General features: G+C 37.0%; 6 protein-coding genes and 2 pseudogenes across 6 annotated transcripts; 3 read left to right on the forward strand and 5 right to left on the reverse strand.

Moving 5' to 3' along the window:
- The first annotated feature begins 15091 nt into the window (after positions 1-15091).
- LOC116127769 (eukaryotic translation initiation factor 6-2) lies at positions 15092-18458 on the forward strand. The gene is made up of 7 exons (XM_031413415.1): positions 15092-15232; positions 15347-15443; positions 15526-15611; positions 15733-15777; positions 16863-16993; positions 17743-17853; positions 17950-18458. Exons 1-7 carry the CDS (start codon positions 15223-15225, stop codon positions 18205-18207), a joined length of 738 nt encoding a protein of 245 aa, XP_031269275.1. The 5' UTR covers positions 15092-15222; the 3' UTR covers positions 18208-18458.
- A 1888-nt stretch (positions 18459-20346) lies between these two features.
- On the forward strand, positions 20347-21326 carry LOC116127770 (eukaryotic translation initiation factor 6-2-like). Its single transcript, XM_031413416.1, has 3 exons — positions 20347-20518; positions 20611-20721; positions 20818-21326. Exons 1-3 carry the CDS (start codon positions 20453-20455, stop codon positions 21073-21075), a joined length of 435 nt encoding a protein of 144 aa, XP_031269276.1. The 5' UTR covers positions 20347-20452; the 3' UTR covers positions 21076-21326.
- Positions 21327-21827: 501 nt separating this feature from the next.
- Positions 21828-24265, reverse strand: LOC116127768 (mitochondrial phosphate carrier protein 1, mitochondrial). The gene is made up of 6 exons (XM_031413414.1): positions 24046-24265; positions 23601-23950; positions 23482-23525; positions 22763-22977; positions 22546-22670; positions 21828-21927 (listed from the first exon to the last, which is right to left on the reverse strand). The coding sequence occupies exons 1-6, from the start codon at positions 24166-24168 to the stop codon at positions 21876-21878; spliced, it is 909 nt and encodes a 302-aa protein (XP_031269274.1). The 5' UTR covers positions 24169-24265; the 3' UTR covers positions 21828-21875.
- A 3285-nt stretch (positions 24266-27550) lies between these two features.
- LOC116127781 lies at positions 27551-29726 on the forward strand. The gene is made up of 6 exons (XM_031413434.1): positions 27551-27656; positions 27790-27853; positions 27946-28081; positions 28197-28524; positions 28662-28790; positions 28869-29726. Exons 1-6 carry the CDS (start codon positions 27566-27568, stop codon positions 29342-29344), a joined length of 1224 nt encoding a protein of 407 aa, XP_031269294.1. The 5' UTR covers positions 27551-27565; the 3' UTR covers positions 29345-29726.
- Positions 29727-31107: 1381 nt separating this feature from the next.
- On the reverse strand, positions 31108-32111 carry LOC116127808 (RING-H2 finger protein ATL8-like). Its single transcript, XM_031413469.1, has one exon. It carries the CDS (start codon positions 32025-32027, stop codon positions 31380-31382), a length of 648 nt encoding a protein of 215 aa, XP_031269329.1. The 5' UTR covers positions 32028-32111; the 3' UTR covers positions 31108-31379.
- Positions 32112-38020: 5909 nt separating this feature from the next.
- Positions 38021-52150, reverse strand: LOC116127745 (MLO-like protein 8). Its single transcript, XM_031413384.1, is given in 14 exon segments — positions 38021-38589; positions 38776-38836; positions 39013-39080; positions 39205-39240; positions 48690-48862; positions 48940-48978; positions 49082-49128; positions 49266-49354; positions 49443-49483; positions 49486-49515; positions 50616-50694; positions 50828-51051; positions 51147-51204; positions 51630-52150. Coding segments are annotated over 14 exon segments (1689 nt in total). The 5' UTR covers positions 51969-52150; the 3' UTR covers positions 38021-38184.
- Positions 52151-56959: 4809 nt separating this feature from the next.
- LOC116127746 lies at positions 56960-81792 on the reverse strand (annotated as a pseudogene).
- Positions 81793-83648: 1856 nt separating this feature from the next.
- On the reverse strand, positions 83649-94763 carry LOC116127714 (annotated as a pseudogene).
- Positions 94764-119367: the final 24604 nt, after the last annotated feature.

Here is a 119367-nt window from a genome sequence, read left to right on the forward strand (position 1 = left end):
AACAATTGGTGAGATCAACAAGAATAGAGTTTGAGGGGTTTTGATGAGTGATAATTAAGGAAGAGAATAGTGGTAGTGTGGTTGTACAAGGTCACAAGTAGCGATGTTGGATTGAAAATAGAGTATAAATTTATATAATAAAATGATATTTTAAAAGTCTAGGGTGAAAAAATGTGATTAAGCCATCATTTGAGTGAGAAAAAGTCATTTACTCTCTTTTTAACTGGGTAAAATGATTGGTGTCTCTGCGATGGGTTGTGGTAGTGTGGTTAGCTAACCCTATGTGGATTATAATATGAATGAGTAACCAATAGGAAAGTTGATAAGACAATAACACCCCCAATTAGGCAACTTGATTGACCCTAAAGGCTAAATCAATGGATATAAAGAAAGCTATCATAAAGAAAAGAGGAGAAAAAGAAAACTTTTTATGAAGCCTGATGATCCCACCATTCCATAACTTTGTTTGGTAACTGTCACTTCTATAAAACTATTCTTAATTCCGTTTTCATTAAAATAATTAACTATTCTTACATCAAATGAATAATCATTGGTCGTCCCAAAAATCATTCAAACTTGCATTTAATTAAGAAGCAGATCATGTGCTGTGAGGTTCAGGATAAGCATTTCTCACCATTTTTGTCTGCACCTTCTCAATATATAAAAACATATTGACATGCATGTGACTAATGTCCTTATTTTTATCAGTTTGGGTATCAAAAATTTATGTCAAATATCTTGTACGAGATTATAGTAAAAAGTGGTTTTACTACTCTGTAGAGACCACTTTATCTCAAATCAAGAATCTAATTCCAGAATGAGTAATGGTGGTTGTACTGTACTAGTAGGTCCAATTCCTATAATGTTCCAGGAGGATATACCAATAATATTTCACTTTGGATTCTTCATCCAGTCTTCGATTACATTTTTTAATGCTCATGCTGCAACTTGATTATTAAAGTAAATGATAAGAGACAAAGACTAAGGCGAAGGAGCCAATTGTTAATTCATTATGTAACATGCCATCTGAAGAAGCTTTATATGAAATAAAAAGAGCAGTTGCCTTCTGCAAATTGAATGTGAAAATGGAGATTGAGTATCAGGGGTTCAACTACCTTAAAGTGGCTACAAAAATAGGAGGGAGTTCAAAGACAAAGAGGGCATGGAGATTATTTGTGAGGAGAGTTGTATCATGGGCATTTGATAAGCTTAAGAGGAAGATGTGTAGAATCCCAGATGGAAAAGAAAAGGAAGTGAATTTGCAGTATGACATTTTAAGCTACGCAAAGAATTTTGATGATGGAAGATGGCAAGAAGAGGAGTTTGATTTCTACGGTTATGGATCATTTAGTTACAGATTCGTGCAACTGCAAGAAGAAGACAATAATATTTTGGAACTGGAATTGTAATTGGTTTGTTTGGAATCACATGTACAACAAACTTTGTCAAATATATCATAAAGAAGGTTATTGCCGTGATTTGATCTATTTTATGAATAGTTATAATAAGAGAAGGAGAACACTACATGAGTGGTGACATTATATGTATATAATACTTGGAGTAGTGGATGAAAAATGATTACCTAAGAGAGTGGGTAATAAAAGCTCCAAATCACTCACCCAATGCAATAATTGAAGATAAAATAAAATAATTTAACATGGATGGGGCCTTAGATTTTGGTTGATTGTGATTATGAATGCAAAAAAAATCACTTTTCCAACTTATACCCCATTTGCATTTGCCCTTTTACAAGAACAAAATTCCTCCATTTGGATGGCTTCACGTGCACCTCCACATATCCATAATAGCCCACCAACTTGACGATGTGAGAATCTTCAAAACTTCTAATACCCTTCATCACACATGATATGAGAGTGGTTGGGCTTAAGTAGAATCAAGAGCTTCGGTAAAAGTCACCTCGCATGATATGACGATGTGGGAACATTCAACTTCTAATACCCTCCCTTACGCATAATATGGTGATGTGGGAATGTTCAACCTCTAATACCCTCCATGTTAATAGTCTAGAGTTTAAAGAATTATCATAGGATGGATTTAGGAAGAAATTAGTTGCCAGATTAAACAGATCTAAAGCAAGATAACCAAGATAATCAAGCAAGGAAATAAAGGAATGAAAGCAAAGAACAGTAACATGATAATTTATAGTGGTCCAGCTTTGTAGCCTACATCCACTCTCCAAAGCTCAAAATAGGACATCATTGATCATCAAGAGGCCAAGTATTATAGAGAATTTAACATAGGTAAGAAAAACAAAGAAAGAACACACCCGAATAAAAACCCCTAGGCTTCTCTATGAATGCTCTATCTTTCTCCACAACCAACAAGATTGATTTATACACAAGAGTAACTCCTAAGATCAACCTCCACCTGTATGAAGCAATTTTCTAGCCGGAGATGAATAACAGAAATGATTTTTATCCATTTCCATGCTTCACAAAAGAGGATGAGAATGAAAGATGCTTGCAAGAAAGACGGATCAAATGACACGACAATAGAAGTTATCCTTATTTAAAACGACGTCACTTGCTGCATCCTATTTTAATTGACTTCTTTGACTCTTATAACAAATGTTGACTCCACTGTGGCAAAACATAAGCCACATCACCACAATTCTCCACCTTGGCTTTTGATTTGACACCCTATTTAGCCTTTGAAATTTACCCTTCATTACTTGACATGAAGAAGGCTCATGTAGAGCCTATGTTTATCAGTAGTCACTGTCTTTGTAAACATGTCAGCTAGATAATGAGAACCAGTCACCTTTTCAATTTTGATTTCACCCTTCTCAATCAATTCTCTAATGAAGTGAAGTCGAACATCAATGTGCTTGGTGTGTTCGTGAAGTACTTGGTTCTTACACAGGTGTATGACACTCTGACTATCACTGTTAACAACAACTGCCCTCTGTTCTAAACCCAGCTTGTTTATAAAACCCTTCAACCACTTAGCTTCTTTTGCTGCCTCAGTCAATGCCACATATTCCTATTCAGTTGAGGATAATTTGACCATATGTTGTATTTTAGACTTCCAACTAACAATATTTCCCAAATTGCAAACACAAAACCAAAAGTGGACTTCCTCTTGTTAATATCACCATCATAATCTGCATCCACAAAACCTTCAACACAACAATTTTCCTTTGATTTTTTTTGAACACAATGCCTACTAAACTAGACCCGTTTAAGTGCCTCAAGATCCATTTTAATGCAGACCAATGAACCTTTCCTAGGTTACTCATAAACCTGCTCACAAGGCTCACCGAGTATGCAAGATAAGGCCTTGAGCATACCATCAAATGCATTAAACTGCCCAGGGCACTTGCATAAGGAATGCCATTTCAAGCTTCTCTTCTTCACTTTGAGGACTCTGATCATGAGAAAGCTTAAAGTGTTGGCCAAGAGGTGTTTGAACAACTTTTGCATCCTTCATATTGAACTTTTGTAGAATCTTTTTAGCATAATAATCTTGCTGAACCAGCTTCAGACTTTCATGAACTCTATCTCTAATAATTGAAATACCAAGCACTTTTGAACTTGACCCATCTCTTTCATTTCAAACTTGTTATTCAACATTTTCTGCAGCCGAGATAACTCATATGTGTCTTGACAAGCCACCATCATATCATCCATATACAATAACAAGAAACTATGTGTTAGATAAGAAATTCTCTTAAAATAGAAACCAAACATAAAAGAATCAAACTTTTTGTACCACTGTCGTGGTGATTGTTTTAAGCCATATAATGATTTTTTAAGAAGGAAAACTTTACATGCTGAACCATTATATCCCTTAGGCTGCTCCATCAGAATATTTTCTTCCAGATCACCATGCAAGAAGACTGTCTTTACATCCAGTTGCTCTAATTCAAGGTTGAATTGGACAACAAGGGATAACAACACCCTAATGGATGTCTGTTTAACCACTGGAGAGAAGATTTCATTGTAATCTATAGTCTATACATGTGTAAACCCTTTTGCAACTAATCTAGCTTTATATCTAGGTGGTTCAATGGGAGTTAAGCTTGGCTTTCTCTTGAAAATCCACTTGCATTTGACAATTCTACAACCTTCAGATTTATCAACTAATGTCCATGTTTTCATTGTTCAAAAGAGAACTAAATTCTTCTTCAATTGCTTTCTTCCATTGTAATTTTTCAACCCCTGAAGTAGCTTCTTGAAAGGTCTTGGGTTCATCGCTCATTTCTTCTTCAACTTGTAAAGCATAGGCAACCAGATCAACATATCCTAACCTACTAGGGGGTTTAATTACTCTTCTGATCCTATCCCTTAACAATTGGTAATTTGTCAAGTCTAACTCATTATCATCATGATTTCCCTGTTCCACCTCACACTCACTACTTTGCTAACCCTCAAGATTTTCAAGATACCCTTCCTCACCTTGCATCTCATTAGCTCCACCTTGATTCAGGGTATGGTCAGTTTTTGAATTTTGAACCTCAAATTCTAGATGATCTAACCCCAAAGAGCCCTCCTCTGATTTTCTAGACTCTTTTTCCAGACCAGGTAGAATGTCTTCTTTAAAAACAACATCCCTACTTATAATGCATTTCTTAGATTCTAAATTTCAGAATTTATAACCCTTTACCCCATCTGGGTATCCTAAAAATATGAATTTGATAGCTCTACGTTTTAACTTATCTTCTTTAAATGGACATAAGCCAAACACCAAAAAACTCTAAGATTTCCGAGATTCACAGGATGACTAGTCCACTTCTCCACAAGAACTTTAAAACGTATTACTAAGGATGGTGCTCTATTTATGAGATAGACTATTGTGTGTGCTGCTTATACCCAGAACTTGATTGGCAGCTTAGAACAAGACATTATACTCTTAACCTTCTCCAAAATAGTTCTGTTCATTCTCTCACAAAGGTCATTTTGTTGTGGGGGTATTCCTAACTATTTTGTGTCTCACAATATGAATTTTATAGAAATTGTTGAATTCCTCATTTACAAACTCTAGACCATTATCAATCCTAAGTTTCTTCAATTTTTTTCTAGTTTGTGTTTCTACCATGATTTTCCACTCTTTAAACCTAAAGAATGCCTCATCCTTGATTTTGAGAAAGTAAATCCACACATGCCTAGAAAAATTATCAACAAAACTGACGAAGTATCTACATCCCCGAGAGAGTAATGTCTAGATGGCCCCCAAACATCTTAGTGAACATACTCAAGTGTGAACTTGAGTAATGTTGACCAGATCCAATTTTAACTTTGCTTATTTTACCAAAAACACAATATTCACAGAAAGTTAGACTCTTAGTTTTATCTCCACACAACAAGTTTTGCTTATTCAACTCTATTAAGCCCTTTTCACTAACATGATCAAGTCTTTGATGCCATAATGAAGTTTTGTCTTGAACTTCTACCCTTTTAACACATATAACCCATTTTTCTTTTCAGTATTCATAATCACTAGGGATTCTTTCATCACACTAAGACTACTATTTGCAGCTTTATAACTCAAGCCAATTGAGTCTAGTGTACCAAGTGAGATTAGGTTTCTTTTAAGGTCGGTGATATACGTAACATCAATAAGAGTTTTAGTTAAGCCATTATGAACATTCAGCCTAACAGTACCTATACCTTTGATATGACAGACAACATTATTTCCCATCATAACTTTCCCACCATTTAAGAACTAATTCTACCCTTAGAAATGACTAAGACCTTTGAGTTTTCATATCCCTCAACTACTACCCCAACACTACCTTCCTCACCCTCTTTTTCATATTTTTTTGTTTTTGTTTTTTTCTCTCAAGACAATCTCTCTTAAGGTGACATTCCTTATGGCAAAAGAAAGATTTCCATTTCCTTGATTTGGATTTCGACCTATTCTTATTTTCTCCATCACCACTGTGTTTATCTCTCATCCTATTTTCACTATCCTTAGTCGAAATAGCCTCTACGACCTCTTCTAATTTCAGTGTTTGTTTACTATATTTCAAGGTTTCCACAAAATTAGAATATGATTTAGGTAGTGAGTTTAACAGAATCACTGCCTGATCCTCATTATCAATTTCTACAAAAATGCTTTTTAGATCCTGAATTATTTTTAGAAACTCATCTTTGTTATCTTTCAGTGATTTCTGCTCATCCATTTGAAAACCAAACAATCTTTGCTTTAAAAACAACCTATTAAGAATAGTCTTAGCTTGATAGAGAGAATCTAACTTGTTCCAGATTTCAGCAACTGTCTTCTCCTTCTTAACCTCCCGAGGACTTTGTCACCTAGTCCAAGGATCAAGGAGCTTTTGGCTTTATTCAGCATGTCCAACTTCTCAGACTCTATCATGGTCTCCAGCAATTCAGTCTCTTCTTTTAACGCCAAGGCCAACCTTTCCTTTATCAACACTGCTTCCAGCTTCATTTTTTATAGATCGAAATCATTCTCCCTTGTAAACTTTTCAAGTTCAAACTTAGTAGACATGATTCTCAAATTCGAAAAACAAAGAATCATAGTGATAATCAATCAAGCGAATCACTCCCAAATGACTAAATCCTAGACAACTCAAGAAACCCTAACAAAGCCCTAAACTAGGCTCTGATACCAATTTGTTAAGAGTCTAGAGTTTAAAGAATTATCACAGGATGGCTTTAGGAAGAAATCAATTGCCATATTAAACAGATCTAAAGTAAAATAACCAAGATAAAGCAAGATAACCAAGATAATCAAGCAGGGAAATCAAGGAATGAAAGCAAAGAATAGTAACACGAAAATTTATAGTGGTTTGGCTTTGTAGCCTACATCCACTCTCCAAAGCTCAAAATAAGATATCATTGATCATTAAGAGGCCAAGTATTATAGAGAATTTAACACAGGTAAGAAAAACAAAAAAAGAACACACCTGAATAGAAACCCCTAGGCTTTTTTATGAATGCTCTATCTTTCTCCACAGCTAACAAGAATGATTTATACACAAAAGTCACTCCTAAGATCAGCCTCCACCTATATGAAGCAATTTTCCAACCGTTAGATGAATAACAAAAATGATTCTTATCCATTTCCATGCTTCACAAAAGTGGATGTGGATGAGAATGAGAGATGCTTGCAAAAAAGACGGATCAAATGACACGACAATAGAAGTTATCCTTATTTGAAATGACATCACTTGCTGCATCCTATTTTAATTGTCTTCTTTGACTGTTGACTCCACCGTGGCAAAACATAAGCCACATCACCACTACTTCACACATGATATGATGATTCCTTCACGCATGATATGATAGTGGCTGGGCATAGGTAGAATCATGGGCTTACATAGAAGTCATCTCGCATGATATGATAGTGGCCAAAAGCCTGTGAGTTTATGTAGAAGCCATTTCCAAGGCTTAGGTAAAATCACTAGTTTAGATAGAACTCACCTCCTAATGCTGAAAGAGAGAATTCAATCACATATATATACCATAATAACACCAATTTGGCGATATGAAACAATTCATGTTATAAAACCATCAGTTTGTCACAAGATTAAAATTAAAGTGACTAATTAAATAGCTACGATTACGTTTGGTACACTTTTTTGAATAAAATTTATAAAATCTTATTCTAAATATAAGATTGACGCATGACCAGCTAGATCTAGCCGATTGTGCATCATTCCAACGCCAATAGTCGATGGTGGTAGCAGTAGTGGCTGGCAGGGGGTGATAATGGCTTGGGTGGGTGAGAGTGTTTTTGTTAATTTTTAAACTTTTATTGAGAAATGTGTTGTTAAATAGAGTAAACGACATTTTCCCACCCAAGGTTTGGCGAATCTGCAAGTTCCCACCACTGGCTTCATAAATTGTAGATTCTCATTCTTAGATTAGCACCATTATTTTTTTTCTCAAAGTAACCTTTATATCTCAAATTTCTCTCAAAGAACCCTCAGAGGATCCCTGCCAAACCAAGAATTCGACTTGATTCCGGCATCATTGGACCTCCCCAACACCACCATCAACATCCCCTTATCCTCCTCACCAAAACCCCTAACTTTTCCACCCGATTGCATATCGGCGAGGTGTTGGAATTTGGCTAGAAAAGGGCAAAAAAAATGCAAAAACCTAAGGGAGAGGCAGCAAGGATCGGCGGGCAATTGCAGTCAGCGATGTTAGGGGTTTTGGTGGGGGGAAGCCGGTAATGCTATTGGTGGTCTTCAGGGTGGTTTTTGGTGTTGGGACTTGTTGAAATTTGGATGAAACGCTGATTGATACTAAAAGCGCCGGCTAGCGATTAGGGGGTTCAATCATGCGGGGAGGTTAGGGGTTTTGATGTAGGGGTTGAGGGGATTGTAATAGTGGTGTCAAGAGGGGTCGATTATGCCGGAAACATACCGAAATGACCTGAAATAACTGGTGGGGTGAATTAGAGAAGTGAAGGGTTATTTTAAAATTTTCCAGTGGGGTGAATTTGAGAAGTGAAGGGTTATTTTGAAATTTTTATCTTTAAAAGAACTATTTTACCCTTTTAACTGTTAGATTAAACAGTTATCTCTTAATTTAAGGGTGGGAATCTGTAATTTATGAAATTAAGGTAGGAACTTGCTGATTTGCCAAACTTTGGGTGAGAAAATGTCTTTTACTCTATTAAATATTTTGAATGGAATAGAATAAGATTAAAGTTTGAACCTAATTAAATTTTAAAGCAAACACGTGTTAAAACAAACGGAGGCTACTATTACTAGTCAATTAGGGTTTAGGATTGACAACTCCTACCCCTCATATTCTTGCGCCTTAAACAACAACAAATATCTGTGTAATGTGTGGTCAATAAAACCTCATTTTTCCCGCAAGACGTCGCATTCGAAACATCCTTTCAACCTCAACTACAACCGCTTGTTTATTTTATTTTTGTTTTTTAAATTAATTTCGCTCCCTAATACTTATTGTTCAAAACCCTAATTGTAATAACATATTTTGTAATATACCTCTAAGGTAATCTTACGTTTCAGTGTCGATTTTATTTGATTTTCTTATCATGGGGTTTTATTTATTTTCCTACATAAATTCATGTTTATGTTATGGTGGCTGCCAATTTAGTATTTAATTTTAGTAGGCACTTCGAGGGGCTTGGACCTCCAACTTTGTACTCACAATTTTGTAGGCAAATGAATTGAATTCATTGATGTAAACAGTGGAATAAATAAGCACAGACATTGGACTTGGTCAAAAGACTACTACTAGACTGACCCATAACATACGCTACTTAACTGACCATTATCCTACTAAGGATAATAACAGACCACTAACATAAGACCCGACCATATGGCCTAACACGTACTGAATAAATAAACTAACTACTAACAAGTAGACCCAATACGTGAGAAAAATAAAAGCACATGAGCAACTAAGCCCATTAGCATGGCTCAACCCACTTAAGCTTCGAACATGACCCCTAATAACCTGGGTTTCATAACATTGCTCCCCTCTTCAGGACCCCCTGTCCTCAAGGGTGGGAGATCGTTGTAGGAGCTCTTCGCGATTCACCCATGTCGTGTCCTCTTTAGCCATGCCTTTCCACTGAACTAGAAGCTCGACACCTGCTCTGCGTTCCTTCTCAATCATTCTTTGATCTAACACCATCTTAGGTTTGGGCTCGAGGGTTCCATCTGCTGCGATCTTTGGTAACTCGAAGAGGGTCGATGTCTATTCTACGATCGTCTACTTCAAACAAGACACGTGAAAAATAGGGAAGATTTGTGAGTTCGGTGGCAGATTTAGCTTGTAAGCCACCTTCCCTATTTTCAATGTCACAGTGTATGGTCCATAGTATCTCGGTGATAGCTTCAAGTTCCTCCTTACTACAACAGAAATTTGCCAGTAAGGTCGTAACCTCAGGTAAACTCTGTCGCCCACCTCGAACTTGCGCTCTGTTCATTTGTGATCCGCAAACAGTTTCATCCTGGCTTGTGCTTATTTAAGGTTTTCTTGGATCAATTTATGAATAAAGTTTTGATCTTTAAGCACTTCATCTACTCCTTGAACTTGTGTAGCCCCTGGTTCATAGGGCAACATTCTCGAAGGAGGCTGCCCGTAGACTACTTCAAATGGCGAAACCCTAGTTGAGGTGTGCTCAGAAGTGTTGTAAGCATACTCAGCTGAGGCTAGCCATCTGGATCAGTCTCATGGCCTATCACCTGAAAAACACCTTAAGTAAGCCTCTAGTGCCTTGTTCATCACCTCAGTTTGGTCGTCTGTTTGTGGATGATAAGCTGAACTGAGGAGGAGTTTTGTGCCATTGAGCCTGAATAATTCCTTCCAGAATTGGCTAATAAATATTGGATCCCTGTCACTCACAATAGTTAGAGGAAAACCATGTAATTTAAAAATGTTATCCAGAAAAATCCTAGCCACCGTAGTTGCTGTATATGGGTGTGAGAGTGATATGAAATGAGCATATTTACTCAATCTGTCTATCACCACCATGATCACTGTACGTCCTCCTAAGGGTAGTAAACCCTCAATGAAATCCATGCTGATGTCCTGCCAATTGTTGGTGGGTACTGGTAAGGGTTGCAGCAGACTAGCTGGATGAATGCTTTCCACTTTGTTCTTTTGGCAAGTATCATAAGATCTGATGAAGACTCGTACATCTCTCCTCATGCCAGGCCAGTAAAACTCTTTTTTTTTTATTTTTTATTCAAGCATATGTTTTATATACCCGTGTGTGACCCCTTAATGGACTGTTGTGGAACTGTTGTAGGATCTCATGATGGTGGGAATGGCACCAAACTTCCCAAATGTAACTTGCCCTTATAAAAGACTAGGTCATTGAGGACTTGGTACTGAGTTTGGTCCAAGATTCTCTGATGGTAGTTGCTGAAAAGCTCTAGCAACTAGGGATCTTGGAGGTAAGTCTTCTTCAACTCCTCTATCCATTTGGTATGTATGATACTGATTGCTTGAATTTGTGGCTTTGGTTTGTGGTTTTGGTGGAGTATGTGTGGTTGGGGTACGACTTGTTTGATGATTGGTTGGCTATTTGGTGTTGGGATTGTTGTTTGAGTGGTTTTGGGGTGGTTTGGTGTATTTTCTAGGTAATCTTTAGGGTTTGGTTTTTTAGTTTGGGGAATTCTTGACAAGGCATCAGCAACTTTGTTGGTTTTCCCACTTTTGTATTCCACCAAGAAATCATAACCTAACAACTTGGAAATCCACTTTTGTTGAGTACGGGTCCCAACTCTTTGCTCTAGTAAATACTTTAAAGCTTATTGGTCAGTCCTCACATTGAAGTATTGCCCCACCAAATAGTGTCTCCATTTTCTAATAGCCATCACCAATGCTAGCAACTCCTTTTTGTATGTAGACAGCATGAGATTCCTCCCCTTTAATGCTTGGCTTAGATAGGCAATAAGACCACCTTTTTGCATTAGCACCGCTCCCAAGCCTTCACCTGAAGCATCACACTCTACTACAAAAGTTTTAGTGAAATCTGGTAGTTTAAGGACAGGGGGACTAACCATTGCTTGTTTCAACCTATCAAAGGTTGTTTGGGCTCTTTCTGTCCACACAAATGCATTCTTTTTTAGGAGGGCAGTAAGTGGTGCTGCAATGGCACCATATCCTTGTACAAACTTCCTGTAATATCCTGTGAGTCCCAAAAAACCTATCAAAGTCTTCAAGTTTCCGGGTAGTGGCCAATTTTGCATGGCTGAAATCTTCTAGGCATCGGCTTTCACTCCATCCCTAGAGATCAAGTGTCCCAAATACTCCATTTCATAACTGCTGAACACACACTTGCTCTCTTTTGCAAACAACTTATGAGCCTTCAAAATTTCCAGCACCATGCTTATGTATTGTAGACGTTCCTCTATAAACTTACTATAAATCAAAATATCATCAAAAAACACCAAAACAAACTTCCTTAAATAAGGCTTAAAAATGTCATTCATCAACCCCTGAAAAGTTGAGGGAGCATTGGTAAGCCCAAAAGGCATAACCAAAAACTCGTAGTGACCCTCATGGGTCCTAAAGGCGGTTTTATGCACATCCTCTTCATGCATTCTGATTTGATGATAACCAAAGCGCAAATCTAATTTAGAAAAAACTTCAGCACCATATAATTCATCCAATAATTCATCAATGTTAGGAATAGGATACTTATCTTTTATCGTGTCTTTATTAAGGGCACAGTAATCGACACACATCCTCCAGCTCCCATTAGCTTTCCTAACCAGCAGCACAAGGGATGAGTAGGGGCTTTGGCTTCCTCTTATGACTCCACTGTTCAGCATCTCAGCCACCAAACGCTCTATTTCTATTTTCTGGTAATAAGGGTACCTGTAGGGTCGAACATATGTGGGTTTAGAGCCTTCCTTGAGTTCAATTTTGTGGTCATGGCTTCGTGGAGGGGGCAGGCCATGTGGTTCATCAAAGACATCGTGGAATTCCATTATTATTTTTAGCACTGCTGGGTGCACCACTCTCTTGCCCTTGTCTTCTTTTCCTCCAATGAGTTGCAGCCATAGTCCTTTTACCAATCCCTTACGGAGCTTTGGATCATGTTCCTTCTCTTCTAGGGTCTCCTTTGGAGGTTGTATTCTTGAACTGGACCTCACTACCTTTGAAATTGAATTTCATGGTTAAATCTGAAAAATTCCACACAATAGATCCGAGACCTCTTAACCAATCCACTTCTAAGACCACATCACATCCTCCCAAAGTTAACACATAGAGATTAGCAATAACCTTAGCATTTTGTAAATTAATTGCCACTGCCCAACAGTAACTGTGCAAGGAATGCTATCCCCATTAGCTACCTTAACTGTCAGATGGCTTTTTCCCACTGGCAGTTTTGCTCTCCTTGCTACATATGGATCCACAAAACTATGTGTACTTCTTGTGTCAATAAGAATCAAAACTTTCTGATTGTTAATAAACCCTTCAATCCTCATAGTTTTTGGAGCTAATAAACTTGCCATGGCATGCAAAGAAATGCTTAATAGTTCCCTTAACTCTTCTCCCTCCCTAGTGGGTTCCTCAGATTGGATTAGAGCTAGCTTCCCTTCACTTGACTCAACTTCCTTTTCAACAGCTTCTTCCAATCCCTCCAACAGAAAAATTCTTGGCTTGCTACGTTTGTGTCCCAAGTGGAACTTCTCATCACAATTAAAGCATAATCCCTTTTCCCTTTTCTCTTGCATTTGGGCTTGGTTTAGTCTTTTTAATGGGAAATGAGGTTTTTCTGTTTTGGGTTAAGGCATTGGAGGGATTTCTGGGTTTAGGTTTTGGCTATGGGGGAGTTATTCTTTGTAGGGGAATTGGTGTAAGGATTTTAGGGTTGTAAGTTGGCTTTGGTAGGGCTAGATGATAAGTTTACCCGAGGTCCCCATATGTCTCCTTGTCACCTCTTCTTCTTGCAATTTTGCTAAACCAAAGGCAGCTAAAAGTGTATTAGGTTTGAACATAGTTACCATAATTTTCAATTCATCATTTAGGCCACTAATGAAGGTAGAAATTCTGAATTCTTTTGTGAGTCCCTTAATTTTGTTAGATAAAACTTCAAATTCGGTTTGGTACTCTTCAACAGTGGATCCTTGCCTCAATTTAGTGAAAGCCCCTATGGGATCCTCATATGTAGAGGGTCCAAATTGTATCTTGAGGGCTTTGGTGAAATCCTCCCAACTCCCAATAGGACCCGAGTCTTTTAACCAACCAAACGAAGATAAAGCCTTTCCTTCTATATGGAAGAAGACAATATCTAATTTTTGCTCATTAGGAGTGTGGAAATAATCAAAAAATTGTTCAGCCTTAAGGATCCAAACCATGGGTTCCGACCAATCAAATTTTGGAAAATCCAGCCTAAGAGTTCTAGCTTGCATTCCCCCATTTCCTTCAAACAATGGGTTAGGAATAAACTGACCTTTAGTGTTGGATGACCCTTCTCCTCCATTTCCTCCATCTTGGCTGTTTTTGTGTGTCGCTAACTGATCATAACTGGTTGCCAGGTTGCTGAGTTGTTGCAACGCGGCTTCTAGCATGAGTTTTTGCTTGTTTTGTTCTTCCCGCAGGTGAACAATTTCTTCCTCGAGTATGGATACAGCATCAGACAGGAGAGCTTGACGTGTACCTTCAGCCATGGCGTAGGACCTGGGCTCTGATACCACTGTTATGGTGGCTGCCAATTTAGTATTTAATTTTAGTAGGCACTTCGAGGGGCTTGGACCTCCAACTTTGTACTCACAATTTTGTAGGCAAATGAATTGAATTCATTGATGTAAACAGCGGAATAAATAAGCACGGACATTAGACTTGGGGGTGTTTGTCTGAGCTTATGAAAATTAGCTTATAAGCAACAATTGCTTATAAGCTAAAATTAATTTATAAGCATTTGAAATTTTAAGCAATTACGTGTTTGGTTAAAGTACTTATAAGTGACTGATAAGTAATTGATGTGTTTGGTAAAATATGGCTTATATATACATTTTATTATAAAATTACTAAAAAACGTACTACATTAAACAATGTCATACTATGAAATTTTAAAATTAAATAAGGATAATATGGTAATATACTTGGTCAAACTAGCTTATAAGCAAAGTGCTTATAAGCCTAAAAAAAAAAGTACCTCCCCTCCAACTTATTTTTTTTAGCTTATAAGCTCAAAAAAATTATAAACAAACAGGTCAGCTTAATTTTAGAGCTTATAAGCAAGTTTGACCAGCTTATAAGCTTAGACAAACACCCCCTTGGTCAAAAGACTACTAACAGACTGACCCACAACATATACTACTTAACTGACCATTATCCGACTAAGAATAATAACAAACCACTAACATAAGACTCGGCCATATGGCGTAACATGTATTGAATAAGAGAAGTGTTAGTCTTACAAAGACAAATACAGAGGGGGCATACAAAGACAATTGCTACCCTTGATCTTCATGATTTCTCTCTCTCTCTTTCTCTCTTTTTCTCTTCTTTCTTTATTTTTTTCTTCTCGCCCACGTCACTTTGTAACCCTCTTTGTATAGGTCTTTGTAAGGATAACATTTTTCATTGAATAAATAAACTAACTACTAACAAGCAGACCCAATGCCTGAGAAAAATAAAGCCCATGAGCAACTAAGCCTATTAGCATGACCCGACCCACTTAAGCTTCGAAACAAGACACCTAATAACTAGGGTTTCATAACAGTTTATGGTTATTGCAGACCTTTTTGCTTTCATCGCTTCTGCTTTGAATTGATCCGTAGTCATGGCTACTAGTAAGTTTGTTTGTTTTTTTTTTTTTTTTGTTGCTTATATAAATTATTAATCTTTTCCCATTTTTAAGCTGTAAATATAACATCTTTGGTTGGTTTGTATCATTGTATGTATAGGACTTATGTTTGAGAACTCTTGTGACGTTGGTGTATTTTCCAAGGTCACTAACGCTTATTGTTTGGTCGCAATTGGAGGTTCTGAAAGCTTCTACAGGTTTTTTTTTTTCCCATTATTATTCTTCTTTTTAAATTATTTCTCTGGTTATGAAATTTTATTGAGTCTTATGTGTGAACAGCACATTCGAGACTGAGTTAGCAGATGTTATTCCTGTGGTCAAAACATCCATTGGCGGCACTAGAATTATTGGGCGGCTTTGTGCTGGTAAGTTTTTTTCCATATGGAATATGTGGGATGGTTGCATGACTTGGAAATCACTGTGGGTGAGATACAGTTTTCATACATTATGACTTTCTTATTGTCTCTATTTTGGTTTTATTTGTAGGAAATAAAAAGGGGCTTCTATTGCCGCACACTACCACTGATCAAGGTGATTATTCTTTTGACTTCCTTTCATGAGTAGTTTTCTTAAGGTTTTTATCCTTATGAGAAAGTTATAAGCCTCTTGTGAAGTTGTTGGCTTTCTTATTTGATTAAATGTTATTATGAAAATATCATAATTTTTTTTAAGGCCATTAGAATTTGTGCATGCAAGGTATGTTATTAATCAGTCACTTGGGCAGCTGATTGTTTATGATTGGCTTTTATTTAGGCAAAACATTCTTCGCCCAAAAGCTTTTGCAATATACCATTATGGGCTGCTATAGAAGATTCAAAAACTCTAAATACTAGTTCAATGCAAAGCATGAATGCCTAAATTGAATGAGAGCTAAAGCTTAGTGCTTCTTCCTCATTCACTTGTTATCTTCTTTGGAATTTTGATATTCTATATTTATTCACAACATGACATTATGTAATGAAATAAATAAATATAAGTGAAATTAAACTAGATAAAGTAGGAGAAAGGCACAAAGCTTTTCTGTTCATTTGGATGTTCAGTTTTTCATGTACAAGGCCATAATATGTATAGAGTCAAGTCGCCTATTTGATCAAATAATGTGTTGCCAACTTGATATGGCACTTTTTATTTTATCAATTCATATTTCTCAACATGACATGAAGTTGATTTTGCTTTGCCTCTTGACTTGCCAAAGATGAGTGTTATGATGTGGTGGATTTTTAAACAACTGGGAAGCACATATTATTGTCAATCTGTATTCAAATGGTGGACATGTGAATAGGGGTATCTTTATGAGTACCTTAACTCTATCATAGGAGTTTGTAATTTGTTACATGTTATTTAAAGAGGTGGAAATCAGAGGGAAAATGTTATATACTTGTAGATCTTTCACCAATTGACATGTTAAAGCAATTAGATTTGGCCAATAGAAAATTCAAGGGAGAGTATGCGTTTTACCATTGAACATCCACGTCAATATATGCAGTCAATTGCTTTAATTATTATTCTACAAGCGTCAATGCAGAATTTCTGATACGTACATAATAAACTCATGTTATTTTGCCCTTTAACTAATGGGCTTCTCATATTTATCAAACTATTTATTGTTGTTGTAGAGCTTCAACACTTAAGAAACAGTCTACCCGACCAAGTTGTTGTTCAGCGTATTGAAGAGAGGCTATCTGCCCTCGGGAATTGCATAGCTTGCAATGACCATGTTGCCCTTTCACACACTGATCTTGACAAGGTAATGTTGTCTTATATTTTTTAGTTTTAATGTTTTCTCTATTCATTTTTTTAGAAAATGCTCTTTGGATTTGCATTTGATTTGGAAAAAGAAACCTCATTGTCTCTCATGAGATTTTGAGCTGTTTTTCTTTTGTCCTCTTCTCCCCTGCTATCTTCCCCCTCAAAAAGTACCACGACTTTCATTTTCTACTGTCTTAGGGAAAAAGGATCACAATTACAGTGTTCAGGTGCCAAGAAAGAACTGGAATAAGAATAGAACTATTAGCTTGTAAATTCTAAATTTGATCACCTAATCTCTTGGTGAATATCCTTGTAGATATGATTTTATCAACTTGAGAATAGAATTAAAATGCATGAAAATGAGGGCATTATAAAGTTCACTGAAGAAGCCTGTACTGAAACTTTTATTGGGGATCGTGTAGTTATCGATTTAAGTTGGACAAAATGGCTTGTTGAAAATTCCATTTCCTTATAATAGATATTGGAATGGCGTTGGAAAAACAACTTATTGCTTCTATTGACAAATCCTCATAACTGTTAGGTCCCATGCGAAGTTGGATGGTAGGGAGAAGAAGAAATTTAGTTGCCAATGAAGTTGGCTTTCTTGTTTGAGAAGTTTAAAAATTTCCGCTTCTATATTTGTGTGCAGCTAAAGGTGATTAAAGCTTTATGAAGCTCTTTTATGGTTGTTGACAACATTTTTTGTTCTTTCTGCAATTGCGTTAATGCATTGTTTGTTTTCAACAGGAAACTGAGGAAATGATTGCAGATGTTCTTGGAGTAGAAGTGTTCAGGCAGACAATTGCTGGTAACATCCTTGTGGGTAGTTACTGTACCTTCTCTAATAGAGGTGGCTTGGTAAGAAGTAAAATACATTTTATACGTAGGCATCTAGCAAAACGCATTTTATCTTTGTCTTTCCAGCAAAGTAACTTTCTGCTATTCCTGGAGTAGGTTCACCCACATACATCCATCGAAGACTTAGATGAACTTTCAACACTCCTTCAAGTACCTTTGGTGGCTGGGACAGTGAACCGTGGAAGTGAAGTGATCGCTGCTGGGTTGACTGTTAATGACTGGACAGCATTCTGTGGGTCAGACACCACAGCAACTGAACTCTCAGTTATTGAGAGTGTTTTCAAGTTGAGGGAAGCTCAACCTAGTGCCATTGTGGACGAGATGAGGAAATCATTAATTGACACCTATGTCTAAGACTCTTATACTTTCATCACAGTCTTGTCCGAGTCTTTATTTGTTTTTATAAAGTTGAATGAGTTAAAGACTTTATTTATTTGATAATATCTCTTTTATGCAAGAATGTTGTATATCTTTAAGAAGCATCTAATTTTGGGCTGTCACCATGAGGAGATGTATATTTTCCCTTTGTTATGCCTGTTATACTTTGTTTTGTTGTGTAACTTGTGTTGGTTGAAAGTTGTAATTTCTTCAGTGGCACTGGACAAGTTAAAATTCTCATGGAGTCCATGTTTAGTGGGAGTTTGTAACTTATTAGTAATGATTGAACAAAGCCAAAAGATCAAGCAGTCAAGAACACCTGTCGTCGAAAAGAGAATTTTTACATATTTTCTGAAATTCACAACCAATGAAGTATAGCTGGAGAATACTGTTGAACTTTCTGTGATACATGGAACTCATTTTCAGACGATACATAGAACAATAACAGGTTAACATCAGTAACACTTAGAAGTCTTTAGGATCAAATTCTGCTCTCATTGAGACTGAAGGTAATTTGTTTAAACTCATAAAAATAAAGCATATGTATGGCAGACAAGTATCACAAGTTACCAGCAACAGCAAGAGCCAGGACAAAGTGAGGTAATTCACTAATCCTACAACCATTGCTAACAAAATTTTTACAACCTAACGTTGATGGTAGGCATCAAATAGGGGTACCATCACAATGTTCCGATGAACACAACTATAACTTTTTTAAGCAGAAAACGTTCTGTTTTAGTTAGTAATAGTGGTATACTATCAGCAGTTTCATGAGCTCAGGCTGTTCTATCTACTTTCTCTTTAGCAGTGACTTCTCCACTTGTTGGTCTGCAATGGTTAAATGCCAAATTTATGTTACAACACGGCAAGAAACAAAGACCAAGATTATAAGATTAAACCCTGTTTTAGTATAAGATTAAACTCTGTTGCAGAAATTCAAAAAGGGCTAAACAATTACTCTACATGAAAATGAGACCATTACTTTAGCATAGTTTTTGCATTGCATTACTAACTTGATTTATAGCCACACTTCATCAGTAATTTCTGCCTTAAGATGCAAACAAGTCTACACTAGCTTGATTAGAATTTTAATGATGCATGACAATATCCCTAACTTTGTACCCAAAAGGAAGATTGCAAAAATTTCACTTGTATTATTAGCTCTAAAAAGTAAGACCGATTCCTTCCATCAGAGAAATCGCCCTTGCTACCCAAAATAGTTTCTCCAATTCACCTATCCTGCTTGAAGCAAGGATATCTTATTTCGCAGGGTATTCATGCCATAAACTATCAAAACTCAGAACAGTTAACTATTTAAAAAAATGACCTTACTGGCGCATTTTTTACTTTATAAAAGAGAGCCAGGAAAACAAAAGAAGATGACTATTTTGACGGCAGAGTTTCTCAATGATAGGAGAGTAAAAACTAGCCGAAATACACACTTACAATCCACTTAGAACTTTAATAGTGTCATAGAAAAACCATTGTAAAGTCACCACTGGTCCCACGAGCATTATCCGAATAGGAAGGCTTCTTGTAAACAAATTGATGAACCCAATTTTTTTGATAGCCTATCCATTAGAAAGAGCAATTTAAATCTAAATTGTTGTCACTTTGCATGAGAGGGGTATCACAAAATATTAAAGTAATCAAGAGGCAATACCAGCATGAGGCTATCAGCCTTTTTGTTATAAAGAGAAGAAACAATGTTGTCAGCAGGGTTAGAAATAAAGCTACCAACAGCTCCAGCAGCGTAGCCAGCTAAACATGTCACACCGAGTTGTTGAGTTTTTGAGCATTCTGCCTTTGTTTTTCGAATGACATTACCATGAAAAAAGGATCACAATTACAGTGTTCAGGTGCCAAGAAAGAACTGGAATAAGAATAGAACTATTACCTTGTAAATTCTAAATTTGATCACCTAATCTCTTGGTGAATATCCTTGTAGATATGATTTTATCAACTTGAAAATATAATTAAAATGCATGAAAATGAGGGCATTATAAAGTCCACTGAAGAAGCCTGTACTGAAACTTTTATTGGGGATGGTGTAGTTATCGATTTAAGTTGGACAAAATGGCTTGTTGAAAATTCCATTTCCTTATAATAGATATTGGAATGGCGTTGGAAAAACAACTTATTGCTTCTATTGACAAATCCTCATAACTGTTAGGTCCCATGCGAAGTTGGATGGTAGGGAGAAGAAGAAATTTAGTTGCCAATGAAGTTGGCTTTCTTGTTTGAGAAGTTTAAAAATTTCCGCTTCTATATTTGTGTGCAGCTAAAGGTGATTAAAGCTTTATGAAGCTCTTTTATGGTTGTTGACAACATTTTTTGTTCTTTCTGCAATTGCGTTAATGCATTGTTTGTTTTCAACAGGAAACTGAGGAAATGATTGCAGATGTTCTTGGAGTAGAAGTGTTCAGGCAGACAATTGCTGGTAACATCCTTGTGGGTAGTTACTGTACCTTCTCTAATAGAGGTGGCTTGGTAAGAAGTAAAATACATTTTATACGTAGGCATCTAGCAAAACGCATTTTATCTTTGTCTTTCCAGCAAAGTAACTTTCTGCTATTCCTGGAGTAGGTTCACCCACATACATCCATCGAAGACTTAGATGAACTTTCAACACTCCTTCAAGTACCTTTGGTGGCTGGGACAGTGAACCGTGGAAGTGAAGTGATCGCTGCTGGGTTGACTGTTAATGACTGGACAGCATTCTGTGGGTCAGACACCACAGCAACTGAACTCTCAGTTATTGAGAGTGTTTTCAAGTTGAGGGAAGCTCAACCTAGTGCCATTGTGGACGAGATGAGGAAATCATTAATTGACACCTATGTCTAAGACTCTTATACTTTCATCACAGTCTTGTCCGAGTCTTTATTTGTTTTTATAAAGTTGAATGAGTTAAAGACTTTATTTATTTGATAATATCTCTTTTATGCAAGAATGTTGTATATCTTTAAGAAGCATCTAATTTTGGGCTGTCACCATGAGGAGATGTATATTTTCCCTTTGTTATGCCTGTTATACTTTGTTTTGTTGTGTAACTTGTGTTGGTTGAAAGTTGTAATTTCTTCAGTGGCACTGGACAAGTTAAAATTCTCATGGAGTCCATGTTTAGTGGGAGTTTGTAACTTATTAGTAATGATTGAACAAAGCCAAAAGATCAAGCAGTCAAGAACACCTGTCGTCGAAAAGAGAATTTTTACATATTTTCTGAAATTCACAACCAATGAAGTATAGCTGGAGAATACTGTTGAACTTTCTGTGATACATGGAACTCATTTTCAGACGATACATAGAACAATAACAGGTTAACATCAGTAACACTTAGAAGTCTTTAGGATCAAATTCTGCTCTCATTGAGACTGAAGGTAATTTGTTTAAACTCATAAAAATAAAGCATATGTATGGCAGACAAGTATCACAAGTTACCAGCAACAGCAAGAGCCAGGACAAAGTGAGGTAATTCACTAATCCTACAACCATTGCTAACAAAATTTTTACAACCTAACGTTGATGGTAGGCATCAAATAGGGGTACCATCACAATGTTCCGATGAACACAACTATAACTTTTTTAAGCAGAAAACGTTCTGTTTTAGTTAGTAATAGTGGTATACTATCAGCAGTTTCATGAGCTCAGGCTGTTCTATCTACTTTCTCTTTAGCAGTGACTTCTCCACTTGTTGGTCTGCAATGGTTAAATGCCAAATTTATGTTACAACACGGCAAGAAACAAAGACCAAGATTATAAGATTAAACCCTGTTTTAGTATAAGATTAAACTCTGTTGCAGAAATTCAAAAAGGGCTAAACAATTACTCTACATGAAAATGAGACCATTACTTTAGCATAGTTTTTGCATTGCATTACTAACTTGATTTATAGCCACACTTCATCAGTAATTTCTGCCTTAAGATGCAAACAAGTCTACACTAGCTTGATTAGAATTTTAATGATGCATGACAATATCCCTAACTTTGTACCCAAAAGGAAGATTGCAAAAATTTCACTTGTATTATTAGCTCTAAAAAGTAAGACCGATTCCTTCCATCAGAGAAATCAACCTTGCTACCCAAAATAGTTTCTCCAATTCACCTATCCTTCTTGAAGCAAGGATATCTTATTTCGCAGGGTATTCATGCCATAAACTATCAAAGCTCAGAACAGTTAACTATTTAAAAAAATGACCTTACTGGCGCATTTTTTACTTTATAAAAGAGAGCCAGGAAAACAAAAGAAGATGACGATTTTGACAGCAGAGTTTCTCAATGATAGGAGAGTAAAAGCTAGCAGAAATACACACTTACAATCCACTTAGAACTTTAATAGTGTCATAGAAAAACCATTGCAAAGTCACCACTGGTCCCACGAGCATTATCCGAATAGGAAGGCTTCTTGTAAACAAATTGATGAACCCAATTTTTTTGATAGCCTATCCATTAGAAAGAGCAATTTAAATCTAATTTGTTGTCACTATGCATGAGAGGGGTATCACAAAATATTGAAGTAATCAAGAGGCAATACCAGCAAGAGGCTATCAGCCTTTTTGTTATAAAGAGAAGAAACAATGTTGTCAGCAGGATTAGAAATAAAGCTACCAACAGCTCCAGCAGCGTAGCCAGCTAAACATGTCACACCGAGTTGTTGAGTTTTTGAGCATTCTGCCTTTGTTTTTCGAATGACATTACCATATAGAAAGTCGACAGAATGCTCAAATGTCGAGAACATAACCATAGAGACTGCAGCAAAAAATTTGAAGTTAATGTGATACTTATGTTGAAAGGCACTACAGAGTAGTATACATTTTAACAATGCCTGACAAAGATAGTTGGAATCCTGCATCACTGAAACAATATATATGCTTAATAATCAGGCATATGGCTAACATATGATTCCAAAGGTGCGATTTAAGAGAGTGGGTAGCTGCAAATCTACATGTTTCCATGAGGATCCTGCAATTCAGAGCTCAATAGAAATTATATTGGGCCAGAATGCTCGTCAAAACACATAGTAAGGGAAAAATGTTCACGTATCATTCAATATTTAGCACATATAGCTCAATTCTTGTTAAAAGATGATATTCTTAATTCTACAACAGATGCTTTATTGGGGATGCCAGGGTTGCCAAATACCAAGTAATTGATAAAATAACTCCACACCTCAATCAAGGATGGGTGGGTTGATAACTGTAGATAACCAATTAAATATAGAAATTTAAAGATGAAGGAAACCGGAGTAATTACATGGAAGGTTTCGGCCCCAAAGAGGAACTAGCCACCTATAAAAACTGCAACAAAGAGCAACAGTAAACTGTAAGACCTCTCAACGGAAGAAACAGTTATTCAACTTGTGGATCACTAACCCAAAGATCCCTTCTGACGCATAAAGCTTAGGAAAGCCATCAGCCAAGCCCTTTGCAAAATGGGGCTGTGCTTGAACCCGGACTTTAATGGCTTCAAATGGACAGAGAGCAAGATTGGCAAACACTTCAGCAGATGCACTACTAACAAAGAAAACGAAACTCCTATTGCAATCCCCCAAAATATTAGAATAAAGAGTCTTGAAATATTCATATAACCCAAATCTACAACCAACTTGAACACCATAACCAAAGAACTTGCCAGCCCAACCTCTCCAAAAGGCCGAAGGACCTTGCTCTTTCAACAATGTAGTGAAACAGGAAGCAATACTGTTATATTTGACGGGATGCACCTACAGAAAAAGCAGGGATCTTTATATCATAACAGAATGTAAAAAGTACATTATAAATAAAAAGAAAAAGGAAAAGAAGGGAAGAAGAAAGGTACCTGCATATTGACTTTTAGGACATCAAGAGGAGTGAAAGCGAGATGGGTGGTACCAGAACTGAGCATTCCTCCAATGGCGCAAACCCCATAATAACCTTTCTCTTTCTTTCTTCCTTCCACCATCTCTCCCTCTCTTCTCTGCTTTTCACTTCACTCAAGTCTCAAGCATAAGCATTCTTGTTTTTGTAGAAAATGGATCTTTTATGTTTTCTTCTACAAAACCCCAAAACCCCGGACAGGCTGCCGCAGCTAAAGACAACCAACACACGCTATTAACATTTGGGGTTTTTCTGTTATTTCTTAAACTTCAGGGTTTTCTTTTGTTAAAACCAAAGCAATTCCACATTTCAGTATTGACAAGCCACATGTGTAATATTAAAATTTACATCAAATTATAATTATTATTTAAAAAAAAAAAAATTGAATTTATAACATGAAATGTCAAATTCATTACCTAATAAAAATCCCAATTGGTACCAAAATCCAAGCGCAAATTTGTAAAATTTCTTAATTAAATACCTTCAAATCTTTATTGATAGTAGACACTAAACACTTGGTTGGATTTCTTGGCGTTGTTCAACAGATTTTAATACGAAATCTTGCCTCACACTACCATTTTGGGGTGGTTTAATTTATATTATAGTAACTTACACATTTTAGGTAGTTTTGTTTTCAAATACTTGGGAAATTGAGATAAAATATTGTAGGAAGTGTAGAGTTGGTGATGAAATGATGAAGAAGAAGTCCATACTTTGGTAAGCATATTGACAGAAAAAATTAATTGTTTGGCATTTCCAATTTTAGAGGAGTATTAATTGAGGTACAGCATGCCCTTTTCCATTTTTAGTGGTTGTTCATAAACTTGCTTTGTCTTCTCTTCATGAATACAGTTTGTTCAAATTAGTAGATTTACCTGCCTTTTCATTGTAGAAGATTATGGCTACTGGGTTTAAGCTGGATAGTTTAGATTCACATATAGTGTTTAAAAGTTGAGTTCTAATGTTGATTTGAGTTCAATAATTAGCACAACACAAATATTGACAACAGAGAATGAAGGACTTTGTTATTTAATATAAATCTAGAAAACATACAGACTGGAACTCAATAAAATAAAGGATAAAAATCAATCAAAGAGTCCGGGAAACTTATCCCAGTCCAGTAAGTCCTCTTCATCATCAACATCTTTGAAAATGGAAATGGGAGTAGTGTCAGCAGAATCATCAGTTTGTTCGACAGCAATAGTTTCAGCTTTGTGGGAGGAGGAATTAGCAGTGGTAGTAGTAGTTTCAATAATATTGTTGATGATGAGCTTGTGTTTGCGGAGGTTCATGTACTTTCCGATTGGACTCTTGATCCAATGTCTTCCACGCTTTTTAAACAATAATCCTCTCATGAATAACCTGAGAATATATATGCCATCCACAACCACAGCAATCAAATTATATATATATATATATATTAAATCATGCATCTACTAGCAATATTATTCAGAAATGAAGTTGATAAAAGGTGAGGTGTGACGGATGCATACTTATACTCCTCTGTCGTCCATGCTGCTCTCCTTTTCTGATTACAACAACTTGATGTCTTTCTCCCACAACCCTTCTTCTTCTTCTTCTTCCTCTTCTTCTTAGTCTTATTCTGCGAGACTTGATGAGCAGAACCATATACAGACAATGATATTTTACCAGCCTCATCAATCATCTCAACATTATCTTCAACACATGCTTCATTATGCTTTTTAAACTCTTCCGGCATTTTCATGGCCATGTTTTCAAATAAATTGAGATGATCACCTTCAGTACTCAGAGCATTCTCAAACAGCTGCTTGTTTTCTTCAGATGTCCACTCGTTGTGCTTTACTTCAAACGGTGGTAGTGATGGTGAGCAAAGCAAATGAGGATCTAAAGGAGTTTTACTATAAGAACTAGATAGGTTTGATGAAGTCTCCACTGGTGATATATCAATTGAAAATAGAGGAAGATTTATATAATATTGATCTCCTACAAAGAAAAGCACAAGTTCGTGGTTGCTCTGGCCTCATCTACTTCTTATATAGAAGTTTTATTCGACTTGCCAAAAATAGGTGCCTTGAGTAAATTGGTGTCTAACCTTAACAAAATTTCATGAGATATTCAAGAAAATTAATGCCTAAATGCTCACATATTAGAGTAAATAATTTCATTCAATCGGTTTACAGATACGCATGTCCTGTTGTTATCTCACTGTAATTGATACACATTCCATTGAAATAATCAGAAACTGTATGTCATAAATACATACTAATATGACATTCTCTTATTGACCGAATGCAAACACTTTTACAGGATGTCATAAAAATAAAACATACATTAAACGACTGTCTTATGCAAACATAGCAAATTATTAATTGAAAACAGCAGAGGAGATGGAACAGTATGTCATTCTTGAACTGCAAATTTATGGAGTTTAGACTTGTGATGAAGACGGATGAAATACTTTTGAGCATGGCTTGCAACTTGAGTAGGAGTTCTTGTCACTACACAGAACCTGGAGATGCTTCTCCAATCTCCTTTCCCATACTTTTCCAGACCCTCCAAGAACAACCTAATTGTAACAAAACAAAACAAGACACACATTAATATAAAAGACAGCAAGATTAATAAGTATATGTAAGCTAAGCTTTATCTGATGGTTTATAGTACTTGTGTTCTTCTGAGTTCCATGGAACTCCTCTTTTTCGTGGGTTTTGAATGGTCTTATTTTTGTCACAAGTCTTGTAGTTTGGTAATGGTATAGCACCGGACTCAATGAGTTGAAGATCTTGTATTAAAGTGATGAAGTGTTGCTTGATTTCTGAAAGAGTTTTTCCAGGAAGTTTCAAAGCCATGTGTTGGAATAGATGATCAAGGGATTGAAAATTGAGTTGAGCAATAGCAATCTCAAAAAGCTTGTCCTCCTCCTCACTCCACTTGGTAATTTTTTGTGGATGACCAAGGGATAGTGGTGGAGATAAGAAAAAAATTGATTGGAAAGTAGGGTCTGAGGCCTCCATTGTTAACTAAAGCTGTAGATTAGTGTAGATTTAAGAATACACATAGATATGAAATGGTTGAAGATTATGGAAGCTTTGTTCTACTTACCAAAATTGAAAGTTACAAATAAAGGCATTCAAATAATAAAAGATGCATGCACTCTTCATCTTTCTCTTTTGTCACTTATCATTGCCTCATCTCCATTAATTCTTATTACCTTCCTTAATAACTTCATCATCAATGGTTATTCTTAATCCTAAGCCATCAAATGAATTTATGTACATTACTATGTTGAGAAATCTTCAATAATTTTATGCAGATAAAATGTATGTACATTTTTCTGTCTTTCTTATTCAACCTTTTGTCCTATATATTGGTTTTTGTTACTTTGAGTTTTGAGCCCAAATTCAACTTAACTGGGCTTCGTAAGACTGAGCCCGTACCTGATTCATTTAATAAAACCAGAGTAAGATTTCGAGAGGAGAAAGCCCTCGCAAAGTCAAGAAATGGAAACGACAGATCGGACCACTCTCGAGACGAGACCCGGTATCTTGATTATTGGATCCTCCAACGTCGGAAAACGCACTCTTATCTCCCGTAATATTCTTTTTTTTTTTTCTTTTTAAATTGATTATTGATTCGATCGGTTCATAGTGACTAAACAATTGTAGCTTAATTATGTAGTGAATTGAATTGTTGTTGTCATTATTTATTATCTGCTTAATTGTAGGATTGCTTTCCATTGATCTTGAAGATGAATTTGATTCTTCTTCGTCTGAACTAGTTGTTCATGGGTATTTGTTCTCATTTTTTCAATTTGAACTATCATTTTGGAATTTTGACAAACATGTAGTATGCATTGTGTGTAATGGGTTTCTTGTCGCAGGTGGACTATCAACACCAAGTATTATACTGCTGATGTTTCAGTATGGATGGCTCATCTACACGAGGACTTTTCTATTGGCTCTCTTCCCATTTTCGACCAGTTGGCTGCATTGGTCATGGTTTTTGACCTCAATGATGTTAGCCTCTACCACCCAACTGATCATTATTAGTTTTTTTGATTGCGAATTCTTAGAGCTATCTGTGAGGTTGTTGTAATGTTAATATCCCTTTTTCTTGTACGGTTATGTGCAGCTATCAACTTTCGTCTCGCTTAAGGATTGGGTGTCTCGTATTGATCTTCAGAAGTTTGAAATACTGTTGTGCATTGGGAACAAAGTGGATCGTCTTCCAGGTCATCCGGTTCATGCTGAATACAGAAGGCGGTTGCTGAAGCGTGGAGAGTCTTCTGCTGATACTAGTCCAGATTTCAGTCAATATGGAATTTCTGAAACTGAAGGAAGTAGTTTGTTGGGGGATGAAGAACCATCATGGGAGATCAAGAGGTCGTGTTTGGAATGGTGCACGGAGCTGAACATTGAATATGTTGAAGCATGTGCTTCTAATGTTGATTTTGACAAATGTAAGACTCTCCTGTGCGTTGATTATGAATAATTTGTTTTTGGTGAATAAGAACTAGGATCAGTTAGTTTTCTACTATGGTTTTGAAACTAGGCAGCATATACACACATAAATGATAAAGAAAATTGTTCTTGACAGGTTTATCAGTTGATGGCGATTCACAAGGAGTTGAGCGTCTCTATGGTGCTCTTACTGCTCATATGTGGCCTGGAATGATTTTAAAATCTGGTGATAAGATATCTGAGCCATCATTACCTGAGAGAGAAGGTTTTATACACCAGTTCCATTCACTTTTAACTTAATTGTTAAATTACATTGCTTACTGTTCTCTTCCTCACTGCCCAGAGTTGTCTGAAGAAGAATCTGATTTTGAATTCGACTATGAAGTGCTATCTGCGGGTTCAGCTGAGCCGTGGGGTGACACAGATGAAGTGTGGGTTTCAGCCAATGGAACTAGCGAAGCCTCGAACACTGGGAGATCGGTTACTCTGAATAATTCTGTCACAGAACAAGACCAAGAGAATGTAACTAATCGTGATAATGCAGAGTTGCAACCCTCAACTTCAACGGGTGCATTGGTGGATGAGATTGACAATGAAGTGTTGCAAAATGCAGGAGATCCTGATTTAGCCTTGGAATTGGATAAGGGCACACATTTTGACTTTGAAGATTTGGAACAGCTGATGTCTGAGATAGGGAACATTCGTAACAACTTAAGGTTGATGCCTGATTTTCAAAGGAGGGAAATGGCTGCAACGCTTGCAATGAAAATGGCTACTATGTTTGGAGGCAGCAGTGATGAAGAAGAGGGCCGCGATTGATCAAATATGCTATTACTATGTGTGATATCCCCAAGTCTCGCTGTTGGGCTTCTTAAAGAGCTAATTTTGGGAAGATAAGTAACTATGACTTCAATATACAGAGTAAAATAGACGTGCTTCCACTTGTGGGAAATATTTAATGTCATGTTTGTTATCTGCTCCCTTTGTCATGAGAGATTAATGCCAATGACTGTTTGCATTCATTTTTTGCGGCACAAATCTTTGGCCAAACTCGAATTTCTGTTGACACTGAAAGTAGTAGGTTTGCTTATAATGTTAATGGTTGGTAAGAGGAAAACTTGTTAAATTTATCGGAAATTTTGATTTAATCCTGGAGGCAAGTGTATATGAATATTTTGATAATAGATTCTGCCTATAGTTCATCAAATTGCTTCTGATTTTTGAAATCCTTGAATATTTCATATCAATGCTTTACGTTTCCGCAAACACAAAGCTTTGTGGAACAAGTATTCCATTTTGATTTCTGAACTGAAGTTGTATTATTGTTCATTTAGTTAATTACAAATAAAGACGAAAGATTGATTTTCTGATGAGACCCACTCCTAACACGCTGGTCTATTGTAAGAGACTTAATGGTGTAAAGTAGGGGATTTTGGTGCAGTAGGCCGTAAGGTTCTTTGTGTATGAGGTGTTAAGGATGGTTTAGGGAGGGACAGATGGCATTAAGGGAGTGAATGATTGAAGAATTCTGTTATGAGGAATAGAATAAAAGGGGAGACAGTGGGATATGGGGGATACTCTGGAAAAATGTAAAGGAAAGGGAAAAGGGAGGTTGCTGGCCCTCAAAGTCCAGCATGTCTAGTCTATGTCCATTTTTGTTATCCTTTTATTGTTCTTTTGGTTGTGTTAATTTTCATTTTTGGTTGTTCTTGTCTGATACAGTTTTCGTATATATCAATATACTTATAATCTTTCTGGGTTTTGGCTGTGCCTTCTACTGTTTTGCTGGTTTTTACTATTTTGGTTTGCTGTGGAATTGTTTCTTGGTTCAGTTGTGTAAGAGGGTTCCATCATTTTCCTATAGCCAACCATAGAAGGTTGGATTCTAGCAGAAAAGTTTGACTATTGACAAACTCTCATCTAGTTGTAGTAGGCATCCGAGTGTGAAAGATATGGTTGTTTGTGGATGGTCAGAAGTGGAAAACTGGAAAAACAAGTGATGTCTAATTAGATAATAAACTAGAGTGAATGTATATGTGTCTTGAATATTTGAGATTCCCATATAATTTGTGTCCTTTAAATGATGTTTTGATTGAATAAGAAAAGGGTACATTTACTCCACGAGATATTTGTAACTCTTTTTTTTTTTTTTTTTTTTGTACACGTGTGTATGTATGTATGCATTTTGTGAAATCTGAAGTGAATTGAATTATCTACATCAAATACTGTAGTAAGTCTTTGTTTCTGGTATGTATGTATGTATGTATATGGTGCACCCTCAAAGCATTGAGTCATCTACATAAGGTCTTTGAGTAAGCTATAATCCAAGAAGAACAACTGCTTTATCCCATAAGTGTTCAGCAAGATTCATCAGATGGGTAAAGTTATGGCATCTACTTTTCTCATGCCTTTTTCAAAGTGGTCAGATAATCAAGATGTTAATCATTAAAGATTAAACAAATCACAATCCTGATGAATTAAGTCTTGGTTGTAGTTGATTTAGTAAAGGAAATTAAAATAAAGAGAAAAAAGAGTAAAAGGTAGAAAGAAGTTGAATAATTCGAAAGTTGACGGGAATAAAGTAATCTAAAATATAAGCACTTTATTATAATCATAATATCCTTACAGTTAACACTTGATCATACAAACTTTTATTCCTCTGATAAACTTATAGTCCTCTCAATGAAATCAAGTAGTCATTATGCATAAATTGATCCGAACAACTTTGATCAAAGAAAACAAAAGTTGTCAACATAACAACTCATTCTGTAACTAATCAGACTTTTAAGTAAATGCATGCAGATATGCATATGGATCTTAAAGATAACCTGTACATCTCCATACTCAATATTGATTAAGGCAAGAATACATTATCATTATTATTATTATTATTATTATTATTATTATTATTATCATCGTTAGCATTGGAAGCGCTATCTTCCTCGGCCTTCACTTGCGCCTCAGTAACAGAAGCTCCTCCTCCTCCACCACCACCAACACCAGCAGCAGCAGAAGAAGCGCCAGCGGCAGGGAACTGACCACAGTTCTTGCACCTGGCAACCACCAAAATCTGACGGCATGAAGGACAAGAGGAGTGTGAAGCCAGCCACTTGTCTATGCAAACAACATGGAAGCCATGGCCACACTGTGGCAACATCCTCATCTCATCTCCTTCAGCAAAATCACCTAAACAAATGGCACAGTCTGTGGAGGATAATGCTGCCAACTCTGTGGTTGTGGTGAAGGCGTACTTGGGGAGAGATTGTAGCACCTTCTTTTTAACCCCTTTGTTTGCTGCTGAGGAGGGACGGTTAGCGTTGCGGCGGCGACGCCAGGCACAGCGAGCTGCAGCTACCAGACCCACCACACATATCAAAGCACAAAGAAGAACAGCTAGAACCAACACAAAATCAGACTCTTCTAAAGTGACAGACTCAGGTGGTGGAGCTGAAGATGAAAAGGGTTTCTGGTGGGATAAAAGAACTCTTGAGAAACGAGTCATTGTTGGTAATAAGTTGATGATAAAATCTGAAAAGAGAGTAAAAGAAGAGTATGTATTTATAACAGAAGTGGGGTTTTGAATTATGAGTTGATCTCTCTGTTAATGGAGATAAAGGAGGAGACAAATCACAAGATAAGCAGATTGGTCTGCTTAATAAAAGTGTTAAGATGGGTAACACACGGATAGCTTTGGTAACAAGTGTTAGCAAATCAGCCATTGATGTGAAAGGAATATATATGATTTGTTTCTAATGTACAGTTAACCTTTTTTAATTTTTGATTTTTTTTTTTTTTTTAACCATGAAGATGAACTCATTTATTTAGGAGGTCGGAATTTGTGTCAAAACATGGTACAACGGACATGAAAATGACAAAAGGATACTTAATGAAATTTGTCTCAAAAGAAGACTACTAACAGACTTAGTAGGGGAGTGACAATCTGGAAGGCAGGTAGCCAGGCACTCTTCTGAAGTATTTACCAACTGGGTAATTTTACATGGGCATTGTCTGGCAAATAGGCCGGCACAAAACCCCCCCTCCCTCTTCTCCCTCTCTCTTTCTCTAACTCTCTTTTTGGAATTTACAAGATTTGACTACAACCACCATAGGATGTTAAGTGGTTAACTAAGACTTTTACATGTATTACTTAAAAGGTTACTTTGACCACTTTTACTCGCAACAAAATACCCAGACCTATCATCTAATACATTGTAACCCAAAGAAAAAATCATCTGAAATTTGACCATTGTTATTGGGTTCACATCAAATCTTCATCGTGGATTTGGCAAAGGTCAGGCCATATTGATTAAAAAAGGTATGGCAAGAGGGTATTACTTATTAGTGCAATCACAGTCCATTGATAAATGAGTTAATGTTTCCACTATGATATAAGGCACTAGAAAAAGTGAGAACATCAGATGAGCCTAGTCCGTATATCTTTGCAACCAAGGGAAACAAACAGATTTCCTAGGATAATGTTTTGCTAATTAAACTGAACTAGCAAAACTATTGGGTTTTGTGCAGTCTTAGATTTATATATATTCGTGTAAAACAAGGAAACATGTAATCATTATCATGAAACCACCGTAGTGTGGCGCTTCAAGCATCTTTTAAGTGCTCTAACCATTTCAAAGCTCAAAATAGCACAAGCGTTTTAGATCATCTTATAGTTGATTTTATCTCTTCTGGGTGCAGTCCACATATTGTAAATGATCTGACAGAAAGGATGTTACCTACCAATTTTGATAATGTTTATTTGTTAATTAATATTGAGTTTATCTTAATAATTTAAATAAATTAGATTAGGATATAGGTAAGTTTTATTTTATTTGAATAAGTCAGTCACGTATTTAGGATTCTTTAGTTGGGGTTGAACGTGTATTTTGGTTTGTTTAAATTGTTGATCGCGTTTTGCTATTTAGTAAGAAAGTATGGTTGTAAGCTCCCATATATTTCATATATTTCTATTGGAATGAAGATGATGATTATTTGCATAAAAGGTTATATTTGAACTCTGGAGGTTTTTAGCTCCCTCAATTGAGCAATAATTGCTTTATTTTCTATTTAATATCAAAATAGATCAAGGAAAGAAAACTTCTTCAAGCACCTCTGTAACAAGTGGTATCAAAGTTAGGGCATGGACCACCGAATTTAGAAACTTGAGCAATCGGTGAAAGCTTTAGTAGTGGATCAACAAAAGTTTATGAACAAAATCCAACTTTTGTTCAGCAAATTCATTGATAAGATTGATCAACTAATATGTCACTCTTTTGAGGAGAATAGAGAAGCCAAGTGCCCCATTCAGACCCTTGCAGTCTGATACGATTCAACAACTCAACAAACCCAACAACGAAATGAAACAGTTAAAAGAGAAAAATGTTAACAAAATATTCAAGAACAAAAAGTTGTATTCGAATGAATCAGACTGTGTATTACACTTTTGGAATTGCAAAAAATAACTTGGATAATAAGTTCACTGCATACTCAATATCAAAGACTCAAAAACACTCAAAATAGATTCAAAGAAAAAAATAAACACTGTTGAGCTTCGAGGGCCAACTTCCTCCCAAATTTCCTTGTCCTCTCTTTTGCCTTTCCCTGATGATCTGCTCCCTTTTTGTAATGCCCAGTATAACAGAATACTATACTGCTTCTCTCCCATATTGTTATCTGTCTAGTATTCCAATAACAGAATGTTGTACTGCTCCTCTCCTATATTGCCATTTGTCTTGTGCTGATTGTCCTCTGTCATGTTGCCATCTGTCCTGTACTGTTTTGCCAACCTAGCTTGTGATCCTCTGCTATGCTTCCCTTGCCTATTGTAGACCTGTATTGCATGTGATCTATCACAGTCATTGTTAAAAATTGCCTATTGTCAACACAAAATCTCCATCCAACATCTTTCTTCTTCACTAGCAGCACCGGACTTGAAAATAGACTCACACTGGGTTTGATGATCCCAAAAGCCATCATCTTTTTAACAATGTGCTCTATCTCATTCTTTTGATATTATGGGTATTTATACGATCGAAGATTTGGGGGTTGGGTTCCTGACACTAATGGAATTGAATGGTCTTGAGTCCTAATGGGTGGTAATCTGGCCAAGGGTTTGAACACCTGTCCAAACTTATCCAGCACCTCTACCAACTTTTCGTCAATTCTCTCTTCATTTCCCATTTGTCTTTGAGTCTCCCCAAACTCGATTAACACTCCATGTCCTTCCCTCTGTACAGTTTTAATCATGGCCTTCAGAGATACTAGTGTTTTGCTTAAGGAAGGATCCCCTCGTAGTTGTACCATTCGCTATCCTGATCTGAACTTCATAATCTGCTTCTTCCAATTAATTAATGTCCCTAAAGTCTCCAACCAAGCCATCCTGAGTACTACATCAGCGCCTCCTATTTCAAATGGAAAAAAATCTTGAACTACAACCATTCCTTGTAATTCCAGTGGAACCACTTTACATTCCCCCTGACATGGCACATGATAACCATCTCCCAGTTTGACTCTGAAGGACGGGGTCGTAACCGTTGGTAATTCCAACCTACCCACTCCCTCCAAACCAATGAAGTTGTGGGAAGCCCCACTATCAATCAACACAATTAATTCCTTACCGTGGACACTGCCTTTAAGCTTCATCGTTTTTGGCCCTTGCATTCCCACCACCGAGATGATGGATAGATCCACATGGCTTTGATTTTGTTTAGCTGCAACTTCCTCCTTTTCCTCATCTTCCTACAGCTCTGGATCCTCATCTTCTCCCTCAAGCAAGACAATCTGAAACTGTTTATCACTACACCTATGCCCAAGTGAAAATTTTGCATCACATTTATAACATAATCCCTTTCCTCTCTTTCTTTGGATCTCAGATTCTATTAACCTCCGGAAGGGAAAATCTCGCCGAAAGTTGGAAGATCTGAAGGTTTCTGTTGGAGTTGACGCATAACTGGAGTTGTTCTCAGTGGAAGCACGCCTGAAATTTGTGTTTTGGGGCTAAATTTTCGTGTTGAATGTTGAATGTGTTTGGGTGGTGCTGGGTTAGGTTATGTGGGTTTGGGTTCTATTTTGCTCTTCCATTCTAATTAGATTTAAGTTGAAACGTGGGCCATTACTAATTCCCCCAAACTTTCCTTGTAAGCCTAACCCTTATTTGGCCTCTTCCAATATTGCATTCCTTTCTTCCACTCTCTAGGCCAGAATTGCAATTTGAGTTTAAGAATTTGCTGACCCAAAATGTTTGGTTGCTAGAGCTTCACCTCAACACGGATCTCGAGTTGTAACCCGTTTAAGAATGCTATAGAAAGCGCGTCCTCCCTTTCTCCCACTATCATTGCCGCAATTTCTTCAAACCGCCAGTGATAATCCAGCAGAGTTTCCATTTGCCTCGTTGACATAAGAAGTTCCAACCGGCTGATTTCTTGTGTGCCGCTGAATCTCTGCAGGAAAGCTACCTTGAACGCAGGCCATGTCAGTCCCGGCGTCCTGGATTCGTTCCATTGATACCAATAGAGGGCCTCCCCTTCCATGCACAACGCCGTAGAGAGGACCTTGCTCTTGTCAGAAACTTGGGTAAGGGTGAAGTATCTTTCCATGCGAAAAATCTAGCCATACAAATCTTCACCAGAAAAAAGTGGAATCTCTAATTTTCTGCCTCCCCACTCTCGTTGGTTTCCCCCTTCGTGGTGGTGATAGCCTCCTTGGTAAGGAGGAGGTGGCGATTGTTCATTTTCCCTGCGGTGGTCTTCATCACGGTGGTTCCCCGTGCCTGAGTTGTTGTCTTCTTCCTGCTCTGCCATCCTCTAGTGAGCCTCTTCCTTAGTTTTATGACGTCTTTCTTCTTCTGCTCTATGGTGAGCTTCTTCGTGTTTGTCCTTACGCCTCATCCAGTTTTGCACATCCATCATTATCTCCCTCATGGACGCCACTGTTTCTGTCAACTTGGAAATGTCTCTCTTCACCCCAGTAACTTCCTTCTTAACAATGTCCATTCTATTTTCCATTCTAGTACTGACCGTACCCCAGCGAGCATCCTCACTCTGATACCAATTGATAAGATTCAGCAACTCAACAAACCCAACAACAAAATGAAACAGTTAAAAAAGAAAAAATGTTAACAAAATATTCAAGAACAAAATGTTGTATTCGAATGAATCAGACTATGTATTACACTTTTGGAATTGCAAAAAATAACCTGGATAATAAGTTCATTGTGTACTCAATATCAAAGACTCAAAAACACTCAAAACATATTCAAAGAAAAAAATAATCACTGCTGAGCTTCGAGGGCCAACTTCCTCCCAAATTTCCTTGTCCTCTCTTCTGCCTTTCCCTGATGATCTGCTTCCTTTTTGTAATGCCCAGTATAACATAATACTGTACTACTCCTCTCCTATATTGCCATCTGTCTAGTATTCAAATAACAGAATGTTGTACTGCTCCTCTCCCATATTGCCATTTGTCTTGTGTTGATTGTCCTCTGTCATGTTGCCATCTGTCCTGTACTGTTTTGCCAGCCCAACTTGTGATCCTCTACTATGCTTCCCTTGCCTATTGTAGACCTACATTGCATGTGATCTATCACAGTCATTGTTAAAAATTGCCCTGTTCAAGCTACTATAGTCCAATCATCTTTCGCTCAAGCTACTGTAGTCCAATCTTCTTCCTCTCAAGCCAACATCTTCCAATCTTCTTCTGCCCTAGCCATCGCAATCCAATCTTCCTCTCAACAAGCCATTGCAATCCAATCTTATAAAGCCACTGCAATATCGGAAAGTAAATGGAATTTGTTTGAACTAATTTTTCCAACAACTCATATTAAGTTGTGGTTGTCTTTTGCTTGGAGTTATCTGTTGTACCAAAACAAAATCCTTGAGGACAAGGACTGTTTCAAGAGGAGAGGAATGTTACGTACCCATTTTGATAATGGGTAAATGTTAATTAAATTGTATTTTAAGAGTTTTCTTATGGATTTATTTGTTAATTAATAGTGAGTTTATCTCAATAATTTAAATAAATTAGATTAGAATATAGATAAGTTTTATTTTAGTTGAATAAGCCAGCCACGTATTTAGGATTCTTTAGTTAGGGTTAAACGTGTATTTTGGTTTGTTTAAATTGTTGAACTTTGCTATTTTGTAGGAAAATATGATTGTAAGCTTCCATATATTTCCTACATTTCTATTGGAATGAAGATGATGATTATTTGCATAAAAGATTCTATTTGAACTCTGAGGTTTTTAGCTCCTTCAATTGAACAAGAATTACTTTCTTTTCTATTTAATATCAAAATAAGTCGAGGAAATAAAACTTCTTCAAGCACAAAGGAACTCCATCCTTGTTGCAAGACCTCTGTCTAATTTGCTGTTGAAAGCATTTTTGATCATTAATCTTCTATTATCATAAAAATCCATCCATGCTGTTTGATGTTTTAGATGGCTGACATCTGTTATTCATTAATCCAATTCACTAACTCTTATCATTAAGCAAAATCTGGGCTTAAAACAAAGCCAAATCTATATTTATTCCTTCAAAATTTATAAACAAGCATGTCAATGTACATAAATACTATACTATACCTACCTAACTCCATTTCAATTATCAAACTTTTCCTCTCAACAAATATAGAACAGCATACACCTAAAGCCAATGCTGAAACTATATCATGGTTCTTTCGCCAGAGCAGGCTTCCCAAATGAGAAGTCACCTTCATTGCTGCTATCTTCCTCATGATGGGGTTCATTTATTTCAATTGCTCCATCGTTATTTTTATCCACATTTATAACAAAGTTGGCTGTTGGTGATATGGGTGCTAATGGATTAGCTTCATCATCAGATGCCTCATTGTCGTCATAGGTGTATGAGCGTGTAGAGTGACCTGTTGTTTTGAAACGTTGTAGTCTGTGTTCTGCTTGAGAGTGCACTGTTGAAATGCTTGGGTTTACACTTTCCCCTAGCGTTCGAGTTGGGGACTTTCCTCCCTTCTGCTTCTTCACTGCCATGTGCCACTTCTTGAGGGCCTTGGACGTTTGGTCATCAAAGATTGATCTCTTCATGCGCGAACCCATCTACAAGTATTCACACCAGGGATAATTTTATTTAGTTCAATCATGCATAACTTGTAGAATAACAAACATGAAAACAAATAATGTGAAGCTCCAAAAATACTACTTGTTCTTACAAATTGGTTAAGGATTAATGTATTGCACACATCGTTGTTTTTATCCACATTTATAATTGAAAAATAAATGTACCTGCGTGACAAGGGCATATAGAGGAAGTGTGATGTAGCTGCATAGAACTAAGACCACAACCCTGCAAACCCAACAAATATTCAGCTATGAATTCATATTATGATACATTGTAAGAATGCTACACGGGCTATTGGATGGGTAAGTATTGACAAATAATGTCCTCATTGAACTAAAAAGTTTGTTGTTCAGCATTTGATTGAAAGTGTTCCTGTTTCTGAGGAGACAAATATGCCTTACCCTAAAGCAACTTTCAATATTGCAAGCTTGATATTAGCATGGAAGCAAGAATTCAATCCAAAAGAGTACTGCACACAAAGAAAAACTTCGTTATAATGTAATTCTGATACTTGCATTAATTATGAAAGTAGGAGAATCTGAGGAAGAGGGACTGTTATTTAATTGTTTAATTTGCATAGAAGGATTCTTTACCCATATCCAAAAGAAATATGTAATCTGGAAAGCATTCTGCAAGCACCCAAAAAGCACAAAAAGAGTTAGCTCGTCAATGGAACAGTTTTAAACTTTGCAAGTAAACAAGTAACAGTAGAAGTATCCACTGTGGTTGATTACCGCAGAGAGAGGTATCAGAATTAAATGGCCATAAGCTATTAAACAAAAGAGTCACAGAATTGACCTACAAATCAAGGATCGAGTCCCCTACAGAAAGATCTTTTGAAAGAAAATAGTATGGAAACTATAGACCGAGGATGAAGAATTGTTGTCTATTGACTCGAAGATGAAATGTAGCACTAAGGCCTCATCAATTGAATAGATGCATTTAATAGTAAGGGTATCCAAACCAAATTAATTTCACTTTATGGATCTCTTACAAGAAACAGATGGGATGAAGAGCAAAAGACAACCCCTTTGAATGTTCTTTAAGTTATAAAATGAAGCTTCCGTTTATCATAATCTAGACACAGCATGCATAAAAGTCTACAGCAAGTAATTTAGTTCACTTGTTTGATCTTACTTTACTCCAATTTCACTCTAATCATATTTATTAAAGATCTTCTATCTGCGAAAGAGGAGGTCATTCAGTACCTGAAACAAAGCGAAGTGAATGAGATGAAGCACTAATGAGGCGACCCAAACCAAAAGTATTTGTCTGAGCCCTGTACAAGTGGCATCCCTTGCACCACCGCATGTCTTTGTAATTTCAAGAGCCATCTTTGTCAAAATGGATTGAAGCTCCATTCCATAGCTAAGATTCTCGCAACCAATTAATAGTATTCGAATTTCAACTCTTCCAGTAAGTCAGGATGATAGGTTGCAGAGAATAAATTTCTTACAATCACAGGGATTAAGGATGCCAAAAACAATGCTGCCATCCTGAAAAGGAAAAAAAAATATGTTAATGAACTATATCAACTTCTAGTTCAATTAAGTGCAGAATCATTTAGTTCAAAGGCATTTCAGAGAAGATGACTCACCATTAACGTTTACAAGCAAGAAAAGCACAAATGATGCCCACAAGACAGGACTGCCAATAAACAAAAAAAAATGGAAAAAAAATGTAATTGATTATAGGCAAGATGGTACAAGAAAACTGAGAACATAGCATGATAAGAAACACATTAAATAAAAAGAGATTACCTTCTCCCACACTACCTTGAAGTCGTCCTCTAATGATCGTTTAATATATTTTGGAAGTTAAATTTGCTTCCAGGGACTAAATGACCTATCATTAATACAAATTGTTAGGGTAGAGCCACAACTCAACTTTCCTAACTTTAGACTGTGAATTGTTTAACTGAAAACTCACATTGATGAATCGCAACTCAAGTAGTCAGACCCTAACAACCTAAAAATTGTCGAAAGAAGCATCCCTCAATGAGATAGAGATTTTAATATATATTGTATTGTAATGTCTTTGAAGCCAAATTAAAAAATGCATTACACTTGGGACTCATTAGAGCTTTACTACCCTAGAAACAGAAGAAAGATGAACATGCGACTTACAATATAAAAGATGATAGGAAGCTTGGTCCGAAACTGGTGTGTGCTCTTACAAAGATGTCTGAGGGTAAGTCTGATCTAGAAGGTCTGCATATTATACAGATCTGAATTAGCTTTAAAGATGAGCATAAATGCAGGTATTTAGTTATAGCTAGGCAAAATATTTTCGGGCTCAAACACCAAATTTCAAGCCACAATATTTACTAATGAAGAAAAAAAAATATTCACTTTCTCATGGATAATTTACCATTTGAGAACTCATGTCATGGGTTGAAGCTCCTGCTCCACTTCTTCCAGCCGCGAATCTGTCCACATAACTATTGTTAGTAACTAAATCCAGTGTTACCAGAGGGAAAAGACAACATCATAATTGATTATCATGGCAAGGTTTTTTGACAGATTTCTACCTTTACTTCCCAAGATGGTAACAGCACTGTATAAGACTAAAAGACTGCTAAAAAGAATATGAGGATTGTAATTGGTCAATGCTTCTGTTGATATAAGCGGTTCATACCCTGTAGACAGAAAACAGATCAGCTTTACTTGATTTTATGATTTTATTAGTACATAAAAGGTATCAACCATCAAAATTAGGGTAAAAGTACAGCAGGTCTTGCATCTTAGTAGACAATGTTTCCAGTAACATATAGCTTCAATTATACCAGGAGATGAAGCTTGGTTCATTGCATTATCCAGGAGTTCATTCATCACTCAAAACAAATTAATAGTTCTCCTTTGTATATATTGTAAATTCTAATGACTACTGAGACATCAACAGAAAGAATATGCTCGGGAAAAAAATTTATCATTGGTCACGTTGGCAGTAAAACACTGCATTGAAGGTTGTCAGCATAATATCAAACCACAAAAAGTAATGGCTCATACATTGCAAGAAAGAAAATAAATACATGCTAGTTACAACATAAATCTCCACTATAATTTGAGCTTTATATGCACTCACCGACTTGCATGAAGGAGTGGTTGTATCCAAAGAAGATAAGTATCTACGTCAAACCACAGTCGTCTACGATTTTCTGATCCGCTACTTGACTCTCCATCATTCCCACTATCGATACGCAACCACATAGTGTCTGCAACCTTGAAAGGAATACATATCTTGAAAATTACTTCTGCCCAAAGTGAGTATGAGCGATGAATCCCGGAACCACAACTCTGCAAAATTACATATAAATGTCAATTAAGCACGCAGTTTTTGTCTCCACTCAAAAAATTACCAGAATTATAGAATAAAATTTACTTCTTACCAGATTTGACCTTCTCAAGGGCTTCAAACAAAGCCGCCTTGTGCTTCTCTGTAAGAACCTAATTTGTATTCCAGTAAATTGCCAAGTCAATCAAAGGCCGAATACAACAACATTCTAAGATTACAACACTATTTGAACTACATGAGAATCTTACTATTTACTAGTATAACCGTTGAAAAATCCAACTTTGAATCATGACTAAATTGAGTAAAAACTCACACTAAGTAGCATATAGAATAAAAATCAAAGAACTTCAAACACATAACATATAACCAGAAATTTAAGTTTATTGCCTCAAAAAGGGAAAAAAAAAAAGAAAAAAGAACCAACATAACAATATAAGAACTGGAATGAGAAGTTAACAAGATAATTAAAAGGGTCAAGGCAGTTATAGAACAAATATGAAGAAACTCTTGGCAGTAAAGAATTTCTAAAAGGATAATAAAAGTAAATGAACTACAGTTCAAGTGTTGAAAATTTTTTCCAAGAAATAGAAATGATGATGATTACAGCCACCACAGCAACGCCCAGTTGGTGTCTGACTAACTGCCCCTCCGTTGAGGTATAGTACTACTGCTTGAACTCGATGCTGCCATGGCTACATCACCACACACCAACAAAAGAGAAAGAGGATAAGCAACATTTTGGAGTTTGGTGTTGAATTCAATGAACCCAGAAGAATTAAAACAAAAAACAGAGGAACAAAAAGAATCAGAAGCTATGTTTGATGTTTGTAATACTCCCTCTTTTTAAATGAGTGAATATATGGAAGAAGGCATGCATTAATTGACCGAAGTGACAAATTTGGATCCAGTAAGAAAGAAAGTGATGAGGAAACTGCATAAAACACGTTTGTTTATTTGTACTTGCAACAAAATGTTGTCTTGGTAACCGCTGAGCATGCTACTCAAGTAATCAACCATTTATGACGACAAGGGAAATCTTAAAACTAATCTATTTAAAGAAAGTAACACATCCATTTCATTTCCCACTTGTTTACATATTTTATAGGTCCGTATATTTTGCTAATCTTATAGGGCGGTTTTGGTTTGGTGAGCCTGGAGGCGAGATGAGTCAACGTCCATTGTTCAATGATTATTAAAAGAGCGCATTACTTCAATAGAAACATCCCAGTGGCAGTATCTAAGCATCTAATTACAAGAAAAGGAAAAAAAGAAGGGGAGGAGGGAAAAGACGGAGAAGAAAGGAAAGAAACAGAAGGGAAAAGAGAGAGAAGAAAAGGAAAAAAGAGAAGGGGAGGAGGGAAAAGACGGAGAACTGGAGAAGAAAGGAAAGAAAGAGAAGGGAAAAGTTAAAAAAAAAAGAAAGGGGAGGAGGGAAAAGACGGAGAAAAAGAAAGAAAGACAAGGGAGAGATGAAGAAGAAGATAAGAGAGATTTATTAATTAATTTAAAATTTATGGATATAAAATTACTATATTGCCCTTATTAAACAGATTTTATTAATAGTGTTGTACATAAATGGGTAATTGTCATTTTTAAACCTTTTAGGTACCAACTTGTTGTTATGACAAACTATGGGTGGGTGCATGTGGGTCGGCCTAATGGATCAATTTCTGTATGGCGCTTTGAGGTTGCAGATTGTTCACGAGACCTGGCTACTGGCTGCCTCCACTATCAATTGTCCACATGTTATAAACAGACGTTCATTATATGTGGACATCCATCCATTCGTATGGACTCCGTCTAATAACAATGAACGGTGGTTATAAATCAGTATATTTTTAACTAGTGTGAGTACTGTACAATATGATTAAAAATAGAAAGATGATATCTCTTATAACCATTAGTCAAATCCGTTAGTCTAATGGAACGTTACATTAATATGAATGATTATTAAGATTAACAACCTGTTACTTTGTCTTTTTCTCCAATAAAATTGGAATCCAAGAGTTACAGTAACCTGTAAATAATTCATCTGCCCGTGGCTAATCCATATTTGAAGGTTTAAGAATATTTCAAGTGGGAATGGATCTGGATCCAAGAAATAAGACCACTTTTACAGGCCCATGCGTTATTGGGTTTCTACCTGTTAAGTAGTTTATTGTCTGTTTTGGGCCGATTGACGGTAGGGGNCTTCATAATTGCTCCAAGTCTTTCTCTACAGTGTGTGAAAATTATGCTTAAAAATGCATTGATTAATTCCACGTAACCTTTGTGCTATTGAGCCAAACTATACTGTCACGTTCATGAAATTACTGTTTGATTACGACCTTACAGTGAAGATATTTCCAACCACCATTCATGATTCATCTATATAATTGAGTTTAGTTACTGGGGTCATATGAATTACAGTAGGTGTAACCTGTTAATTAAAGCTTCTTTGTCGTCTTCGCTAAAGCTAAGTGGCTCCTTAGTTGAGATGAGGTGTTCTTGGAGCTCATGCACATCACAAAACCAAAGTCTATTTAGATTATATATTCTGAATCTGTGAGACTTCAGTTTGTTTAATTATGATCAGTGAAACCGCGTATATATATATATATCTTCTACTAAAAGCAAATTAATGAAGCATTAATTAAGTGCTGCTGGGCAGGTTCTTTGGCTTAGGTTACCTAAATCTTTACACCATTTGCCCTTAGAATTAATAAAAGTTGAGGAGAAGTGATTGCCATTAATTTATCATATAGAATTAATTCGTAAAAGCAGGCTTGATTGGTGGGAGAATAAAGTACTCATCTCTTTCAGAAGTGGTGGTTCCACAGTTCCACTTCCATATACTGTATATATATTTTATTTTTCTGGTCCCACCATGGCAGAAGATAGTCAGATACAACAATATTATCTCGATTCAGGAGGCAGCCATCATATAAAAATATATATATCATAGTATTCTCCATCCCTCTTGCGTAGCTTTCTCCTGTATAATAACTTTAAAAGAGTGCTCATTAATTGACCCTGTACTATTCCTAATCGGCTTGCAGGAATATGGAGGCTCCATCCTTAGAACCCTTCAAATTAGTTACGAAAACTCAAGTCCTTGTTCCAAAATTAAAGATGTTCTTCAGTTACTGCTTTAATAAAAGCAGTTGGTGAGATCGGAATCGCCCTAGCTAAGTTCTGATATGGGATTATTGACCTATTGTACAAAGAAGAGGGGGTCCTTTTCTTTCAATATTTGGGTAGCTTGCATTGACCATTGAACCGCTGCTTGTAGTTGCAGATATATCTGTGCATGGTGGGGTTACATTTGAATAACTTGGATGAGCCGCGTTTCACACTTCAGTTTCAGGTTTGTATTCTAGAAAGTTAATTAACGTGTCAAATGATTGACTCAGGTTTGTATCACTCTGCCCTTAGTTTATGCACTTAGATTTGACCTCCTCAACTACTTTGTATGTATTCATACTTCTATATCTATATTTAATTCTTAACCTCATGGATCCAGATAATTCCCACCTCCCCAATGTGTATGAAAAGAAGAATTTTTTTTCTAAGATATTTGTTGATCAAATCTGTAGTAAGATTCCTGATCTTGCAGGATGATTGGTTGTGTATAAAGTATTCTGGTATATAAAACAAGATAACCCATGTTGTTCTTCTGAATCAACATAGCATACTCGTTTTCATGGAAAATTCAAGTTTCCATCGTCACCGAGTCTTGACATGTCAATTTGGTAAAAAGTAGAATCAATTTCTTAAGGAGTTGATGATTGACAAAACCTAATGGCCACCCAATCAACCATATTCTATGCAAAAAGAAAAGGACGCGGTAAGATTTTTAAGTAGATGTGAACACTTAACCTCAATTTCAAACATATAAATCATTATATTTTTAAGTAGTGTGATTACTGCGGAATATGAATAAACATAGAAAGATGATATCTGCTTATAACTATCAGTCAAATCCGTTAGTCTAATGGAACGTTACATTAATATGAATGATTATTAAGATTAACAACCTGTTACTTTGTCTTTTTCTCCAATAAAATTGGAATCCAAGAGTTACAGTAACCTGTAAATAATTCATCTGCCCGTGGCTAATCCATATTTGAAGGTTTAAGAATATTTCAAGTGGGAATGGATCTGGATCCAAGAAATAAGACCACTTTTACAGGCCCATGCGTTATTGGGTTTCTACCTGTTAAGTAGTTTATTGTCTGTTTTGGGCCGATTGACGGTAGGGGGTTTAAACAATACTGACACCTCAGCCCTCAGGGGGGGCTTATTGTTATGGTGAAAATTTCTTTATAAACCATAACATTTCGCAAACTATAGCTCCCCATAAGTTTCATAAAAGTACATGTAAACCCCTTTCGTGCGAGAAAGAATCAACAACCTCCTCTCAACTAAACCTTAGAAAATCGTGACAATTGCCCCCCTCGTTTCTCAACTATGAACAACCGCCAAAATATCACTAAACTTTATAAATTATGAATGATTGCATAACATGATCACATTGTTCCACAAAATTTCTATAAAACAGTTGGAAATGAATCAACCAACGTGTAAGAAATATGTAGTCAATGTTTTGGATGTTGATAAACAGACTCTATGGATGTAATTCATATGTCTGGGAATCCGATAGTGATAAGCGATTAGCTAGATCATTTCACCATTGGCTTTAGTAGTTTTATACAATTTGTTTTAAACTGGGATTAGTACAAATGTAGCTACAATTCCGACTGTTGTAAACGTTGGGGCTGTTTTCTCCTTCAATTCTACCATTGGCAAAGTTGTAAAAGTTGCAGTAGATGCTGCTGTGGAAGGTGTGAATTCTAACCCAAGTATCCTTGGTGGAACTCCTTGGTGGAACTAAGCTGAAGCTAACTATGAAAGTTCTAATTTCCGGCTGAAACCATTTTGAACATCAATCTTCTATTATCATAAGATTCATCCATGCTGTTTGATGTTTTAGATGGCTGACATCTGTTATTCATTAATCCAATTCACTAACTCTATCATTAAGCAAAATTTGGGCTTAAAACAAAGCCCAATCTATATTTATCCCTTCAAAAAGTTATAAACAAGCATGTCAATGTACTAAATACTATACTATACCTACCTAACTCCATTTCAATTATCAAACTTTCCTCTCAACAAATATAGAACAGCATACCCTAAAGCCAATGCTGAAACTATATCATGGTTCTTTCGCCAGAGCAGGCTTCCCAAATGGAAGTCACCTTCATTGCTGCTATCTTCCCATGATGGGGCTCTTTATTTCAATGCTCCATCGTTATTTTTATCCACATTTATAACAAAGTGGCTGTTGGTGATATGGGTGCTAATGGTTAGCTTCCATCAGATGCCATTGTCGTCATAGGTGTATGGACGTGTGATTGACCTGTTGTTTTGAAACGTTGTAGTCTGTGTTCTGCTTGAGAGTGCACTGTTGAAATGCTTGGGTTTACACTTTCCCCTAGCGTTCGAGTTGGGGACTTCCCTCCCTTCTGCTTCTTCACTGCCATGTGCCACCTTGAGGGCCTTGGACTTTTGGTCATCAAGATTGATCTCTTCATGCGCAACCCATCTACAAGTATTCACACCAGGGATAATTTTATTTAGTTCAATCATGCATAACTTGTAGAATAACAAACATGAAAACAAATAATGTGAACTCCAAAAATACTACTTGTTCTTACAAATTGGTAAGGATTAATGTATTGCACACATCGTTGTTTTTATCCACATTTAAATTGAAAATAAATGACCGGCGTGCAAGGGCATATAGAGGAAGTGTGATGTAGCTGCATAGAACTAAGACCACAACCCTGCAAACCCAACAAATATTCAGCTATGAATTCATATAGTACATTGTAAGAATGCTACACGGGCTATTGATGGGTAAGTATTGACAAATAATGTCCTCATTGAACTAAAAAGTTTGTGTTCAGCATTTGATTGAAAGTGTTCCTGTTTCTGAGAGACAAATATGCCTTACCCTAAAGCAACTTTCAATATTGCAAGCTTGATATTAGCATGGAAGCAAGAATTCAATCCAAAGAGTACTGCACACAGAAAAACTTCGTTATATGTAATTCTGATACTTGCATTAATTATGAAAGTAGGAGAATCTGAGGAAAGGACTGTTATTTAATTGTTTATTTGCATAGAAGGATTCTTTACCCATATCCAAAGAAATATGTATCTGGAAAGCATTCTGCAAGCACCCAAAAAGCACAAAAGAGTTAGCTCGTCAATGGAACAGTTTTAAACTTTGCAAGTAAACAAGTACAGTAGAAGTATCCACTGTGGTTGATTACCGCAGAGAAGGTATCAGAATTAAATGGCCATAAGCTATTAAACCAAAGAGTCACAGAATTGACCTACAAATCAAGGATCGAGTCCCCTACAGAAAGATCTTTTGAAGAAAATAGTATGGAAACTATAGACCGAGGATGAAGAATTGTTGTCTATTGACTCGAAGATGAATGTACACTAAGGCCTCATCAATTGAATAGATGCATTTAATAGTAAGGGTATCCAAACCAAATAATTTCACTTTATGACTCTTACAAGAAACAGATGGGATGAAGAGCAAAAGACAACCCCTTTGAATGTTCTTTAAGTTATAAAATGAAGCTTCCGTTTATCATAATCTAGACATAGCATGCATAAAAGTCTACAGCAAGTAATTTAGTTCACTTGTTTGATCTTACTTTACTCCAATTTCACTCTAATCATATTTATTAAAGATCTTCTATCTGCGAAGAGAGGTCATTCGTACCTGAAACAAAGCGAAGTGAATGAGATGAAGCACTAAATGAGGCCGACCAAACCAAAAGTATTTGTCTGAGCCCTGTACAAGTGGCATCCCTTGCACCACCGCATGTCTTTCGGTAATTTCAAGAGCCATCTGTGTCAAAATGGATTGAGCTCCATTCCAATAGCTAAGATTATCTGCAACCAATTAATAGTATTCAGAATTTCAATTCCAGTAAGTCAAGATGATAGGTTGCAGAGAATAAATTTCTTACAATCACAGGGATTAAGGATGCCCACAACAATGCTTGCCCCTGAAAAGGAAAATAAATATGTTAATGAACTATATCAACTTCTAGTTCAATTTAAAGTGCAGAATCATTTAGTTCAAAAGGCATTATCAAGAAAGATACTCACCATTAACGTTTACAAGCGAAAGCACAAATGATGCCCACAAGACAGGACTGCCAATAACAAAAAAAAAAAGGAAAAAAAAATGTCAGGACAAAACATATACATATGTAATTGATTAGGCAAGAGTGGTAACAGAAAACTGCAGAGCATAGCATGATAAGAACACATTAAATAAAAAGAGTATTACCTTACTCCCACCACTATCTTGAAGTCGTCCTCTAATGATCGTTTAATATATTTTTGGAAGTTAAATTTGCTTCCAGGAGCTAAATGAACCTATCATTAATACAGAATTGTTAGGGTAGAGCCACAAACTCAACTTTCCTAACTTTAGGAACTGTGAATTGTCTAACTGAAAACTCACATTGATGAATCCGTTGCGCAACGTCAAGTAGTCAGACCTACTACAGACCTAAAAAATTGTCGAAAGAGCCCTCCTGCGATTGAATAGAGATTTTAATATATATCGTATTGTAATGTCTTTTGAAGCCAAATTAAAATAATCCATTACTACTTGGGACTCATTAGAGCTTTCTAACTCTAGAAACAGAAGAAGATGAACATGCGACTTACATATAAAGATGATAGGAAGCTTGGTCCGAAACTGGTGTGTGCTCTTACAAAAGATGTCTGATGGTAATCTGAATCGAAGGATCTGCGTATTAATACATATCTGAATTAGCTTTAAAGATGAGCATAATGCAGGTATTTAGGTATAGCTAGGGCAAAATTTTTTCGGGCTCAAACACCAAATTCAAGCCACAATATTTACTATGAAGAAAAAAAAAAATATTCCTTTCTCATGGATAATTACCATTTGAGAACTCTAGTCATGGGTTGAAGTCTCCTGCTCCCACTTCTTCCACCGCGAATCTGTCCAACATAACTACTGGTTAGTAACTAATCCAGTAGTTACCAAGGGAAAAGACAACATCATAATTGATTATCATGGCAAGGTTTTTTGACAGATTTCATACCTTTAACCCCAAGCAACATGGTAACAGCACGTATAAGACATGAGAACTGCTAAAAAGAATATGAGGATGTGTAATTGGTCAATGCTTCTGTTGATATGCGTTTCATACCCTGTAGACAGAAAACAATCAGCTATTACTTGAATTTATGGATTTTAATTAGTACTAAAAGGTATCAACCATCAAAATTTAGGGGGTGAAAGTACAGCAGGTCTTGCATCTTAGTAGGACAATGTTTCCACGTAACATATAGCTTCAAATTTAATACCAGGAGATGAAGCTTGGTTCATATTGCATTATCCAGGGGTTCATTCATCACTCAAAACAAATTTATAGTTCTAACTTTGTATATATCTGTTAAATTCTATATGACTACATGAGACATTGAACAAAAAGAATGTGCATCTGGGATGTTGTAAGTCTTGTGATTTAATTAGAATCACGAAACACACAGGTTAGATTTCATATGCATTGGCAATGAAAACATATCGAAAGATTGTGGAGGCATGAAAGATATCTATGCGTAATAATTTTAATATTAAGTTTCCTTTGGCTTGTAGCACCAAGGTCACCCCCAGGCACCCACCCAACTCCCAAAACCGGAAAAGAAAATTTATCATTGGTCATGTTGGCAGTAAAACACTGCATTCAAGGTTGTCAACATAACATTTCAAACCACAAAAACTAATGGCTCATACATTGCAAGAAAGAAAATACAATACATGCCAGTCACAACATAAATCTCCACTATAATTTGAGCTTTATAAGCACTCACCGACTTGCATGAAGGAGTAGTTGTATCCGAAGAAGATAAGTATCTACGGTCAAACCACAAGAGTCGTCTACGATGTTCTGATTCGCTACTTGACTCTCCATCATTCACACTATCTGATACGCAAGGCAGCATAGTGTCTGCAACCTTGAAAGGAATACATATCTTGATAATATACTTCTGCCCAAAAGTGAGTATGAGCGAAATGAATCCCAGAACCATCAACTCTGCAAAAATTACATATTAAATGTCAATTAAGCACGCAGTTTTTGTCTCCACTAAAAAAATTACCAGAATTATAGAATAAAATTTATCTTCTTACCAGATTTGACCTTCTCAAGGGCTTCAAACAAAGCCGCCTTGTGCTTCTCTGTAAGAACCTGAATTTGTATTCCAGTAAATTGCCACAGTCAATCAAAGGACCGAATACAACAACATTCTAAGATTAACAAACACTATTTGAACTACAGTGAGAATCTTACATATTTACTAGTATAACCGTTGAAAAAATCCAATCTTGAATCATGACTAAATTGAGTAAAAACTCAGCACTAAGTAGCAATATGAGGAATAAAAATCAAAGAACTTCAAACACATAACATATAAACCAGAAATTTAACGTTTATTAAGCCTCAAAAAAGGGAAAAAAAAAAAATGAAAGAAAGAACCAAACATAACAATATAAAGAACTGGAATGAGAAGTTAACAAGATAATTAAAAGGGTCAAGGCAGTTATAGAACAAATATGAAGAAACTCTTGGCAGTAAAGAATTTCTAAAAGGATAATAAAAGTAAATGAACTTACAGTTCCAAGTTTGTGAAGAATTTTTTCCAAGAAAATAGAAATGATGATGATTACAGCACAAACAACAGCAACAGCCCATGTTGGTGTCTGACTAATCTGCCTCTCCGTTGAGGTACTAGTACTACTGCTTGAACTCGATGCTGCCATGGCTACATCACCACACACCAACAAAAGAGAAAGAGAGAATAGAAGCAACATTTTGGAAGGTTTGATGTTGAATTCAATGAACCCAGAAAAGTTAAAACAAAAAACAGAGGAACGAAAAGAATCAGAAGCTATGTTTGATGTTTGTAATACTCTCTCTTTTAAATGAGTGAATATATTGAAGAGGGCATGCATTAATTGACCGGAGTGACCACTCTGGATCCAGTAAGAAAGAAAGTGATGAGGAAACTGCCCCAAAGAGGCTGGTTTTAGTTCAAATAAAACACGTTTGTACTTGCAACAAAATGTTGTCTTGGTAACCGCTGAGCATGCTAGTCAAGTAATCAACCATTTATGACGACATGGGAAATCTTCATTAATAAAACTAACTATTTAAAGAAAAGTAACACATCCATTTCATTTCCCACTTGTTTACATATTTTAATGGTCCGTATATTTTGCTAATCTTATTTGGTGAGCCTGGAGAGAGAAAAGCGAGATGAGTCAACGTCCATTGTTTATTAAGAGAGCGCATGAACATGAAGATTGAGGCAGTAAACGAAGATGCCATATCATGGAATTGCCAAATGGTTAAATACATAAGTAAATTTAAAGATCTCAGTATCGATACAAATATCATCTCAGAGTCAAAATTATACGCAAAATACATTGATGAGTATCCATCAATTGTGATACCAGAAAAAGAAGGTGACAGCATAAAATTCCAAATATCAATATTTTGTGGCTTGAATGGGGGGAATTCTCTTTCCAAACATGTAATTAGGCCAAATGGGTTTCTGGCTGTGGTTAGGTTGGCCTGGCTCCACTAATAATCTAGTGTCGTGGAATCTGGACCCTCTCAGTCTCTAGTTTCAAACTCGATGGCTTCTCGCCTTTGGTGATTGGACCGTTCATGAATAAGAGTAAACGACTTTTTCCCACCCAAGGATGGGTGTAATGACACTTTTTCACCAGTTAAGTTTCAAAATGACACTTTTTCCACACATCAATTTTCAAAATGATATTTTTCCCACCCACCATTATGGTTGGTTAAGAAAATTCATTATGTCACATGGTATAAACGGTCTAAAGACAAAAATATCATTCTCTCTTATTCTTCTCTTTCTTCTTTCTCATTCGCCACCTCTAATTCCGATGATCGGAAAAACAATCACACATAACCACAAACACTTCTAATCCGATGATTGGAAAAATAATTACACACAACCACAAATACTTCTAAACCAACTTCACTAGTCGATTTCCAACAAAACAACTCCAAACAATTACACCCAAATCATTAATCAAGTAAAAATCCCTAGGAAATGAAGCGGTTTTGGCCGGAAAGTAGGATTGGCTTGGTTAGGGACTTCAAAGAGGAAGTGCCTGTGGTGGTATCAATGTTGATTTCAAATGACGGGATTGACTGAAAAAGCTTGGGGCCCGCAAAACAAGCCAAGCACAATGATCGGCACACAGCGAGCTAAAAAGTGTGGAGTAGTTGGGGTTTTGATTAGGGAGATGAGGGAAGTATTTTGGTGGCGTCAAGGGAGGTAGATGACACCGGAAACAAGTTGATTTAGCCTGGATCGGTGGGGCTATAGGGGTGAAAAAAAATCGAGTCGAGCCACTCGCTAGCTACTCGAATTTGACTCGATGTTGGCTCAAACTCAACTCGACATTAGTCAAGTTGAGTTTGAGTAGTTAATTGAGTCGAGTTCGATCACAGTAGAACTTGACTTAATATGTTTGCGAGTATTTATAAGCTCGATGGTTAAATTGATAATTTTTAAAGTAATAGAGTTCATATGCAATTTAAAAATTATATAATTTGCAAATCCACACTTATTAGATGAGCTCGAAATCGAGTTCGAACTCTATCTCAATTAAAACTAAAAAAAAAAAACTCGATTATACGAACTTGATTTCCAATTTCAAGTATTGAGTTCAAGTTCAAACTTGATTTCTCAGGCTAGATTAAGCTCAAACTCAAACTCAAACTCGGTATTGTAGCGATTGAGTCAAGTTCGATTTACTAGATACTCGACTTGATTTCACCCCTAGGAGTGAGGGGTTGGGTTTTTTTTTGTGGAAAACGACTTAATTTCAGCCAAATCTTGGACAATTAGGCTAGAATAAGGCTAAAAGGATGAAGAAGTGAAGATTTCCGTTAGTTTTGGCGAGAAAACAAGTCGAAATTAGTTTGAATCGGCCGACGGTGACGATGGTGACATTGTAGCAGTTTGAATTGATTTAGGGTTTTTATACAGGGGCCAACAGTGGCAATAGCATTTGAAAGGATTTAGGATTTTTATATAAGGGATAAAATGACATAAATACCCTTAAACTGCTTTTTGAACTTACTATTATGTTTTTCTAAAGTTAAACTTAATGGATGGTTCTTAACATGAGTGGTAAAATTGTATTTTGAAACTTTTTGGGTGAAAAAGTGTCATTAGGCAAAACCTTGGGTGGAAAAAAATCGTTTACTCCAATAATATATTCACAGCCCATGTCAGCTTCATAATTGCTCCAAGTCTTTCTCTACAGTGTGTGAAAATTATGCTTAAAAATGCATTGATTAATTCCACGTAACCTTTGTGCTATTGAGCCAAACTATACTGTCACGTTCATGAAATTACTGTTTGATTACGACCTTACAGTGAAGATATTTCCAACCACCATTCATGATTCATCTATATAATTGAGTTTAGTTACTGGGGTCATATGAATTACAGTAGGTGTAACCTGTTAATTAAAGCTTCTTTGTCGTCTTCGCTAAAGCTAAGTGGCTCCTTAGTTGAGATGAGGTGTTCTTGGAGCTCATGCACATCACAAAACCAAAGTCTATTTAGATTATATATTCTGAATCTGTGAGACTTCAGTTTGTTTAATTATGATCAGTGAAACCGCGTATATATATATATATCTTCTACTGAAAGCAAATTAATGAAGCATTAATTAGGTGCTGCTGGGCAGGTTCTTTGGCTTAGGTTACCTAAATCTTTACACCATTTGCCCTTAGAATTAATAAAAGTTGAGGAGAAGTGATTGCCATTAATTTATCATATAGAATTAATTCGTAAAAGCAGGCTTGATTGGTGGGAGAATAAAGTACTCATCTCTTTCAGAAGTGGTGGTTCCACAGTTCCACTTCCATATACTGTATATATATTTTATTTTTCTGGTCCCACCATGGCAGAAGATAGTCAGATACAACAATATTATCTCGATTCAGGAGGCAGCCATCATATAAAAATATATATATCATAGTATTCTCCATCCCTCTTGCGTAGCTTTCTCCTGTATAATAACTTTAAAAGAGTGCTCATTAATTGACCCTGTACTATTCCTAATCGGCTTGCAGGAATATGGAGGCTCCATCCTTAGAACCCTTCAAATTAGTTACGAAAACTCAAGTCCTTGTTCCAAAATTAAAGATGTTCTTCAGTTACTGCTTTAATAAAAGCAGTTGGTGAGATCGGAATCGCCCTAGCTAAGTTCTGATATGGGATTATTGACCTATTGTACAAAGAAGAGGGGGTCCTTTTCTTTCAATATTTGGGTAGCTTGCATTGACCATTGAACCGCTGCTTGTAGTTGCAGATATATCTGTGCATGGTGGGGTTACATTTGAATAACTTGGATGAGCCGCGTTTCACACTTCAGTTTCAGGTTTGTATTCTAGAAAGTTAATTAACGTGTCAAATGATTGACTCAGGTTTGTATCACTCTGCCCTTAGTTTATGCACTTAGATTTGACCTCCTCAACTACTTTGTATGTATTCATACTTCTATATCTATATTTAATTCTTCACCTCATGGATCCAGATAATTCCCACCTCCCCAATGTGTATGAAAAGAAGAATTTTTTTTCTAAGATATTTGTTGATCAAATCTGTAGTAAGATTCCTGATCTTGCAGGATGATTGGTTGTGTATAAACTATTCTGATATATAAAACAAGTTAACCCATGTTGTTCTTCTGAATCAACATAGCATACTCGTTTTCATGGAAAATTCAAGTTTCCATCGTCACCGAGTCTTGACATGTCAATTTGGTAAAAAGTAGAACAGTCTTTAGGGTTGATGATTGACAAAACCTAATGGCACCCAATCAACCATATTCTATGCAAAAAGAAAAGGACGCGGTAAGACTTTTAAGGAGATGTGAACACTTAACCTCAATTTCAAACATATAAATCATATATTTTTAAGTAATTTATTGTCTGTTTTGAGGAGGGGCGCGGGCTTATGAATGGTGAAATTTCATTATAAACCATAACATCATAAAAGTACATGTAAACCCCTTCGTACGAGAAAGAATCAACAACCTCCTCTCAACTGAACTTCAGAAAATCGTGACAATTTCCCTCCTCGTTTCTCAACTATGAACAACCGCCAAACCACACTAAACTTTATAAATTATGAATGATGCATAACATGATCACATTGTTCCACCAAATTTCTATAAACAGTTGGAAATGAATCAACCACGTGTAAGAAATATATATTCAATGTTTTGGATGTTGACAAACAGACTCCATGGATGTAATTCATATGTTGGGAATCTGAGATTTTGGAGTTAGTGTAAGGGATTAGCTAGATCATTTCACATGACTAAAATTTGCTATTGGATTTAGTAGTTTTATACAACTTGTTTTCAACTGGATTTGTAAAATGTAGCTACAATTCGACTGTTGTAAACGTTGGGGCTGCTTTCTCCTTCAATTCTACCATTGGCAAAGTTGTAAAAGTTGCAGCAGATGCTGCTGTGGAAGGTGTGAATTCAACCCAAGTATCCTCGGTGGAACTAAGCTGAAGCTAACGATGAAAGACCTTGTCTAATTTGCGGTGAAACCATTTTGAACATCAATCTTCTATTATCAAAGATTCATCCATGCGTGTGATGTTTTAGATGCCTAAAATCTGTTATTCATTATCCAATCCACTACCCTATCATTAAGCAAAATTGGGCTTAAAACAAAGCCCAATCATATTATCCCTTCAAATTTACACCAGTGCTGAAACTATATCATGGTTATTCGCCAGAGCAGGGTTAACAAATGAGAGGTCACCTTCATTGCTGTTATCTTCCCCATGATGGGGTTCATTTACTTAATACTCCATCGTTATTTTATCCACATTTATAACAAAGCTGCCTGTTGGTGATTTCGGTGATGATGGTTAGCATCTTATCAGAGCCTCATTGTCGTCATAGGTGTATGAGCGTGTAGATTGACCTGTTGTTTTGAAACGTTGTAGTCTGTGTTCCTGAGAGTGCACTGTTGAAGGGCTTAGGCTTACACTTTCCCTGGCGTTCGAGTTGGGGACTTTCCTCGCTTCCGCTTCTTCACTGCCGTGTGCCACTTCTTGAGGGCCTGGACGTTTGTTCATTAAAGATTGATCTTCATGCGTGAACCCATCTACAAGTATTCACACCAGGGATAATTTTATTTAGTTCAATCATGCATAACTTGTAGAATAACAAACATGAAAACAATAATATGAAGCTCCAAAAATACTACTTGTTCTAACAAATTGGTCAAGGATTAATGTATTGCACACTCGTTGTTTTTATCCACATTTGTATGAAAAAAATGTACCTGCGTGACAAGGGCATACAGAGGAAGTGTGATGTAGCTGCATAGAACTAAGACCAACGCCTGCAAACCCAACAAATATTCAGCATGAATATATTATGATACATTGTAAGAATGCTACAAGGGTTATTGGATGTCAGTAGTGACAATTAATGTCCTCATGAACTAAAAAGTTTGTTGTTCAGCATTTGATTGAAGTGTTCTGTTTCTGAGGAGACAATATGGTTACCCTAAGCCTAAAGCAATTTCAATATGCAAGCTTGATATTAGCATAATGGAAGCAAGAATCAATCCAAAAGAGTACTGCACACAAAGAAAAACTTCGTTTAATGTAATTCGATACTTGCATTAATTATGAAAGTAGGAGAACTCAGGAGGAGGGACGGTTATTTAATTGTTATTTGCATAGAAGGATTCTTTACCCATATCCAAAAGAATATGTAATCTGGAAAGCATTCTGCAAGCACCCAAAAAGCACAAAAAGAGTTAGCTGGTCAATGGAACAGTTTTAAACTTTGCAGTAAACAAGTAACAGTAGAAGTATCCACTGTGGTTGATTACCGCAGAGAGAGGTATCAGAATTAAATGGCCATAAGCATTAAACTAAAGAGTCAGAATTGACCTACAATCAAGGACGAGTCCCCTATGAAGGATCTTATAGTAGACCGAGGATGAAGATTGTTGTCTATGACTCGAAGATGAAATGTGCACTCGGCTGCATCAATTGAATGGATGCATTTAATGTAAGGGTATCCAAACCAATTAATTTCACTTTATGGATTCTTCATAAGAACAGATGGGTGAGAGCAAAGACAACCCTTTGAATGTTCTTTAAGTTATAAAAGAAGCTTCCGTTTATCATAATCTAGACACGCATGCATAAAGTCTATAGCAAGTAATTTAGTTGTTTGACTTACTTACTCTAATTTAACCTCAATCAATTATTAAAGATCTTCTATCTACGAAAGAGGAGGTCATTCAGTACCTGAAACAAAGCGAAGTGAATGAGATGAAGCACTAATGGGCGACCAAACCAAAAGTATTTGTCTGAGCCCTGTCAATGGCATCCTTGCACCAAGCCATGTCTTTTTGTAATTTCAAGAGCCATCTTTGTCAAAATGGATTGAAGCTCCATTCCAATAGCTAAGATATCTGCAACCAATTAATAGTATTCAGAATTTCAACTCTTCCAGTAAGTCAGGATGATAGGTTACAGAGAATAATTTCTTACAATCACAGGGATAAGGATGCCCAAACAATGCTTGCCATCCTGAAAAGGAAAAAAAATATGTTAATGAACTATATCAACTTTAGTCAATTCAAAGTGCAGATCATTTAGTCAAAAGGCATTTTCCAGAAGAAGATGACTCACCATTAACGTTACAAGCAAGAAAAGCACAAATGATGCCCACAAGACAGGACTGCAATAACAAAAAAATGAAAAAAAAATGTAATTGATTAGGCAAGAGTGGTACAGAAAACTGAGCATAGCATGATAAGAAACACATTAAATAAAAAGAGGATTACCTTACTCCATCACTACCTTGAAGTCGTCCTAATGATCGTTTAATATATTTTTGGAAGTTAATTTGCTTCCAGGAGCTATGATCATATTAATACAAAATTGTTAGGGTAGAGCCACAGACTCAACTTTCCTAACTTTAGGAACTGTGAATGTTTAACTGAAAACTCACATTGATGAATCGCAACATCAAGTGTCAGACTAACAAACTAAAAAATTGTCGAAAGAAGCACCCTGCAATTGAGATAGAGATTTTAATATATATTGTTGTAATGTTTCTGAAGCCAAATAAAAAAATTGCATTACCCCTGGGACTCATTAGAGCTTACTAACTCTAGAAACAGAAGAAAGATGAACATGCGATCTACATATAAAAGATGATAGGAAGCTTGGTCCCGAAACTGGTGTGTGCTCTACAAAGATGTCGACGGTAAATCTGTATCTAGAAGGACTGCGTATTAATACAGATCTGAATTAGCTTTAAAGATGAGCATAAATGCAGGTATTTAGATATAGCTATGGCAAATCATGTTCGAGGCTCAAACACCAAATTTCAGCCAAATATTTACTAATGAAGAAAAAGAAAAATATTCACTTCATGGAAATTACCATTTGAGACTCATAGTCAGGGTTGAAGCTCCTGCTCTCCACTTTTCCAGCCGCGAATCTGTCCAACATAACTATTGGTTAGTAACTAAATCCAGTAGTTACCAGAGGGAAAAGACAACATATAATTGATTATCATGGCAAGGTTTTTTGACAGATTTCATACCTTTAGCTTCCCAAGCAAGATGGTAACAGCACTGTATAAGACATAAAGACTGCTAAAAAGAATATGAGGATTGTAATTGGTCCAATGTTCTGTTGATATAAGCGGTTATACCCGTAGACAGAAAACAGATCAGCTATACTTGAATTATGGATTTGATTAGAATAAAAGGTATCAACCATCAAAATTTAGGGGGTAAAGTACAGCAGGTCTTGCATCTTAGTAGGACAATGTTTCCATGTAACATATAGCTTCAAATTGAATACCAGGAGATGAAGCTTGGTTCGTATTGCATTATCCAGGAGTTCATTCATCACTCAAAACAAATTATAGTTCTAACTTGTGATATATGTTAAATTCTATATGCTAGTGAGACATTCAACAGAAAGAATGCATCTGGGAAAAGAATTTATCATTGGTCACGTTGGCAGTAAAACACTGCATTGAAGGTTGTCAGCATAATATTTCAAACCACAAAAAGTAATGGCTCATACATTGCAAGAAAGAAAATACAATACATGCTAGTTAAAACATAAATCTCCACTATAATGATGCTTTATATGCACTCACCGACTTGCATGAAGGGTGGTTGTATCCAAAGAAGAAGTATCTACGATCAAACCACAAGAGTCGTCGATGTTCTGATCGCTACTTGACTCTCCATCATTCACACTATCGGATACGCAACGAGCATAGTGTCTGCAACCTTGAAAGGAATACATATCTTGAAAAGTACTTCTGCCAAAAGTGAGTATGAGCGACATGAATCCGGAACCAACAACTCTGCAGAATTACATATTAAATGTCAATTAAGCACGCAGTTTTTGTCTCCACTCAAAAAATTACCAGAATTATAGAATAAAATTTATCTTCTTACCAGATTTGACCTTCTCAAGGGCTTCAAACAAAGCCGCCTTGTGCTTCCTGTAAGACCTGAATTTGTATTCCAGTAAAAGCACAGTCAATCAAAGGACCGAATACAACAACATTCTAAGATTAACAAACACTATTTGAACTACATGAGAATCTCTATTTACTAGTATAACCGTTGAAAAAATCCAACTGAATCATGACTAAATTGAGTAAAAACTCAGCACTAAGTAGCAATATGAGGAATAAAAATCAAAAGCTTCAAACACATAACATATAACCAGAAATTTAACGTTTATTAAGCCTCAAAAAAGGGAAAAAAAAAAAATGAAAGAAAGAACCAAACATAAAATTAAAGAACGGAATGGAAGTTAACAAGATATTAAAAGGGTCAAGGCAGTTATAGAACAAATATGAAGAAACTCTTGGCAGTAAAGAATTTCTAAAAGGATAATAAAGTAAATGAACTTACAGTTCCAAGTTGTGAAGAATTTTTCCAAGCAATAGAAATGATGATGATTAGCACAAACAACAGCAACAGCCCACGTTGGTGTCTGACTAATCTGCCCTCCGTTGAGGTACTAGTACTACTGCTTGAACTCGATGCTGCCATGGCTACATCACCACACACCAACAAAAGAGAAAGAGAGAATAGAAGCAACATTTTGGAAGGTTTGGTGTTGAATCAATGAACCCAGAAGAATTAAAACAAAAAAAAGAGGAACAAAAAGAATCAGAAGCTATGTTTGATGTTTGTAATACTCCCTCTTTTAAATGAGTGAATAATGGAAGAAGGCATGCATTAATTGACCGAAGTGACAAATTTGGATCCAGTAAGAAAGAAAGTGATGAGAAACTGCATAAAACACGTTTGTTTATTTGTACTTGCAACAAAGTTGTCTTGGTAACCGCTGAGCGCGTACTCAAGTAATCAACCATTTATGACGACAAGGAAATCTTAAAACTAATCTATTTAAGAAAGTAAAACATCCATTTCATTTCACTTGTTTACATATTTTAGGTCCGTATTTTGCTAATCTATAGGGCGGTTTGGTTTGTGAGGTGGAGGCGAGATGAGTAACGTCATTGTTCATGATTATTAAAAGAGCGCATTACTTCAATAGAAACATCCCAGGGCAGTATCTAAGCATCTAATTACAAGAAAAGGAAAAAAAGGAGGGGAGGAGGGAAAAGACGGAGAAGAAAGAAAGAAACAGAAGGGAAAGAGAGAGAGAAGAAAAGGAAAAAAGAGAAGGGGAGGAGGGAAAAGACGGAGAACTGGAGAAGAAAGGAAAGAAAGAGAAGGGAAAAGTTAAAAAAAAGAAAGGGAGGAGGAAAAGACGGAGAAAAAGAAAGAAAGACAAGGGAGAGATGAAGAAGAAGATAAGAGAGATTTATTAATTAATTTAAAATTTATGGATATAAAATTACTATATTGCCTTATTAACAGATTTATTAATAGTGTGTACATAAATGGGTAATTGTCATTTTTAAACCTTAGTGTACCAACTTGTTGTTATGACAAACTATGGGTGGGTGCATGTGGGTCGGCCTATGGACAATTTTGTATGCGCTTGAGGTTGCAGATGTTCACGAGACCTGGCTACTGCTGCCCCACTATCAATTGTCACATGTTATAAACAGACGTTCATTATATGTGGACATCCATCCATTATTGACTCCGTCTAATAACAATGAACGGTGGGTATAAATCAGTATATTTTTAACTAGTGTGAGTACTGTACAATATGATTAAAATAGAAAGATGATATCTCTTATAACCATTAGTCAAATCCGTTAGTCTAATGGAACGTTACATTAATATGAATGATTATTAGATTAACAACCTGTTACTTTGTCTTTTTCTCAATAAAATTGGAATCAAGAGTTACAGTTACCTGTAAATAATTCATCTGCCCGTGGCTAACTCATATTTGAAGGTTTAAGAATATTTCAAGTGGGAATGGACTGGATCCAAGAAATAAGACCACTTTACAGGCCATGCGTTATTGGGTTTCTACCTGTTAAGTAGTTATTGTCTGTTTTGGGCCGATTGAGGTAGGGGTTTTAACAATACTGACACCTCAGCCTCAGGGGGGCTATTGTTATGGTGAAAATTCTTTTAAACCATAACATTTCGCAAACTATAGCTCCCCATAGTTTCTAAAAGTACATGAAACCCCTTTCGTGCGAGAGAAAGAATCAACAACCTCCTCTCAACTAAACCTTAGAAAATCGTGACAATTGCCCCCCTCGTTTCTCAACTATGAACAACCGCCAAATATCACTAAACTTATAAATTATGAATGATTGCATAACATGATCAAATGTTCCACAAAATTTCTATAAAACAGTTGGAAATGAATCAACCAACGTGTAAGAAATTGTAGTCAATGTTTGGATGTTGAAACAGACTCTATGGATGTAATTCATATGTCGGGAATCCGATAGTGATAAGCGATTAGCTAGATCATTTCACCATTGGCTTTAGTAGTTTATACAATTGTTTTAAACTGGGATAGTACAAATGTAGCTACAATTCCGATGTTGTAAACGTTGGGCTGTTTCTCCTTCAATTCCATTGGCAAAGTTGTAAAAGTTGCAGTAGATGCTGCTGTGGAAGGTGTGAATTCTAACCCAAGTATCCTTGGTGGAATCTTGGTGGAACTAAGCTGAAGCTAACTATGAAAGTTCTAATTTCCGGCTGAAACCATTTGAACATCAATCTTCTATTATCATAAGATTCATCCATGCTGTTTGATGTTTAGATGGCTGACATCTGTTATTCATAATCCAATTACTAACTCTATCATTAAGCAAAATTTGGGCTTAAAACAAAGCCCAATCTATATTTATCCCTTCAAAGTTTATACCAATGCTGAAACTATATCATGGTTCATTCGCCCAGAGCAGGGTTAACAATGAGAAGTCACCTTCATGCTGTGATCTTCCCCATGATGGGGTTCATTTATTCTGTTGAAATAAAATAGAATAACATATATCCTAACTAAATCCCCAGATTATAGTCGTCATGCAATACATTTGATATAAATGAACTACTGAATTAACATAGATAAATACCTCATTTCCTTATCTCTGAAGCAACAAAAGTAATCTGGAAGAAAAATCACGAAATGTATTTCTGTTTTCCAAATTCTAGAGAGAGGAGCAAGAACTTTTCTTTTATATATAGCGGTTAGAGAGAAACGCATTTGGCAGTTTCATTTCACCCACGTCGCTTGGGGTAAAACCATCATGGGTGCACCCTTATCCAATATCTCCCACTCAACATGATGGGACTATCTCTCTCTAGCTTCTTAAGGTTCATACCTTAGTAAATATGCCGGTGTGACCATGCATACTTCGAGAGCACGTAGTATCTATCGTTAGGAATATATAACTTCTCGAATTGTGAAACTTAGGTGTGTATGTTGTATGCAATACCCTAGATTAATTATCATATTCTAACAATCTCATTTACAAAAAAATATTCGTTGTATTCATAATTATGTTTATCTTTACAAAAAGTAAAATATAATTGGTCGACCAATGAATACACGTGATTATAATGTGATAATTCAAAATCGGAATCTTCCTCTTTTCTCGATTCTTGCAACTTTTTTAACTTGCTTTCTAGAAATGTCCCAGCAGATTGAATTATCTTAATCCTTTGGTACACTCTAAGATAGCAATCATTAAATAAGTTTTCAAGAAACAGAATAGAGTAATAAGGGGTTCTTTGAGATTTATTCTAAAAAAAAAACTCAGGGTCTCACACAATGTTAAAATTGAGATTTTGACTTTATTACCCCTTTGGTCAATGTTTTGCACATGTGGTATGAATCACATGCTACAACATTCCTCCTTTCCCATGGAGTGCATGTCTCTTTCTTGAAATGCTGTACAGATTTTAGTTCAGACATACCTAATGTCTAATTTGAGTTCACTTTTCATACTTTTAATTCATAGAACTCTAATCTGGCAATTAGACAGATAAAGTGATCATTATCACTTGTGGTCACATTTCATTATTAACATTATTTTAATTCTATTTTCTAGGTGAGTTAAACATTTTAGCTGTGCTCTCTATTATCACCTAGATAATAAGCTTAAAATCGTCTCATCTCCATTCCTACGAAGTAATGGAGGCGATTGCCTGTGTGAGGAAGCCAATCTTTAGCTGTCCGACATGCTTTTCAAATAAACCACATATAATAATATGATATACATATATACTTCTTCATGTATGTTCCATAATAATCGAAATTGAGCTTGACAATATTGTTATTTAATATTGATAAGACAAATGTGAACAATTTTGGGAAATCTCAAAGTATAAGTACATTCAACACCTACGTAAGCCTAGAGATCTAACATGTCTATTGAAAGTATCTCTTGGTATAGGCTTTGTGAATGGATCCACAACCATGTCAGCGTAGATATGTACTTCATGTTCACCCTTTTGTGCCACCAAGTCTCGCACAAAATTATATTGTAATCTATGTGTTTCATTTTACCATGATTGGGATCCTTAGTATATGCTATTGCTGCTTGACTACACAGTTTATCTTACTGGTTCAATAGCAACATTATTCCAGATGATTCATGAACCGTCTTAACCAAACGGCTTTTGCACTGCAGTGAAAATGCTACAAACTCACGCCTCCATTGTAGATAAGGCTATGCATGATTGTTCTTACTGCTCCAAGATATGGCCCCACCATTTAGTAAGAAAACATATCCAGAAGTAGATTTCCTTTCATCTAAATCTCCTCCCCAATCAGCATCGGTGTAGCCTCTAAGTGTAAATCATTTCCTTGATAACATAATGAGTAATCAGCTGTCCCTTTTAGATATCTTAAGATTCTCTTCACTGCTTTCCAATGTGCTTGTCCTGGGTCGGACTGGTATCTACTTACCAACCAACGGCATAACAGATGTTGGCTCTAGTGCACATCATGGCGTAATGAGACTTCCAACAACACTTATTAAGGAAAATTCTCATTGTTCCTTTTCTGTGGAGTCTTCAGACACATTTTACGACTTAAAGTCTGGCCTTTCGCGATAGAGTTGTTATGGGTTACAATCTTGCATATGAAATCGTTCAAGAATTTTCTTAATGTATGGTTCTTGTGAAAGAGATACTAATTTTCTTGAGCGATCTCTTGAAATCTTGACTCCAGAATATATGCAACTTCACCCATATCTTTTATCTCAAAATGAGATGATAACCATCATTTGATTCATTGACAAATCCTTATCATTTCCAGCTATAAGTATATCATCAACATATGATAATATAACAAATTTGTTATTGGATCTCTTTGATATACACAATGATCTTCATTTATCATTTTGAAATCATACGACATAAATTGACTTAAAAGTTACACACTTTGTGTTCTTGACCTTCTCTAATAAAACCTATTGGTTGATCCATATATATTTCTTCTTGTAATTCTCCATTGAGAAAAGCAGTCTTTACATCTATTTGATGCAATTCAAGATCCATGCTAGCAACTATAGCTAGAATAGTCGAATTGAGGTAAACGTACAATAGGTGAAAAAGTTTCTTCATAATCTATTCCTTCTTGTTGCGTATACCCCTTCGCGACTAAGCGAGCTTTGTATCTTTCAATAATCTGCCATCAGCTTTATGCTTGATTTGAGAACCACTTGTTCCCAATGGCTTTGCGTTCTTTCGGTAAATCAACCAATTCCCACACTTGGTTTGATTTCATAGACTCCAATTCTTCTTCCATTGCTTTCATCCATTTTCCTTAGAAGGGCATTGAGAGCCTCATTTACATTCCTTGGCTCTCGTCATCTTGTGGAGTAACTAGAAAAATTTCCCCCTCAATCTCAAATGTCGACGTGGAACTTGTTTCCGTTTGATCGACGTATTGGAGATTGATTGGTGTTACTCTCACTTGGACCAGCTATCATAGTTGGATTGCTAGTAGGGAATGATGGAGGATTGAAACTGATTCATCAACTTCCATGTTGCTCCCAATAGGATGAAGTATAACAACTGATTGTCGACAACAGAATTGCCTTGGTCTTGTGTTTCATATAGAAACAAGTCTTACCTATTTCGCCCTTCTTAGGAAAATCGGTTTCTAAGAATGTGACATCTCGTGATTCAAACTTAGTGATGCTACCACTTTCTTGTTTCCTATGAAGACGTATCCCTTTGAATGTTCTGAAATCTTATGAAGATACATTTCTTCCCCCTTGGACCTAATTTTCCTATTTATGGGAAGGATCATGAATATAGGTAGCACATCCTCAGCTTTAGGAGACTCAAATCAGGTTTCCGATTGTCCATAACTCATATGGGGTAGTAGTAATAGATTTGGATGGTACTCGATTGAGGATATATGTGGCAGTCAATAAGGCATCACCCCAAAAGGTGATAGGCAAGTTTGCTTGTGCCACATAGACCTCACCATCTCAAGTAGGGTTCTGTTTCTTTGTTTGCAACACCGTTTTGTTACAGAGTTCTAGGAATAGTTAATTGACGTTCTATTCCCATTTCATCACAAAAATTTCTGAATTGATCAGATAAATTTCACGTCCTCGATCGGTTCGTAGAAATTTATTTTTTATCTAATTGATTCTACACTAGTTTTTAAACTTTTGAAAGCATTCTAAAGCTTCTGATTTTTGAGAAATCAAGAAAACATAACCATATGGAGTGAAATCATCTATAAATGTGATGAAATAAACAGCCTCATGTCTAGCCCTCACATTCATTGGACCACATATGTATAATGAATTAGTTGCAATGGAACTTTAGCCTTTATCGCTTTTCCAAATGGTTTTCTTGCTGTTTTTTCAGCTAGGCTGTTCACAAGTGTCAAGTACTTTTGTAAGGATCCTAACAAGCCTTCTCTTGCTAATATATTCATTCGTGTTGGCCATATGGCCAAGCCTTGCATGCCATCCATTCACATCATCATATTAGAGTGTAATAATAAAGGAAAAACAAAATTGCTATTATTATAAGGAACATCAAGTACTATAAAACCATCGGAAAAATAACCACAACCATAGTATGTTGGTCCAAAAATAAATGGACACCAGTACTGGAAAAATTTAATTAAAACCAAGTTAACAAGTTCTAACACGGAAATCAAATTTCGACGAATATCGTGTGCATATAACAGGTCATGTAGGTATAGGATTCGACCTCCACGCATGATCAATTTGCATGTGCCGATCCCTTTAACTTCCACTTTTGAATTGTGTACCCATATATTCATTTGTTTCCCGTGGTATTCGTCGAAACTCCATGAAAGCACTCCTGTATTCGCTATGTGGTCTGTTCCTGCTGAATCACAGTCCACAAAGGATGAGACTCAGTTAGAAAAATAGAACTGGAAACATTTATAACTTACTTGTGCAAAACAGTAATTTACCTTCTTCGGCTTGCTACAATCACGAGCAAAATGTCCCTGTTACCACAATTATAGCATTTCACCTTTGCCATTTCTTTCCTGGCAGGATGCTTCCTTTTTCGTGTTTGAAGAACTTTCTCTTCTTCCCTTGAGCCTTTTCAGTATTGCCTTTTTTTGGGATCCACCTTGGAATTACGTTTAAAATCCCTTCCCACCATGTGAACTGGAACCAGCTATATACACATCAGTATTTACCTTACTCGCATTAAGGCGAAGTTCCAAATGGCGTATGGCATCTTCTAAATTTCTGATGCCCTCATGTGGGTAAGGTGTATTTTCATATGTTCCCAATTTTGAGGCAATGACCTTATGACAGCTTGAACCTATTGTTCATCAGTTAAGACATGACCTGCATCTCTTAACTCACTTATCATGTTTGACAAATGTCGTAAATGTACTCTTATAGTATGTTCAGGCTTCTTTTTATATGTGTTAAACTTGGTAGTGAGTGACCGGAGTTTGGTAATGGACGTACCGCCAAACTTTGTAGCAAGTGCGGACCACATGTCTTGCTAATTCGTAATCCGTACTTTTCATGAGATAATTGTCCATGCTACTCAACAAAGTAATGCGAGCAATGGAATTTTCTTCTTCCATATATCATAAGTTGCATGGTCTCGTCTATGTTGAGCCGTGACATCCTTCTTCAGGCTCTTCCATTTGCAGTAAGAGCTTCAAGAACCTCTTGTTCTTCCAAAACATATTGGATTTTCATGTTTCAATACTCATAATTGTCGCCGTTAAATTTTCTCCTTTGTTAAGTTCGACGACATGTTCTTAGATGCAGAGCCATTTCTAAACAAAATTACACGTTGGAAATGAGTTATTCAATGCTGGAACATACATGTTCATTTAATTAATTATAATAATAATAATTGTATATTAGATTTGGAATCAAAAGTTACAATGTCACAATCATCATCCAAATTCCAAATTCCAACTATCATAGATATAATTAATTGCAATTCTAAAATTATATTTAGACACAATTATATAAATATAAATCAATATAAATTCACCGAAATTTTTAATAAAATAGAAAAATAAATAAATAAAAGTTAAACAAACAAGTTGAATTCTATTTAAATAATGAAATTAGAACAAACAAATTCCAAAAAGAAAAAAAATTAAGTGTACAGCCACATTCCTAAAACTGGGAAGGATCTGATAATCCTTATCCTAAGGTCTTTATCTAACTTGTAATTAACCCTAGGCAGGGGAACTCCAGTTCTTGTGATGTCCTTTACGAGTGGAGACTCCTATAGATGCACCAACTGTCTTTTTTGCACCCCAATCTATGTACTCCTTGAATAGTTGTTGACCAAACGTCTATAATTTTTATTGTCATCTTTAAAGTTATGAACTTTCAGCTTGGTCCAAACCATATCACAGGAGACCAACGAGATTAGAGTAACCAAGAGTCTCTCTTAGAACTTGATATTTCGACTCACTTCCTTTAATCCCCCTATCCAGACAATTTCTGAATCTTTTTATTCACAGAAAGAAATGATTTACGAGTTGCACCAACTCATCCTTGGTCTCTTAAAATCAGTATGTGAGTTTGTAGAGTTCTAATCATGTTCATAACCCTTTCCTTTGAGCGGGTGTTCTAGCAACCATTGCACGTCTATAACGTAACATTTTTCTGTAACAAATAAAAAAAAACTATTTATTTATCAAATAAAGGTTGACTATATTTGATAAATAATACACGTTGTTATGGTTCAATAACAAAATTAGACTCATAACAATATACCAAGTATGCATTTTTATTACAGCAAAAAAAAAAAAAAAAAAAAAAAAAAAAATTAGAATACTTCACGCGCCCCCACGGCCGCCCAGAAGCGGCCACGCGTCGTAGGAGCCCCACGCGCTCCCACGCCGGCAGGAGCTTCCACGTGCTCACACACAATACGGGTGGGTCAACCCATTTCACACTAAACGGGTCAATCCTGACCCGAGTTGACCTGTTGACTTGTTGACTTTGCGGGTGGGTGTTGACTAGGTTTGACTTTATGGGTTGGGTTTGATTCATTACGGGTTTGACTAACCCGTTCGGTCATATGGGTCGGGTCCATGGGTCAACTTGACCCATTTTTTATTTGGGTTATGGGTTGGGCCGGATAGGAATATAATGGGTGTTGTGAATATGGTTAACACCAAAAACAGAACTAGCCCAGTGGTATAGTATTGGGCTTCAACCATGGAGACTTGGGTTCAAGTTGCACCAATCACACTGATTTGAATTTTTTTTAAAAGGAAGTAAATAGGAAAAAACGACATGCCATTCAAGGTTGGATAAAAAACGGCGTGTCGGTTTGTGTCGTCTTCAACCTCTGTCCGGGTCTGCAAATGGGTACCCGACCCGGAAATAAACCATTCGAAACCCGAAAATTCAAAAGGCATATCTAAGTCATTTTAACTCCATTTTTTATGTTCAAAAACCATTTTCTTCATAATTTCATAAGGAATTAATGGTCTAATAATCATTACCAAAAAGACAACTTTTACATACAAAATTTGAAAAATCAGACGCATTTGATAAACCAATACATGCTTCAACATAACAGTATGAATTTCAAACAATATGAACCACGGCTCTGATACCAATGTTGGAAATAAAAAGAATAACATATATCCTAACATAATCCCAAGATCATAGTCGCATTGCAATCACATTTGTATATAAATGAACTACAAAGAATTAATACAGCATAAATACCTCATTTCTCATCTCTGAAGCAACAAAAGTAATCTGGAAGAAAAACCAAGAAATATATTTATGTTTCCAATTCTAGAGAGAGAGAGCGTATTTTCTTTTTCGTTTTTGAGAGTAACAGTGTGTTACTAAAAGAAAGAACTTTTTTTTTTATATGTAGCGGTTAGAGAGAAACTGCATTTGGCAGTTTCATTTCACACGTCGTTGGGGAACCCATCATGGGTGTAACCTTATCCAATAACTTCAATTACTCCATCGTTATTTTTATCCACATTTATAGCAAAGCTGCCTGTGGTGATTTCGGTGATGATGGATTAGCATCCTTATCAGATGCCTCATTGTCGTCACAGGTGTATAAGCGTGAAGATTGACCTGTTGTTTTTGAAACGTTGTAGTCTGTGTCCTCCTTGAGAGTGCAATGTTGAAGGGCTTAGGCTTACACTTTCCCCTGGCGTTCGAGTTGGGGACTTTCCTTGCTCCGCTTCTTCAGTGCCGCTTTCGGCTCCATCACTGCCAAGCTCCACTTCTTGAGGGCTATGGATGTGTGGTTCAAAAGATTGATCCTTCATGCGTGAACCCATCTACAAGTATTCTCACCAGGGATAATTTTATTTAGTTCAACCATGCATAACTTGTAGAAAACAAAAATGAAATGAAACAGGAAAACAAATAATACGAAGTCCAAAATACTACTTGTTCTAACAAATTGGTCAAGGATTAATGTATTGCACACATCGTTGTTTTCATCCAACTTTTTTGTAGAAAAAATAAATGTACCAGAGAGACAAGGGCATATAGAGGAAGTGTGATGTAGCTGCATAGAACCAAGACCCAAACCTGCAAAACCCAACAAATATTCAGCCATGAATTCAAGGCAGCCGAAAAATTTACGATATCAATTTAAGTCAACCTCCAAAGCTTCAAAATTGTTATGATACATTGCAAGGATGCTACACGGGTTACTGGAAGGGTAAGTGTAGACAAATAATGTCCGTGTTGAACTAAAAAGTTTGTTGTTCAGCATTTGATTGAAAGTGTTTCTGTTACTGAGAAGACAATATGGCTTACCCGAAAACAATTTGCAATATTGCAAGCTTGAAATTAGAATGGAAGCAAGAATACAATCCAAAAGAGTAATGCACAGAAAGAAAAAAATTCGGTATAATGTAATTGTGCTACTTGCATTAATTATGAAAGTAAGAGAAGCTGAGGAGCGGGGACGTATTTAATTGTTTAATTTGCATAGACGGATTCTTTACCCATATCCAAAAGAAATATGTTATCTGGAAAGCATTCTGCAAGCACCCAATAAGCACAGAAAGAGTTAGATGGTCACCGGAACAGTTTTGAATTTGCAAGTAAACAAGTAACGTAGAAGTATCCTTGTGGTTGATTACCGCAGAGAGAGTATCAGAATTATATGGCCATAAGCTATAAAACTAAAGAGTTACAGAATTGACTACAAATCAAGGATCAAGTCCCCTATAGAAAGATCTTTTGAAGAAAATAGTTGGAAATTACAAACCGAGGATGAAGAATTGATGTATCTTGACTCGAAGAGGAAATGTAGCACCAAGGCCGCATCAATTCCGTGGATGCATTTAATAGTAAGGGGAATACCAGTCAAATTAATTTCACTCCCTGAAGAGCAAAAGAAACCTCTTTGAGTGTTCTAGGGTATCCAGTCCAAATTAATTTCACTCCATGAAGAGCAAAAGACAACCTCTTTGAGTGTTCTTTAAGTTATAAAATGAAGCTTCCGTTTATCATAATCTACATACAGCATGCATAAAAGTCTACGGCAAGTAATTTAGTTCAGTTGTTTGATCTTACTTTACTCCAATTTCACTCTAATCATATTCATTAAAGATCTTCTATCTGCAAAAGAGCAGGTCATTCAGTACCTGAAACAAAGCGAAGTGAATGAGATGAAGCACTAAATGAGGCCGACCAAACCAAAAGTATTTGTCCGAGCCCTGTACAAATGGCATCCCTTGCACCACCACATGTCTTTCTGTAATTTCAAGAGCCATCTTTGTCAAAATGGATTGAAGCTCCATTCCAATAGCTAAGATTATCTGCAACCAATTAATAGTATTCAGAATTTCAACTCTTCTAGTAAGTCAGGATGATAGGTTACAGAGAATAAATTTCTTACAATCACAGGGATTAAGGATGCCCAAAACAATGCTTGCCATCCTGAAAAAGAAAAAAAAAAAAAATGTTAATGAACTATATCAACTTCTAGTTCAATTCAAAGTGCAGAATCATTTAGTTCAAAAGGCATTTTCCAGAAGAAGATGACTCACCATTAACGTTTACAAGCAAGAAAAGCACAAACGATGCCCACAAGAGAGGACTGCCAATAACAAAAAAAAATGAAAAAAAATGTAATTGATTAGGCAAGAGTGGTACAAGAAACCCGCAGAACATAGCATGATAAGAAACACATTAAATAAAAAGAGGATTACCTTATTCCCATCACTACCTTGAAGTCGTCCTCTAATGATCGTTCAATATATTTTTGGAAGTTAAATCTCATTCCAGGAGCTAAATGAACCTATCATTAATACAGAATTGTTAGAGTAGAGCCACAGACTCAACTTTCCTAACTTCGGGAACTGCGAATTGCTTAACTGAAAACTCACACTGATGAATCCATTGCGCAACGTCAAGTAGTCAGACTTACTAATAGACCTAAAAAATTGTCGAAAGAAGCATCCCTGTAATTGAGATAGAGATTTTAATATATATTGCATTGTAATGTCTTCTGAAGCCAAATAAAAAAAATTGCATTACTACTTGGGACTCATTAGAGCTTTGCTAACTCTGGAAACAGAAGAAAGATGAACATGCGACTTACAATATAAAAGATGATAGGAAGCTTGGTCCAGAAACTGGTGTGTGCTCTTACAAAAGATGTCTGATGCGTAAGTCTGTATCTAGAAGGATCTGCGTATTAATACAGATCTGAATTAGCTTTAAAGATAAGCATAAATGCAGGTATTTAGATATAGCTATGGCAAAATCATGTTCGAGGCTCAAACACCAAATTTCAAGCCACAATATTTACTAATGAAGAAAAAAGAAAAATATTCATTTTCTCATGGATAATATACCATTTGAGAACTCATAGTCATGGGTTGAAGCCTCCTGCTCCCACTTCTTCCAGCCGCGAATCTGTCCAACATAAATATTGGTTAGTAACTAAATCCAGTAGTTACCAGAGGGAAAAGACAACATCATAATTGATTATCATGGCAAGGTTTTTTGACAGATTTCATACCTTTAGCTTCCCAAGCAAGATGGTAACAGCACTGTATAAGACATGAAAGACTGCTAAAAATAATATGAGGATCTGTAATTGGTCCAATGCTTCTTTTGATATAAGCGGTTCATACCCCTGTACACAGAAAACAGATCAGCTATTACTTGAATTTATGGATTTTGATTAGTACATAAAAGGTATCAACCATCAAAATTTAGGGGGTAAAAGTACAGCAGGTCTTGCATATTAGTAGGACAATGTTTCCATGTAACATATACCTTGCATGAGAAATTATAAATTCTCCATAGAAGCTTCAAATATAATGCCAGGAGATGAAGCTTGGTTCATATTGCATTATCCAGGAGTTCATTCATCACTCAAAACAAATTTATAGTTCTAACTTTGTATATATATGTTAAATTCTATATGACTACATGAGACATTCAACAGAAAGAATATGCATCTGGGAAAAGAAAATTTCTCATTGGTCAAGTTGGCAGTAAAACACTGCATTGAAGGTTGTCAACATAATATTTCAAACCACAAAAAGTAATGGCTCATACATTGCGAGAAAGAAAATACAATACATGCTAGTTACAACATAAAGCTCAAAAGAAAATACAATACATGCTAGTTACAACATAAATCTCCACTATAATTTGAGCTTTATATGCACTCACCGACTTGCATGAAGGAGTGGTTGTATCCAAAGAAGATAAGTATCTACGATCAAACCACAAGAGTCGTCTATGATGTTCTGATTCGCTGCTTGACTCTCCATCATTCACACTATCTGATACGCAAGGCAGCATAGTGTCTGCAACCTTGAAAGGAATACATATCTTGATAATGTAATTCTGCCCAAAAGTGAGTATGAGCGACATGAATCCCGGTACCAACAACTCTGCAGAAATTACATATTAAATGTCAATTAAGCACGCAGTTTTTGTCTCCACTCAAAAAATTACCAGAATTATAGAATAAAATTTATCTTCTTACCAGATTTGAGCTTCTCAAGGGCTTCAAACAAAGCCGCCTTGTGCTTCTCTGTAAGAACCTGAATTTGTATTCCAGTAAATTGCCAGAGTCAATCAAAGGACCGAATACAACAACATTCTAAGATTAACAAACACTATTTGAACTACATTGAGAATCTTACATATTTACTAGTGTTAAATGGAAGCCTGAAACAGCGTCGTTTTGGGTAAAGGAGTACGACATCGTTTAGACAAGCAACCAAATGAATCCAGACCGTAGGATAAACTCCAGATCTGACGGCCAGAATCAGTCACTTAGTCAACCATATATAAACTCTCTTTTTGCAGAAACGAGAAAAACATTGTTTTGGGTGTTTTTCTTTTTGTGCGATTTCTGAGTTAGGGTTGTGAGCTTCTTGCTGTTGTGTGTGTAATCAGGTTTGAGTGGTTAGGGATCTTAATCATTCGGGTGAGAGTGTTGTTCTCTCGGATAAAGGATTCTCATTGGGGTATCTTATTAGGCTGATTGCAGTTTACATTGTACTGGTTTTGGGAGATTGTAGGAAGTGTTGTAATCTTGATTCTTTGTGGTAATAGTAAGTGCAGCGAGCTCATACATTTCCTGAGCTCAACATGGATGTAGCTTATCCATAAAAGGATAAGTGAACCACGGTAATCCCTGTGTTGTCTTGGTATTCTTGTTTGATTGTTTGTGTTTTAGATCTGTGATTGTGTTTGATTGCGTAACAGTGGTATCAGAGCCATTTCTTGGAGTCTAGATCTGGTGATTATCGAGTTGTTGTCCCGATAGAAGAGATTTTGCGAAATTAGGGTTTTGCGAAATTGGGACTTTTGCGAAATTAGGGTTTCAGGAGATTAGGGTTTCGGGAAATTTGGGGTTTTTCGAATCATTGATTCCCTTGAGTCTCAGAATAGATCTAAGGAGTCAAATCTTGACGAATCTTGGGAAAAGAATAGAATCACAGAAATCGCACAAAAGGTCAAGGCAAGAGGAATTAGGGTTTACAGTTTGGGGCTTTTACAAAACAAATCAAAATGACCACAAACACCATCACTCGACTAGAAATAAACCAATACGATGGGAAGATCGATTTCGGAAGCTGGAAGAAGAAGATGAAGCTCTTCTCTCACACAACAAGGTTGCAATCGCACTGGAAAAGGATCCCAAGAAATGGTCAAAGGAGAGACTGAAGAAGAAGGAAGAGATTGACGAAGAAGCATACAAGTTGATCGTGATGAATCTCTCGGACAGTGTACTTCGAAAGGTAGATGGATTCGAAGCTCCACTTAGCTTATGAGGTAAGTTAGAATCTTTATATACCTTACAGTCTGCACCGAATCTAGCTTTCTTAAAGGGAGCCTTATTCTCTTATAAAATGGATAATTAAAAGTCTATTGAGGAAAATTTAGATGAATTTCTTAAGATGAATCTAATTTTGAAAGGAACAGACCAAGAATTAGGAGAGACGAGTCTACCCATGATACTGCTAAACTCCTTAACTGATGACTACCAAGTAGTGAAGAATGTCCTTCAGTACTCTGGTACTGTACCCAATGTTGATTTGATAGTTGCTGGGCTTAAGGCTAGGGAATTATAGCTTAAAACCCTTAAGAGGAACAACAACACTCTGCTTGTGAAGGGTAGATTAGAACCTGGCCAATCTAGTCAATCTAGTCAAGGATTCCACCCTAGTCAGGGGGGTAAGAATAAGAAGAAATGGAAAGGAAACAACAAAGCCAAAACTAAACTAGGAAGTGTTAGTACTATAACAAGACAGGCCATCTAAAGAAAAACTGCTTTGACTGGAAAAAGAAACAGAAACTAGGAAATACAGAGACCAACCTGGCCACTACTAGTAACTAGAAGTCCTAACAGTGTCAATATCTGACACTACAAAGGAATGAGTTTTAGATTCAGGCTGTACCTTCCATATGAGCCCTAATAGGAGTTGGTTCCAAGACTTGGAAAATTCTGAACATGAGACTGTGTACATGGGGAACAACCAAGCATGTAGGGTTAAGGGAATAGGCTACATAACCCTTAGATTAAGTGGGGGAAAACTGATCAGGTTAACCAAAGTGAGGTATATCCCTAACTTTAAAAGAAACCTCATCTCCCTAGGCACCTTGGATGAAGCAGGCTAATGCTATAAGGCTAACAGTGGCTGGTTAAATGTCTATAAAAATGAACAACTTATCTTGGCAGGAGAAAAGAAAAATGGTCTCTATATACTGTGTGGTAGTTTCTACTTTGATTGTAACAGTACAACTCTTGGCTCTCAAAACTTGTCTGTAACTGAAAAGTGGCACTTGAGGTTAGGTCATATGAGTCAGAAGGGAATGGATGTCCTAAATAGGCAAGGACAGTTTGGGAAAGACATTGTCACTAGCTTAGATTTATGTGAAAGTTGTGTACTTGGTAAACAGCATAGGAATAGTTTTCTTAAGGGAGTTCATCTAGCAAACAACTGTCTGGATTACTTACATTCTGATTTATGGGGGCCAGAAAAGGTTAAATCTCATGGTGGAAACAATTATTTTCTCTCAATCGTAGATGACTATAGTAGGAAGGTCTGGGTATTCTTACTTAGGTCAAAAGATCAAGCTTTTGCAAAGTTTAGAGACTGGAAAACTTTAGTTGAAAACCAGTCTAGTCGAAAGGTCAAAGCCCTTAGGACTGACAATGGGCTTGAATTCTATAATCTGGAGTTTGACAAGTTCTGTAGTGAATAGGGGATCTTAAGGCATAGAATAGTCAGAAATACCCCACAGCAAAATGGGGTTGCTGAGAGAATGAAGACACTCCTAGATAAAGTTAGGTGTTTACTAACCACATCAAACCTCCCAAAAACATTCTGGGGAGAAGCACTTTCCACAGCAGCCTATTTAGTGAATAGGAGTCCCTCTATAGCCATAGGACTAACCTGTCCAAAAGAGAGATGGTATGGAAGAAGGCCAGAACTAGGGCACCTAAAAGTGTTTGGTTGCGCAGCTTATGCACACATAGTGGGGAGCAAACTGGAACCAAGATCCACTAGGTGTGTGTTTCTTGGATATCCAGAGGGCACAGAGGGGTATAGATTGTGGGACAGGGAGTCACCAGGGGTTAGGATCATAGTAAGCAGGGATGTTGTGTTTAATGAGGGAGTTTTCCCATGCAAAGGAACTAACCTTGATGCAGGCACCACCAAAAGCACAGAAACAGCCACTAGTCAGACCAGTGCTACTCAGATTGAGGTGGAGCCCACAACCCAACAATTAAACCCACCTCAAGTACAAGCACAAGCACAACAACAGCCTGAAATTGCAACATCACCTGAGGAACCTGATCAAGATGCAGATGAAGAAATTGAAGAGTTCTTGGAACCTCAACAACATGAACTGACAAATTATCAGCTGGCCAGAGACAGAACAAGGAGAGAGGTAAGACCACCCCCAAGATACTCATATGCAGAACTAATTTACATTGCTTTTCTTGCAGGTATTGAGGTGCTGAGGTCTGAACCTGATACATATCAAGAGGCCATAAAATCCAGAGATAGGGACAAATGGAGAATAGCTATGGAGGAGGAAATGCAGTCCTTAAAGGTAAATGAAACATGGTCACTGGTTCCAAAACCAAGAAACCAGAAGCTAACCCAATGTAAGTGGCTTTTCAAACTTAATAATGGTATTTCCATAGCTGACCCAGCTAGGTTTAAAGCCAGACTTGTGGCTAAGGGGTACATCCAAAGGGAGGGGATAGACTTCAATGAAGTCTTCTCCTCGGTGGTAACATACAAAAAATTAGGATGATGTTGTCAGTAGTTGCATACCAAGACCTAGAACTAGAGCAGTTGGATGTTACCACTGCATTCCTTCATGGAAACTTAGAGGAAAAAATCTATATGAGCCAGCCTATGGGGTTTATTGACCCTGAGTTCCCAGACCATGCATGCCTTCTTAAAAAGTCTTTATATGGGTTAAAACGGTCCCTTAGGCAGTGGTATAAAAGGTTTGACACCTTTATAATAGGTATAGGATTTTCTATAAGTCAATATGACAGTTGTTTCTACTTTAAAATGGACAATAATCTATCTATTTACTTACTGTTATACGTTGATGATATGCTATTGATTAGCAAATCAAAAACCTAGATTAGTGAATTAAAGAAGAGTTAAATACTGAATTCAGCATGAAAAACCTAGGGAATGCCAAGAAAATTCTAGGCATGGAAATAAATAGGGATAGGAGGAGGTGTGAACTTAGGCTGCAGTAACAATCTTATTTACTGAAACTAGTCACAAAGTTTGGCATGGCTGGTGCCAAACTGGTCTCAATGCCCTTAACCAGTCAGTTTATACTTAGTAAGTCCCAATGCCCCAAAACTGAGTCAGAACTGTTGAGAATGGAGTCTGTCCCTTATGCTAATGTTGTGGGGTCACTGATGTATGCTATGATTAGTACTAGGCCAAACTTAGCCTTTGCCATTTCCATGTTAAGTAGATACATGTCTAACCCTGGTGTGGAGCATTGGACAGCCTGAAAATGGATATTGAAATATATAAACAGTACTGTGTGTGTTGGGCTTGAATACTGTAAATGAAATACTGCATTTGATCTGGTTGGGTTTGTAAATACTGACTTTGCAGGAGATAAGGATACCAGGAAATCAACTACAACTTATTTCTTTACATTGGGTGGAAATTGTATAAGCTGGAAGTTGCAACTGCAGCCCATTGTAGCCTTGTCTTCAACAGAATCAGAGTACATTGCAGTAACTGATGCAGTTAAGAAGCCTTATGGCTAAAAGGAATCCTAACAGAGGCAAATCTAATTGATGGGAAGGTGATAGTGTACTCTGACAGCCAGAGTGCAATCCATCTAAGCAGAAATCCAGTGTATCACGAAAGAACTAAGCACGTGGATGTCCGCTATCACTTTGTGAGGGATAAAGTTGCAAATGGAATCATTGAACTTAAGAAGGTACCCATAGAAGAAAATCTAGCAGACATGGGCACCAAGATAATCACTCCAGCCAAGTTCAAGCACTGCTTGAACCTGTTGTATGTCAAGTAGTCTGGAGTGATGAAGAGCTATGACGGAATTGAACTGAGCAAGCTGCACAGAGAGGCTGTTTCAGTGCTTCCAATGTGGAGATTGTTAAAATGGAAGCCTGAAACAGCGTCGTTTTGGGTAAAGGAGTACGACGTCGTTTTAGACAAGCAACCAAATGAATCCAAACCGCATGATACACTCCAAATCTGACGGCCAGAATCAGTCACTTAGTCAACCATATATAAACTCTCTTTTTGCAGAAACAAGAAGAACACCGTTTTGGGTTTTTTTTCTTTTCGTGCGATTTCTGAGTTAGGGTTGTGAGCTTCTTGCTGTTTCGTGTGTAATCAGGTTTGAGTGGTTAGGGATCTTAATCATTCGGGGAGAGTGTTGTTCTCTCGGGTAAGGGATTCTCATTGGGTATCTCATTAGGCTGATTGCAGTTTACATTGTACTGGTTTTGGGAGATTATAGGAAGTGTTGTAATCTTGATTCTTTGTGGTAATAGTAAGTGCAGCGAGCTCATACCTGACCTAAGCTCAACGTGAATGTAGCATATCTATAAAAGGATAAGTGAACCACGGTAATCCCTGTGTTGTCTTGGTATTCTTGTTTGATTGTTTGTGTTTTAGATCTGTGATTGTGTTTGATTGCGTAACAACTAGTATAACTGTTGAAAAAATCCAATCTTGAATCATGACTAAATTGAGTTAAAACTCAGCACTAAGTATAGAGATGGCAATGGGCTCGAATTTTTTGGGTACCCAGCCCGGCCCGAAAAGGCTTGGGTCTGGACTTGATTTTAAGGCCCGACCTCAGGTACGTGCTGGGCCTAGGTATGCCTTCAAACCCAGCCCGGCCCAACCCGATAATTTTAGTATTAATTTTCTTAAATTATCTTTATACTATATATTTAATTACAAGATTATCCTACATATATATACCTATTTTTCCCAAACCCTAATCTTATCTCATTTGATGAGTATTTAAAAATAAATTAATATTTAAAAACTATTTTTAGAATTAAAAATATAAAAAAAATTAAAATTTATTAATATTTAAAAATTGAAATTATAAAAATGGGTGGGCTTGGGCCGGGACTGAGGTTACAAAAAGCCCGTCGGATTGGGCTTGGGCTTTACCTATTATACCTATGACGGGCCTCGGCCAGGCTTGGGCCTTTGTCATGAGGTTAGGCTTGGGCCTGGGCCAAGGGGTACCCAATCCCAGCCCGGCCCATAGCCATCACTAACTAAGTAGCAATATGAGGAATAAAAATCAAAGAACCTCAAACACATAACATATAAACCAGAAATTTAATGTTTATTAAGCCTCAAAAAAGGGGGGAAAAAAAAATGAAAGAAAGAACCAAACATAACAATATAAAGAACTGGAATGAGAAGTTAACAAGATAATTAAAAGGGTCAAGGCAGTTATAGAACAAATATGAAGAAACTCTTGGCAGTAAAGAATTTCTAAGAGGATAATAAAAGTAAATGAACTTACAGTTCCAAGTTTGTGAAGAAGTTTTTCCAAGCAAATAGAAATGATGATGACTACAGCATAAACAACAGCAACAGCCCACGTTGGTGTCTGACTAATCTGCCTCTTCGTTGAGGTACTAGTACTACTGCTTGAACTCGATGCTGCCATGGCTACATCACCACACACCAACAAAAGAGAAAGAGAGAATAGAAGCAACATTTTGGAAGCTTTGGTGTTGAATTCAATGAACCCAGAAGAATTAAAACAAAAAACAGAGGAACAAAAAGAATCAGAAGCTATGTTTGATGTTTGTAATACTCCCTCTTTTTAAATGAGTGAATATATTGAAGAAGGCATACATTAATTGACCGAAGTGACAACTTTGGATCTAGTAAGAAAGAAAGTGATGAGGAAACTGCCTCAAAGAAGCTGGTTTTCGTTCAAATAAAACACGTTTGTACTTGCAACAAAATGTTGTCTTGGTGACCACTGAGCATGCCAGTCAAGTAATCAACCATTTATGACCACATGGGAAATCTTCATTAATAAAACTAAAATATTTAAAGAAAGTAACACATCCATTTCATTTGCCACTTGTTTACATATTTTATTGGTCCGTAGGCTTTGGTTTGGTGAGTCTGGAGAGTGAATCTGTTATTTTGCATTTATATCTGCTACTTTAATGAGAAGCGTTTGACATATTTTCTCTCCTCTGTTTCTCTCGTTAATTACGTAGTGTCAGAGCATTTAATTGCTGCTGCTCCCTTCTCCACCCACCTCTGTTTCTCTCATTAATTATATGGTATCAGAGCATTTAATTGCTGCTGCTCTCTTCTCCAGCCACCAGTACCATGACAACAATCAATAATTCCAACTCTCCACCTGTTATTCAAAGCACAAATGAATCGAACACTTCTTTCATCTCCATCAATATCTCTGCCTAGCTCCACTCAAACTCACCACAACCAATTACATCTCCTAGAAGACTTCTCTAATCCAGTTTTTCACTTCAGGATGAAGCATGTTGCTACTGATTTTCATTTTATTCGTAAGCAAGTTCAAAATGACATTTTGTGTGTTTTTCATGTTTCAAGTGATGATCAGCTTGCTGATGCCCTTACAAAACCTCTTCCGAAGTCTCGGTTTCTTTTACTTAAATCCAAGATTGGTCTCGCCACACGACCCCAATCTTGAGGGGGTATATTAGAGAAGTCTTCTGATTCCTTCTCATAAATTGTTGCAATTACTTCTGATTGTTTAATTTTTGAATTTGTATTTTAAGTTACAGCTGTACACTTATCTTTAGGATACATTTCCAATCTGTTACAATCTTTTGTATTTATATCTTCTACTTTAATGAGAAGCGGTGTGACATATTTCCTCTCCTCTGTTCCTCTGTTTCTCTCATTAATTATACCGCTTGCGTAGCTTTCTCCTGTATAATAACTTTAAAAATGCTCATTAATTGACCCTGTACCGAATGGCTTCAAGGAATATGGAGGCTCCATCCTTAGGACCCTTCAAATTAATTACGAAAACTCGAGTCCTTGTTCCAAAATTAAAGATGTTCTTCATTAACTGCTTTAATAAAAGCAGTTGGTGAGATCGGAATTGCCCTAGCTAAGTTCTGATATGGGATTATTGACTAATTGTACAAATAAGAGGGGGTCCTTTTCTTTCAATATTTGGGTAGTTTGCATTGAGCCATTGACCATTGCTGCTGGTTGTAGTTCCAGACATATGAGAACAAAAACAAAATATATAAAGTGCAGATCTAACTGTGCATGGTGGGGTTAGATTTGAATAACTTGGATGAGCCGCGTTTCACACTTCAGTTTCAGGTTTGTATTCTAGAAAGTTAATTAACGTGTCAAATGATTGACTCAGGTTTGTATCACTCTGCCCCTAGTTTATGCACTAAACTTTATAAATTATGAATGATTGCATAAAATGATCACATTGTTCCACAAAATTTCTATAAAACAGTTGGAAATGAATCAACCAACGTGTAAGAAATATATATTCAATGTTTTGGATGTTGACAAACAGACTCCATGGATGTAATTCATATGTCTGGGAATCTGAGATTTTGGAGTTAGTGTAAGGGATTAGCTAGATCATTTCGCCATGACTAAAATTTTGCTATTGGATTTAGTAGTTTTATACAACTTGTTTTCAACTGGGATTTGTACAAATGTAGCTACAATTCCGACTGTTGTAAACGTTGGGGCTGCTTTCTCCTTCAATTCTACCATTGGCAAAGTTGTAAAAGTTGCAGCAGATGCTGCTGTGGAAGGTGTGAATTCTAACCCAAGTATCCTCGGTGGAACTAAGCTGAAGCTAACGATGAAAGACCTTTGTCTAATTTGCGGTTGAAACCATTTTGAACATCAATCTTCTATTATCATAAGATTCATCCATGCCGTGTGATGTTTTAGATGCCTAAAATCTGTTATTCATTAATCCAATCCACTAACCCTATCATTAAGCAAAATTTGGGCTTAAAACAAAGCCCAATCTATATTTATCCCTTCAAATTTTACACCAGTGCTGAAACTATATCATGGTTCATTCGCCAGAGCAGGGTTAACAAATGAGAGGTCACCTTCATTGCTGTTATCTTCCCCATGATGGGGTTCATTTACTTCAATTACTCCATCGTTATTTTTATCCACATTTATAACAAAGCTGCCTGTTGGTGATTTCGGTGATGATGGATTAGCATCATTATCAGATGCCTCATTGTCGTCACAGGTGTATAAGCGTGAAGATTGACCTGTTGTTTTGAAACGTTGTAGTCTGTGTCCTCCTTGAGAGTGCAATGTTGAAGGGCTTAGGCTTACACTTTCCCCTGGCGTTCGAGTTGGGGACTTTCCTTGCTTCCGCTTCTTCAGTGCCGCTTTCGGCTCCATCACTACCAAGCTCCACTTCTTGAGGGCTATGGATGTTGGTTCATCAAAGATTGATTCCTTCATGCGTGAACCCATCTACAAGTATTCTCACCAGGGATAATTTTATTTAGTTCAACCATGCATAACTTGTAGAATAACAAACATGAAATGAAACAGGAAAACAAATAATACGAAGCTCCAAAAATACTACTTGTTCTAACAAATTGGTCAAGGATTAATGTATTGCACACATCGTTGTTTTCATCCAACTTTTTTGTAGAAAAATAAATGTACCAGAGAGACAAGGGCATATAGAGGAAGTGTGATGTAGCTGCATAGAACCAAGACCACAACCCTGCAAAACCCAACAAATATTCAGCCATGAATTCAAGGCAGCCGAAAAATTTACGATATCAATTTAAGTTCAACCTCCAAAGCTTCAAAATTGTTATGATACATTGCAAGGATGCTACACGGGTTACTGGAAGGGTAAGTGTAGACAATTAATGTCCGTGTTGAACTAAAAAGTTTGTTGTTAAGCATTTGATTGAAAGTGTTTCTGTTACTGAGAAGACAAATATGGCTTACCCGAAAACAATTTGCAATATTGCAAGCTTGAAATTAGAATGGAAGCAAGAATACAATCCAAAAGAGTACTGCACAGAAAGAAAAAATTCGTTATAATGTAATTGTGCTACTTGCATTAATTATGAAAGTAAGAGAAGCTGAGGAGCGGGGACTGTTATTTAATTGTTTAATTTGCATAGACGGATTCTTTACCCATATCCAAAAGAAATATGTGATCTGGAAAGCATTCTGCAAGCACCCAATAAGCACAGAAAGAGTTAGATGGTCACCGGAACAGTTTTGAACTTTGCAAGTAAACAAGTAACTGTAGAAGTATCCATTGTGGTTGATTACCGCAGAGAGAGGTATCAGAATTATATGGCCATATGAAAAGATGAGAAAAATATATGTCTTTTGAATTGTATTTTATTGAATAAGGAGGCATAGCTTTATACAAAAGTTTTCCTACAATCATGCTAGTCTATTCTAGATAGTATAAATATAAAAGACAACAAAACAAATGTGTCCTACAATCATGCTAATCTATTCTAGGTAGTCTAAGTATGAAAGACAATTAAATAAATATACAATTAATATAATATATTTGTCAATGAATGCCATTGACCTTTCCTTCTCAACACTCCCCCTCAAGTTGGAGAGTGAATGTCAAGAACTCCCAACTTGCGTATCATAGTTGAGAAAGCTTCCTTTCCCAATGGCTTGATGAACACATCTGTAAGTTGATTTGTTGAGACAATATGTTTGGTTACAACTGAACCATCTTGTATTTTGTCACGAATAAAATGGCAATCCATCTCTATATATCTGGTTCTTTCATGGAAAACGGGATTGGCAGCTATATGTAAGGCGGCTGTGTTATCACAATATAACAATGCTGGCTTCGGATGCAATATTCTCAAATCTTTCAATAATGAACGTAGCCAGGATAATTCACAACAAGTACCTGTCATGGCTCTATATTCGGCTTCTGCTGAGGAAAGAGATATGGTTTTCTGCCTCTTTGTCCGCCAGGAAATAAGAGAAGATCCCAGAAAAACACAGTAACCCGTAGTGGATCTACGAGATATTGGGCAACCAGCCCAATCCGAATCAGAAAAAGCTCGCAAAATAATATTTTGAGAAGGGAAAAACAAGCCTTGCCCTGGACTGCTTTTCAAATAACGCAATACACGCAAGGCAACTTCCATGTGTGGTCTCCGTGGTGCATGCATGAATCTACTTAACACATGGACCGATAGGTGATATCCGGCGGGTAATAGTCAAATAAATTAGGCGTCCAACAAGTCGCCTATACTGAGACGGATCTTTAAGCAATTCACCTGAATCCGAAAGCTTTATGTTTTGTCCATGGGAAAGTTCACAGGTTTAGCACCCAAAATCCTCCATCTTTATAATTTCCAAAGTATTTTCGTTGCGAGATGGAAATACCTTTCTTCGACCGAGAAACTTCGATGCCTAGAAATATTTCAAATCACCAAATCCTAATCTGAAAATGACTATGTAGAAATTGCTTAGAGCTAGTATGGCATTGACATCATTACCCGTAATAAGAATGCGTCAACATATATCAACAAAGCTGTAAAACTTTTGCTTTCTAACATGTGAATAATGAGTAATCTGCTTTGGATTGAACAAAGCCAGCAGCTTGGATAGCTGTAGGAACTTGGCAACCATGTCGGGAAGCTTGCTTAAGCATATAACGACTTGTGAAGGCAACACACTAGATTCTCCCCCTGTCGCCGAAGACCAGGAGAGGAGACATATAAATTTCTTCATGGAGATCGCCATGAAGAAAAGCGTTGTTGACATCAAGTTGGTGAAGAGACCAATTCTTGGCAGCTGCTAAAGCCAATAGAAAACGGACAGTAATCATTTTAGCAGTGGGAGAAAAGTGTCATGGTAATCATACTTCCAACTATGTGTAACCTTTTGCAACCAAACGAGCTTTGAAACGTTCAATAGTACCATCCGAGTGTCGTTTGATTTATAAACCCAACGACAACCAATAGGCTTCTTACCGGAGGAAGAGAAGTGAGAGACCAAGTGTGATTAGCTTCTAAAGCAGCCAATTCAGATTGCATTGCTTCTTGCCATGTGAATGAGAAGCTGCTTCTGTATAAGATGTAGGCTCAATATCTTGACTGACAGCAGCAATAAAAGAGCAATGTTGTGGTGAGTAACGATGATAAGAGACAAAATTGCAAATGGGATTCGCGTACCTTTTTGTGGACTTGATGACAAAGACGGCAAATGGTTGGGAGATGTTACTTGGTTGACAGCATAATCACGTAAAGCCATGGAAGGGTGATGCGGTCTTTGAGAGCGGAGTAAAATAGGTTCGGGAGGAGGACTAGCAGGTGCATTTGGCTGTGAGGGTTGTTGGGCAAGAGAATTGGCTCCAATGGTGAAGGTTGTGGACTGGTGGGAAGATCAGGTACAGAAAGAGGAATCACTGGGGCTGAATTGAGGAAGTGGATGGAATGGACTCATAAGGAAAAATGTTTCATGAAAAACAACATCAGGCTAGTGAAATTTTGTGGTGGCAAGGTCATAAAGCTTGTAAGCTTTCTGACCGATTGGATAGCTAAGAAAAATACATCGTTTGGCTCGAGGATCAAATTTATGGGGAACGTGCACATTAGTAGCTAGGCAAGGCACCCAAAAACTCGAATATGTGAATAAGAAGGAAGTCTACCATAAAGTTGTTCAAAAGGTGTTTGGCGAGAAAGAAGTGGTGTGGGCAAACGATTGATTATATGAACACAGTAGAAACATATTCTGCCCAAAAATGAAGGAAGGTGGGCTTGAAAACGAAAAGCTCTAGCAGACTCAAGTATATGGCGATGCTTGCGCTCTACAACCCCATTTTGTTGAGGAGTATAGACATAAGAATGTTGGTAAGTGGTCCCTTTTTGTTTAAAAATTCCCTCATAAAGTAGAATTCTCCACCATATCAACCCGAATGTGGCTATAGAAACATGGAATTGTGTTTGGACAAATGAGAAAAAATTGATAAGTAATGTTGTGTTTCACTTTTGTGATGCATAAAAAATACCCATGTGAATCAGAATAATCATCCACATAGTCAAAAAATATTTTGCACCAGAAAGCGAGGCAATTTATAGGACCCCAAATGTCACAATGAATTAATTCAAAAGGAACAGAGAAATGAACTAACAGAGAACGGAGTCGACTTTGTTTTGCAAGTGCACAACATCACAAGCATTATTAGACTGAAAAGGGAAATTTAACAAATGTTTTGCCATAAAATCTAACCTAGAGGAAGCCAAATGCCCCAATCGGCGATGCCAAAAGGGTGGAGGTGACCTGAGAACTGGGTGAATGGAAGAAGTGGCTGCTGCAGATGGAGTTTGAGGTTTGACTTCTCTGATGCTAACGCAACCAAGTAATAAAGTCCGTCTTGTTGTTCACCCAAACCAATCGTCGTCCTCGTCGTCAAGTCCTGCAAAATATACCAATGGGGAAAAAAGTTACTGAACATTTAGATCTCTGGTAACTCGACTCACAGACATTAAATCCACCTTAAAAGATGGCACACCAAGCACATTTTTTAAAGTAACAGCAGAATTCAAAGGTAAATTCCAATGGATGTAATCGGAGCTTGTTCTCCACTTGGCATAGCAACTGGTGGCAAAAGGATTCTTACTGCCGTTGACAAGCAAAGGGAGATGAAGTAATGTGATTGTGGCACCACTGTCGATAATTAATTGATGGAGGGCGAACAATTTTTGTAACAAACCTGAGGAAGCAGCATTACCTTTAGGATTGGCAGATTGTGTTGTTCCTTTACCGCATGATAGAAAGATTTGCTGGATTGCAAATCAGAGAGCCCATTTGTCACTGATGGCACTTTTGCATTATGGACTTTCTTTGACATTGTTGACTGAGGATTGATGGCTATGGTTGCGCTTGAAATGAGTGTGTCCTTGATTAGACCTGTTTGATGCATCTGAATGGTGAAGAAAATATGGATTGGCAGCATCAAGTTGCCTCCATTCGAAGGTTGCTGTTCAGTCATGATAAAGAGAAACAGCGATAAAAGGAAGCAAAAGAAAGGGAGCAGATGCAGAGAAACAATAAAAAAGAAGGCAAAGAAAGAAGACAATGCGCAGAGCTAGGGTATCGTGCCTGACTGATACCATGAAAAGATGAGAAAATATATGCCTTTTGAATTGTATTTTAGAATAAGGGGCGTAGCTTTATACAAAAGTTTTCCTACAATCATGCTAGTCTATTCAGGTAGTCTAAATATAAAGACAACAAAACAAATGTGTCCTACAACATAACTATCATTCTAGGTAGTCGTATGAAAGGCAATTAAATAAATATACAATTAATAAAATAATTTGTCAATGAATGCCATTGACCTTTCCTTCTCAACACCATAAGCTATAAAACTAAGAGTCACATAATTGACCTACAAATCAAGGCTCGAGTCCCCTATAGAAAGATCTTTTGAAAGAAATAGTATGGAAATTATAAAATGAGGATGAAGAATTGATTTATCTTGACTCAAGAGGAAATGTAGCACCAAGGCCGCATCAATTCAGTGGATGCATTTAATAGTAAGGGTATCCAATGCAAATTAATTTCACTTCATGATCTCTTACTTAAGAAACATATGGGATGAAGAGCAAAGACAACCTCTTTGAGTGTTCTTTAAGTTATAACATGAAGCTATCATTTATCATATCTAGAAACAACAAAGTCTACAGCAAGTAATTTAGTTCACGTTTGTATCTTACTTTACTCCAATTGCACTCTATCATATTTATTAAAGATCTTCTATCTGCGAAAGAGGAGGTCATTCAGTACCTGAAACAAAGCGAAGTGAATGAGATGAAGCACTAAATGAGGCCGACCAAACCAAAAGTATTTGTTTGAGACCTGTACAAGTGGCATCCCTTGCACCAACACGTCTTTCTATAATTTCAAGAGCCATCGTGTCAAATGGATTGAAGCTCCATTCCCATAGCTAAGATTATCTACAACCAATTAATAGTATTCAGAAATTCAACTCTTCCAGTAAGTCAAGATGATGGTTACAGAGAATAAATTTCTTACAATCACAGGGATTAAGGATGCCAAAATGATGCTTGCAATCCTGAAAAGGCAAAAAAATAGTTAATTGAACTATATCAACTTCTAGTTCAATTCAAAGTGCAGAATCATTTAGTTCAAAAGGCATTTTCCAGGAGAAGATGACTCACCATTAACGTTACAAGCAAGAAAGCACAAATGATGCCCACAAGACAAGACTGCAAATAACCAAAAAAAAAAAAAAATTGTCAGGATAGACATATTCGACATCTAATTGATTAGGCAAGAGTGGTACAAGAAAACTGCAGAACACGACATGATAAGAAACCATTAAATAAAAGAGTATTACCTTACTCCCACCACTACCTTGAAGTCGTCCTCTAATGATCGTTTAATATATTTTGGAAGTTAAATCTCATTCCAGGAGCTAAATGAACCTATCATTAATACAGAATTGTTAGGATAGAGCCACAGACTCAACTTTCCTAACTTTAGAACTGTGAATTGTTTAACTGAAAACTCACATTGATGAATCCATTGCGCAATGTCAAGTAGTCAGACCTACTAACAACCTAAAAAATTGTCGAAAGAAGCATCTCTGCAATTGAGATAGAGATTTCAGATATATGTATTGTAATGTTTCTGAAGCCAACTTAAAATAATTGTATTACTAATTAAGAATTATAAGAGCTTTACTATTTCCAGAAACAGAAGAAAGGTGAACATGCAATTACAATATAAAAGATGACAGGAAGCTTGGTCCAGAAACTGGTGTGTGCTCTTACAAAAGATGTTTGATGAGTAAGTCTGAATCTAGAAGGATTGCATATTAACAGAGTCAATTGCTTTAAAGATGAAAATAAATGCAGGTATTGAGATATAACTATGGCATAATTATGTTCGAGAAAAAAACACCAATTTCAAGCCACAACATTTACTAATGAGAAAAAAGAAAAAATATCAGTTTCTCATGAATATTATACCATTTGAGAATTCATAGTCATGGGTTGAAGTCTCCTGCTGTTGGAGCCATGAAAGTGACTCTGTTTGGTAATAAAAATACTTCATATGTGATTAAATTGAAGATATTGAGACAATTAAAGAATTTATGAATTTATTCCCGAAAATCACGTCCTAATATTTTCTTATGAATTTAACGTTTTTGGAATGATTTTGGAAAGTATATGAGTTGATATTAAGTTGTGGTTTATGGATTAAGGGTGATTTTGTCTCATTTATGCTATTTAGGGGGTAAAATGTCATGTTTTAGGGGCTGATTTTGTCATGTTTCAATCGTATAGGGACCAAATAGAATTTGCGAAATTTTGTATAAAACAACAATGCAAGTTCGCAGAGCAGTGGCTGCCGCCTGCCAAACTTTTCACCTTCTCTGATCAGCTCTGATGAGCTTCTCCGGCGATGTTTCATCTCCCCTTTGCATAGCTCATCATCCCGTCAACACCACCGTGAGAACCATCACCACACTGTGACGTTTCGCCTTCCACCACCGCGACTTTTATCTTCCAGGGAGATTTCGCCGTTTTCCAGTGCGTTTCGGCTCCCAAGACTTGATCTCCTTCCCCATGGCCGGATCTACACTTCCCTAGCTTCAGCAGCCCCGAAACACCCGAAATCCACCAAATCGCCGTCGTGCCTCTTCATCTTCCAGGCCAGATCTTGCTCATTTCCAGTGACTTCTCACCTCCCCGGACCTGATCTGAACTCCACCACCAGAGCTTTCCATCGATACCTTCGGATCCCATTTATGCTACCGTTCTGGAAGACCCGCCTGAAAATTAACCGTTCGACGAGTGCGGCTGTTCATATTCTGGGCTGTCTGTGGGTTGTTTTTGCCCTTTCTTCACATCATATCACTGTCGGTTACCTCCTCTCCACCATGATCAGCTCCGTTTCCACCGTTTCAGCCTCCGTCATCACCACCATGAGCGGCGAGTTCGGTTGTCTGTTACGGTATAGGCGAGATTGAGATTGACTCATTGATCTCCTCATCAGCTCTCGACTAGTTGGATGAGCCTGAATGTTGGACATTGGTTAAGTTTCTTGTATTCAGATTATATTTATTTTCGTTTCAGTTTGTTTGCGATGCTTTAATATTATTCTGATGCTAGACGGTTGAATTGATAATGTCCATTGAGAACGTTTATTAATATAACTTTTCGCATAATTGAATGTCGGTTTGAGATTATTGATGTTGATTATGATTTTAAATTGCTTCGGTACTGATTGCAATCAAGTTCTAGTAGCGTTTAATATCATTTCTACTAAGAATGCATTTGTTGTGTAATAGTTGATTGGATGATACAGGTTGATAGGTTGTACTTGTAACGTTGTACCAACTAGTGGTTTAAGGGTTTAGCATTTTTCAGTTAGTCAATGATATTTTACCAATCGATCTGTAACTAAGACGACGGGGAAACAAGATAGATATTGCCTAGATTGCCGGAAGATATTTCTATTGTTTTACCTAGCCTTGTAGGATTAAGAAATTGAAGAGCGAGGAGAGGAATTGGAGAGTTGGTCTTGAGTCAAACCAAACCGTGCGACAACGCTTTTAATATTGTGTTTAATTAGCAATTATTTAATGCTTTTAATTTCCTGCAAGTAATTAGTTTCCTTAGTTTTAATCAATCATTTTGTCAATTCTCTTTCGTTAACTTAAATATACATTAGGTTGTTAGTCTTGGTCTCTGTGGATTGACCTTATTACCGCTAACTATGGTATTTAGGTTTAATTTTGTGAGTGACGATCGTCCAACACTGCTCCCACTTCTTCCAGCACCGAGTCTGTCCAACATAACTATTGGTAGTAACTAAATCCAGTAGTTACCAGAGGGAAAAGATAACATCATAATGATTTCATGGCAAGGTTTTTTGACAGATTTCATACCTTTAGCCTCCCAAGCAACATGGTAACAGCACTGTATAAGACATGAAAGACTGCTAAAAAGAATATGAGAATGTGTAATTGGTGCAATGCTTCTGCTGATATAAGCGGTTCATACCCCTGTAGACAGAAAACAGATTAGCTATTACTTGACTTTATGGATTTTGATTGTATATGAAAGGTATCAACCATCAAATTTTCAAGGTAAAGTACAGTAGGTCTTGCATCTTAGCAGGACAGTGTTTCCATGTGCATGAGAAATTATAAATTTTCCATAGAAGCTCAAATTGAATACCAGGAGATGAAGCTTTGTTCATATTGCATTATCCAGGATTCATTCATCACTCAAAACCAAATTTAGTTCTAACTTTGAATATATGTTAAAGTCGATACTACTACATGAGATATTCAACAAAAAGAATATGCATGGGATGTCGTAAGTCTTGTGATTTAATTATAATCTACAAACACACAGGTAATGTCATATGCATCGGCAATGAAAACATATCGAAAGATTGTTGAGGCATGAAGATATCTAGCGTAATAAGTTTATATAAGTTTTCCTTGGCTTGTAGCACCAAGGTCACCCCGAGGCACCCACCTAACTCCAAAAACCGGAAAAGAAATTCACCATGGTCATTGGCAGTAAAACACTGCATTGAAGGTTGTCAACATAATATTTCAAACACAAAAAAGTCATGGCTCATACATTGCAAGAAAGAAAATACAATACATGCCAGTCAACATAAATCTCCACTATACCATGTACCTACTATCAATTTAGGAAAATGTAGAAAGGAACCATAATTTGAGCTTTAATGCACTCACCGACTTGCATGCAGGAGTGTGTACTTGAAGAAGATAAGTATCTATGGTCAAACCACAAGAGTCGTTCAGATGTTTGATTCGCTACTTGAATCTCCATCATTCACACTATCTGATACGCAAGGCAGCATAGTGGCTGCAACCTTGAAAGGGACACATATCTTGATAATGTACTTCTGCCCAAAAGTGAGTATGAGCGAAATGAATCCCAGAACCATCAACTCTGCAAAAATTACATATAAATATCAATTAAGCACCCAATTTTGTTGGTCCACCACCAAAAACTACCAGAAGTATAGAAGAAATTTATTCTTCTACCAGTAGATTTGACCTTCTCAAGGGCTTCAAACAAAGCCGCCTTGTGCTTCTCTGTAAGAACCTGAATTTGTATTCCAGTAAATTACCCACAGTCAATCAAAGGGCCGAATACAACAACATTCTAAGATTAACAAACACTATTTGAACTACATTGAGAATCTTACATATTTACTAGTATAACCGTTGAAACATCCAATCTTAAATCATGACTAAAGTGAGTAAAAACTCAGCACTAAGTAGCAATATGAGGAATGAAAATCAAAGAACTTCAAACACATAACATGTAAACCAGAAATTTAATGTTTATTGTGCCTCAAAAAAAGGGGGAAAAAAGAGAGAACCAAACATAACAATATAAAGAACCCGAATGACAAGTTAACAAGATAATCAAAAGGGTCAAGGCAGTTATAGAACAAACATGACGAAGCTCTTGGCAGTAAAGAATTTCTAAAAGCATAAGAAAAGTAAATGAACTTACAGTTCCAAGTTTGTGAAGAGTTTTTTTTCCAAGAAAATAGAAATGATGATGATAACAGCACAAACAATAGCAACAGCCCATGTTGGTGTCTGACTAATCTGCCTCTCCGTGGAGGTGTTACTGCTTGAACTTGAAGCTGCCATGGCTACATTACCACACACCAGCAAAAGAGAAAGAGAGAATTGCAGCAACATTTTGGAAAGTTTGATGTTGAATTCAATGAGCCCCAGGAAAAAAATAATCAGACGGTATGATTGATGTTTGTAATATACTCTCAGGTATTAAATGAATAGAAATACAATGTTTACTCACGAGTTTTACTAACACTCTTATTACTTTTATTAAAATTATACATAGTATCCACATTATGCATATAATACCTATACTATGCATTATATTTATAAAAGATAGTGAGATGGTTAGTAACCATAGCATCACTCTTAAATACGTTTGTTATCGTACTTGCATGCTAATCAATATGACGACATGGGAAATCTTCAATGGCCCACTCGTTCACATATTTTATAGGTTGATTTGGTTCATATATTCGGCTTACTTTATAAGGCGGTTTTTTATTGGTGAGTTGGGGAGAGAAAAGGAAGATGAGTCAACGTCCATTGTTCATACATACATAAATATACTATTAACAATTGAATTGACTTGTATTTTGGACTTGCATATAGTCACTATATTGTTAAGTATAACTGATAACTAGTGTGATTAATGTGGAGTAAAAATACGAATAAGAAGGTGGAATTTTTCCTTTTCTCCTGGCATTTCTAGATTTACTCATAACTATCAATCAAATACGTTTAATCTAAACCTCAAGAAGTTGGTTCAACGATTAAAGAGATTTGTTTTATTTCTTGAGTTTTTGAGTTTAAATTTTGAGATTATTTACCGTAATAATATTATGACTTATTTGATTATCTGGGCTTATAAGGTGTTTAATAAACCATAAAGATTAATTGAGGTATACACAAACTGATCCGAACACTCCAATTAAAAAAAAAAAAAAATTCTGTTAGTGTAACCTAACATAACATTAATATGAATGATTAAACACATACATTTTGTCTTTTTCTCTAACATAATTTTGGCACATCTTTTGGCGTTTCTAGTGCATACGTTGGAGATTTGGTTGTTTACTTGTGTTCTTAGCTTAATAATCTGAGATTTTGGAGTTAGTGATAAGCGATTAGCTAGATCATTTCGCCATGACTAAAATTTTGCTATTGGCTTTAGTAGTTTTATCCAATTTGTTTTCAAGTGGGGTTGGTACGAATGTAGCTACAATTCCTACTGTTGTAAACGTTGGGGCTGTGTTCTCCTTCAATTCTACCATTGGCAAAGTGGTAAAAGTTGCAATAGATGCTGCTGTGGAAGATGTGAATTCTAGCCCAAGTATCATCGGTGGAACTAAGCTGAAGCTAACAATGCAGGACACAAATTACAGCGGTTTTCCTGCCATGCTTGAGGGTTAATCCTACCAACATATCGTTTTCTATTTTTATCCAATAAATTATTAGAATCATACATGGCTATATGAGCCACTGATTCTAATTTTTAACCTCTTTTTAATAATTTTCTACAGCTTTAGTGTTATTGGAGAAGGAAAATGTGGCGATCATAGGCCCTCAATTTTCAGTTACAGCTCATTTAGTTTCAAACATTGCCAATGAGCTTCATGTCCCTCTGTTATCATTTTCAGCAACAGATCCAGCGCTATCTCCACTTCAGTACCCCTTCTTTGTTAGGACAATACAGAGTGATCTCTTTCAGATGGCTGCTATAGCAGATATTGTTGACTACTATGGATGGAAAGATGTAACAGCTGTGTATGTTGATGAGAATAGAACTCGATGTTTTAGCTCCACTCAATTATTGACAAGATACTTTCTTTTCTATTAATACAACAATAGGTCGAGGAAAATAAAACTTTGCTCAGCACAAAGGAACTCACCTTGTGACAGACTGGTCACTTGCGTTCTATTGCGTTGAAAGCATTTTGATCAGTTAATCTTCTATTATCATGAAAATCATCATCCTGTTGAGTGGTTTAGATGGCGGTACACTCGTTATCATAATCCAATTCACTACACTTTATCATTACAAGACATTTGGGCCTTTAAAACAAAAGCCAATCTATCTTTATTCCTCTCAAAATTTATAAAACAAGCATGTCATGTAACCATAAATATATTCGACACTACTACCTACCTAACTCCATTATACCAATGATCAAATTTTTCCTCCCAACAATATGAGAACAGCATACACCTAAGCACATTGCTGAAAACAACATTCATGGTTCTTTCGCAAGACGCAGGCTTCCCAATGAGACAGTACCAGTCGCTATTCATGATCCTATATCCCAGACTGATGGGCGTTCATCTATTACAATGCTCATCGTTATTTTTATCCACATTTATAAACCAAGCCTGCACCTGTTGGTGGATAATGGATCGCTCATTATAGATGCCTACATATGTCGTCCGTAATAGTGTCATGAGCGGGTAGAGGACCGTTGTTTTGAAACGTTGTAGTCTCGTGTTCTGCTGAGAGTGCACTGTTGAAAGTCTGGGTTCACACCCATTTCCCCTAGCGTTGAGTTGGGACTTTCCTCTTCTGCTTCTTCACTGCCATGTGCACACTTCTTGAGGGCCTGGACGTTTGTTTACATCAAAGATTGATCTCTCATGCGTGAACCCATTACAAGATATCAAACAGGGGTAATTTTTTAGTTCAATCATGGCATAACTTGTAGAATAACAAACATGAAAACACAAATAATCTGAAGCCTCCACCCATACTACTCTGTTTACACAACAACCCTTGTCCGTCAAGGACAAACGCATGTACCTGTGTGACAAGGGCATACAGAGGAGTGTGATGTAGCCTGCATAGAACTAGACACAAACCCTGCAAACCCAACAAATATGGTCGCCATGAATTCATAATTAGGATACATTGTAAGATGCTACACCGGGGTTTATTTGGGATGGGTAAGTATTGGACCAATTATGTCCTCTTGAACCTAATAAAAGTTTTTGTTCGCATTTGATTGAAAGTGTTTCTGTTCTGAGAGACAAATATGCCATTACCTAAAAGACAACTTTCAATATTGCAGCGGATATAGCATGAGAAGCAAGAAGTCAATCCCAAAGAGTACTGGCACACAACAGAAAAACTTCGGTATAATGTAATTCTGAACTGCATTAATATGAAAGTAGGAGACGACCTGAGGAGGAGGGACTGTATGTAAGTGTGAATTTGCATAGAAGGATTCTTTACCACCATATCAAAAGAAATATGATACTCGGAAAGCATTCTGCAAGCACCAAAAAGCACAAAAGAATAGTTAGTGGGTCACTGGAAACAGTTATAAAGTTTGCAAGCTAAACAAGTAAGTGAACAGTAGAGTTCCACTGTGCGAGGATACCGCAGGGAGCAGGTAGCAGAATTAAATGGCCAGTAGCTATTAAAGTAAAGAGTACAGAATTGGGGGAACTCTAAAACAAGGATGAGTCCCATATAGAAAGGACTTTTGAAAGAAAATAGTTTAGGGAAACTAGTTAGACCGAGGATGAAGAATTGTGTTCATTGACTTGAAGATGGAAATGTGAATAGCCGCATCAATGAATGGATGCATTATATCAGGAAGGGTATCAAAACCAAAAATTTCACTGTAGGATCTCTTACAAGAAACAGATGGGAATGAAGAGCAAAAGACAACCCCTTTGAATGTTCTTGTAAGTTATAAAATGAAGCTTCCGTTATGCATAACTAGAACAAGCTGGCCATAAAACGTTACAGCAAGTAATTTGTTCCTGTTGATTACGTACTTACCAATTTCCCTCTAATCATATTTATTAAGATCATCTATTGCGAAGAGGAGGTCATCACGTACCTGAACAAAGCGAAGTGAAGAGATGAACACTAAAATGAGGCCGACCAACCAAAAGTATTTGTCTGAGCCCGTAAAGTGGACATCCATTGAACACCGCATGTCTTTCGTAATTTCAAGAGGCCATCGGTGTCAAAACTGGATTGGAAGCGTCCATTCAAGAGCCTAAGATATATGCAACAATTTAATCGTATTCAGAATTCAACTCTTCAGAAGCCAAGATGAGAGGTTGCAGAGAAAAATGTCTTACCAATCACACGGGTATTAAAGGATGCCCACAAATGCTTGCCATCCTGAAAGAAAATAAATATGTTAAGAACTACTATCAATCTAGTTCAATTTAAAGTGCAGAATCTATTAGTTAAAAGGCAATTATCGAGAGAGAGAGAGATACTCACCATTAACGTTTACAAGCAAAAAGCACAAATGATGCCACAAGAAGGACTGCCAATAACAACAAAAAAAAGGAAAAAAAAAGTCAGGACAGAAAACATATAACTATATGGAATTGATTAGGCAAGAGTGGTACAAGAAAACTGCAGACATAGCATGATAAGAAAACACATTAAATAAAAAGAGTATTACTATCCCACCACAATCTTGAAGCATCCTCTAATGCACGTTTAATTATTTTTGGAAGTTAAAATTTGCTTCCAGGAGCTAAATGAACCTATCATTAAACAGAATTGTTCAGGGTAGAGCCCGAAGGACCCCACTTTCCTAACTTTGGAATGTGAATTGTTAACTGAAAACTCACATTGATGAATCCGTACGCAACGTCAAGTAGTCAGGACCTACTAACGACCTAAAAATCGTCGGAAAGAAGACATCCCCTGCCAATGAGATAGGAGTTTAATATATATTGTACTGTAATGTCTTCTTGGAAAGCCAAATTAAAATAATCGCATTCATACTTGGGACTCATAAGCGTTACTACTCTAGAGAAACAGAAGAAAGATGAACATGGGACTTAAATAAAAAGATGTAGGAAGCTTGGTCCAGAAAATGGTGTGTGCTCTTACAAACGATGTGCTGATGAGTAAGGCTGAATATAGAAGGATCTGGCATATTATAAGATCGATATTAGCTTTAAGATGAGCATAAATGCGGTATGTAGGTATAGCTGGGGCAAAACTCAGTTCGAGGCGCAAAGACCCAAATTTCACAGCCACAAATTGTACTAATGAAGAAAAAAGAAAAATATTCACTTTCTCATGATATATGTACCATTTGAGAACTCCTAGTCATGGGTTTTGAAGTCTCACTGCTCCCACTCTTCCAGCCGCGAATCGTCCTACAAACTAATCGGTTATACTGAAATCCAGCGTTACCAGAGGAAAAAAACACCATACCTAATGGATTACGCAGGGCAGGTTTTTTGACAAGATGTCTCTACCTTTAGATCCCAGCAAGCAACATGGATAAAGCCCTGTATAAGACATGAAAGACTGCTAAAAAGAATATGAGGATGTGTAATGTGGTGCAATGCTTCTGTTGATATAAGCAGGTCATACCCCTGTAGCAGGAAAACCGATCAGCTGATTACTTGAATGTTATGGATTTTGATCCAGTACATAAAAGGTATCAACCATCAAAATTTAGGGGGTAAAAGTACAGCAGGGTCTTGATATTAGTAGGACAATGTTTCGTGGACAATAACTGCATGAGAAATTATAAATATCTCATAGAAGCTTCAAATGAAATACCAGGAGATGAAGCTTGGTTCCAATTGCATTATCCAGGAGTTTATTCACACTCAAAACAAATATCAGTTCTAAACTTGTATATATATGTTAAATTATATATGATACAGGGGACCTGACAAAAAGGAATATGCATCTGGGTATGTTGTACTGGTCTTGGATTTAATTAGATATGAAACCCCAACCACAGGTAGTTTCAATAGCATGGCAATGAAAAAACATATCGAAAGAGTTGCAGGCATGAAAGATATCTATGCGTAATAATGTATATTAAGTTCTTGGCTTGTAGCACCAGTTACCCCAGGCACCCCCCCAACTCCCAAAACCGGAAAAAAGAAAATTTATCATTGTCATGTTGGCAGTAAAACACGCATTCAAGGGTTGTCAACATAAATTTCAAACCACAAAAAGTAATGGACTCATACATTGGCCATAGACAGAAAATACCAATACATGCCAGTCACAACATAAATCTCACATAATTTGCGCTTTCTAAGCACTACACCGACTGCAGGAAGAGTTGTATCCGAAGAAGAAAAGTATCTACCGGTCAAACCACAGAGGTCGGTTTTCTACGGTGTCTGTTCGTACGCTGACTCTCCATCATTCACCACTATCTGATGACGCAAGGCAGCTAGTGGTCTGCAACCTGAAAGGAATACATGATTGAGAATGTGTATTTTGCCCAAAAGTGACGTATGAGCGAAATGAATCCAGAACCATCAACTCTGCAAAAATTACTATTAAATGCAATTAAGCACGCAGTTTTTGTTCCCACTACAAAAATTACCAGAATTATAGAATAAATATATCTTCTATACACGATTTGACCGTACTAAAGGGCTCAAACAAAGCCGCCTTGTGACTTTCTCTGTAAGAACTGAATTGTATTCCAGTATTAATACCCACAGTCATCAAAGGGCCGAATACAACGACATTCAAGATTAACAAAACACTATTTGAAACTACATTGAGAAATCTGTACATATTTTACTAGTTATAACCGTTTAAAAAATCATCTGAATCAGGACCTAAAATGGAGTAAATTCAGCACTAATAGAAATCATGGGAGGAAATAAACAATCAAGAAACTTCAAACACATAAATATAAACCAGAAAATGTGAATGGTTTATTAAGCCTCAAAAAAGGGAAAAAAAAAAAGTAAAGGAAAGAAAGAAACCAAACATAACAATAACGAGACTGAATTGAGAAGTTAACAAGATTACATTAAAAGGTCAAGCAGTTATAGAACAAATATAGAAGAAAACTCTTGGCAGTAAAGCAGTTTCTAAAACGACTATAAAAGTAATGAATACAGTTCAACAGTTGTGAAGAATTTTTCAAGAAAATAGAACATGATGATATACAGCACAAACAACGCAACAGCCATGTTGGTGTACTGACTAACTGCCTCTACGGTGAGGCTACAGTACGTACTGCTGAATCGATGCTGCCATGGTACAGCACCAACACCAACAAAAAGAGCAAGGATGGGGGGGGGGAGAATAGAGCAAAGTCATTTTGGAAGGTTTGAGTTGAATTCAATGAACCCAGAAAAGTTAAACACAAAAAACAGAGGAACGAACAAATAGAAGAGCTATGTTGTGTTTGTACATACTCTCTCTTTAACTGAGTGATTATATTGAGAGGGCATGCATAATTACCGGAGCGGTGGGGAACAACGCTGGATCCAGTAAGAAGAAAAGAAAGTGATGAGGGAATACTGCCTCAAAGAGCTGTTTTAGTCAAATAAAACACCGTTTGTGATACTTGCAACAAAATGATTGTCTTGGTAACGACGGCCATGCTCGCAACGATGAAAACCACCAGTTTATGACGACATGGGAAAAGTCTTCAATTATAAAACTAGGTGTTCAAAGAACAGTTGAAACCTGATACACCTTGTGTTGGTTCTAGTTTTTACTTAGAATAGTTGTCAATGGGTAGGGTTTGGTTCCAAAAATTCTTTGGAATACCGGTACTGTGCGGTTCCGGTTTCCGGTTTCCTCGTAGTTAGGAATACGAAACTGGAACCAGAAACCAGAGAACGAGAATATAAAATAAAAATTAACTATTATGGGGGGTATAAAAACTTTTGTAGAATGAAGTTGTCAATGGGAGTTTTGGTTCAAATTTTTGAACCGTAGTGTGCGGTTACCGGTCCGGTTCCTAGAGTTAGGAATCGAAAATGGAACCAGAAAAAAACCGAGACTAATATAAACATGAAATTAAAATATGGGGGGTTAATAAAAATTTTGTAAAATAAGGTACTGTGAATAATTTTTTTATTTTATACATTTAAAAGTAGTTGATTGACTTTTGAGCATCTATTTTACAAAGTATAGAGTTTATAATTTTCATTTATAATTTATAATTTATTTTGTTAATCAAGGCCAGGTGGAGGGTATTGTGTAAGTTGTTAACGTTTTTTTTTTACAATTTAACAAAGTTTGGGATAATTGTAATTTTAAAGGATAACCAGAATTGAACGGAACCGTTGTACAGGTTCTGTATCTGGGTAACTAGGAACGGAATCGATCGGTTCCGATCTGGTTCTAAATTTAAAAGATCTGACGATCAGTTTCAGTTCGGTTCTGGTTCTTAGTAAACGTGTAGGTATTCGGAACCGAATACCCCTAATAAAAACTTGAACTATGTAAAAGAAGTACACACTTCCAGTTCGGCATTCTCATTCCCACGTGTGGACATATTTTATTGGTCAGTGTCTATTGTATCTTATGGGGCGGGTGTGTTGGGAGCCGGGGAGAGAGAGAAAAGCGAGATGATCAACTCGATTTGTTCAATGATGTATTAAAAGAGCGCTTGAAGATGAAGTTGAAAGACGAGATGAGACAGTAACGAAGATTACCATATCATGGAATTGCCAAATGGTTAAATACGAGAGTAAATTTAAAGATTCAGTTGCGTAAATATCATCTTATGAGTCAGAATATAGCAAATACATTGATTGAGTATCCATAAATATGTCCCAGAAAAGGAAGGTGACAGCCATTAAATTCCCAAATTACATATTTTGCGAGGCTTTGAATGGGGAATGTCTCGTTTCCAATATGTAATTAGGCAAATGGTTTTTGGCTGTGGTTAGGTTGTGCGGCTCCAATAATAATCTAGTTGTTGTGGAGTGTGGACCCTCTCAGTCTCAGTTTCAAATTCAAATGGCTTCTGCCTTGGTGATTGGCGTTCATGAACCAAGAGTAAACCACTTTTTCCACCCAAGGTTTGGGTAATGACTTTTATACAGCAAGTTGCAAAAGCTCTTTTCCCCAACAATCCTTTCAAAATGACATTTTCCCATCCACGTTATGTTTCTTAGGAAAATCCAATTAGTCAATCATAGTTATAAATGTAAAGACAAAAATATCATTCTCTCGTACTCTTCTCTTTATTCTTCTCTCAGTTGCCACCTCTGATTCTGAGTGACTGGGAAAAAAACAATCGCACACAAACACAAACACTTCTAATCCATGATGGAAAAATAATACACACCAACACAAAACACTTCGAAACCAACTTTACTACAGTCGATTTCCAAACAAAACAACTCCAAACAATTACACCCAAATTATATTAATCATTAGTACAATTAAACCCTAGGAAATGAACGGTGATCAACAGATGTTCGACAGGCAAACGGGATTGCGTTGGTGGGACTTTAGAGAGGAAGTGCTGTGGTGGTGTCAACGCTGCTTCTGAGTGAATGACGGGATTGATGCAAAAAGCTTGGGAGCCAGCGAAAACAAGGCAAGCGCAGAGATCAGACAAGCGGGCTTAACAAGTGTGGAGTGGTAGGGGTTTGATGTGGGAGGTGACAGGGCGGAGTATTCGTGAGGGCATAAGGGAAGGTAGACGGACACCGGAAACAAGTCGATTTAGTCGGGGATTGGTGGGGAGATAAGGGTGAAAATCGAGTCGAGCCATCGAATTGTGACTCAATGTTGCGCGAACTCGACTCGGCATAGTCAAAGGCGAGGTCTCGAGTAGTTAACGTTGAGGTCGGTGGTTAGATCTAGTAGAACTGCCTCGATATGTTCGGGTAATTTACAAGTTCCGATGATAAGTTGATCGTAGTTTAAGAAATAGAGTTCATATGTAAAGTTCTAAAGTTATAAAATTTGCAATCACCACTTGTTAGATATGAGTCATCGAATTACACACTGAAAAACCCGAAATTTCGAAGTCCCGCACACCCCTCTAACTCAAGTTAAAATAATTATACGAAACTGATTCCAATTCTAGTATCGAGTTCAGGTCGAACTGATTTCTTAGCTTGATTAGGCTCAAACTCGTTATTGATAGCGATCGAGTCACGTCGAATTTCCAGATACTAGACTTGATTTCACACCTATGAGCGAGGGGTTGGGTTTTTTCTTGGGGGAACGGCTTACTTTCAGCACAATCTGGACAATTAGGCTGGATAAGGCAAAAGAGGAAGAAGTGAAGATTTCGTTAGTTTTGCGTGAGAAACACAAGTCGAAAGTAAGTTTGAAACCGGCCAGCAGTGGACAATGGCGAATTGTAGCAGTTGAGTTGATTTAGGGGTTCTTTATACAGGGGGAGGTGAGGTGGCGTAGCATTTGAGAGGATTTAAGATTTTTCGAGAAGGATTTAAAATGCCATAAATACCATTAAATGCTTTTTGAATTTACTAATGATGTCTGTTCGCAAGTTAAACTTAATGGATGGCTTTAACATGAGGGTACAGTTGTATTTGCAACTTTTTGACGTGAGAAAATGTATTAGGCCAAAACCTTGGGTGGGGGAAAAAGTCGTTTACTCGAATAGATATCAAACGGCCCACGTCACCTTCAGAATTGCTCTCAGTTCTTTTTACAGTGTGTGAAATTTATGCTTAAAATGCATTGATAATTCCACGTAACCTTTGTGCTATTGAGCAAAAACTTTTAACGTTAATGAATATAATGTTTGATTGCTCCCTTCAGTGAAGATATTTCAACCCCCGGCCATGATTCATCTATATAATGTAGTTATTGGGGTCATGCGAAGTGCAGAGGTGTAGGACTGCTAATTAAAGCTGCTTCGCGTGCTTCGCTTAAGCTAAGGTACTTCGTTGAGCTGAGGTTTTCTTGGAGCTCCTGCCACATACAAAACAAAGGGCTATTAGATTATAATTATGAATGCTGTGCAGACTTCAGTTGTTTAATATGATAGTGAAACCGGCGTTATATATATCTATATCTCTACTAAAAGCAAAACTTAATGAAGCATTACCTAAGTGCGCTGGGCAGGTTATTGGTAAGGTCACCTAATCTTTACCACCAGTTTCCCTTGAATAATAAAAGTTGAGGAGAAGTGATTGCCGTAATGTGCATATGGAATTAATGCGTAAAAAGCGGGCATTGGATGGGGGAGAAGAAAGTACCAATCTCTTCAAAAGTTGGTGGTTCTACAGTTACACTCATTTTGGGGCAATAACTGTATATATATTTTATTTCTGGTTCCCGCCATGGTCCATGGCAGAAGATACAAACCCATATTATCTCGTATAATAACCTGTAAAAGAGTGTCATAAGGGACCCTTACTATTCGTAATCGGCTTGCAGGAATATGGAGGCTCCATCCTTAGAACCCGAAAATTAATTACGAAAACTCAATCCTTGTTCCAGAATTTAAGATGTTCTCCTTAACTGCTTTAATAAAGCAGTTGGTGAGATCGGAATTGCCATAGCGAAGTTGGATATGGATTATTGCCTTATGTACAAAGAAGAGGGGGTCCTTTTCTTTCAATATTGGGTAGATTGCTTGGACATTGAAAAACGCTGCGTGTAGTTTCAGTATATGTGAACAAAAAACAGAATATTAGAAGTGCAGATCTAAATGTGCATGGGGGGGTTACATGTGAATAGTGGATCGAGCCGCGTTTCACATTCAGTTTCAAGGGTTGTAGTCTAGAAAGTTAATTAACGCGTGTCAATGATTGACTAGGTTGTATCACTCTGCCCTTAGTTATGCACTTAGATTTGACCTCCTAACTACTTTGTATGTATTCTAATTCATAGTCTATTTTACTTCTCACCTCAGGATCCAGATTAATCCCACCCTCCCCAATGGTATGAAAAAGAAGAATTTTTTTTTCTAAGTATTGTTGATCAAAATTCTGTCGTAAGATTCTGATCTTGCAGGATGATTGGTTGTGTAATACACAATTCTGATAGATCAACAAGTTACCATGTTGTTCTTCTGAATTCAAAATAAGCATACTCGTTTTCATGGGAAAAATTCAAGTTTCAATCGTCACCGAGTCTTGACATGTCACTTTGGAAACCAAGTAGAATCAATTTCTTAATTAGAGTGATGATTGACAAAACTAAAATGCCACCCAAATAAACAGATTCTATGCAAAAAGAAAAGGGAGACGCCGGTAAGATTTTTATAGGATGTGAACAATTAACTCCCCCATTTTCAAACATATAAATCATTCTATTTTTTAAGTAGGTGATTAGCTGCGGAATATGAAATAAAAAATAGAAAGAGGATATCTGCTTAAACTATCCCAGTCATAAATCGTAGTCTATGGAACGTTACATTAATTGAAGAGTATACGATTAACCACCTGTTCCTTGCTTTTCTCCAATAAAATTGGAATCCAGAGTACGTAACCTGTAATATTCCATTGCCATGGCTAATCCATCTTGAGTGTAAAATATTTCAAGTGGGATGGATATGAATCCAACGAAATAAGACCATTTTACGGACCATGCGTTGGTTGGGTTTCTACTGTTAAGTAATTTATCGTTGTTTTGGGCCGATTGACGGTAGGGGGCGGCGGGGGGTTATGATATGGGGAAATTTCATTATAAACCATAACATTTTGCAAACTCTACCCGCGCCCCTAAGTGTTCAAAAAATCACATGAAATACCCCTTTCGTACGAGAAAGAATCAAACCATACTCTCCACCCAACTGCAGAAAATTGTGGACAATTTCCCTCGTTCTCAACTATGAACAACCGCCAAACCTCCACTAAACTTTATAAATCTGAACTGATGAATAACATGACACATTGTGCCCCAAAAGTTCTATAAAACAGTTGGAAAATGGAATTCCACACCAAAGTTACGAAATAGTATAATTAATGTTTTGGAGGTTGACAACAGACTCCAGGTGTAATTCAATGTATGTGGAATCGGAATTTGAGTTGTGTAGGGATTAGCTGATCATTCGCCATGACTAAAATTTGCTATGGATTTAGTAGTTTTAGACAGACTGTTCACTGGATGGGTACAATTTAGCTACATCCGAAAGTTGTAAACGTGGGTGTTTTCTCCTTCAATTCTACCATTGGCAAAAAGTTGTAAACGTCTGCAGCAGATGCGGCCGGGAAGGTGTGCTTGTGAATTCCTAACCAAGTATCCTCGGTGGGAACTAAGATGAAGCTAACGATGGAAAGGCCCTGTCTAATTTGCCGGTGGAAACCATTTTGAACATCATATTCATTATATAAGATTCATCCTGCCATGCCGAGTTTTAGATGCCGAATTGATTCATAAGCCAATTCACTAACTCTATCATTAAGCAAATTTGGGCTTAAAAAAAGCCCATCTATATTTATCCCTCAAATTTTACACCGTGCTGAAACATAATCATGGTTCATTCGCCCAGAGAAGGGTTCAACAAGAGAGGCCACCGTCATTGATGTATCTTCCCATGCATGGGGTTCATTTCTTCAATTACTCCATCGGTAGTTTTATCCAATGTATAACAAAGCTCGCTGTTGGTGATGCGGTGATGATGGATTAGCGTCAGTATCCGATGCCGCATGTCGTCATAGTGTTGAGGTGTAGACGTATAGAGTTACTGTTGTTTTGAAACGTTGTAGTCTGTGTCTCTTGAGAGTGCACGTTTGAAATGCCTTGGTTTACACGTTTCCCTGACGTTCGAGTTGGGGACTTTCCCTCCTTCTGCTTCTTCCTGCCGTTGCCACTTCTTGAGGGCCTGGACGTTTGTTTCAAAGACTTGTTCTTCATCTGGTGAACCCATATAGAGTATTCACACCAGGATATTTTATTTAGTTCAGTCTGCATAACTTGTAGATAACAAACAGGAAACAAATAATATGAAGCTCCAAAATACTACTTGTTCTAACAAATTGGTCAGGATATGAAGTTGCACATCGTTTTTTTATTCCACATTTATAATTGAAAAATAAATGTACCTGCGTGACAAGGGCATACAGAGAAGTGTGATGTAGCTGCATCATAACCTAAGACCACAACCTGCAAAACCCAACATATTCAGCCATGAATTCATATTATGATACATTGTAGATGCTACACGGTTATTGGATGGGTAATTATGACAATTAATGTCCTCATGGAACTAAAAAGTTTGTTGTTCAGCATTTTGATGAAGTGTTCCTGTTTCTGAGGAGACAGATATGGCCTTACCCTAAAGCAACTGTCATATTGCAAGCTTGAATTAGATTATGGAGAAAGAATTCAATCCAAAGAGTACTGCACACAAAGAAAAACTTCGTTATAGTAATTGTGATATTGCATTAATTATGAAAGTAGGAGAATCTGAGGAGGACACGTTTTTAAACTGTTTAATTTGCATAGAAGGATTCTCTACCCATATCCAAAAGAAATATGTAATCTGGAAAGCAGTCTGCAAGCACCCAAAAAGCACAAAAAGAGTTAGCTGGTCACGGAACAGTTTAAACTTTGCAAGTAACAAGTAACAGTAGAAGTATCCACTGTGGTTGATTACCGCGAGAGAGCGGTATCAGATTAAATGGCTCAAGCTATTAAACTAAAGAGTCACAGAATTGACCTACAAATCAGGATCGAGTCCCCTATAGAAGAATCTTTTGAAAGAAACATAGTATGGAGATTTAGCCGAGGATGAAGAATGTTGCTCATTGACTCAAATGAAATGTAGCACTAAGGCGCATCAATTGAATGGATGCATTTAATAGTAAGGTATCCACAAACCAAATTAATTTCACTTTATGATCTCTTACATAAAAACACGATGGGATGAAGAGCAAAAGACAACCCCTTTGAATGTTCGTAAGTTATAAAATGAAGCTTCCGTTTATCAGAATCTAGAAACAGCATGCATAAAGTCTACAGCAAGTAATTTAGTTCACTGTTTGATCTTACTTTACTCCAATTTCACTCTATCATATTTATTAAATGTCTCCTATCTACGAAAGAGGGGTCATTCAGTACCTGAAACAAAGACGAAGTGAATGAGATGAAGCACTAATTGAGGCCGACCAAACCAAATATGTGTCTGAGCCTTGTAGAAGTGGCATCCCATGCACCGCGCATGTCTTTCTGTAATTTCAAGAGCATCTTGTCAAAATGGATTGAAGCTTCATTCCAATAGCTAAGATTATCTGCAACCAATTAATAGTATTCAGAATTTCAACTTTTCCAGTAAGTCAAGATGATAGGTTACAGAGAAATAAATTTTACCAATCACAGGGATTAAGGATGCCCAAAACAATGCTTGCCATCTGAAAAGGAAAAAAAAAAAATGTTAATGAACTATATCAACTTCTAGTTCAATTAAAGTGCAGAATCATTTAGTTTCAAAAGGCATTTTCCGGGAAAGATGACTCACCATTACGTTTACAAGCAAGACAGCACAAATGATGCCCACCGACAGGATGCCGACACAAAAAAAAAAAAAAAAATGTAATTGATTAGGAAGAGTGGTGCAAGAAACTGCAGAACAGGCATGATAAGAACACATAAATAAAAATGAGGATTCCCTTACCCTCATCACTAACCTTGAAGTCGTCCTCTAATGATCGTTTAAATATTTTTGGAAGTTAAATTTGCTTCCAGGACCTAAATGAACCTATCATTAATACAGAATTGTTAGAGTGAAACAGACTCAACTTCCTAACTTAGGATAACTGTGAATTGTTTACTGAAAACCACATTGATGAATCCATTGCGCAACGTAAGTAGTCAGACCTACGAACGACCTAAAAAATTGTCGAAGAAGCATCCCTGCAATTGAGATAGAGATTTTAATATATATTGTAGTTGTAATGTCTTCTGAAGCCAATTAAAAAAATTGCATTACTACTTGGGACTCATTAGAGCTTTACTAACTGTAGAAACAGAACAAAGATGAACATGCGACTTACAATTAAAAGATGATAGGAGCTTGGTCCAGAAACTGGTGTGTGCTCTTACAAAAGATGTCTGATGGTAAGTTGATCTAGAAGGATCTGGTTATATATACAGATCTGACTTAGCTTAAAGATGAGCATAAATGCAGGGATTAGATATAGCTATGGCAAATCATGTTCGAGGCTCAAACACCAAATTTCAAGCCACATATTTACTAATGAAGAAAAAAGAAAATATTCACTTTCTCAGGATAATATACAATTTGAGAACTCATAGTCATGGGTTGAAGCCTCCTGCTCCCACTTTCTTCCGACCGCGAATCTGTCCAACATAACTATTGGTCAGTACTAAATCCAGTAGTTCAAGAGGGACAAGTAACATCATAATGGCATTATCATGCAAGGTTTTTTGACGATTTCATACCTTAGCTTCCCAAGCCAAGATGGTAACCAACACTGTATAAGACATGAAATACTGCTAAAAATAATATGAGGATCTGTGATTGGTCCAATGGCTTCTGTTGATTAAGCGGTTCATACTGTAGACAGAAACCGATCAGAATTACGTGAATTTGGATTTTGCTTAAGTAGAAAGGTATCCAACCATCAAAATGTAGGGGGTAAAAGTAAAGACAGGGTATTGCATTCTTAGGTAGACAATGTGTCCTGAACATATAGCTTCAATTGAATGCGGAGATGAAGCTTGGTTCATTTGTGCATTATCCAGGAGTCATTCATCACTCAAAACAATTTTAGTTGAATTTGTATATATATGTAAATTTAAGACGACATGGCGAAACATCAACAGATAAGAATATGCATCTGGGAAAAGAAAAATTTATCATGGTCCCGTTTGAAGTAAAACACTGAATGAAGGTGTCCATATATTCAAACCAATATAGTAATGGCTATACATTGCAAGAAAGAAAATACAATACATGCTAGTTGCAACCATACTCTCCACTATAATTTGAGCTATATGCGCATCAACGATTGCATGAAGGACGTGGTTGTAATCCGAAGAGGATAAGTATTACGATCAAACCACAGAGTCGTATACGATGTTATGATTCGCTTTGACTTCCATCATCACACTTCTGATACGCAAGGGCAGCTAGTGTCTGGCACCTGAAAGGCTACATTCTGATCATGTAATTCGCCCAAAAAGTGAGTATGAGAGCAGAATCCCGAAAACCAACAACTTACTGCAGAATTCATATTAAATGTCATTAGCACGCAGTTTTGTCTAAATCAAAAAATTTACCGACTTAGAAAAAAGTTATCTTTTCAGAATTTGACCTTCTCAAGGGCTTCAAACAAAGCCGCTTCTGTGCTCTTTCGTTAGAACCTGAATTTGTATTCCAGTAATTGCCACAGGCAATCAAAGGACCGAATACAACAAAATTCTAAGATTAACAAAATGTTAGGAAATTGGAGATGGGCTACCTCTTTACCCATAATACCTGTTGAAGGGAGATTACCCTCTTATAACAAATAGGCTTGAGTGGGCCTGTCGATGTGGGACTACCAACAATCCCCTCACGATCAAGCCCATATGTTGGGTTGAAGTGGGCCTGATCCTCACCCAATCACCCAATGGTCAAGGCGCTCAGCCATTGAACCACCTGGGCTATGATATGCAGGGTGAGAATTTAAGATGGGTCTGACTCCTCATCCAAAAACCTGGTGGAATGGGAGGATACCCCATGTTATATAACAATAAGCTTGAGCGGATTAGTCGTGTGGGACTCTAACACTACCCCTCAAGGTCAAAAGCCCAAGTTGGGTCATGCCTTGTTATTGGAGGTAAGTTGTCCTCACAGCTAGTCAAGCGCTCGCTCAATTGAACACTGGGCTCTGATACCATAGCAGAATTTGAGGTGGGCCTGACTCCTCACCCCAATCACCCAATGGTAAGCGCCTAGCTCAATTGAACTTGGGCTCTGATACCATGTTAGAATTTGAGATGGGTAAATCGTCATCCAATTAAGGCCTTGTTAGAATGGAGGATTACCCCCTATTATAACCCAATAGGCTTAAGACGTGCTAGTCGGCGGGTGTGGGACTCAAACACTCCCACTCACGGTCAAGCCCATAGTGGTGGGTTGGACGTGAGGCTTGACATCCTCACCCAATCACTCAATGGTCAAGCGTCAGTTAATTGAACCTGGGCTCTGATCCATTGAGAATTTGAGAGGGCTGCCTCCTAATAATAAGGACTTGTGGAATGGGAGGAGGTTACCCCCTTTTACAACAAATAGGCTGGAGCGTGAGTCGTGTATAGCGATTGGGACTCCAAACTACGCCTCACAGGTCAGCCCATATGTTGGGTAATGCCACGGTTATGGAGGGTAATTACTAGCTTAAATTCTCTCGCTGGTTATGCGCTTCAGCTCAATGAACCTGAGCTCGGAATCCCAGGTTAGAATTTGAGGTGGCTTGACTCATCATCCAAATAAGGACTTGGTGAATGTGAGGATTACCACCTTTCTATCCAATAGGCTTGAGCGTGCCTAATCGATGTGCGGACGCCAACAACAAACCCGATTTGAACTACAGTGAGAATCTTGACATATTTACTAGTTATAAACGGTGAAAAAATCCATACTTGAAATCCTGACTAAATTGGAGTTTAAAAACTCAGCACTAAGTAGCAAAGAGAATAAAAATAAGAACCTCAAGCATAACATATAAACCAGAATTAACTGTTATTCGCCTCAAAAAAGGGAAAAAAAAAAAAAAAACAACATAAATGAAAGCAAGAACAAAACATACCAATAGAAAGAAAATGGAATGAGAAGTAACAAGATACTAAAGGGCCAGGCCGTTATGAGAACAAAATCCAATGAAGCAACGCTTGGCAGTCAAGAATTTCTAAGGATAATAAAAGTAAATGAACTTACAGTTCAAGTTTGTGAAGAATGTTTTCCAAGACAAATAAAGATGATGATTACAGCATAAACAAACCGCAACAGCCCACGTTGGTGTCTGACATAATCTGCCTCTCCGTGAGGTACTAGTACTACGCTGAACTCAGATGCTGCAATGGCTAACACCACACACCAAACAAAGAGAAAGAGGAATCGAAGCAACATTTTTGGCAAAGGTTTGGTGTGACTTCATGAAACCCAGAAGAATTTAAAACAAAACAACAGGGAACAAAAATGAATCAGAAGCTATGTTTTTGATGTTTGTAATACTCCTTCTTTTTAAATGAGTGAATATGTGAGAAGAGGCAGCATTAATTGACAGAAGTGGAAACTGGGACTAGTAGAAAAACTGCCTCAAAGAAGCTGGTTTCGTTCAAATAAAACACGTTTTGTACTTGCAACAAAATGTGTTTGGTAACGCTGAGCATGCTAGTCAAGAATAACTATCTATGACAACATGGGAAAATCTTCATTAAGAAACTAAAATATTTAAAGAAAGTAGCACATCCATTTCATTTGCCAATTGTTTACTATTTTATTGGGCCGTATATTTTGCTAATCATAGGGCGGTTTTGGTTTTGTGTGGAGCTGGAGATCGAGAATATGTTACTTTGTATTTATCTGTCCTGTAATCAGACGCGGTGTAGGCATATTTCCTATCTCGGTCCTTGTTTCTCTCATTAATTATAATTATAGGTACAGGCATTTAATTGCTTGCTGCTTTTCTCGGAGGCCACCAGTACCATGACAAAAACAATCATTCAATCTCCCCTGTTATTCAAACCAAAAATGAACCAAACACATCTCTCATCATCCATCAATATCCTGCCCAGAACCACTCAAAATCACCAAACAATACATCTCTGGAAAGACTTCTCTAATCCAGTTTTCCCCCAGGTGATGCAGGTTGCCAGTGATGTTGTCAATTTTATTCGTGAGCAAGTCAAAATGACACTTTGCGGTTTCGCATGTTTCAAGTGATGATCAGCTTGCTGATGCCCGTACAAAACCTCCTTCCAAGTTGGTTTCTTTCACTTACTTCAGATTGGTTCGTCCACGACCCTAATCTGAGGGGGATATTAGAGAATGTATTCACATGCCGTCCATACATTGTTGTAACTACTCCATGTGTATTTTTAAATTGTATTTTAAGTTACAGCTGTACAGTATTTTTAGGTATGTTTTTTCAATTTGTTACAACTTGGGTATGTATATCTGCTACTTAATGAGAACCGGGTGTGGCATATTTCCTTCTCTTCCTCCGTATCTCTCATTAATTAGACATTGCGAGCTTTCTCAGGTATAATAACTTTAAAAGAGTGATAATTAAATGGCCTGTTACTATCAATCGGCTTGCAGGAAATGGAGGCTTCCATCTTAGAACCCTCAAAATAATTACGAAACTCCATTCCGGTTCCAAAAATTAAAGATGTTCCGTTAATGCTTTAATAAAAGCAGTGGTGAGTCGGAATTGCCTAGCTAGTTATGAGATGGGCTATGGAGTATGGTACAAAGAAGAGGGGGTTCCTCTTTCAATATTTGGGTAGCTTGCATGGACCATGATTGAACCGCTGCTTGTAGGGTCAGATATATGTGAACAAAAACAAAAATATATGAAGTGCAGATCTAACGTGCAAGGTGGGTGTACATGAATAGCTTGGATGAGCCGTCGTTAACTTCAGTTCGGTTGTATTATAGCAGTTAATAACAGTGTTGACAAATGATTGACTTTAAGGTTTGTATCACTTGCCCTGGTTTAGGCCACTTAGATTGACCTCTTCAACTATTGTGTATGTATTCATAATTCCATATTATATTTAATTCTTTACCATGGACAGATAATCCCCATCTCATTGTGTATGGAAAAGAAGAATTTTTTCTAAAGATATAGTTGACCAAATCTGTAGTAAGATGAGGATCTTGCAGAGATGATTGGTTGTGATAAAGTATTCTGATATATAACAAAAGCTGAACCATGTTCTTCTTCTGATTAACATGCAGGATGATTGGTTGTGTATAAAGTATTCTGATTATCTAAAACAAGTTTCATGGAAAATTAAGTTTCCATGAGTACCGAAGTTTGACATGTCAATTTGGTAAAAAGTAGACTAATTTCTTAAGGAAGTTGATGATTGCCCAAAACCTAATCAAACCATATTCTATGCAAAAAGAAAATGAGAAATGTCGCTGCGCGGCGATACAAGTTTTCAATGTAAACAAACTTGCCGTGAAAATGTTTTCATTTTTTTAACTTTCGAGAAGTGATGTGGCATAGTTAGGCATCTTAACCACGTAAATAGGTTAAAATACAAAGATTAAAACATATGGGGCGAATCTAAATAATGAACTGAAGTTTTTAAAATTTGAAATTATCAAAACAAAGCCCACATAGTCACCTCGCTTAATCGAAATTCATAGGGCAAAAAGCGATTTCTTGAGCAAAGGGAGACACTGCGATTTTTCGACGAACTGCAAATTTGCCCACCATAGGTCAATCTAAAATCAAGTTCTTGAAACCCTAAACGGAATATACATCGCGATTTCCGGTGATCTAATCGCGGATTTTCGATTGAGTTTGAACCGTAACGGAATCTAGGTAATTCGGTGTACAGGTCCAAAATTTCGATCGAAACTGCAAATTTTACACCAAATTCAATCTAAAAGACCATGGCTACACGAACAATGAGGAGGACAACCCAAAGCCACTCGAATCCTAGATTCGTGGTGGGGCAAGCAGTTCAAATGGCTGCTTACGGTGGATCATCTGATCAGGGAAGGTGGTCCAAAGGCAGAGAGACAAGACAAGCACAAACAAGAGAAGAATAGTAAAAAGGTTCTAAAGCGAGGAGTCAGGCGAGAATTCAGGTGGGAGAGGGTCCGGTGAGGATGCAGGTAGGAGGAGTCTTTTGAGGATCATGCGATGAGGAGGAGGCCGGCGGAATGCAGCGACGAGGGGCCGGCGAAGAAAGGGTATGATTTTTGTTGTGGGAGTATTCTCTGTACTGTCGCGTAAGCGATCTTTGTATAGATTAAGCGAGTAACTCTTTTACTCATGGCCACGTAAGCGATCCTTTTTAATCGCTAAGCGATTGATTCAATTTAACTTGGTAACTTAAGCGCTTTCAGAAGCTTAAGCAATCTTTTGGGCAGAATATAGATATAAGATCACTTAAGCGATCTTTTGTATCGTTAAGAGATGCTTCAGTTTACTTTGGTAGATTAAGTGATGTAGATCGCTAAGCGATCTTGCACGAGGCAGAGTCAAGATTGGACTCTTGCCGAGGCAGAAGAGTCAAGATCTCTTAAGCGATCCAAATAGTTAAGCGCCACAATGGTAATTTTTGTTGCGATATTTTGTTTATTAGTTGTCTTTGGTTATTTTTGTTGTGCATTTTGTTTTATACGATGTGCAGATTGTTGCGGACCATAAACTATAGAGGACTTACGAGTTGGCCTTGTAAGCGGAGAAGGTACCATACTTCCTGCAAGGGGTGACGGTCATGTCAGTTGGGACAGTTTTGAGAGACTACAGACATTAGAGGGATTGCGATGGTAGAAGAGATTTCCGCGCATTGTTTCGGTCAGTTTTAAGAATCGGAACGAATTGGAAAAAGCATTTTGGGGGCCAGGGAGTGATTACATGGTGCTGCACTCAGTAACATGCATAAAAAAAAAAAAAAAAGAAATGGGGTTCGTGGTGGGGGCGGAAAAGCCACTACGTTTGGGATGATTGGAATAGCCTTGGTGACGGGCTCGGATGGGGGACCACCATGTGCCAGATAAGCATGCAGACGTTAATAAGAAAGAAGTCTGAGAGCAATAGGGTTTTCTAATACGGTTTGACAGGCTATGCGAAGTGTACGAAAGCTGTGTTTGTGCAAGTAATAAGAAAAAGAGTCGACGCGCCACAATTTCTGTTTTCGCTCTGATTCTGGAGTTTGTTCCTAAGCAATTGTGCATCCCATCGACATCATTCTTTTCCTTTTACAAAATGTTTGAGCCTAAAAATACCAAAATGCACCTGTGATCCATAAATGGTATTATGGAAAGAATATCCAAAGTCCACCACTTTAAACACATTTTTAAATAAACACAGTTTACAAAACCCATTATAGCACAACCGTAGCAACAAAAAAAAAAGATTTAACATCATATCCGTACACTTCAAAGCCATTTTGCTACCTTGGGTTGTCAGCTCAAGCATCTAATGGTTACGCTTCTAATACTGCGTACTCCGTGCTCCGAGTGCCCCTCACCCAAAAAATATTGTGCACCGGGGTTTTTTTGTCTCCCTTTCCAGATTTCCAGTAACTAACAGCACATCCCAACTCTGTGTGCCACCAAGTATATGAGTCTTAGGAGATGGACCTTTCCATTCAACGAACGGATTGGACAAATTGTTTCCAATGACCTAGCGGCCGCTTGCGACACTCACCTGAAACTATTGAGGCCACAACACATGTGTGCTCACGGGTATATGTGCTAAGAATATAAAATTTTCTGACTTGCCAACTTTGTTACAATAAACCGGCACTTGCACTTTCGGTCACGACATGCAACCACACCGAGCCAATGAATTTGGATTTGTGGGGATGAACTTAAAATTATCTCTCATGGCAAAAATGTTTAGCTTTCTCACACATTCCTCTTTGTTGGCAACTAAATAACAATATGAGCAACTAAGATCCATCGTAAAAACATGAGTTGTTGACACTACCTCAATGTACTCTCTTAACATGTTATAAACAACCATAGTGTCTCTGCATCACAATCGTACGACTTTGCATTAATGTGTATTTAAATGAATCTTAACATCTGTGGAAAAATTACGGGGGTACTCCTCCTCAAATTTTTCTTCCTGCCCACAATCACCAACATCTTTTTTTATACGGATCCTCCCTCACCACCCAATTCACCGTCTATCGAGTTTTTCAACTAAACAAATCATGGCTCGTAGTTCAAATTAAACCAGGCAAAGCGTCCGCACTTCTCGTTATTCCCTTACTTTGAACCAAATTGCAACGGTTTTTCTGACAAAAGAAACCCTTAAAATCGGCCTCGAACAGTATCCGCCACACAAATCTTTTTTCTTGCAATATTCGTATTACGGCTAATGTTCACACTCATATATGCTCCCCACCACCCCCCTCACACTTTTCATCCGCCTTTACTATCGCAGGAGGTACCTTATAATGTTCAGGAACCGCTTCAAACATACTTTCACAACTATCCTCACTACGCGCAGCACCCAAATTAGTCTCTTCTAATTATGTCAGCAATCAAACTAATAAAAACTAACCTTGTGCCCCAGGCAATTGGTATAACTTCTTGGCTCTTTCCAAGCCACTTTCAAATACTTTCTCCCTCTATCCCATCACCAAAATGATCAACACCCAAAACACTTGTATCATGGGGAATAAAGCCAATCCTGAAGGCAAAGAAAAAAAATATTCTTAAATGCGTACTAAGGGTTCAACATATTTTAAAAAGGACTATGCACAGTCGCTTATATGGGTCCTGAGGTATCGTTATTACGTGATCATGGTTACTGTAGACTGGATCGCTTGAGCGATACACTGATCAATTTAAAGCGATCTTAGGCATTATGATGCTTAAGGGATCTGGCTCCTAACACTAGACTTTTACCAGAGCGCTTAAGCGAATTTATGCCACCCATACTGTGTTAAGCGATCGAATTTGCCCGGAGTACCAGACCTACCAGAGTTAAGCGATCACATCATACCCATAACAAATTTCAGTATCTCCCACATAACAATCGATACATCTACCCAGAACAATCAACCAGAAAAGTTTCAAATAAATTTCAATCCTTTCAATCGCATACCTTCAAACAAACCCAAAAACCTAAACAAATAAATCAGTCATAACCCAACCCCATACATATTAAATCTTTGTAAATCAAATATAAACTGTAAAGAGGAGATAGAGATGACACAGACTTAGACGAAATGTCAGAGAAGGAAGAGGGGATCTTGCGGAGAAGATGTTAAGATTGAGGAAGAAGAAAGTGTTACTGATGGAGGAAACAAGAGTGTAGATGAAGTGAGAAAGAAGAAGATGCCAGAGGAAGGAGGGAAGAAGGAAGGGAGATGAAAGAGCTAAAAAGA

The sequence above is a fragment of the Pistacia vera genome, unplaced genomic scaffold (assembly GCF_008641045.1).
Source record: "Pistacia vera cultivar Batoury unplaced genomic scaffold, PisVer_v2 Contig195, whole genome shotgun sequence".
Classification (NCBI taxonomy): domain Eukaryota; kingdom Viridiplantae; phylum Streptophyta; class Magnoliopsida; order Sapindales; family Anacardiaceae; genus Pistacia; species Pistacia vera.

Coding starts and splice junctions, on each gene's coding strand:
- LOC116127768 (XM_031413414.1), bottom strand. CDS start 24,168: ATGGTGGAAGGAAGAAAGAAAGAGAAAGGTTATTATGGGGTTTGCGCC. Junction 23,526..23,600: donor GCGTCAGAAGGGATCTTTGG/GTTAGTGATCCA, acceptor TCTTTGTTGCAG/TTTTTATAGGTGGCTAGTTC. Junction 22,978..23,481: donor TTGGGGCCGAAACCTTCCAT/GTAATTACTCCG, acceptor TTTTTGCTGCAG/TCTCTATGGTTATGTTCTCG.
- LOC116127769 (XM_031413415.1), top strand. Junction 15,612..15,732: donor TATTGGGCGGCTTTGTGCTG/GTAAGTTTTTTT, acceptor TTTTATTTGTAG/GAAATAAAAAGGGGCTTCTA. Junction 17,854..17,949: donor TCTCTAATAGAGGTGGCTTG/GTAAGAAGTAAA, acceptor TTCCTGGAGTAG/GTTCACCCACATACATCCAT.
- LOC116127781 (XM_031413434.1), top strand. CDS start 27,566: ATGGAAACGACAGATCGGACCACTCTCGAGACGAGACCCGGTATCTTG. Junction 27,854..27,945: donor TCTGAACTAGTTGTTCATGG/GTATTTGTTCTC, acceptor TTCTTGTCGCAG/GTGGACTATCAACACCAAGT. Junction 28,082..28,196: donor TGGTTTTTGACCTCAATGAT/GTTAGCCTCTAC, acceptor GGTTATGTGCAG/CTATCAACTTTCGTCTCGCT.
- LOC116127808 (XM_031413469.1), bottom strand. CDS start 32,027: ATGACTCGTTTCTCAAGAGTTCTTTTATCCCACCAGAAACCCTTTTCA.
- LOC116127770 (XM_031413416.1), top strand. CDS start 20,453: ATGAAGTTGGCTTTCTTGTTTGAGAAGTTTAAAAATTTCCGCTTCTAT. Junction 20,519..20,610: donor ATATTTGTGTGCAGCTAAAG/GTGATTAAAGCT, acceptor TGTTTTCAACAG/GAAACTGAGGAAATGATTGC. Junction 20,722..20,817: donor TCTCTAATAGAGGTGGCTTG/GTAAGAAGTAAA, acceptor TTCCTGGAGTAG/GTTCACCCACATACATCCAT.